This window comes from Odocoileus virginianus, chromosome 9, assembly GCF_023699985.2.
Source record: "Odocoileus virginianus isolate 20LAN1187 ecotype Illinois chromosome 9, Ovbor_1.2, whole genome shotgun sequence".
NCBI lineage: Eukaryota > Metazoa > Chordata > Mammalia > Artiodactyla > Cervidae > Odocoileus > Odocoileus virginianus.
Window position 1 is genome coordinate 74,709,885 of NC_069682.1, and position 144,179 is coordinate 74,854,063.

Genomic DNA, 144,179 nt, shown 5'->3' on the forward strand with positions numbered 1-144,179 from the left:
TGTCTAGGTAGCTAGACACAAATGGCCATATATTACATGAACCTGTTGATGTGAAATGTCCAGAACTGGCAAATCTGTAGAGACAGAAAGCAGATTATTGGTTGCCAGGGGCTGGGGTGGTTGCAGTGAATGGAGAGTGACTACTAATGAGTATGGGGTTTGTTTTTAAGGTAATGAAGATATTTTGAAATTTGACAGTGGTGTCAATTGCATAATTCTGTGTATATACTAAAAATCACTGGATTGTACACTTTGAAATAGTGAATTTTATGGTGCGTGTGTTATAATAAAGCTGGTATTTAAAAAAAGATCAGTGCTGAACATATACTGTAGTCTTCATAACCCTCTTCATTAAAAAATATACCAGGCTCTTCAAAACATCACAACGCCCTACCCCTCTCCTGTCCTCTCAGAGGTCATGTGGCTCTTCACCCCAGTGAGCTTCCTGGGTCCCACCTGTCTATTAACTCCCCTGCCCTCCTTCCACAGATCAGCACTCATTTCTCTCATTCCTTTTAGGTCTTCTTTCTAGGTATTTTTCCATACGTACTCACACATGAAAAACAATTTATTTCCCTTGCACTCTCATGACCTCATTAAATTGCAAATTCCACGAGATGGTACTTGACATTACAGCTAATATTGTTTCTACGTAGTAGTTGCTCATGTGTTGCTAAGTGGAGGACCCGATTATAAAAATATTTGAGGACTTTAAGAAGCTCTATAGCAATATTAGATCAGTTGCTTCAGGATGGAAATTCTCAACCTGGGCTATGGTTTAAAACCCCTGGGTAGCTTTTCCAATGCTGGCACTTGGGGTCCGTGCCCAAAGATTCTGATTCCATTGGGATGGCATCAAGGGTAACTCTAACATTCAGCAAGGATTAAAACAGTGGTTTTCGACTGACAGTGATTTTGTCCCTTCCCCGGGGCACATCTGGCAATGGCTGGAGCAGTTCTGGTCTTCACAGCTCAGGGAGAGACATGTGCTATTTCATTTTGCGGACCGAGAGACAGCAGGGATGCAACTAAACGTCCTTCAATGCCTACGGTGCCTGAATGATAAATACACATCTGCTCAAAACATCAGGAATTCTGAGGGGGGAGAAAATCTGGGTTAGAGGATTCACAGAGGACTGGCCAGTTGCATCATCTTGAGTTTAACTCTGGGGCAGGTGGTGGCAAGTAGAAATGCATGAACACTGTACCCAGGTAGCCAAGTGGGTAACCATGGAGAGTCACAGCTGCAGTTCAACACGGCTGTGAGTTTGATCTCATGTGTCCCATGGATCCACACCTCCTTTGCCGATAAGCTCATCTGAAAGCAAGACAGAAGTTAGGTTGTTAAAATTCTTGTTATTTTTACAGGCATTCTACAGCTAAAAGCAATCAATTGTCAACCACAATGAGCAATTCCCGTTCAAAAAGAAGAACTTCTGACAATTATCACACGTCTTTATTCCTTCAGCACATTTTCAGAATTATTGCTTTCATTATGGAGCAAAACTTGGGCCACAGCAACACAGTCCGGAAAACAGCACACCAGCCTTTGTGATAAGAGGGGAGCAGTAGATAAGAACAACCAACCACGGGCTCAGGGGAGAAGTCTTTGTGGGCCGGAGTGAACGCTGAATCGGATGCAGCGCACGCCAAAGCCACTGAAGCAACACACATCCTATACACCTTGGGATAAATGTTGACTCTGTGGATTTTGGTTTGTTTGTTTAAAACCAGTCACTTGATATGTTCTCATCAGCTATGCGAGAGATTGCGATCATGGATAATGAAAACAAAATGACAGGCAGATAAATTTAGTTACTGTTTAAGAAATCTTGTAAGGTATTCTCAATAGTATAAAGATAAGGAAATCGCATAATTGAAAGAGCTGAAAACAGCATTAGCACGAGAGAATATAAGGAGAGCAAGGAAATCAATTGCAGAATGCAGGCAAAAGGCTCAGATAAGGCCGTTTCTCCTTTCAGTGAATGAAATTGCCCACTATGAAAGTCAGGCGGCCTAGCCTAGTGTTTTCCAACCTAGACTGCACAACTGAACCTCCTAGACAGCTTTAAAAGTGCGAATGTCCATGGTATACTCCAGACCAATGCAGTCTGAACCTCGGGGGTGGGATCAGGCAGCAGCATATTGTAAAGTTCCTCGGATGGTTCCGAGGAGCAGCCACATTTGAGACCCCCTAGAAAATACTCCTTCCCTCTCCCCACTAATGTGGGGATGCCTGTAGAACAGGGTGTCTTGATATGGCTCACATCATGTCTTGTTGCACTTAAACCTTGGGGCTACAGAAGCAGTTCCCTTAGTAAGGACTGGTGGCAGAGGCACCGGGACAGTGTTGTGAGCCAACGGCAGAAATTTCCAGTAGCAGCAGTGGCCATGGCACTTGGAGAATAGTGTCTTAACAAGAGTTAAAATTCCCCTTGGAGTCACCTTGATGAGGTTCCTCTGACACAATTTGGTTCCTGCTCATTTTTCCAGCCTTCTTATCTTTTGGGGGACTTCCTGATTTCCTGACAACAAAGAAAACTTCTGCTAAGTGAACCAGAATTTGTTTCTGTTGCTTGGAGTCAAGAATGCTGATGGGTATATTTATAGAATGTTTTTCTTGAAATGGACAAATTTGAAAAAAAAAATACCTTTAGCTTCATCCTAAGTAATGGACTTCCCTGGTGTCTCAGCTGGTAAAGAATCTGCCTGCAATGCGGGAGACCTGGGTTCGGTCCCTGGGTTGGGAAGATCCCCTGGAGGAGAGCATGGCAGCCCACTCCAGTATTCTGGCCTGGAGAATTCCATAGACTGTAGAGTCCATGGGGTCGCAAAGAGTCAGAGTGAACAACTCACTTTAAGTAACAATATCCATGGAATCCCTTTAGATGTGTTAGTTTTAATCTTTCTGAATATATTACATTTCTATGTGCAAACATTCCCACTGTGGCTGATTTCAAACTTACCTGCACAATCTCAAATGACTTCGCAGGTTGCTAACAATTTAATAGTCAGCTTTCATGAGCTGGGAAGACAAGTGAGAGGTGGCAGAGACCATGGGAGAAAGTTTCCTAAAAAATTCATCATTCTAGCACCAGGATGATGAGGAATAGATGTGGGACATGAAGCCAACAGATGCACCCTACTGAGAGTAAAGAAGCTTCCATTTATTTTGCTAAACACCTATTGAGATGTATTTCCATGAATGTGCTAGGAAGTATGTTCTAGAAGAGAACTCACTGATCCGTCACCAAGTGTCTATTGTCCACCAAGGACAGAGCCTGTCTCAATCTGGGGGCACAGAAATGAACTCATCACCTAGTGTGGGGAGCTGACATGTCACAAGACGTTGTAAAAGATATGGCAAGTGCTCTAATAGAGGACGGGTGTTAGGGGAGGCAATCAGCAGTCCCTGCTTGGGGAGGGAAGGACTAGAGAAAGTTTCAGAGAGCAGGAATTATCTGTGCTGGTTCTAGAAGGATCCATGGGAACGTGTCAAACAAAGGGGTGGGCACACCAAGCCAAGGGATCGGGGTTTGCAAAGTCACAGGGTATGAAATAGCTCCGAGTGATTTCAGGTGAACTTGGGCGGGACGCGGGCCCAGATCTTGCATGATGTGTTAGGGACGCTGGGTTGCTCTCACTGCCGCTGAGAGCAATCAAAGTGCTTCAAACAGGAGGAAAGGTCATGATTCAACTGGCATTCTAGAACGGCTAGGTGTCTGCATTGAGGACTGATCCTAAAGGAGTGGATCTGAAAGCAAGGAGATCAGCAGGGATTTCAGTGGGAGAAGGTGGGAGGAGCAAGCGGGGAAACGACGTCAACCTGGTGGCCATCTGGGTGTGAGGGGGTGGTGGACCCAGGAACTCACCATTTCTGTCCAAGAGGACCTCTAACTGACCCTTTGGAAAGCACAGGCTTATATGCAGGAGAGAAACATAAAACCTACAGGCAAAGAAGCGAGGCCTTAGAAATGAAGTGCTTCACTGGTTTAATATTATAAACAAAAATGACTCATGATCAGGAAGAAAAGAGATCCATATTGATTGGCACGATTCAGAAAAACTTATGAATGAGGCAGAAAGAGAAGGATTCCATTAATAACAGGGGTTGCACTGGTCAGAGTGAACCAAATGCTGCAACCCTGCAGTCAGGCCCCGTGTCCACACTCGCCTCACTTCTGGGTCCAGGCTCACAGGATGGTAGCGAGGTTCTGTCTCCCCACCCCATGCCCTCTCTTTTTCCCTCTGGTTGGTGTCACTCTTAGACAGATGTGCCCCTTTACCTGGAGAAGAAGAAAAAAGTCCCCCTTTTTCTGGAGAAAGGGCGTCCGATATTTTAATTTTTGAGAGATTGGAAGTTTGAAAATATTTTTATTCCTGAGTAATAATTTGGCTAGTTATGAAATTACCAGAAATACTTTTGCATGAGCATTTTGAAGAAATGTATTGTCTTCCAGGTTTCATCATGGCTACTGTGATGTGTGATGGTACTTTTAAAATCTGTCTCTGCAAAATTTTTAGGATTTGAAATTTTATGATGACATAACTAGGTGTGGACTTTTCTCACTTTTGGAGCTGGGTAACTGCTGGGTTCCTGAAGCTGGTCTTCTTCGGCTTTAGAAATTTTCTTTGATAATTTTTTTATGGTATTTCCCCTTTTTCACTCCTAATTTTTATTGCTGTTGTTTTTAAAAAAACACCCATTATTTGGATATTGTATCTTTAATTTTCTTAATATTCTTTTCATCATCTATCTCTTTATTTTTCCTTTGTTCTACTTTCTGGGAGAATTTTCACCATCATCTTCTAAACTAGCATTTGAATTTTTAAGTGTTGCACTCTATCTTTCAATTTCCAAAAGTTATTTATTGTATGCATTTTATTCATGAAAGCTACAACCTGCTGAAGAGATTTCAGAACATATGACAATTTTTTCTTGCATGTCACACTATTTCCTTAGAGCTCCTCCTTTCTCCCTTGTTTGTTTACATGCCTGAATTTTATCTTAGAGGTTTTGCTCAAATACCCAGTGACGCTTGAATCTTCATTTGTATTTGAAGCAGGACTACCTGACGGTTCAGCAGCTGCAACGCAGGAGACATAGGAGACGCGGATTTGATCCCTGGGTGGGGATGATCCCACTGAGAAGGAAATGCAACTCACTGCAGTGTCCTTGCCTGGGAAATCCTATGGACAGAGGAGCCTGGCAGGCTACAGTCCATGGGGTTACAAAGACTCCTAGGTTAATGGGAAGGTTCTGGAACCCAGTCGATTATCACCGGGTTCATTCACTTTCCGTCTTTCAGAATCTGGCTGACACTTCTCTCCTGCCACCGTCTGCTCTTCCACGCTCTCTTTGTCCTTGTGGAGTTTATAACTCCCCAGTCCCTCTACTGTCATGGAAGCAAGGTTTTGAGAGGCGAGAAGATAAACGGGTGAATTCAACCCACCATCTGAAACCGGAAGTCCTTTAATATACTTTCTATTAATGTTTAACATGTCCATCCATTCCCCCTCTCTCCTGACTGCTGCTGCAGACAGTCAGACACCTTGATTGAGCTGTCCTTGATGGCTCTGTTCAAGTCTTTTCCTGCTGAGTATTTCACAAGGTCAGAATCCACAGCGCTGAGGTCAGCTCCCCAAGAGCACAGTCACAGGAGCTTTAGAAGAGCAACTGAGTCCTCCTAACTCCTGCCCGTCACATCCTCACCCACTCTTTTCTAACGGGAACTGAGGGAAGGGGAAAATGAGGCACCATGGAAGAGACCCTACAGAGTTTTGTGACAGACCCTACACTCACCCAAAATGCAAATGGGAGCCACAAGATGCCTTTCTATTTTGCAGTTTTATTATAGCTTGAAACCCTTTAAATTTTCTGATAAATCCTTTTGAAAAATTCCATTCAAAAAACACCCCGACAGCGTAGAGGACCAACATTACCCGCCCTGGTCTTTCCCCCCTGACCCTGTGCCCGCCCTCTATGCACGTGGTTTCTCTCTTTCCCCTCGAATCCCTTAAGGCACGCCTTTCCGCTTGTACTAGCGCATGAGCCCTCATCTATTCATTTAGCAAATGATTTTTGAGTCTCTATTTTGTGCCAGGCATGGATACGGAGATGTAGGCGGTACGTTGGGGAATGAGACAGGCCAAAGCCCTTGCCTGGGGAATCCATGCATTGTAGTGGATGTGTAAATCTTTAACCACCCAATACACCTTATAACCACAAATGCACACACACTTGCTGGCTGTATTACACATGGTGTTCTGTAAGCGACTTTTTTTTTCACTTATCATCCAGTACATCTTTCCACATTAGTACCATAGATCTTTATTATTTTTAACGTGTGGTATCTCATACAAATTGATCATTTATTTACTCTAATAATAAATCAGTTTTCTTCCAATATTCTGCTGTTACAAACAATGGATCAAGCATAAATTTGTGCAAATATTCCTCTATTGGTCAACCTGAAGCATTTCTAATTTTCTCTTTAAAAATCTTTAATCTTACAAAACAACTTTCAAGATAGCCTTTGTACATTTAACTTTGTACCCCTGCACAAGAATGCTGACAATCGACAATGTATATTTCTATAAAGAGAACACTGGGGTCAGCTGGAACAGTATTACACATTTTGAAAGCTATTGCCAAGCTGCCCTAAAAAAGGGTGAATTTATTAAAACTTCCATTAGTGTGAAGGAGTGTGTCTGGTTCTGAAAAAGGTGTTTTTGATGCACATAGTAATTTTTTGCATTTCCTTATTTATTTTAAATTTGAATGAGGCAAGATAGGATGCTTCCAGAGACTGCCTGACTTACACCATGTGAGATTTCTTATCAGACTCCGTGGCACTTACTCCTCTCTCAAAGCAATGTGGACACTGAACTCTTATCATTTCCTTCCACTAGATCTTGAACAAACAAGCTAAAGAAATTTGGTCTCAGACCTATCTTTGAAGAAGTCATTTAATGAAAAAAAAAACAAAACTAAGAAAATCCCCCAACTGTACATCTATATATCATCTTCAATCACTTTTAATCCATAACAAAATGTTATCCTTCAGTTCTTATTTAGAAAAGCAAAGCAAACTTTATGTGTAAGGTCATCTCTATCTACTCTCCCAATGAGACTTCTCAAAGATCTCTGTGCAGGTTGTGGCATGATTTGGTTATAAATGAATGTGCATTACTAGATATGAAAACCAAAGACATCCAAATGTGGTGATCAGAACAGGCACTGTTAGACATCACTATATAACAATGGTCACTCACAGCAGCTTCCGGAAGTTATCTCCAATTGTCTATCTTCCTTTAGCTTAAGAGATTTTCTGTAGGGTTACTCAAATCAGATCCTTGCTCTTTCAATCTATTTCTCTCTAAGCGCATGCAAATTGCGCTTGACTTAACCAAGCAACTCTGCTTTAATTTGTTGGCACGATGTGATGCGTAACCAAAATGGATTTTTAGGCTCATCAAATGTCTATGCTATATGGTTCAAAAGCAGAGTGACCTTTACAACTTGCATTGTGCATTGCAAATCTAAAACCAGAGTCCAAGATTGGAAATTCTCACACTATTTTCCTTTCATTAGAGGAGAAAACAGAATTCAGCCGGACACACGCACTAAAATTAGATTCTTAAATAAACAGCCAAGGTCTTAATAATTCATGCAAAGACGCAGGGGAAAAATGAGGAAAATAATTGAGCAATGGCAGGCAAATACCCTGTCGTTTTGTACTGCCTCAAACTACATCAGTACTGTATATCTCTGATATACAGGTTTACTAATGAAACAAAAAGGCATCTACTATGGATAAATAATACATCATATGGAATTCACACATTCTATGTATAATAGAGATCAGTGACACCTATCAGTTCATTTAAAATCAGGTCATGCGTACTTCACTCAGTCTGCAGTTTGTCAGTCTCTGCTTTCTGCGTAATAGATGTCGTGGTTTGCTGTGCGTTACAAGAAAGCAGAGAGGAACCAGGTAGAGAGGAACCAGCTGAGATAGAAACGTAATTACGAAAACCAGCAAGACACCCCTCCGCCATAAAGGCGGCCCGAACAGTGAGGTATCTGTACGGTTGTCATCACTCACGCGGGCTCAGCTCTGAGATTTAGTGAGGGAATTCAGCAGCCCCAGTAAGAAATGAGGACAATTAACAAACATTTTTTTTTCCTTTTCAATTCTACAAACCCATTAGGATATTTATGACTGTGGATGAAGAAGAATTAGCATCATTAACATGAAGAGGTTGTCAGGGAGGTTACAGGAAGCCAGGGGTCATGGGATGGGGGGCAGGAAAGAAAGGCATAATCCCAACTAAGACAGTAGATTGAATACAGGTTTCTAAAAAAACAGAAAACAATTAGTGGTATAACATAAATAGACGTCATTAGCTGTAGTAATGTCTATGGCAAATAAATAACAGTTGAAAACAATAAAATTCCTGGTAATGTACTGTGTTGTAATATTGATGACAACATGTGGGAAGCCTCTGACAGCTGTTAAACAGATGTGGCAATTAGCAAACCTTATGGTCATGCCGGTAAGATTATTATGCAACACATTCTCCAGCAAAATTAGATGGTTTCCTTCTTTGTGTGGCTTTATCCACGTGGAGAGTGAGCTAGTCTAATGTTCCATTTAAGCAAAGTCGTTAGCTGATATCGCCTCAGCCACATACATATGCGAGTGTGTGTGTGCATACATATACATATATATTTTTTGATGCCTTCTGAAAGATTTAGAGAAATTCAGAATTTAAACAAGAACAATATCAATTCAGCTGTGTAGCAGATACTTCAATTATAATCGCTAATGGACAAATTGAGAGATAAAAAGACTTTTCTATCATGTTGAAATTCAATGAACAGTTTTCAATTAGGCTTAGGATATAAAAGGAAAAAAGAAAGCGACTTTTCCTTGATGTTTAACATTGCCGAGAAAGATGAGAGGAACTCTGCTTTTTCATTATACTGAAGAGATGCATATAATGTCGCATATTTAAATTATAAATCAGGTCGCTATCTGCCAACTGAAAGCAATATCAATTAGAACTTAGGTGGATTAAGCTTTAAAATGCCTTATATTTAATGACAAAAGTATGACTGTTAATCTCCACAGCCATCAAAGGGATAATTTAAGGCAGCAAGAAATCAGAGAATGATGTCACAAAAATAGGCCCTTGCAGCTTTTTGGATAGTATTATCGTAATTAATGTACTTCGAATGACTTTTCTGTGGGTTATGGGCTTTCACAAAAGCATTTATTGCGGGCATAAAATATAAAACTCTAAAGAGTGGGTTTGACTAAGGTTGACTGGAGGGTCCTTACCCTTTCTGCTCAGTAATTCCTGTAAAATAATAGTTTCATTTACAGGCGCAATTTATAATGTTGAATTTATGCCAGTTCATCTGATATAAATCATGGTAATAGCATGATCTATTGTATGTCACTTGAGCGAATGCAAATTAAATATCGTTAAATTAAAGAAAAACTGTTAAAATAACATTAGGTTGTAACTAGAGCTGCTGGAATAAAGGAAATGGGGGGTTAAGGATGAAATTTCACTACTTAGGCCTCAATCTAATACTGGAATATGTTGCCCAAAGCAAGTATACATATGCAAATAAATAAATGAAAAAAAATGAGAATGTGGAATTAAGGACAAAGTAGTAAATCCACTCCAGAGTGTTCTTTCATTTTAATTTCTAACCATGACTCAAAAATTAAATAGCTGTTTTTCTACTGGGTTTTCTTCCTGTAATTCTTTAATGTCTTATTCAGCAACTGGAAATGAAGTTTCTTTTTAAATTACTTGTGTTTTTGTTTTTTCTTTTGAGCCACAGACCTTTTTTCCTCCCAGGATCATTTTCAACAAAGTTATTGTGTATTTACTCCTCCAGACCCCAGCCTCTCTCTGTTAACAGGCCTAGGGAGCTCAGAGGGTTGGTTGGTTGGGCAGCTGCTGCTGATTCTTTTCATTGCTTTTACAGTAATACGCTGAGAGGTGGAATCAGCAGAGCTGAGTACAACTTCAGTTCTTGAATGTGTTCTGGAAAGCCTGGGTCATTAATAAACAGAAATCATTAAAATGCATCTATCAGACAAATTTATTTCTTCCCACAAATCAGAATTCTCTTCATTCCTTTTCAGAAGCCAATGACAACTCATGTTCAAAACAAACCAGAACCATTGTGCTAAGATGAATATGGGGGGGGGGGGTGCCTGGAGGGAAGAAGGAAAGAACGAGTGAAAGAAAGGCACAGAGGAAGAGAGGCAGGCTGCGATGGAACAGGGAGCACCGGAAAGATTACTTCCCTTTTACTTAGAAAATATACCTTGCAAACCGTATCATCAGCGGGTCACACTGGGCAAGAAGTCAGCTGGAACTCTGGTGTGCGTGTGCTCTGTTTCACGTGTAACCTAGCGCACTGTCAGAACTCAATAAATGTTGATGGATGACAGGGTGACATACCCATTATAACATCAATTAATTTGCTGTCAAGAAAAAGTGGGTCCTTCAAATTATCCAGCCATAATTGCCTTGGCTTTGCTAACTTTCCCCCCTCTATAACAGGTTATGTGAGTAGTTATCAACACATATGCCTCAGAAATATTCAATAAAAGGCTGCCATTTTTGTTTCCACATGCCATGATAAAAAAAAAAAAGATATAATGTGTTGTGGTGACTGGTTACCTGTTAAGATGTGAATATAGGGTTATTCCCGATAGACCAAGGAAGCAGTGTAGCGGTTGTAAAACAAGAACACTTGCAGCTGTGCTGGATGAACTGGGTTTGAGGATGAGCTGTAACATTTATTAGCACTTACATGCCAGTGTGCGCCAACCAGAACCAGTTCTAGGGTGAGGAAAGTGAGGCACTCACTGTGGGTACAAAATTTGGGGGAGAGGGCACATAAAAAAATCTCAGGTATCAAGTTAACTTATATTTTACACCTTATTTTTTTTAAACCCTATTTTTAAAAACAAAGTTAATATAAAATCCCAAATGAACAAAATATCAAAAATTTAAATAAAGACAGAATCATATTGAAACCTGAGGCAAATGTGCATTTCCCATATGCATGCTGGTATGTATCTTTTTAATTGTTATTTTTTCCCTCAGAATGTTAAAGTTGAAAACATACTGAAAAACTGACAAGTAGGTGTATTAAAATGCATAAAATTATTTTAAGTTTAAATATTTATTTTTACATATACACCATGGAATATTACTCAGCCATTAAAAAGAATTCATTTGAATCAGTTCTAATGAGATAGATGAAACTGGAGCCCATTATACAGAGTGAAGTAAGCCAGAAAGATAAAGACCATTACAGTATACTAACACATATATATGGAATTTAGAAAGATGGTAACGATAACCCTATATGCAAAACAGAAAAAGAGACACAGATGTATAGAACAGACTCTTGGACTCTGTGGGAGAAGGCGAGGGTGGGATGTTTCAAGAGAACAGCATCGAAACATGTATATTACTAGGGTGAAACAGATCACCAGCCCAGGTTGGATGCATGCTTGGACCTGGTGCACTGGGAAGACCCAGAGGGATCGGGCGGAGAGGGAGGTGGGAGGGGGGATCGGGATGGGGAACACATGTAAATCCATGGCTGATTCATGTCAATGTATGACAAAACCCAGTACAATATTGTAAAGTAATTAGCCTCCAACTAATAAAAAATAAATATTTATTTTTATCCCAAACAGAATTGATAATTTCACTTTTCTCCTTGAATGGGTGCAAAACTATCATCATTTTCAAAATCTAATACTGAAAAAAGTTAAACTTCTAAAAAGTTTGTAAAAGCATAACTGTGGGAATGTTATTTGTTTGTTTTGACTCAGGATCTAGCATAGATTCACACAGTGCTGTTAGTGATCCTACTTCTTCGCAAAATTTTGATATTCGGGTCATCATGGATTTTTTTAACTTTGGTTTCTTTTCTAAACGTTGCACCAAAATGTGACTGATGCTGATTACCGAGTTTCTCGGCGTCCCCTTAAATTCTATGCCTGAGGCAAGTGCCTCACCCACCTCTTTTAGTCTCAGGCCTAAAGCACTTACCATTATTATTCACTTAATCTTTCAACATGCCCAAGAGGTAGGTCTTATTATTATGCGTATTTCCAGGTGATGAAGCTGAGCGATAGGGTACTTTTCACCCCACCCCCATCTCCTAGGCATTCTGGGACTGTGCCCCAGGGCCTTCTCCTGTCCCTGGAGAATGGTCTATCTGCACAAGTGCAGAGGTGCTGCCCTGTCATTGTCCCTGGCAGCCCTCCACCTCTGGAGCAGAGGGTGAACATCCTCCATCCCCTCTCCTTGCTGGACGGGATGGTACTGGTACTGAGGCCTGCCTCCTGGAGGGCCTGGCAGGATTGGCCCAGCGGTCCCCAGGAGCGACCTGCTCCTTGATGGCTTCCACACTGGGCTCCCTCTGCTCCGTGACTTCGCTTCCTACATCCCAACCAGTGCTTCTGGGATCCCTTTCCAAACAAGCTCTCAAAACCTGTCTCAGGGTCTGTATGGGGGGAACCTACTTGAGATGCTGATGTACAGAGATGTTGGTTAAATAATTCAATAAGCTTACATATTTAAGGTGATGGGGGGACCAGGAATTCACACCATGCAGCTGGCCTCTAAATTTGACTTCTTACCCACACTCTACCAACAGTTTGGTGAACTCTGGCCTATGGGCTAAATTTGCCTTACTGTCTTTTTCTGTCTGGCCATGAGCTATTATTAATTTTACCTTTTACAATAATTAAAAAAATAATAAAAATTATATTTTTGACATGGGGAAATGATATGAAATTGAAATGTCATTGTCTATAAAAAAAGTTTTATTGGCACACAGCCATGCCCATTCATTTACATATCGCCTGTGTATGTTTTCCAACTAGAAAGGCAGAGCTGAGTAGTTGTGACAGATCTTGAATAGCTTGCAAAGCTAAAAATACTTTAAAACCTTTACAGAACAACTTTGCTGAGCCCTGCTCCATTGCCTTTCTAGTCTAGTTTGTAGCTTATTAGTTGGGTGGCCTTACCTAAGTTCCTTTACTTCTCTGAGTCTCAGATTTTGTAAATATAAAATGAGATAAATAATTGCTCCCTTTCAGTACTTGTGAAGATTTAACATTTGAGGAAATATTTGCAAAGCTCCTAGCACACAGTTCACTTCATGTAAACATAATTTCCATTTCTACCAAATAAAATTTTATGAAAATATTGTTATCTAAATTGTCCCTTAGACTATGAAGGCCCTATTTGGTTAACCAGCAGATTTTTCTGGTGGGCTGGTCTGGAATAGTGTTTACATTCTACAGTTAATGGTGGGCCTAATTGCCTGTTAGCTGCAGATTCCTTTAAAGTTGGGCAAGACACAGGAAAGCAGAGAAAACAAATGCATAAAAACAAAGCAGCATGGAAAATGTCAGGGGTAGTATGTGAGAAACTGGAATCAATATTCAAAATGCATGCATGTCTCAATTTTTCTTTGTTACTGTGTCACTGTTTGGAAAAGTCTAAATTATGCTTGCAAAAACTTAACGTATGCATACATATGTATGAAAGTACACAACTTAGCAGGGATGAGACAGGCGCACACAAGAGTAGGCTTTGCTTAGAAGACGAGGCAGAAGCAAGTAGTAAAATTCACTTTCTTACACAAGTGGAGCAGTAGGTCACTGCAGCAGACCCTTCTCAGGGACATATAAACAGATGGGTGGGAAACCTAAAGACCATTTCTGCTTTTCTCTTACATACATCTCCTTTCCACATTCCTACAGTCCAGGCTGCCTGCATCTCTTTCCTGGCTTATGGCTTCCCAACCTGGCCTCCCTCCTCTCCCGTGGTTTTCAAATGGGCTGATTTTGCTTCCCAGGGGATTTTTTTTTTTTTTTTAAATGATCAAGAGGATGCTACTGACATCCAATGGATACAGGTCAGAGATAATGATAAAATCTTACAATGCACAGCACAGCCCCTCATCCCCAACAAAGAATTCTCTAGACCAAAATGTCAGTAGTGCCCAGGGCCCTGTTCTAGTCATTCTTCCACAACGGGTTTTCAATTCAGCAGCCCGAGTGATTTCTACTTTCTAAAATGTAAATCTGGGGAGTTCCCTGGTGGTCCAGTGGTTAGGACTCAGAGCTTTCACTGCTGTGGCCTGGGTTCAATCCCTGGTTGAGGACCTAAGATCCCAGAAGCTACTCAACTTGGCCCAAGAAAAGTACATGTGATCATGTCACTTCCTTGCTTATGACCGTTTATTGTGTTCTCAATGTTGTAGGGTAAGACCTGAATACTTATTCATGACTAAAAACCTCCCTTGTCTGTTTTTTGCGTTCTTTCCCCTCATCTCTTTTCTTGTCCCACTTTTATTTTGTATATGCACCATGTCCTTGCTCTCCTACAGACTTTTCATAAGCTGTTTCCAAAAGCTGAGTCACTTCTCCACAACCCTTTTCACCTTTTCCTGGCTGATTTCTATGCATTTGAGTGGTGTCAAATATCAACTTACAGGATAGCTACCCTGGATGGCAGCTACCATCTCTCCAACGTGATCCTTAATCCTTTTCATTGTAATTGCTTGATCAGTTATCTGCATTTCTATTTAGACTCAATGCTCTTCCAGGGCAGGGACCGTGTCTGTCTTTCTTACTACTACATGTGCCATGTCTGGCACACAGAAGACTCTCAGTAAATATTGATTGATGGATGGAGTGCTTATGCCAGTTTGTTTATATGAAACAGTTTCTTTAGAATGTTGTTAAGATATTTACAAGTATAGATAGTTCTGATAATTCATACTTTGGGATTGTGATAATAATGATGTGCCATGTAATTATACCAACTGAAAAATAAGGAAGTAGAAATCCAAAAGGGTGGAATTTGAGCAATGTAAATTGATAGGCTACTCTAGGTACTTTGGAGAGGAGGGAGGAATATTGGCTAATTTAGTAAGTTTCAAAAATAATTTTAAAAATCAGTAAATAATGGCTCATGTTGTTGTCAAGATCTACGGAGGGTCTACGATTTTACTTTGCTTGCGGGCTGATAAGTTAGCCTGCCACAGTTTCATGGATGCTGGCAGAAGCCATAAGACTCGGGTCCGATACAAAAGATTCTGTTACTCACAGCACAGCTGGAGGCATGAGCCTCCTTGTGTCTGTCCCCCTTGCTTGCGAGTCCATGTGGGTATTGTGGAGTGGCCTCAGTGGATTTTGCACCTACTCCAGGTTTATGCTGCAGCTGAGGATCCCCATGTTTAAGAAACTTCCAAGATTACACAGGGGCCATTGGCAAATCTTCCCAAACCTTGCCTTAAGGGGGGCATTACCTTTTTATTCTCCAGATAAGGAACAAATCTGTTTTCCGCCCTGGAGAAAGACACTACCTTTGTTTTTCAAGGCTATATGCTATACAAACATCCTTGAGTAGACGGTCTGGGACAAAACCTGCCACAAGACATTGAAACGCCATGGAGATTCACCACCTCTGCCTGAGAGACACCATGATGCATTGATCTATTAATGCTTTTAGAATAAGCTTCAGAGTCAACTTTTTTTTTAACCCTTTGAAGTTTGAGGTAACATTTCCTTGTATATTCATTCACAGGCAAGATAGACGGGATGAAGAGAAAATGTAGAAACATGCCTGAGTATTTTCTGTATTAAATTATTCTTGTACATGCATAGATAGAACTCCCTGGCAAACATTCACAAATGCATTTTTCTGGGAATGGCACCAGCCACCAAACCATCATGTCCTATTGATTCTATCTTCCAAATATTTCTTGAATTGACCCATTCATCTTCACCTCCATTGCTGTCATCTTGTTTGGGGCTGCTATTTTCTCTCTTGGGGTTATAACAATGGCTTCCTAGGTGGTTCTTCCTGTCTGCTCCAGCCACTGCTTAGCTAGTTTCCTGATCTCTAAAGCAGGAATAGCAACATTCCTACCCCATAGAATTCTTTGAGAATTACATGGAATAAGGCAAGTCAGTCTGACAAGTACTGAGGCTCAACTAATGTTAGCTCTCATGATTTACTACTTCTATACGCACAGGCCCTGAATTCATATTCTCTAACTTTGATTTCTTACAACCATCACGTACTCTGAGGCAAAAAATCTTCAAAGTGAAATCACTCCTTATGAATGGAATCAAGTAAGGCCAAAACATTTTTGGCTGAGAGCTGCTATGCAAGGAGAAGGGGTTTGAAATTGGGAGAAAGGATGAAATAGATCAGTTGATGCTTGCCCTTTGAGGAAATAGAATTTGAACTATTTTCCTGTTGTAAGGCAACTCCATCTAGCTGGGAATGTACATTTGCTAAGCACATCAGAATTCTAAAAAAAAAGATTTGAAAGCTTTTCTCTATTCTGTGATTAATTGAATATGTTTGGGCCAATACAGGAGGAATAAAATTACCACATCACTATATGTATGTGAGATAAAATATGCGATTAAAAATATTTATTATACTGATGTGGAAAAGAATAATATGTTAAACAGATAAGCATGTAATAATGCATATTTTCCCCATAAAATTTAATTTATCCCTTGGGCTGGGCATAAACTTTCCTGTTGAACAACTTGCTTTCCAACTATAGATTGCTGAGCTAAACTGCTTAGTTTTACAGCAAATTGATCACTACTGTAATATTTCAGGAGCAAAATGATCCTCACCAGTCAGTTTGATTTCAAAGGCCAAAATTTATAGTTTTGTTCCTGATTTAGTGATAAGATTTTTTAACATATTGAGCATTTTATCACCCTCTATCAGGACACGGAGTTGAACTTACAAATGAAAAAAAAGCCAACAAAAGAGGAACCATAAATAATATACTACAGAATGACAGAAGAGTTTAATATTCCCTTTGGACCAGTGGGAAATTACTCACATTTCTGTCCTTGTAAACATATGTCCTGGTCTCTACGGAAGACGTGTCATACAATCTTTATGCTCCTGAAAAAGTACTCATAGACAAAGCTGAAACTCCAAACCACAAGGACTTTGCTAAAGCATAAAGGAAAGTTTATTATGTGTATGCTCCCCCATGTCTCTGTTCAACTTTATTCAAGGCAGATAAAATGTAGTTATTGGACACTTTGATATGTTGAAAATAGGTGCAGACATTTAATGACGGGAAAGCTCATGACTCAGTAAAGATTGCTCCCGAGCTGGTAGCTTAGGACAGAAAACTATAAAATCAAATTATGATAATCAGTGGAGTCAGGAGAAAAAAGTAGGCCCACTGAGCTCTATTTACTGAATTTCTGACTTCATTATACACCACCTACTTTTCAGGCACAAGGAACAGATTTTTGATAATCTCAGTAGATTTGCAAAGTAAACTATTTTGTGATTACTATGTGAGTTTTTGGGGGAGACAAGTTTGTAAGGGAAGGGACTGGGGCTAGATGAAACATAAAATCATAAAGAATAAAAACAACCTGCCTGCACCACAATCTACTCACATGTATCTGGAATTTACCTTTTGAAGAGTTGGTTTGACTTTAAAGCTGTGAAAAGAGATGTGGTTGTCTTGGATTTTACCACTAAAAATCATTTTTTCCCAAACAACATTTCCATCACATAGCAGTGTCTACCTGTCTTGACATAAGAGTTAAACCATTGATCTGAGGCTTAAATAGGATTTTGAGCTGCAATGGTCTATTTTATCACATGTTACTTATGTGTTGAGTCAGCAAGGCCAAATACACTTCTAGTAGACATCAAATCTAGACAGCTGGGGTCTGCAAGTTCTTTATTTTTTAGCCTTCACTCAGATCTGTGTTTCAGGGGGAGGGTCAACATTTTCTACTTGTGACATTAAGAGTATCTATATCTTGGACAGTGCCCTTGACTGAAAAATCTTGTTGATGATTTTATATGGAATATCAGCCTTGGTCTGTCAAATTACACAGCTGCTGGCACTAATAGGGGGCCTTTCTTTTGGTATGCTTGTTAATATTTACAGAGTTCTTACTATGTACTTCATTGCTTTTTGTTTGTTTGCTAAACATTATTTTTTTCTTTTAACCATTCTGTAGCAGTAAGGTATTGCTATACAAGTTCAGTGATGTATACATAAGCATTTGTTATTCCTGCTTGAGGGTGGCCAGTCAGCCTTTGTCTGGATTGGTCACTTATCTGGGTGTCCGTTAGGGTCACTGGGTGATAGATGACGTGTCTCTGCTCCATGTCTTGCATCCTCTGGCAGGCAGGCAGGTCCTCATGATGGTGGCAGAAGGCCAACCAGGATACATAAGACTCTTGAAACTTAGACTCAAACTGCCATCATTTCCAACATTCTATCAGCCAAAGCAAGGTCAACCCAGATATAAAGGATTCTTCTTTACTGAGAAACACTGTTAAGTGATCTGGCAAAGGGAGTACATACAGAGATGAAGAAGAACTGGGGCCCGTAACTGAGACTATCATCAGTTCAGTCGCTCAATCGTGTCCGACTCTTTGCGACCCCACGGACTGCAGCATGTCAGGCTTCCCTGTCCATCACCAACTCCCAGTGCTTGCTCAAACTCATGTCCATCGAGTTGGTGATGCCATCCAATCATCTCATCCTCTGTCATCCCCTTCTCTTCCTGCCTTCAATCTTGCCCAGAATCAGGGTCTTTGCCAATGAGTCAGTTCTTCGCATCAGATGGTCAAAGTATTGAAGCTTCAGCTTCAGCATCAGTCCTTCCAATGAATATTCAGGACTGATCTCCTTTAGGATGGACTGGTTGGATTTCCTTGTAGTCCAAGGGACTCTCAAGTCTTCTCCAACACAGTTCAAAAGCATCAATTCTTTGGCGCTTAGCTTTCTTTATGGTCCAACTCTCACATCCATGTGACTACTGGAAAAACCGTAGCTTTGACTAGATGGACCTTTGTTGGCAAAGTAACGTCTCTGCTTTTTAATATACTGTCTAGGTTGGTCATAGCTCTTCTTCCAAGGAGCAAGCATCTTTTAATTTTATGGCTGTAGTCACCAACTGCAGTGAGTTTTGAGCCCAAGAAAATAAAGTCTGTCACTGTTTCCATTGTTTCCCTATCTATTTGCCATGAAGTGATGGGACCAAATGCCATGATCTTAGTTTTTTGAATGTTGAGTTTTAAGCCAGCTTTTACACTCTCCTCTTTTACTTTCATCAAGAAGCGCTTTAGTTCCTCTTTGGTTTCTGCCATAAGGGTGGTGTTATCTGTGCATCTGAGGTTATTGATATTTCTCCCAGTAATGAAGCTAGTGCTTCATCGAGTCCAGCATTTTGTATGATGTACTCTGCATATAAGTTAAATAAGCAGGGTGACAATATACAGCCTTGATGTACTCCTTTCCCAATGTGGAACCAGTTCATTGTTCCATGTCCAGTTCTGTTGCTTCTTGACTTGCATACAGATTTCTCAGGAGGCAAGTAAGGTGGTCTGGTATTCCCATCTCTTGAAAAATTGTCCACAGTGTGTCCTGATCCACACAGTCAAAGGCTTTGGCATGGTCAATAAAGTAGATGTTTTTCTGGAACTCTCTTGCTTTTTCTATGATCCAATGGATGTTGGCAATTTGATCTCTGGTTCCTCTGCCTTTTCTAAATCCAGCTTGAACATCTGGAAGTTCTCAGTGCACGTACTGTTGAAGCCTGGCTTGGAGAATTTTGAACATTAGGTTGCTAGTGTGTGCGTCTTCGCACACGTCTTGTGTAATTGTGTGGTAGTTTGAACATTCTTTGGCATTGCCTTTCTTTGGGATTGGAATGAAAACTGACTTTTTCCAGTCCTGTGGCCACTGCTCAGTTTTCCAAATTTGCTGGCATATTGAGTGCAGCACTTTGAGACTATCATAGAGCTCATTAATCCTGACCATCATGCTATGAGTTTAGGTACTGTTATCATTCCCATTTTGCAGCAGAGGAAATTAATGCCTAGGATTTTTAATCAATGCTGTAAACAGAAAAAAAAATCTTCAGCTGGAAATTGAGAGAATCTGGGCGCTTGTTGCTGCACTAGGGAATTTGGTTGTAACAAACAGAAAACCTGTAGCTTATCAACTTGGTTTTTGAAAATCTCACATCACCATGGTGGAGTGAGTATCAATTTTAGTTTGCACAGTGAAATGCGCAATGGAACTGTCTTCTCTGGATTTCGATCTAACTGTTAACTTGGAGCTCCCATTCTGCTGAACTGGCAGAAAAATTAAACTAAGTTCTTTCTGCAGATTATCTTCTGTCCTGGACATTTGTTATTGTTTCTGGCTGCTGAGTGAGTTCCCTTCTCAAGTCTGAGGAACCCTCATGTTTACAAAGCTGAGCTCACCTCCCACTTCTGATGAGGGAAAAGCACTAGATAAGTGATTCCCCAGCCTCCTTGCAAGTTCCAGATTCTGTTGAGAAGCCTGTGAAAGAAAAGAATGCACAGGATCCATTCTGATTGTAGTAAAAGCAGTGGTCATATCTAAGTAGAGGTAGAAGCTGTTCTGATGTCAGTGTCTGATGTCCAGCATGGTTTAAACTACAGTGTCTGTGCCCAGTGCTGGCCATAGGAGGGGTCACCTTCAGACCAGCCTCACAGTTCAGTTTTAGTTTTTAGGCTATTCTGACTGCATACGTGTGTGCTCAGTAGCTCAATCATGTCTGACTCTTTGCGACCCCATGGACTGTAACCCACCAGGCTCCTCTATCCATGGGATTTCCCAGGCAAGAATATTGTAATGGGTTGCCATTTCCTTAAGGATCTTCGCAACCCAGGGATCGAAGCTACATCTCCTGCGGCTCCTGCATTAGCTGGCAGATTTTTTTTTTTAAACCACTGAGCCACCTTGAAGGCCCTTCAGATCTTCTGAGAGATTCTGTGAGCTATAGTGGTTGTGCTAATTGCTCAGTTGTGTCTGACTCTTTGCGACCCCACGTGTTGTGGCCCACCAGGCTTCTTTGTCCATGGGATGTTTCCAAGCAAGAATACTGGAGAGGGTTGCCATTTCCTCCTCCAGGGAATACTCACGACCTAGGAATTGAACCTGCGTCACCTGCTTAGCAGGTGGGTTCTTTACCACCAAGCCACCAGGGAAGCCCATTTTGTATTGGGGCATAGCCAATTAACAACACTGTAATAGTTTCAGGAGAAGAGCTAAAGGACTCAACCATACTTATGCGTGTATCCAGTCTCCTCCAAGTTCCCCTCCCATCCAGGCTGCCACATAACGCTGGGCATAGTTCCCTGTGCTACATGTAGGTCCTTGCTGGTTATCGATTCTAAATACAGCACAGTTTAAATGTCCATCCCACTTGCTGCCCCTCAAGTGGACTACAGGAAGTGAGGTATAGGCCTCCCACCTCTGTGAGACCACAGACCATCCTTCTCTCTTTTGCTTAAATTCATCTTCTCCAGCCTGGAAGAAGTCTCCTCCTATTCTGGAGAAACGCCCTTTCTTACATATTTCAATCACTATATTAATACTTTGGGTTTGTTTTCTTTTTTTTCCTTTTAGTAGAAAAATTGGTTTGTTTTCAAACCTCTTCTCTATTTTAAAAGTCACATTTGTTAACTGCAGGATTTTGGGAAAAGAGCGCCTGGAAACCTTGAGGACAACTTGTGTTCTGTCCTGAGCTGTCGACTGCAGATCCAATGACCTGATTAAAAGCGAGGAAGCCAGCGAGGCCATGCAGGGAGAAAATTCTCCTTTTCCAGACAGTGACATCTTACAGGGTGTATGTCGGGACCGCTGGCAGAACTGGTCCAGTGTTTTGACCTCACGCCCTGACACTTATGCCTCTTCCTGCTCCACAGAACCTATGTTCCTGCTGAACCAAACCGTCACGGACAGAAGCCATTCACAATTCCCAGGAAATAAAAATAGAATCTGGGTAATAAAGTCTTACCCTTTTTGTCATCCCTTTGTGCTTCCTCTGGTGTCCCTGGCTCACAGGCTGCAGCACGCAGACGCCTTGAACCCGGCCACTGAGACCAGGGGTCCTGGCTCAAAATGGCGACCCCGGCCCCTCAGCCTGGGGCCGTGTGCAGAGGCGCCGCCCTCGACGCTCCGCCCAAAATGGCGGCGGGGCTGCGTGCTGAGGCCCTGCGCCTGCGCAGTGAGCTGCAACCGTGAGCGGCGCAGCCCGCCCCGCCAGCACCCCGCCCGCTCCCCTCCGCGGGTGAGGCCTCACAGAGCAGCCCGGCCCATCGCCTCTCCGGCAGCCTGTCTCTATAGCGGGAACTCCAGCCCCTCCACGCCTTCATCGGACAACGAGGCTTTCCTCTGCGTCTTGACTGAGCGTGTCTCCTTCCACTGTCCCGAGTGTCACGGGGCAGGCGGACACTTGAGGGAGAACCGGCTCCCGAGGGTCGTAACGAAACCAGGTAACATGTCTCCAGCACCTCTTTGCCCCCACATTTCTCTGCATAGACAATTGTTGTCTCTGTCTGATGTGTCCCTTATTTACTGGCTCTTAGAGACAAAATCCTAACTGCCCTTAAGAAGAAAAGGAGGGATGTGTCTGACTCCCCACTTCCACTGCAGGGAGCACAGGTTTCATCCCTAGAGAGCGAACTAAGCTCTCACAAACCAAAAAAAAAAAAAAAAAAAAAGGAGATGGTGCGGGAGTACGTATCAGCAACTACGTAATGTTTTAATGTCTTTGTGTGCTGATACATTGTAACTAGACTTATTTTGGAACTCCCTTTTCCTGATGGCTCAGAGGTTAAAGCGTCTGCCCGCAATGCGGGAGACCCGGGTTTGATCCCTGGGTTGGGAAGATCCCCTCCTGGAAAGGGAACTGGCAACCCACTCCAGTATTCTTGCCTGGAGAATTCCATGGATGGAGAAGCTTGGTGGGCTACAGTCCACGGGGTCCCAAAGAGTTGGACATGACTGAGCGACTTCACTTCATTTTGAAACATATAGAAGTATCAAATAGTTTTGTTATATAACTGGAACTGATATAGTGTTGTTGGTCAATTACACTTCAAAAACAAACTCAGAAGAAGAGATCTTTTCTCTCTTAGGAAGGGTTGAGGGGAGGGGGAATTGAATGAAGACAGTTGAAAAGTACCGACTTCCACTTGTAAGATAAGTAACTACTAGGGACGTTCAAGACGGGTAAGTATAATTAATGCTGCTGTGTGTTTTATGTGAAAGTTGAGAGTAAATCTTGAGTTCTCACCATATGGAAAAATATGTATCTTTTTATTTCTTTCATTTCGTATCTCTATGAGATGATGGATGTCATTAAACTTACTGTGATCATCATTCCATACTTGTAAGTCAGTCAGTATGCTTTACACCCTAAACTTGTACAGTGCTGGGATATATCAGGTATATCTCAATAAACATGAAAGGAAAAAAAGAAATGAAGAGAGGGAATCCCCACTGGCAAGCGTAGCTACTATTTGAATAAATGTTTTGAAAAATAGTTTGGCCATTTAGGGGAATTTCTATAGACAGAGTCCTTATTTTATGGGGCCTTATGTTTTGATGGAATAATTTATTGAAAACTTGAGATTCTGAAACTCTGTAGCATCACCATACTCTTCTTCAAGGAGAAGATGCATTTCCTAAGGCCTTTCTTCCTTGGAACTCTGGGTTCTTTTTAACCTCACTTGTTCACTGGTTTAGTAACAGGAATGGGTGCTTCTGAGGTGGCACTAGTGGTAAAGAACCCGCCTGCCAATGCAGGAGATGTAAGAGACGTGCGTTCGATCCCCGGGTTGGGCAGATCTCCTGGGGGAAGGCATGGCAACCCACTCCAGTGTTCTTGCCTGGAGAGTCCCCATGGACAGAGGAGCTTGATGGGCTACAGTTATTAGGGTTGCAGAGTCGGACATGACAGAAGCGAATTAGCACACTTGCATGGGTGCAGAGGAGAAATTTTCAAGTGCCCAGAAATAAATGGAACGATAATCTTAATGTCATTTTAAATTTAAGTGGCTAGAAATTACCTATGGGGATTTTGTCCTCTTATACTCTCTCTCTTCTCTTTCTTTTATCTTGAAATGGTAGTTTTCAAGGGTGTCTTCATTGTTTCAAGGACGGTTATTGAGAATTTACCATGTGTAAGACATTATGCTAAGCAGTGGCTTTATGTATATAATAGAACATTAAACAGGTTAGGAATAATGGGGTGTAAACATAAAGCAATTTTATTTTATCTCCCACTATCACTTAAAACTTTATTGGGCTGGGAGGGGTTTCCTCTGCCCTTAGATGATTTTTCTTGATCATTTATGTTAATAGAAACTTCTGCATTGCTCTAAGTTACTAAACACAGTTTTAGTTCTGAAATTAGAAATTTTTTTACTTTAACAGAATCTGTTTAATTGTATTTAAAAAATTTTTGTTGAAATATAGTTGATGTACAATGTGTTAGTTTCTGCTGTCCAGCAAAATGAATCAGTTATACATATACCCACTCTTTTTTTTTTGTGAAAGACTCTTTTGCCATTTAGGCCATTCAGAGTACTGAGTAGACTTACCCGTGCTATCCTGGAGGAGGGCATGGCAACCCTCCTTGCAGTTTTCTTGTCTGGAAAGTCCCATGGACGGAGGAGCCTGGTGGGCTACAGCCCACAGGGTCGTAAAGAGTCAGTCACAACGGAAGTGACTTAGCATGCATGCATGCGCCTGTGTGGTACGGCAGGGTCTTATTAGTCTTCTATTTTAGCTATATTAATAGCTAAATACACACTATATTAATAGTGTGTATCAATGTCAATCCCAATTTCCCAATTTGTCCCTCCCCTCCTGTCCCCGGTAACCACGAGTTTGTTTTCTGCATCCATGACTCTGCTTCCATTTTGAAATTAAGTTCATTTGTACCTCTGTTTTTTTATATTCCACATCTAAGTGATATCATATGATATGTGTCTTTCTGTGTATGGCTTACTTCACTCAGTATGACAACATCTAGGACCTCCATGTTGCTGCAAATGGTATTATTTGCCTCATATAATAAGCCAATTTCTGAACTTGACTTAAATTAAGATCTCCTTCCCTTAGACAAGCTGTCCAGGAAAGTCTACATCCAGTAACGAGGAATGTGGTCACCTTGTTTCGTCCTTCACTCTGTAGTCACACATCTGTCCAAAGGGGCTTCTGACCTTCTTCTTCAGAGAATTGGGATGGAGTTGAGGTTGGGCGAGCAGGGAAGTGACTGTCAGCGTTGTGAACTGCGTCCATGGTCTCTGGCCCCAGCAGATGTGTATGCTGACTCTTTTCCCTCTGAGCACTGTCTTGCGTTCTTTGGAGATTCTCCTCCCCTTGCTAGGAAACTCACACAGAAACCTTTCTGTTTCTGTTTGATTAGTTCTTGCTCAGGGGTCAAGGGTTTCCCTGGAAGATGCTGTCCCTTTCTCAAGATATCCAAACCCCTCTTTGCTTGGAGGGTGTATAGGTACTTCAGATCCTTAGGTCGCACTGTCTGCATGGGAACGTGCTCACACTTGGTCTCGTGTTCTGCTCTGAGGTCCCGGAGACGCAATTCTGTTGGTCATGAGCCCTCCCCCGCAGCTTCAGAAAGCCAAGGTTTTGACTCCTCCTCCAGGCCGAGCCCCTCGTCTGCCCTCTCCCCGTCCCCTTTTCCTTCGATCCACGTCTGAGCCCTGTTTATTGAGACAGAAGCTGCCCCTGGAAACATGCATCTAAATCACTCCATCTCAGAGTTAGCCGTGTAGCCTCTCTGGGTCTTCATTTTTGGTTTGAGAAGAAATATTCCTTGGAATGCCAGTGAGGGAACAAAGGGTGAGGGAGCCAGGCTGAAAACGCAGAGTGATTGTTCAAGACCCGCTCCTGCCGCACAGCTTGATCAGAGGGTCATCAGCGGGTTTGCTAAGAGGTGCTGTTTTTGCTGGTGCTGAAGGATAAGTTCACCTCTGAGGTAAAGTAAAGCAAAAGGATGTTCTTGACAGAAAGGATAGGGCCCCGAAGGGAAGGTGTCTGAAAGTACATGAAGCGTTTGTGGAAACGGCTGTAGCTTTAGGAAGTGTGATCGGGAAGATCCTTAATGAAGAAGTACTTAGTGTTTCAAACAAAGGGGTTTGGCATTTACCCAGTGGTCCCTAGGGGCACTTGGGAGGTTGTAAACAGGGAGGTGATATGTTCCTAAGAGACAGTGACACCTAGGAAAAAAACTTCCAAAAGATGTGTAAGGTATCTATGGAGAAAATGACAAGGCATGGGTGAAGGGCAGAACTGGGCCCTTGAAAAAGAGAAATCCTAAAGCCCTGGGCTGCCCATTCCAACAGCTGTGTTATTTGTTGGCCTGATTTTCATGTCTCTCTCTTCTGTCAATTGCTTTTCTGCTAGACGTGGAAACGTAAGGAACGGAAATAAAACTTACCAAGTACTTCCTCCTCCCTTCTCTGCTCCTCTTCAGTGAGCTGTTGCAAAAGTCAAAACGAGACAAAGCAAGACCATTTGGGCTTTAGAAATAAGTGGGAAAAAGGAAAGTTGTCAAGAAGGATATGTGTTTGTATATTCACTTGTAAAAAAGTGAATAAACAGTAGAGATGGTGGAGTTAGGATACTCATGGAAACAAAAATTGGAGGAATATGCAGCAAACTGTAACTATTCATGTTTCGGTGTATTTTCAAGTATTATATCTGAAACACAGTGTTTTTATTGAAGTGTAATTGCTCTACAAATGTGTTAGTTCCTGCCGTACAATAACGTGAGTCCGCTCTGTGCACACAGATAGCCCCTCCTCCTGCGCCTGCCTCCGCCCCCCATCCCAGCCCTCCAGGTCAGCGCGGAGCACTGAGCTAGCTTTCTGTTACACGGCAGCTTCTGCCAGCCGTCTGTCTCACATGTGGCCGTGTATGTGTGCCAGCGCGGCTCTCCCGGCTCTCCCTTCACGGCGCCCTCCCACTACACTGTGTCACGTGTGTTAGCTCTCTTTGTACCTGTCTTTTATCACAATCTATCTATGTAAACTCTGCGAGAGACTTTTCCTAGAAGAGTCTCTGATACATTGTAGGAATTCAATGTGTATCTGTTGAATAAGTGAGTCTATACATTATATATATATATATATATATGTATGTACATATATAGGATCCTTTACTTATAAACAAACAACGATTTTGCTTTTGTGTAACAAGGGTGGAGTTCTCAGCTCAGAACTTTGAAGTCCTGGGAGGGGCAGCCTTGTTTGCGAGGCTGTGCTCTGCACTGTAGGATGTTAAATAGCATCTCTGCTGCTGCTCAGTCACTCAGGCATGTTGACTCTCTGTGACCCTGTGGGCTGTAGCCCGCCAGGCTCCTCTGTCCGTGGGATTCTCCAGGCGCGTGTATTAGAGTGGGTTGCCGTGCCCATCTGCAGGGGATCTTCCCCACCCAGGACAAACCTGGGTCTCCCGCGCCGCAGGCAGAATCTTCACAAGCCGAGCCACCAGGGAAGCCCCTAATAGCGTCCCTGGTCTTTGTTCATTAGGTGCCAGTAACTCCTCCCTCTGGAGAAGGCGATGGTACCCACTCCAGGGCTCTTGCCTGGAAAATCCCATGGACGGAGAAGCTTGGTAGTCTGCAGTCCATGGGGTCGCTAAGAGTCAGACACGACTGAGCGACTTCACTTTCACTTTTCGCTTTCCTGCATTGGAGAAGGCAATGGCAGCCCACTCCAGTGTTCTCGCCTGGAGACTCCCAGGGACGGGGGAGCCTCGTGGGCTGCCGTCTGTGGAATCGCACAGAGTCGGACACGACTGAAGCGACTTAGCAGCAGCAGCAGCAGCAACTCCTCCCTCCCTGCCTCCAACCAGTGGTGGCAACCAAAAATATCTCCAGATGTTGCTTAATGTCCTCTGGGGGTCAAAAGCCTCCCCCTTTCCCTCGCTGAGAACCACTGCTATGGGAGAAACTCAGAGTCAGGTGCCTCTTAATCGTTTTAAAAATGTGTAGCGCATCATGAGGTAAATGGCAAATTTCGATCTACTACTGTGCTGTTAGAGGGAAATGAGCTGAAAACTCTGTCATGGATTCTCGTAGTTTAATGAGAGTTACTCAGGTCTCAGCCCCTCTCTACATTTTGGTTTTCTTGTTTAGTATAAATGCAATCCAATTTAATCTGCATATAAACACATCCATTGCATATTAAAATCAACATATTATAAGCATCAAGCTGAATGCTTTCTTGAAGGAGCAAACAAAAAATTCATACATATTAATATCACAGATAAGCCAATTATTATGTGAAGTAGTAAATAAAAAAACAATATGATTAATCTAAAACTGGGAGCTTCATAAAGCAAAATATATGATATTAAGATTAGACTGCTTTAGAAACAATATTATGAATCCTTGCATTTTACATGTAATTTGTTTAAAATTAATTTCCCAGTGTGCTATCTTATTTTTGTTTCACCTAGACCTACACTAATAAGTTTTATGAAACATTGATATTACTTAAAATCACAGCGTGGAGAAGATGCCATTTCTCTACTCTTAATTGAGGCAGAACACATGGGTTAGCTTCACAGTTCACAAGACCCTGAGGACCTGCAGGTATGCTGGGATTTTTGATTATCCGCTGGAAGGAAGCAGTGATGCCACTCACCTGGTTTATGAAACAATCAGCATTATTGTTTACATAAAAACAACAACAATAATCTTTACAATAAAGAATACAATTTTAGAGCACTTACCGTGTGCCAAGCCCTTGGCATTATGACTGTGCATGTGTGTGTGTGTGGGTGTGCATGCTCATTTGCTCAGTTGTGTCTGACTCTTTGTGACCCCATGGATGGTAGCCAGTGAGACTCCTCTGTCCATGGGATTTCCCAGGCAAGAATACTGCAGTGGGTTGCCATTTCCTTCTCCAGGGGGTCTTCCCAACCCAGGAATCGAACCCTGGTCTCCAGGCAGATTCTTCACCACTGCGCCACCTGGGAAGCCCCTGGTGTGTTAACTCTTTGAGGGCAGGGTCAAGGTTTGTTCTTCCTTTTCTCCTCCAGAATGCAGGACGCATTGCTGGTACTTCAAGAAATACGAAGAAATAGGATTCAGTTTTACCTTGGTCTTGCCCCGGGACTTCCCGGGCTGTGATCTGTACTTTCCCGTCTGTTCTTTCCAGCCAAAGACCATCATGTTCGAGCCACAACCCTATGTATCTCATGCCTTCTTACACTTGAAGGTCCATTACAACCTTCGCCTCCTCAGTGAAAACTGCTTCTGAGCATCCCCTGGGCACTCAGTGTAACAGTTTAACAGTTTTCTCTTTTTAACCTTTGAAACATCTTATTATATTTGTAGCCTTTTTGCAACCCACTGTAAGTTTCTGTATTGATCTATATTTTAAGAGCCTCTTCTGGTGCTTGGAACATACTAGGCAGGTAATATATGCTAGCTGTTCTTATTACATGCTTGTATATGTGTGCCGGGGGGCATGCATTCAGATCCCTACAGGGTCCATCCAAATCCTAGCAGTGGACTTTAAGCAAGTCACAACCTCTCTGAGCCTCAATTTCCTCATCTGTGAAACTGGATCATAATAATACCTACTTCATAGAGTAGATGTACAGATTAAATGCACTTAAAATATGTGAAAGGCTTAGAAAATCGCCTGACTCATTGAGTTGTTAGCTGTTATTTTTATAGAGACCTATTAATGAAGTGAATCAAGCTGAAATTGAGAAATTTTTTCCCTTGAAGCACGTGAATTGCCTGATCTGGCTTAATTTCCCCAGTTTTAAGAGATGCGGGTATACGGGATATTGCTCATATTTCTTAAGCTCACTATAAGGGAAACAGTAGCGCAAGTGTGATGATAAATGGTAGCCGAGACTCAGCCTCAAGACATCAGGGAGCGGTGGGGTCTGGGAAGAAACGGAGGCACCCGTGCTCTCTGAGGGGCGGCCGCTACTCAGCCCAGCCGTTGTGCCGTGGGAATGCAGACCTTGCATTATCAGATTGTCAGGTGTTTAAAGAGAAGCCCAAACTGAAATTTTATAGGAAGTCTCCTAGTTTTTAAATGTTGGCAGCCAAATAAATAAAATTCAGTATTTTCTGCACCTTCCCCGGTGGCTCAGTGGTAAAGCATCTGCCTGTCAATGCAGGAGACCCAGGTTTGATACCTGGGTCAGGAAGATTCCCTTGGAGATGGAAATGGCAACCCACTCCAGTATTCTTGCCTGGGAAATCCCATGGACGGAGGAGCCTGGTGGGCTACAGTCTATGGGGTCACAAAACAGTTGAAGATGACTTAGCAACTAAACACACACACACACACACAGTATTCTCTGCAGTGTGACAAGACTGTGCAAGACCCTGCATCTCTAGCCCCGCTTGGTCCCTGGGCCGCCAGTTTGCGAGCTCGGTCTCAGCTGACAGCTTCCTCTTGGGTGTGAATGTGACCTGCCCGCAGAAGATATGTGGAATCACATTTTGGTCAAAGAACTCTGGAGCCTTTTCCATACATAAAATTCGGCTTGTGATTTTTCTTTTAATAATCCAAAGGCTATTCCCCATTGTTGCTCTGTTTTGTTTTTTTTTTTTGTCTTTGTGTGCACATTGGTAACATGCCCTGAATGCAGAAAAGCCATAAACTAGGTCATTTCCTCGGACAGGGAAATTCTCTGAAGCAAAAGCAGCAAAAAAAGAATCCATCATTTCCTACTACAGAAGTACATACTTTCTCTCCAAAACCTACGCAGAGTTTGACACAATAAAAAACCACGTCTGACCAAAATGGTAAATTCATGCAGTTTAAAATTTTTAATCACCTTAAGCCGAATCCTAAATCGGTTTTCCAGCAAGAACACAAATCAACTGCTTAGCTTCCCCTTAAGAAAATGCTGACCTCTACAAGAAACACAGTTATTTGTTTTTTATTTTTTTCTCCTTCCCTTCTGGATGTTTTTTTAAATTTTATTTTATAGAATTTAATAAAGGATGAAGTAACAAATGAGGAGATAAAAATATTCCTGAACACTCTAGGGCAACTGTGGGTTTGTAAACAGATATTGTAGCCAGTCCCTCAAGTCACATCAGTATTTGACTTTATAATTCAAGCTCTGTTTATTACTAAATTTAACTTGTATCTGTGTGTCTCTCCCTGAATTCAAGTAAATGGCAGCCCGAGACTATAACATGCCAAATTATCCGTTTCATTGGCACTTCTGTCAATTTATGTATCTGTCGGTGCATTGATCTCTTTTAACGTGGTCTTTCAAGGAAGGCATTTCTATATCTTTGTTTCTTATTTCTCCTTGTTTACGGAGAGCTGGTCCTCCCCTGTCTTTCAAATTGCCCTCTCTTCTCATCTACAAATGTTCATGATATAGATATATTTTTTATTATTCCCTCTAACCTTTCTTCTTCTCATCTCTTTTATGATTTCGACTGTGTCATCAGAAACTGACTGCTGAGGCTGCCAATTAGCCTTTGTCAGCCCTGGTCTCAGCCTCTGCATGCACGTGCAGGACTGGAGGGCAGGCCCTGTTTCGTGTGCACTGCTTGTCCTCACGTGGAGATGCACCATCACCGAAGGAAGAGCGGTAGATGGACCCTGATGAGCTGCTGACGAACTTCCTGTTGTGAGTGTGTGGTGGCAGGGTAGTGGGGGGTGGGCAGCTCGGGCAGGAAGGAGAACCAAGTCCTGACCACCTACCTAACTGACCAGGTCCCTTTTCAGCTCTTCACCAAGGTATCAGTGGTTCTGAAATGCTTCCCAGCATAACGTTGGCGATCTGTGTCGGTGAGTGCAAGTGGTGGGTGGGGGAGCACGGTGACAGAGATAACCCACTGTTTTCTGTCCCCTGGGTTCCATCTGCCCAGCTGGCCTCTGTCAAGTGGCTCCCCTCCCTGATGACTGTTTCAGGGTACCCTGCGGGGTGCGGTAAGTGAGACGGTGACCCTGGGTTCAGCGTTTAAGGGCGCCCTCCAAAACTCCATCATCAACATCAGTATTTTAATGGGATATTTAAAAAAATCAAGATGAATGTAAAGAAATTCGCTATGAACAGAATATAAAAAATTCTCATAAAGACAGGGTCCACACAGCTGCTGTTTCTTGATGCCTTAGGTGCCAGGATGGCTTGGCTCTGCGGTGCTGTTCCTGATTCTGTCTTTATTGAATGTTTTCATACCCTTCTTGTGGAGGGGAGCGCTGAGAAACTGGGCGCTCACAGTGCCCAGGTGTGATGTGGGAGGGCCCCCTGGGGTGCCCTCTGACCTCGGGACCTTGGAGTTCCCTGGCATTCCTGTGTCTTACAGAGTTCCTGTGCCCAAAGTGTCTTCGGTGTTTACTGGTATTTTCTCAGTTCTCCATCAGGCTTGTGGACGAGAGTCCAACAAGGTCTTGGCCAGAAGACCAGCCCAAGAACCCCGAAGACTGTTATATTCAGAATCATGCCTTCTTTGGAGACTAAGGCTTTTGTACAGAGCTGGTCTCGCTGTGTTCGAATGCCTGTTCCCTTGGGATGGCTTCTCTTCCTGTTGTTCTTCAGGCTCCCTGCAGGTCTCGCCACCTGGGAATCAGACGTCTCCATTGCCCTCATCACCATCATCACTGTCGGTCCACATTTATTGAGGGCAGAGGCATTTCTCATTTACCCCTCACCACAGCCCTGGCTGGTGGGGTCCGTGGCTATGTGCCTTTTGCCACTGAGGGGGCTGAGTGCGCGAGGAATAAGTTCGCTGGCACCCTCTTGCTTGGAAGCGGTGGGGCTTGGGCTTGAACCCACCTACCCCGCATTCTAGATGCTGAGCTCCTAACCTCTTGCATTTGCCCTGTAGACTTCTGTGAAGTCTCGGGAACCAGGAGGCTTTTCTAGAACTTTATTTGCTATATGCACACACAACACACACTCAACATTGCCAACATTCTGGTACTCTGCCCCTGGTTAAAGTTCAGTTCTTGGCCATACTGGTGATTTTAAGGCAGAGAAACTGCCCTGAGAGACTTCAGCCCAGTTACAGAATGAAACATCTTTATCAGTTAGGGTTATTGGCCATAAGCAACAGCAACTGATTCTGGTTAACTTAGATAAACCCTGGACTTATTAAGAGAATACTGGCTTCTCATGAGGCTCAGATGGTAAAGAAGCTGCCTGCAGTGGGGGAGACCCAGGTTCAATACCTGTGTTGAGAAGATCCCCTGGAGAAGGGAATGGCCACCCACTCCAGTATTCTTGCCTGGAAAATCCCGTGGACAGAGGAGCCTGGCAGGATACAGTCCATGAGGTCGCAAAAAATCAAAAGAGACTGAGTGACTTTTCACTGGTTTCTCACAGAAGATCAAGAGTTAGGAGTCTCAGGTTTAGGAGCCACATAACAACTGGTTCCCAAGCCCTTAGCCCTGTCTGTTTACCTGTTTGCCTGTCTGCACATTTGTACAGAGAGGGATATGTGCCTGAAATGAAAGGGCCACCAGGGAAGCTCAGTAAGAGTTGGCAGACCCTCCAATGAACATCTTAACTTGGAATCATAGCCTTTCCTCAAATAATAAAATCTAAGGAGAGGCTGAATAGGTTGCCTATGGTCACAACCCTATACTAATCCCCATTACAGAGATGACAATCTTGAGACCTACTGTGGTTAAGTGACTTGCCTAAGGTTTCAGAGCCAATAAGTGATAGAACCAGGATTTGAACCCCAGACTATCTGCCTTCAGATAACTATCTGAAAAATAGAGCTTTTTAAACACCAAATCTAAAAATACATCTAGAAACTTTAGAAAGTTTAAATATATCTTTAAATTTGTGTCAAAATACATACCCTGTGCTGTCTGACTGAGGGAAATCATTTTGCTCTCGTAATGACCTCTTCATTTAATTCTTACAGTGTTGCTTAAAAAAAATTCTCTATGTATATATTATCCAAGAGTTTTATGAAAAAAAAATGTTCAGAACTACTTATATTTACAAGCAGTATTACCTTTTGGGATATAATTTCTAGAAGTTTACCATCTGTTATGGAAAGGAACTGAGAACGTTCAAAATGTTGCTTAGAATATGGCAATTTAAGTATATCTGTGAGTGTAGGACAATTATCAGCATTGGCTTTCTCAACTACCCTGAAATCTCAGTTTCCTGGCCTCAGCAAACCAACCAGGGGTGGAAATGGGGTACTGATGACTCAAAAGCATTGTGGCCATTACCTGTGCACTAACACCACCCCACAGCTCCTGCAACCCACCTTCTTCCTCAGGAACTTCTGAGCATCCCCGTATGGGGTCCCCATAGATACACGGGGCTTCCCTGATAGCTCAGCTGGTAAAGAATCTGCCTGCAATGCAGGAGACCCTGGTTTGATACCTGGGACAGGAAGGTCCCCTGGAGAAGGGATAGGCCACCCACTCCAGCATTCTTGGGTTTCCCTGTGGCTCAGCTGGTAAAGAATCTGCCTGAAGTGAGGGAGACCTGGATTCAGTCCCTGGGTTGGGAAGATCCCCTGAAGAAGGGAAAGGCTATGCACTCCAGTATTCTTGCCTGGAGAATGCCATGGACAGAGAAGCCTGGCGGGCTACAATCCATGGGGTTGCAAAGAATCAGCTATGACTGAGTGATGCTTTACCAATGCCTATAACATAGTAAAGCACTTGATCAATGTAAACTTTTATTACAAAACACTGACACACACACTTTTTAAACAGAAGTGATATTATAGACTTGTCTCTATGTGCATCTAATCTTGAATTATCAGGTGACTTATTCCTGGCTTGTGTGTATATATATATGTACCTTGGAGTCGGTAAACAAATGTGTATATATATAACATCTGTGAGTCATGTTCCCTTCCCAGTGCCTATGGTCTTCATTTTGAAACGTCAATTATTTCACAGCTTCATGGGTGCATGTGGAAGTGTGTCTGAGCATTCTTCGACCTTCTTGGTCAATAATGACCTAGTTTTATCCTGAGTAGCTCTATTTCCCTGCATTGATGTGTGAACATCTGTGAGTCTTCTCAAGGAAATGAGATCATAGTAACATCTGGAGATTGCAATGAGATGATTGCTCTGAACTAAATCTCTTTGGTCCTGTACTATTCCCATCACCTATATTCATTACTGTGGCTCACCTCTGGCAGAAAGAGGAATGGCTCTCCTGTTTAACTCTCCAGAGGCAGGAGGGAAAAAAATAGGAATATCTAGTAGTTACTGAAAACTCCCCACGTGGAAGTACTTTATTGCAGATTCCTTACTCCCCTGCAGAGTCTGAGCCTTTATCCCCACCATCACTAATTGATACGTGAAGAGACTGGCAGAGTGAACACTCTGACGATGAATACACGGTAGGGCCAAGACTGCAGTTCCGATGCCCTATGTTCGGTTCTAGAGCTTGCCATTTAAGAAAAATAAACTTTGATTTTCACGATAATTTTAGATTTCCAGTGGATTTACAGAGATAGTATGAGCCTACTGTTTTTCACCATTGCATTTTACTGCCTTCTGAGACTTAAGATTTTACTAAACCATGTCAACTTTATCACCAGCTCAGCAAGCTTCTTTTTAAATTGAATTAGTTGATTATTTTTGGCTGTGCTGGGCCTTTGTTGCGCAGGCTTTCCTCTAGTTGCGGTGAGCGGGCGCTCCTCTTCCTCACGGTGTGCAGGCTTCTCACTGCAGAGGCTTCTCTCGCTGCTGGGCACAGGCTCTAGGGCGTGCGGGCTTCAGTAACTGTGGCACGTGGCTCAGTAGTTGGGGCTCCTGGGCTCTGGAGCACAGGCTCAGTAATTGTGGCCCAGGGCTCAGTTGCTCCGTGGCGTCTGGGGTCTTCCCAGATCAGGGATCGAACCCGTGTCTCCTGCATCGTCAGGCTGATTCTTCACCACTGAGCCGTCAGGGAAGCCGTCACCTAACTTCTTACCTGTAGCTCTGATCTCAGTTAGAGGCTCTGATTAACTACATCTGAGGCCCCGTTTGAAGAAAACAATGCAAGGTTTATTCTTCTAGTTCAACAAATGGTGATTGAGTGCTTTCTATATTCCTTGCATGGAGTTAAGGACCAGATGGTGAGCCATGCAGTCCTGCTGATTGTCCTTTGGGGAAATAGATGTTGTGTACACACACACACACACACACACAGACCTAAGTGTAAGTCTGCAGGGAGCAAACGCTGAGAGCATCCACACACACACACAGAGCTAAGTGTAAGTCTGCAGGGAGCAAACGCTGAGAGCATCCGACAGTGGAGGCTGACCTGGTCTGTGAGTCACCATGCAGGGAAAAACAGGTAGGAATCATTTCCCTTATGAGGCGATATTTGAGCTGATGCTTTGAAGGGCAGGGCTTCCGTGGGAGGGGAGGACTGTACAGGCAGACAGGACATCTCTACACAGACTCCAGTGTCTGCCATCAACTTTCTTTTAATGAAAGAAAGGCTCAGAAAGGTGAAAAATATTGCATTTCTTAGAATGCGTGTGCAGGTTCTTTTAATTCTACAATCTTTTCTTTAGGTTTTACCCTCTTTGTGATTTTACCCCTTGGCCCACTCTCTCCTCCCCAGAATTAACCACCCTGTCCTACATCTGAGCCCTGGACATACTCCTATAACCTCACAATATTTTAATTATTTTCCTGGAAGTATCCATCTCTTCTACTCTAGTGGTTCCTCCCTGAGGAACAGATCTTATTTCTCTTTCACATCTACAAATAATGTGTGCATGGCATTTATTGAGCACTTACTATGCATCAGCACTTTGCTAAATCTTTTCATGTAATATTTTATGTATTCCTTGGGGCAAACCAGGGAAATTGGATTATTTACACCCTGTCACTCATTTAGCAAACATTTCTTCTGCATCACCCACTGTGCAACCCTATGGGACTCTCCAGGCAAAAATCCTGGGGTGGATTGCCATGCCCTCCTCCAAGTACTGAGGTGTGGCCATATGGCAATTCTAACCAATAGAATTGAGTAGAAGTATTCTGGGCCACTTGCAGGCCTGGCCCATAAAACTCTGTCTGTGATCGTTCATTGGATGGAGGTGCCTCTTAAAGGTGGCAGCTCCCTATCATGCTGACCCCTAGTGACAGCATGGAGCTGAGCCTCCTCCTTTCCCAGCTAGAGACACCCGAGTCTAGAACCACTCAGTCCTGCATTAGCAAGAAACAAGTGGAAACTGCGTTTGAGTCATTTTATGTTTTTAGCATCAATTTGTGCCATCAGCTAGAGTTGCTCCAAGTAGTACAGTTCTATTATTATTATTCTTTTATAGCTGTTCTCCCATTTATTAAGCCTTGACCAAGGTTTGTACTGTCTCATCTAAATCCTGGCTGATGGGTGGTCAGGAGCAATCCATAATGTCCACCTAGATTCCTTCTGTCCTGGGTTCTGCCATCTCCTAGAGTGATGCTTTTGGCACTGTCAAGCCTGGTTCGTGACTGCTGTCTGTAGACAGGGATGCCCAGTTTTTTATTTGTTTCATTCTCACTTCCACTCATACACTGTTGTCCAATGTAGAGTCACATGGCCACAAAAGGCCCAAAAGGAGGCTGGGGAATGTATTCTCAGCTGTATGTCCATGGGTCCAGCTGACACGCAGAGACTTCTGTCTTTAAAAGGAAGAAAGGGAAGATGGCTCCGGGGGACAGTTTCCTGTCTTTCACACATATGATGATCACTCAGAACTTGCAGCCAAGACTAAATTAAGTCACTTATAGCCCCAAATAAGCAATTCATAAAAATATCTTTTCCCTCTTTTTAAGTATAAGAAATTGTATTTAATTTAGAGGTGTAATATTAATAGCTAGCAGTTATTGAGAGCTTGAGGCTTCCCAGGTGACTCCGTGGTAAAGAATCCAGCTACTGATGCAGGAGACCTGGGTTCGATCTCTGAGTTGGGAGGATCCCCAGGAGAAGGAAATGGCAACTCACTCCAGTATTCTTGCCTGGGAAATCCCACGGACGGAGGAGCCCGGTGGGCTACAGTCCACGGGGTTGCAGAGGGTCAGACACGGCCGAGCACGCGCACCGCCGCTGAGAGCACCGTATGTGTAAGAATCTGGGTTGAGTGTTGCGTGTGTGTTAGCTCACTGAAGTCTCATAGCACTGTTTCAGGTAAAGTGTTATTTCAATTAACATTGTATAGGTGAGGAAACTGAAGCTTATGGAGGTTAAGTGATTTGCCTAAGGTCTAAAAGTTAGGAAGAGCCAGACTCCACCACTCCATTCACGTGACGGGGAGAAGAATCATCACTCCCTCGGGGTAAATGTGAAATATGTATCTGGAGGAGAATGCAAAACAGCTTATTCACGTGTTTTTTTTTTTGTAATTTAAATGTAAAAGTCTGCATTTAAAAAAAATCTAGAACTAAAATTTGCCCAATTTTAATATATGGCAGTAAAGTCCTCTAATTTTTTTTTCTAAGTAAGAGTGCTTGTAAAATAAATCAAATATACAGAGAATCAATACTTGAAGTCTCTCCTCATCCCTCTCATGACTCCCTGCACGCATAACACTCATTTCTGCAGAGCAGGGTTTGGCAGACTATGACACGCAGGCTGCCTCCAGCAGCCCCATTGCCCTGTCCATTTCTGTAAGTAAATTTTATTGGGACCCAGACACCACCTTTGCTTCATATTGTCTATGGCTCCTTTTGTGCTGCAAGGTCAGAGTTGAATAGTTTTGCCGAGACTGTGTGGCCACAGAAATAGAAATACTCGTTATCTGTCCCTGTACATGAAAAGTTTGTCAAGCCCTGCCCTAGAGCTGATCAATGTTTGCATTTTGTCATCTATTATTTCAGGCTCTCTTTCATGTTTTTGAGTATGTGTGCATATGTATCCAATTGTACAAATACATCTCTCTACACATAAACACACACAGATATGTATGCATGTGTTATTGTTCAGTCCCTCAGTCGTGTCCGACTCTGTAGCCCGCCAGGCTCCTCTGTCTACGGGATTTCCCAGGTAAGAATACTAGAGTGGGTTGCCATTTCCTTCTCCAGAGAATCTTCCCGACCCAGGGATCGAACCCACGTCTTCTGCACTGGCAGTCAGATTCTTAACCAGCTGAGCTACCAGGGAAGCCCATGCATATATATGTACACACATATGCCCAGGCATACACACACACACACACACACATACACACGCACAAAGGAGTCATACTAGGTATATTGTTATACATAATATATCTTGGTAATTTTTCCATATCAGTGCCTATAAGATTCCTCTGTTATTTTGAGGAAAGCATACGGAATCATGGTATAGATGTACAATAATTTATTTGATCATCACCCAGTATACTGATGAAGATAAAACTTATTTTCAATTTCTGTCAGCCATCTTGAAGGACTCCCCAGAATGTCTTTGTAAACCCATTTGTGGCTGCCATTTGCTTAATTTGTAACATGTTAAGTTACATGTTTGTAACTTTGTAGCAGGAGGCTAACTTCATTCCATGTTAAGAATTTGTAACTTTGTAGCAGGAGGCTAACTCCATTCCATGTTAAGAATTTCTAACTCACAGTAAACAGGATCAAAAATATATTCTGCATTTCAGATCTTAATTATGCACTTAATTAAAATTCCCATTGTCAGTAAAAGGTAAGGACTATATTAGATTGCGGTTGTTGGCATCCTGATTAATATACATATAAGCTTTAAAATCTGTTGTTACATTATGGTAGATTTTCCAGAAAGAAACATTAAGCTTTAAACTGCATTTTAAAAAAGACAGAAGGGGATATGAACTCAGTGGAAGAAATCCAGCGTATTCCAGAGCAGATGATAGCTATATATAACGGAAAGGGAGCCAGAAGTCACACCTTAATTTGCGTGTTGTTTAAAGCAGGCAGGTTCTTCTCTTTCTGAGAATTAGAACTGGTGCAAAACCAGGGGATGAAAAAATGCCAGGTATCAAATTCCAGGATAAAACTTGCATGCAAATTTCTATTTTACAAAACCAAATAGCCAAGTCTCACCAACCTGAAGGTGAGGTTTCAGGGGGAGCACCTGCTTGGCTTCTCCCCAAATCTCCCTTCCCTTGCAGGTCACATTTTCCAACATGAGAACCTTACTTTCCATGTTTTTTTGAGCCTACAATATTTCCCTTTGTTCTGAGACTTATCCGTGGGCTTGATGTGAATTTTCCACTTTGTTTGGTGCGTTTCCATTTATAAGCTGTGTTTTTCTCACCTTCTCTGCTTCACGCTCAGTTTATTTCCCCTAAAGATCAAGAAAATGACTGTGAAAAGTTTGTTTCACGTTTTGAGGTGGCCTCAGTTCTTCCGCTTCTGTTCCCTGGAAGCTACCCCCCACCCCCAGCTCCTGATTTTCGGGTTTTTTTTTTTTTCCTATTTCAGTTTTCGGCCACAGTGACTCTTTAAACCTTTGTCTTTTTTGACGGCTAGTATTGTCTTTGCTCTTTTAATTTGTTGTCTTCCTTTGCTCCTTTGTTCTTTGCTTTTGTTCTCTCTGACCTATTGCTTCTCTGTGATTGTTCTTATACCTTGAATAATTTTGAGGTGCATAGTAAACATCTCAGGCAGTGAGTGCCTGTTTTCTCCTGATATCTGCCTTTCTTTCTTAGGAACTGGAACCTCAAAGGTTCCAGGCATGTGTCACCGAGAATAACATGACATAGCCCTGGATTTAGTGGGACTGAGTGTGACCATCTGACTGATTTCTGGCCAAAGGGATGTGAGTCTAAGTATGAGTCCTCTTTGCCACTATTTGGGGACATTTTTGCCCAGAGAGGCCATTGGCTGCTTGCTTGCTGGAATGTGGTTATGGGGTTGGTGATAGAGAGGTTCCTTTGCACCTGGGCATGGAAGCTGTGTCTTGACCTTGGTAGACCTGATAACCAGAGACACAGGTTAACATGAGCATCTCAGTAAGGTCAGGAGATAAAAGCTAACACCACCAAAGACCAGAAAATATTCCCAGATACTAGTGGGTAGATATGATTATATGCTCAAATTTCTTAGTCCTTGAAGGTTGCCCAGGGTAGAAGGAAGGAGTGCGTGTATGTGTGTGTGTGTGTGTCTGTGCATGCAGAATACTAAATTGATTGTGGATAACCCCAAGAGATGGCAGTTATCTGAACGTGATTACATTTTCTGCTATTAGGTATATTGGGGGTTTGAGAAAAAAATGAAATTTAAGTTATGCAATTTAAGAAAACTGTATTTCTTTATACTCAAATTTGTGTTCTGTGAAAATTTTGTCCACTGTGGGAGCCTGGGCTCAAGTGGGCAACTGGGGATCACTGAGTTTTAAGCAGGGCTGTGACACTGTCAGATTTGTGTTTTCTCCCAAAGTCTTTTTTTCTAAGAGGTTGTGGCCACGTGATGGTCACGGATCACTTTCATCCCCTCGTGGAAATGTTCAACTGTCCTACATATGTCACTACATTTTTGCAGAGTCAGATGGTCTTTCCTGAAATATTTTCTATTGTCATCATTTGTGATCTCCACTATATCCCTGTCTTTATATATTTTCTTCAAAATAGGCTCCCAGTCCATTTCTGGAGAGAGTGTTTAGAGTCTCTGGGTCAAATTTAAGAACTGCAACTGACTTAGTCACTCAGCTGACAAGGAAAAGCAAAAAAAAAAAGAGCATGCCTTTCATTTGAGAAATAAAATATTAAATATATTACTTTTGCATCCATCTTCTTTCACTTTTATTTGTTCATAAAGTGGTAGTATAGTGCGATTAAAGAATTTTTTTAAATAGGGGGGAAAAAAGCATTCACAATGACCTAACTCTGGGTTTTTGTTGATGGGAACAAAAACTGACCTGAAACAAGCTGAGGTGGAGAAAACACATATGGGCTCCAGTCATGGGAAAACCCAGGAGTATGGCTGGTTTCAGATAAGGTTTTAGATAAGGCTGGATCTGGAGATCCCACGAATGTCCACCAGCATTTGTCCATGTCCCAGTTCTGTTTTCCAGTGTGTGGGCATTGTTCTTGAGCAGGACAACCCTTGGAACTGCAAGATGATCATGGGCAGCTCCAGGAGTGGGCACCGTGATTTCAGCAAACTCAGCCCTGGAGGATCTTCTTGTTCTTGATATTAAAGAAGAAAAAAATCCTAGGCAGTGATTCTCACTGGTTCCCTTGAATGAATCACCATGGGCAAGGCAATGAAGTGATGTGTGGGGGCCAGGTCTGGGGCAGGTACCCTGTTTTTTATTTATCCTTTTGCACGTGCTTCTGTTCTTAGCACAACAGGATATTCACATTCTGTGTTTGAGGAAATCTCTAGAACCCTTCTCCATCTCATGACTACTTCTGCCTTCTTGTGGATGATTGACTTTTCAGATTCCTCAGTGGTTCCTCTTAGCTTTCAGGCTAAAACCCTCATTCCTTAAATGATATATTCGTATCTGCCTTACTTTGGATTTGGGGGTGGGCTAACTCCAGGGACCACGTGGATTAAAGATGATGGAAAGGTAGTTCTGTCTCCCTTAAATCAGAGTGTTGTACCCAGAAGGATAAATACATGTTGAGTAGGGAAATCAATACAGGGCCGTCAAACTTAAATTGCATTCTCCAAGCACAAGGACTGCTTCCATTTTCTGTGTTTCTTTTCTCTATTTTCATAAACACTGCACATTTATTTAGTTATAATTTTAATGTAGGATAGACTGGGCCTTAGCAAACTATAGCCCAAGAGCCAAATTTGGCCATCATTGCCTGTTGTTTTCAATAAAGTTTTATTGGCACAGAACCATGCCCATTCACTCACACATTGTCTAGAGTTATTTTGATGCTACAGCAGCACAGTTAGTAATTGTGACAGAGACCACATGGTCCTTGAAATCTAAAACATTCACTATTTGGCCCATTACAGACAGACTTTGCCATCCTTGGTATATACTGGAATTGGAATTCTGCTTTTTTTTTTTTTTTTTTTTACTTAACAGTTTCTTGTGAATAATTTCACGTTTTCAGAGTCTTCATAACTGTTATAAATTTTGGCTACAGAAATACTTCCATTGGGTTGAATGATTCTCCTTTACTCATATGCCCCCAGGTAGAGAGCAATACTAAAGGTTTCCTGTAGGAATCTACTCTTTTCATGCAGGTGAATAAAATGTGGAGGTCTTTTAGGCGCTTTCTCCATGGTCCTCTAAGCTTAACTCTGTTGAAGCTCATGTCAAACTGTAATTATGTTTTCCTTATTATAAGATATATGAAGTGTAGAGACAATGCTTCCTTAAGCATCTTATTCTTAATATCCAGCCCAATGAAAGGTACTCAGTTGAGGATGTTGTTTACTACCTGTGGGTTAACAAATTCTATTGCTGGTAGTGCAAATCAAGTCATCTGCGGCCTTATGCAGAGCCTTCTGTGGTTGGTTCTTCCATTGCTCTGAAGATAAGAGAAAAAATGCCTAACATGAGGTATAGGTCCTGTGTGGTCTGGCTTTCTGTGCTCTGGCCATACTGGTCTGGTTTCCACGCCTCCAGCGCCCCATGCTATTTCCTGCCTCCGGGCCTTTGCACATGCTGTCCTGAGGTTATTTCCTAAGACAGACGATGTGTAATTCTTCCTGTTCCATAATAGGAAGACAGTGACTCAGTGGTAAAGGATCCCTCTGCCAGTGCAGAAGATTCAAGGGACTCAGGTTCCATCCCTGGGTTGAGAAGATCCCCGGGAGAAGGGCATGGCACCACACTCCAGTATTCTTGCCTGAAAAATCCCATGAACAAAGGAGCCTGGCTGGCCACAGTCCATGGGGTCGCAAGAGTTGGACACAACTGAGCATGTGTGTGCACGTGCGCGCACACACACACACACACACCCTCTCTACAGATTTCATCTACAAATCATTATACAAAGGATTTCACTCACCAAACATTTATGTATTACCATGTGCCAGGGACTGTTTTAGAGACTTAAGACATCAGTAAATGAGACAGGTGCAGTTCTTTTTTTTAATTTAAAGAAAATTTTTATTTTATATTGGAGTGTAGTTAATTAGCAATGTTGTGTTAGCCTCAGGTGTACAGCAAAGTGATTCTGTTATGCATGTACATGTGTCTACTCTTTCTTAAAAAACCTTTTTACTTTATATTGGAGTATAGCCAGTTAACACTGTTGTGATAGTTTCAGGTGGATAGCAAAGGGACCCAGGCATACATAACACGTGTTATCCATTCTCCCCCAAGCTCCCCTCCCCTCCAGGCTGCCACATAACACTGAGCAGAGTTCTCTGTGCTGAACAGTAGATCCTTGTTGGTTATCCATTTTAAATATAGCAGTGTGTCCATGTCCCTCCCAAACTCCTTAACTATCCCTTCCTGCAGGAGATAGGTGCAGATCTGACCTCATCAAGCTTCTATTCAGTGAAGGCATCAGAGAAGTCCATCAGTTATAACACAGTGACAGGTGGAGGTGCAGGAGAAGAGACAGTGTGGGAGCAGAGGCGAGGCCACCTCTCCAGGTTGCGGAGCTCAGAGAAGACTCAAGGGGTGTGCTATCAAAGATGCCCCAAGATGGATGCAGATTTGGCAGGTAAAGGGAGGGAAGTATGCCCTCGGTTGAAGCAGCAGCATTTGCCAGCCCCAGAGGAGGGATTCTGAGAGGATTTCTGGGTTTTTTGGAGAGCCCAGCGGTGGCGGGATGCCCCTGGAGGACCAGGCCAGGTCCCCTGTCCTTGCTTTCAGATGGGAGGAGGTGGGCTGGCCTCTGGGCATTCTCTGTGTCTCACATCCCACTGCTGTTTCCCCTGACTCTTCCAGTCCTTCCTGCTTTCACAGCCATCCCATTGTTAGGGTACAGGCCAGGACTAGCGTTTGAATTAATATCAAGCTTATTTCCCGCATACAATGACTTAGGTTAAGGGTTGGCTGATTTTTTTTCTGTAAATAGCCAGAGAGTAAATACTTAAACTTTGCATCCTATTCCCATTTCTGCTACAAATACTAGCGTGGAGCCCTAGGCTGTATGTAAATAAGTGGGTGTGGCTGTGTTCCATTAAAATTTATTTAGAAGCAGGTTTGACCAAAGGGTGTAGTTTGCTGACCTCTGACTTAGATGATCAACAACATCTTTATCTATGTCTTGACTTACTATTTGGGAAAAAGAAAAAGAAAAAGAAACCATTTATCAGTGTTTTTCAAAAATGGTGCTTTGTAGTCCCCTGGTGTTTAATGGAATCCTATAAGAGTCTGTGGAGGTGATGAAATGATGAGCCCAGGAGAGGGAGGCCTGACCTCAGGGCGATGGGCATGATTGTGAACCTGACATTTGAGAGCCGTGAAATCCAATCTTCTTTACATGTGTGTGCATATAAATACCCAAATGTGGTGGTAAACAAATAGTGGATTTTTTTTTTCCATAGGAAAATTGCATTTGTGTGAATGACTTTTTATTATTTCTGTAAGGGTGAAGTCTCAAAGGAGTTGTCGTCTAGTCTGAAGAAGTAGGAAGATCCGAATTTATTTAGTCTGGGCATTACTTCTGGTTGGTTTCAAGAGAAATTGATGGCTCTTGTAATGATTCAGTTTGCTTTTTAGTCAAACCAACTTGTGTAAGCTTTTGGGTGAGGGTCAAACTCTTGTTTCCTTTTCCCATGAAAGATATTATTTGAATGACCTTCTAACTGGAGCTTTTATGATGTTCTATCTAGTAGCACTTCTTCCCCATTTGTGCTGGGATTAGGGATAATATTTCTCTCTCCTTGTGGCTGCCTCCCACTCATTTCAGTCTCTGATTCATGAACTCCTCCCTGACTCCACACTCTAATTTTGTGGCATGCTCTTATTATTCTTTCACTATTCCTTGAGAGCGCTTAGCACTGCTTGTCATGTTCCAGCGGGAAACGGACGAGGGATGGTTTGTTCCCTGTAAGCTCCCCCATTAGAGAGGAAGACCTACATGGGCAGTGACCATGTCTGTTTGGTTCACCATCGAACTCTTACTGCCGGATACAGGCAGTGCTCTGTAAGATCCACCAAATGAATTAGCAATTGTGTCTTTTCACTGGCATGGAATTCTAGAGAAATTTGTAGGGCACAAAAGACTTAGAGGGAGAGTTCCGCTGCGATGTCAGTTCGGAACAGCCTGTTCCTCGTAACAGACCACTGACAGAGAGGGACTCAAAGCCTGAGACCTTTCCGGTTTACTGTAGAAGATGGTGTACTACTGGAATCCTCCCCACCATCACCCCGCACCTCAGCACACACCCACACAGTGTTCTCACGGAGGTCACCGGCTTGCCACTCAAAGGAGGAGTCTGCCTCAGGGCAGTCTCTGGGCAGGGGCCCTGGGTGGCCAGCGGGGTTCCCACTCATTAACACTGAATTGGCTTCCTTCCCTTCCCTGTTTCCCCTGCCCTCCCCTACTGGTACCCCTGGGATCACATTCCATGTAAATTGTTGTTAATTTAGTCACTAAGTCACGGCTGACTCTCTGTGAGCCCACGGACTGTGTGGCCCACCAGGCTCCTCTGTCTATGGGATTTCCCAGGCAAGAAGCCTGGAGTGGGTCATCATGCCCTTCTCCGGGGGATCTTCCCGACCCAGGGATTGAACCCACAGCTCCTCACTGGCAGCTGCATCCCTTACCACCGAGCCACCTGGGAAGGCCGCGCCGTGTAACGCCTTGCACCCACATGCTGCTCTCGGCCTCTGCTTCTGGAAGAACCTGACATAAAAGGATTTTTAACTAAGAGCCCAGAGGTGGACAGTGCTGGGGCTGGTTCACTCGGCAAGGCCGTCAACAGCCAGGCGGTTCCATGCTTCTCTCCCCTCTGCATCAGCGGCTTTGTACCTTCCGGCATGTTCCATCAGGAAGACAGGATGGCCACTGCCGCTTCAGATAGTGTGCTTGCACCTGAGGATCTAAAGCCGGAAGTGCTGGGGTGGGGGTAGGAGCGGAGGAGCAGCAGGTGAAGGGATCTTTCCTCAGGCGCTCCTCTGGAAACAAGGAAAACCTGTTTCCCAGAAGGCACCTCTGTGTGTCTCATTGGTCAGGATTGGTCACATGACCAGCACTTGCCGCAAAGGAGGCTGGGAAGGTGATTCATTGGTCTTTTCGGCCTCTGGGGTGGGAGGTGGGTCAGGCTGTTGGGAACGGGCATACAGAGCCACAATGTTCCCTGTATCCGGTGCATCGTCCCCCTTTAAAATATTTTGTAGCAGTGAGACCCCTAATCTATTTGTCAGTGCAAGGCGGGAATACATAACCAAATGTGCCTCTAGAAAGGAATTTTAATCTGCTCATGGCTGAAAACTTAAAATTTTACAGCAAAAGTTTGAATTCTCTGTAAACGACAGAGATGAAAAGGTCGGCATTTAAATCCGTTTCCTTAACAGATGGCTCCCACAGTGAGCCGAGATCGGAATTCACTTTCTGGGCTCAGCCACTCTCCATAAAGCTGGTCGTGCGGTTTTTGACATCAGCAGAGCCCCAGAGTGAATTACAGCTTATCCTTGTATTCACCGTGGTGCCATCTATTATGCTACTGTGTGTAATGTTGATTAGGAAGGTGTCTTTGATAGCTCAGTGGAGGAAAAACCGCTCATGTTAGAGGCCTGAATTACAATAATGGTTAAAGACAAAGGTACATAAAGAGAGGGTTGGACATTAACAGCCTTTTGCATTTTTGTATGTCTGTATGTGAAAAGGAAGAATAAGATTACATCACGTCATTAAAAATAGAAGCACTCCACGTTTATGAACAAAGACTTCCCTGTCCCTCCCCGCAAACAATTCCTAGTTGAGATCTATGTATCTCCTTAATAAAGTCCTGCTATTTACCTAATGCTGGGTGAAACACACACACTTAAAGCCCATAATTTTCGACTCTTGAAAAAAGAGCTCTCTATCACTCTTGGCCCTGAAAGTCAAGGTGATAGATCGAAGGTCACTACTACAAAACAGAAGGTCACAGTGTATCTTCTCCACTGGGATCTACTGGGTTGGCATCACTTGAAGCTGCCATTGGTTGTAGCTGGGACATTTTTTGAGTAATAAAATTCTAGAAATGGTATTTGTGTTAACATTGTTTGGCCAGGAAGAGTTAAGATGCAAATAATTGTTGTAAAGACAAGCCTCTTCCATTAAACTCTACATAGTGCTTCTCAAATTTTGGGGTACCAGATGCTTAGACCTTTTGTCAATTTGCTGAATCAGTCTTGGAAGGTGGGGCAGAGACACCTGTATTTTTAATAAGTTCCTCAGGGAATTCTGATGCATCATACAGAAGTGCTGTGTTTCTGCCAAGGAGCCTTTTTTAAAAAGTCTTCATCATATCCTAGATGCATTTGCCAGCTGCTGCGCTCAGCCTTAGGGGTTAGACCTACCCAGCGTGGTATCCACTGGCCACATGAGGTTATTTCAGTTTTAATTTACATTAATTAGAATGAAATAAAATAAAAATTTAGTTCCTCAGCTGCATTAGCCACCAAGTGTTCAACAGCTATGTGTGACTTAGTAGATAACATACTGGACTGCAAAGGTCTAGAACATTTTCATCATTTCAGAAAATTCTATTGGACAATGCTGGACTAGACAATAAACAAAACAGATACAATTTCTGCCCTAATGGATAAAACAGATCAGTCTCCCTTGCCCTAATAAACTGACAAATCAACAACTACAAATTCTATTTTATGAAGGAAACCAAGAGCTGTGAGCAGGACTGGTTATATGATTTGTGGGGCCCAGTGAAAAGTGAAAATGCAGGGCCTCTTGTTAAAAACATTAAGAATGCCAAACAGCTATAGCAGAGCCTGAAACCAAATACCGGGCCTCTGAGCAGAAGCTGTCCACCCAGCAGGGCTGCAATATACCCAAACCAAGGAAGTGGGGCTAAGGTGGTCACAAATGCTCCTCCTGGAAAGTGACCATATGAGGTGGAAAAGAGGAGAAAGAGCTAGAAATGCAAAACACACAGGAAAGGAGGTTTTGGACAAAGGGAACAGCCTACACAAAGGCCCCCCGAGATGGGAAAGATGGAATATTCCAGAACCGGGAAACGTTCCAGAGTGGTCAAGGGAGGGAAGAAGAGCAGGGGTCAAGGTGGAAAAGCCAGCCGTGGTTGTTCCGTGGCAGCGGGGTGCTGTGCAGTTCACCCCCAGGCTCACTGGCATGGTTCAGCCCACCGCCCCACTTCTGGTTTCCTCCGCGAGCCCGTAAGCATCCCTAACTAGTCAGGGATCCTGATCAGGCAGGATGAAATTCTATTTTTTACTTTGAAGACACGAGGGGAGAGAGAGAGAGAGAGGCACAGGAAATTATTTGCTTTGATTCACAATCTGGTGCGGTAGCAGGTTAAAGAAATGGGTGAGATCGCGGTGGGTTGTGAGCACAAACCGGCTTTCAGAGCCTCCCTCTGGGGGGCAGCGCTGGGCGGAAGATTCGTGACTCTCCCATGTGTTGGAGAGAAGCGTCGCCTTGCACACACGCTACTTCCTGAAAAGGTGTTTCATCAACAGAAATGCTGATTCTCTGGCTCCCTGATGCTATATTTAGAAGTGACATTTACATTTCCACAAATCAACAGCCCTGTTCGGATACAGTTCCAAGAGTTTCGCTGTGACAGGGAATATGCTGGCTATTTTTCCCTGTTCCCCTTTCTTAGCTGTTGGGCGTTAGCAAAATTAGGAGACACCTGTAATTTGGTAGATAAAAATAGTCCAATATGACAAATCTGTAAATTTTTAAAGAGGTCACAGTGTAGTATCCTGACTTTCAAAAGCGCTTTGGGGAAAATTTGTCCGATAGTTTGTCTCATTCATTTGAAAATACCTTTATAGACTCTAGATAAAACCTCCTCAAAAGCTTTTCCATGTTTTTTTGGGGGGGAGGGGAGGGGAGTGGACACTAATTTTGAATCTGAGTTTCTGATACCGTAGATGGCTTACATATTGATAGGTTGAATTCAGAGGGAAACTTTTTTTATTCATCAGTAAAACATAATTTTACTGAGGCTTTGTGTCTGTGGTGTGCTGTGTATGTGCATATTACTTTGCGTCTGATGGCATTTAAATGTTTTAGGTATTATTTTTTGACATGTTTCCTTCTTGGCAAAATAGTTCTCATAGCTATTGATAAAAAAGGAACAGATCCAATATCTTACTTGTCAAGAGGGTGGAAAAAATTGGAAAAGTAAAGATAACCATGGGTGTCCATTAATCTATGGGGTTACTGATTTGTCTTTGGTAGTGATGTCCTTCAGTCTTCTGGAACCTGATCAAGGGACCCATAAAATTATGAGCTTGGGTTACCATCAGAGGGCAATGTGCGTTCTCTTCAAGAGCCCATAGAAACCACACGTTTCTCTGCTGTGGCTAAAAGGATTTATCTGGCAAAGGGCAAACCCATTAGGCATAAACAATCAGCATTTTTTGCTGTTGCCTGTCATAATGGAAACAATGATTTGAAAGTTCTGATTAAACCTGCAAGATTTCCTATCTAGTATAATATGTCTTTAAGTGTATGCTTTTCAAAGTTATTATTTTTTTTTAATTTCCAAGGGTTCTAAACAAACAAGAGTTAGACCTGGACAACTTTTTTAGGACTTTGGTATTTAATAGAAAAAGCTCACTTTAATCTCAGCGTCACAGCCCTCATTGGAACACAGATGGTCAGTAAATTTTAAGTCTTTATCAAAACAATACCCAAAGTTAAACATTTTCCTAAAAAAGGAAAAAACAAGTTATGATTAGTTCTACAATGTGCTAGAAAATTCTCATCCACCAAAATCTAATGCATGTATGAGGAATTAGTGAATAACTTCATCTGTCGTGGTTTTTCTGAGAGGCATAAAAAAGCAAACCGTACATATGAGCGTTGGAGACAAGTAAACAGAGGCCAGAGAACACATGTGCACAAATCTGAGTATTTGCATTTAAAATATGGCCTGCTGTGACTTCGTTGACGATCAGAATTTGATTCATCTGTGGGCATAAAGTCTTTGTGTTGGAGGGTGGACCTGGAATTGGGAAAATTAACGACTGCGTCAGCGCAGGAGCCAGCATCAGCTCGCGGTTCAGGTGTGAGACTATAGGAAAGGGTCCGGTAGACTCGTCCTTCAAACACTTCAGCAAATAAATCGTTTGCTTTACAACTTTAGGAGCAGCTGCCAGGGGCAGCGTTGTTTTCCTGCTGACTGCGGCAGACTGAGCACTTCTGCTGGGGTTTCTCTAGAGGGCAGTAAGGATTCGAGGCTCTTTCCCTATTTTTCTGAAATGCCTGATCCTCATGCTGCGGCTGCCACGGTCAGGGAACTCAGCGCATGCTCTGGGGCTGGAGCGAACTGCCAAACGCTCCGGGAAGGAGCCGCCGCCGCCTCTTATGTCCTCCAAGATGAGATTTTGTGACTATTTCCCCCTTTTCAAAAAGAAAATCTGGGTTTATTAATAGAGTGTAACCATCAATACAACATACTGTGCTGCCCCAGTTGCTCTGTCATGGCAGACTCTGTGACCCCATGGACTGTAGCCCGCCAGGCTCCTCTGTCCATGGGATTCTCCAGGCAAGAATACTACAGGGGGTCGCCATGCCCTCCTCAAGGGGATCTTCCTAACCCAGGGATCGAACCCTGGTCTCCTGCATTGCAGGCAGATTGTTTACTGTCTGAACCACCAGGGAAGCCCAAGAATGCTGGAATGGGTAGCCTATCCCTTCTCTAGGGGATCTTCACCACCCAGTAGTCAAACTGTGGCTTCCTGCATTGCAGGTGGATTCTTTACCAGCTGAGCTACCAGGGGAGCCCCAATACTATACACACACACACACACACACACACACACACATACACACACATATATGTATTTATGTGTATATATATATATGAATGGTTGACAAAAGATTTGAAAATTAAAATTAAATGCCTCCTGGATGGTGCCTTGATGGCTGGGTAAAACAGGAATGATTAATCTAGACAGAATCGCTGGGAAAGAGAAATCAAAATAACCCAATGGTCCTCAACCCGGGTGCACTTTTTTTTCTAGGGTTCATTTACAGGCGTCTTAAGAAGCTTGTTTACTTGGTTGCTTGGGTCTTAATTGCGGCACTTGAGACCCTTCCTCGCAGTGCAAGGACCGTCTGGCTGTGGTGCTCAAGGTCAGTAGTTGCAGGGCCCGGGCTTGGCTGCTTCTCGGCAGGTGGGATCTTAGTTCCTCCACCAGGGATCGAACCCACACCCCCTGCATTGCAAGGTGGGTCCTGAACCACTGGACCGCCAGGGAAGTCCGTTAGAGACATTTTTGACTATCAGATCTGGGGGTATTTGGTGGGTAGAAGCCAGTGATGCAGCTAAAGATCCCACCATGCACAGGATGGCCCCCATCACAAAAAATTACTTGGTTGGAGGGGGCGACAGAGGATGAGATGGTTGAATGGCATCATCGACTCAATGGACATGAGTTTGAGGTAACTCTGGGAGACAGTGAAAGACAGGGAAGCCTGGCGTGCTGCATTCCATGGGTTCACAAAGAGTCGGACACGACTGAGCCACAGAAGAGCAATGCCAATAGCACAGAGGTTGAGAAGCCCTGACGCAAACAATTGAGTCACCAGGAAGGGACTGTGAAAACAGATCATAGGATGCTAAAGAAAAGCTCGTTTTTATTTTCACTGTGTTAGTCTCTGAAGATAAAAAGCCAGGAAGTCTGTGATATCCAAAATTGTTTTTCTTGTGCTTCTTAGGAAAAGTGTGAAGTTCTCAGACCCAAGCAAATTCGAGCCCACTAGGCAGGAGGAGACATTTAGGTGGATCGACTGAGCTCTAGGAGAATGCCATTTTGTGTGCTGCTGTGAGCTGGGGGCTGGTCTCTGCTGCAGTCCCCTAGATGCAAGCCCTCCGGACACTAATTGTTTTTAAACTGCAGGTTCAGCAGAGAAGCGCTGATGTGTCAGAGCAGAAACATCTTCTTGGGAAGGGTCTCAGAATGGCCTATGTTGCAAATGGCAGGCTTTGGTTGGGCATCTCTATGGCTGCAGCTCTCAAGCAAAGGTGGCTTTGTTCCCCAGGAAACACTTGACAATGTCTGGAGACCTGTTTCAGCTGGCACAACAGGGGTGCCGCTGCTGTGGACAGGCAGAGGCCGGGGTGCTGCTGGGACCCTGCAAGAACAGGGCAAACCCCTCCCCTCCCCCAGTGCAGAGTTACCAGGCCCCAGGTCTCAGCAGAGCCAGAAGGAGAAAGCTTGTTCTGAGGCTCCTGGCTTTGCATAATACATCATAATACATTCACTTTTTCAGACATTGCTATTTATGTTTGGCCATGCTGGGTCTTTGTTGCTGCGAGTGGGCTTTCTCTAGTTGCGACGAGCGGGGGCTACTCTTGGCTGTGGTGCGCGGGGTTCTCATCGCGGTGCCTTCTCTTGTTCAGAGCATGGGCTCCAGGTGCAGGGGCTTCAGTAGTCGCAGCAGGCGGGCTCAGGATTGGCGGCTCGTGGGCTCTGTATTGTGGCGCAGGGGCTTAGATGCTCTGAGGCGTGTGGGATCTTTCCGGACCAGAGACCTAGCCCTTGTCCCCTGCACTGGCAGGTGGATTCTTATCCACTGTGCCACCAGGGAAATTCCATAATACGTTTTCCTTCTCTTCCTGCTCCAGAATCAGAAGTCTCACTGTTGATGAACACTTTCTGTCCTCAGACATTCTGCAGATGATTTGCTTGCAGGGGCAAAGAGTGGAGTTACGGGCACTGTACTAGTAAGATTGAGCCATGTACTGCCAGGCTTTTAAGGGACAACTCAGTGCAGAGAAATGGGCATTTAGACAGAGAAAGCGGGTTAGGGACCTGTCATTTTGGGATTAGTCATTTTGGAAACTCAGTTTTCTGAAGACCCAGGTTCAGGGCCAGTCTTTGCAAGAACTGGAAGGTGACATGGCGTGGCAGAAATCCAGGGGTGAGTGGAGATGTTGACTGGCAGGAGAGAGATGGAGAAGACGACGTGAGGTGGGGTGGGGGGGGGTGGAGCTGAAGAGCTTCTCTGACTTTCTTAAAACAAGACCCTTTGTCCTGATACGCACCATTCCCTTCCTGTGCGTCATTATTCATTATTCTGACAGCATTTCTTATCGTATGTATTGTCTCTTTCTCTCCTAGGTTGAGATTTCCATGAGGGAAGGGACTTAGTTTTATTTTTTTTCCCCCACTTTTGTCTTCCATACTTAGAAAAATGCCTGGTATATCGGTGTTCAATAAATGCTTTTTGAATGCATAAATATATAGTTTGGCCCTTTGGGATCAGGTTGCTGTCTCTTATCTGAACCCATGAAGGAGATGTAAAGTCTCTTTTACTTATAATTTTCCGCTGTTTGGTTTTCCTGCCCATGGAGACAATGAAAATGTATGGTAGTAACAGTAATAGTACAAAATAAAATGTAAGTCACGAATGTAATTAAAAATTTCCTAGCAGTCATATTAAAAGGGTAAAAAGGAAAAGGTGAAATTAATTTTAATAATACATCTTATTTTTCCAATATATTAAAAATATTAACATGTAATCAATATGAAAGAATTAATGCCTTTGAACTGTGGTGCTGAAGACTCTTGAGAGTCCCTTGGACATCAAGGAGATCAAACCAGTCCATCCTAAAGGAAATCAACCCTGAATACTCATTGGAAGGACTGATGCTGAATCTGAAGCTCCAGTAGTTTGGCCATCTGATGCTACGAGCCAACTAATTGGAAAAGACTGTGATGCTGGGAAAGATTGAAGGCAGGAGGAGAAGGGGACAACAAAGGATGAGATGGTTGGATGGCATCACCGACTCAATGGACATTAGTTTGAGCAAACTCTGGGAAATAGTGAAGGACAGGGAGCCCTGGCGTGCTGCAGTTCATGGGGTTGCAGAGAGTCGGACAGGACTGAGCGACTGAACAATAACACATCAATATAAAAAGTTCCTAATGGGATATTCCACACTTGTTTTGGTGCTAAGCCTTCAAAATCCAATGTGTATTCTACACTTGTGGTATTGGGCGTCCCTGTGGCTCAGCTGATAAAGAATCTGCCTGCAATGAGGGAGACCTGGGTTCGATCCCTGAGTTGGGAAGATCCCCTGGAGAAGGGAAAGGCTACCCACTGCAGTATCCTGGCCTGGAGAATTCCATGGACTGTATAGTCCTGGGGTCGCAGAGTCGGACACGATTGAGCAACTTTCACTTTCACTTCTCAGTTTGGGTAAGTCACATGTAAGGTCTTCAGTCGCCATATTGGTTAGTGGGTGCTATAGAGTTTGAGTCCGGACAGGAGACAGAGTTGTGCCTGGTGACTCAGAAGCAGGTTTCCAGTAGCAGTTAAATACTTGATTTTGGCCAACCTTCATGTGTTATCATCTGCCAAAGTTTTGGGATAAACCATCACTGTAACAATTTATTGTTTCTCAAGGGGAAAATCAAGCTTTCTGTGGTAGAATGCAACACTGTAAATTAAAAGGAATGCTTTTTAAAAAATTATGATGTTACGTCATGCTTTGATGCAATGTAATATGACAGGTTGTAATTTTTGTAAGATTTCCTTAATGTAAAGCAGGAAGTGAGTTTGAGGAAGTTTTCATTGACCAGGACTTGAGAGTCTGGGCCACATTTCAGCTGGCCACAGCAGCATGCCCCTGCTCGGATGGTGGGCGGTGGATTCCAGCTGGGTCTGTGGTCCTGCTCGGAGGGCGGGGCGGCGGACTCCAGCCGGGTCTGTGGTCCTGCTCGGAGGGCGGGGCGGCGGACTCCAGCCGGGTCTGTGGTCCTGCTCAGAGGGCGGGGCGGCGGACTCCAGCTGGGTCTGGTCCTGTCTGGTGTGGTTTTTGCATGGTCCATTTGGGTTTTAGGTTTATTCTAAGAATCTCCCAGGGATTAAGAGGGAAATGAAGAGAGGTGTTTGCAACAAATCCACTCTACAGCATTATATGATATTGGATCTGGAGTCCCCGTTGGTCCATCTGGCATGATTGGCAAATCAGTTTCATCTCAAATGGCAAACTAAAGAACTGGGACTTAAGAAGCTGACCCTAGTGAGTGATGCAGAATATTCAGCAGCTTCTGTTTGTATATTAATAGATGGAAGGGGTAGCAGGTAGGTGCCTGGCATTCCACCATCTTAGCTTCAGTCCTCAGGGCTTAAAATGCTTTATTTTCAAGAGCCTGCAAAGGTGTGACAGCATAAGAATGATACCAGTTCCAAAACGTTCCCCATCCTTTCCACGCTCTTTGCCTGCTACAGAAGACTCTGGCTTCCCTAGGTTCTCTCTCTTCCCCTTTTCTGCCCTTCAAAGAGAGTCATATCACTTGGGTCTTTGCGGAGGAGAATAAAAAGGAAAAAAGAAGCAAGATAGAAATAGGTGTTTGTTGAATTGAGCAAGAGGTTGGTTTCAGAGTGGTTTGAGGTGAGAACCTGGGCTGTATGAGGCAGTGGGGAAACAGGAGACTATTTAAAGGATTATTTCTTGCAGTCAAATATAAAGGATTGGCATAATTCTGAAGTCAATTTGGCTTGCATGCAGCATGTTCCTTTAACTGTGACATGGATCAAGGACAACACAGGATTAATCCTGGGTCCCAACTTCAGAAGCATTATCTGTGGAGGTCACCTTGGGTCACACTTCAAAACTTCAAATTCTCATCAACCACTAGGAAGACTCACTCCACACACAAGTTTGGTTTTCAAGTCATCCTTGGGAAGATTCTCGTAGAGTCAAAATTACCCCTGAAAATCCCCAAATGAATTACTTAAAGGGGGCTTCCCAGGTGGCTCAGTGGTAAAGAATTCATCTGCCAATGCAGGAGACGCGGCTTTGATCCCTGGGTCAGGAAGATCCCTGGAGAAGAAAATAGTAACCCACTGTGTCCAGGGAAATCCTGTAGACAGAGGAGCCTGACAGGCTACATATAACATAGTCCATCAGGTTGCAAGAGTCGGACATGACTCAGTGACTAAGGAGTAACAACAACAACTGTGTAAAAATGCAGCATCTTTCAGTACAGGTCCAAGCCAGCCCGGTCTTCCTCCAGGGTCAGTAAGGTCACAGCTTCTCTGGTGGAACTCCAGATGGAAGAGCTGGCTTGGATTTACAGACACAAAATCTACACTCAGCAAGGTGAGATTCTCACCTGTGGGAGGGGGGTGGTAATGAGTGACAAGGGAGAAGCTCAGATTCACACCTCATTCTCACACCTGTTCTGGGCAGAGGCTCACGGAGGAAACTCACCTGCATTCGAGCTTTTCTTCTTTTCCGCTTCTCTCTCGGCCCAGCGCATCCTGTAGATTTGGCAGGAGCTGAATGCATGTAGAATGTGGCTCCTTGGCATGATATCTCCATGAACACCCAGGATGGCCTCATAGGCCCAAGACCTGGGAGGGGGAGGGCCAACAAGTCCCCACTGCAGGCTGCCCACTGCCCATCCTGCTAGCACAGAGGAGAGCCTCCAGGATGATTTTGGTGTGTGTGTGCATGCTCAGTCGCGTCCGACTCGTTATGACCCTATGGACGGTAGCCCGCCAGGCTCCTCTGTCCATGAAATTCTCCAGGTAAAAATACTGGACTGGGTTGCCATTTCCTACTCCAGAGGATCTTCCCAACGCAGGGATCGAACTCGGGTCTCCTTCATTGCAGGCCGATTCTTTGCTGTTTGAGCCCCCGGGGAAGCCCGTATGATTTTGGTGATTGGGAAGAAAAGTAAGCTAGAGTTTAAATGTGTTCTTTACTTCCAGGGCTGATTCCTAACTTCTAACTGAATACAGGCCCTGGGATGCAGACAGCAGGACAGATGCTGAGGCGTCACGTGTGTGTGCACCCTTCCTCTGGAAGCCAGCTAATAATTTCTCATTAGCAAGAACAAGTGAGGAAGACTGCGGTTCCACCGGAAACCTATTCACTGTGATACCTGAGGTCCATCCTCCCCGCTCAGAGTGAGGCCGGAGACCACACCGCGTGCCTTCCCACCCCAGCCCAGGTAGGTGACCTGGACACAGCCTAGACTCTGCGTGACCGTGGAGGGAGGAGGGATCCATCTGCCCCTGAGAACACAGGCCACGGGTGGGGGAAGTGTGCTTCTCCCAGCTGCAGCCGTGGAGACGACAGCCTCCACGACAGCCTCATTGTTTCCTTGCCAAATGTGATGTGACCAGTTGGGAGGAACCTGGCAAATTTCTCCTACATTCTGCCTTTTTCTGTTCTCTCATTTCACTGCAGGCTTTTTCTTTCACTTTTTGAGCTCCTTTCTATCTTGCTTTTTCCTCCCGAGCTGCCTTTGTGCAGCTGACAAAGGGAGGCTTGTGCTTTCGATGGGAAGAGAGGGTTATCTGCCGCCTTCAGTGCCGATGCTTGCTCTGTGAGTTCCCTGACACAGGGGGCTATTAGAGGCACGTGACAAGCATCTTCCCACCATCAGAGCCTCCCACCACCCGGCTCTCATCTGCTACGTCACAGGGCCTGCCGGGACCCCACGTGACAAGCTGCAGGAGCACTTGTTTGGGGGTGGGGAGAGCTGGAAAAAGAAAGAGCCCACCTGACCATGACCTTGATAGTCAGAGAGGGCAGAAACTTGTTTTTAGACATCCTGACTTCTTTAGATTTAAATAGTTTGTAGAATGGTTAGGCTGCAACATATCTAGACTTATCTTGCAAATTCTGTCAGTGGTCTAAGTTTCTGTGCTCTTGGATTTAGGAAATTGTACACAGTGGTGACATTAAAACTACTGAACTGTAGGCAGCAGCCGACCATAAGAGAAGCGCAGTCGGTCAGAAGAGGCGCTGGGAGGGAGCAGCCGGCATTGCCTGGCAGGCTGTGCATGCTGAGCACACCCTGTGCTGCCAGTGACCTGCGTGTGTCGCTGAGTTACACCGCCGTCTTAGACAGGGGCTTGGGTCTGTCCCCTGTGCTTAATGCCTGTCAAATTTATACAAAGCAAAGGACAGCAAGAGAAAAGCACTCTAAATAAAGACACTCATCAGTTTCAGTCCAGTTGCTCAGTCGTGTCCGACTCTTTGCGGCCCCATGGACTGCAGCAACGCCAGGCCTCCCTGTCCATCACCAACTCCTGGAACTTGCTCAAACCCATGTCCATCAAGTCGGTGATGCCATCCAACCATCTCATCCTCTGTCGTCCTCTTCTCCTGCCCTCAATCTTTCCAGCCTTAGGATCTCTTCCAGTGAGTCAGTTCTTCATATCAGGTGGCCAAAGTATTGGAGTTTCACCTTCCATCACTCCTTCCAATGAATATTTAGTACTGATTTCCTTTAGGTTGGACTGGTTGGCTCTCCTTGCAGTCCAAGGGACTCTCAAGAGCCTTCTCCAACACCACAGTTCAAAAGCATCAATTCTTTGGTGCTCAGCTTTTTTTTAGTCCAACTCTCACGTCCATGCATGACTACTGGAAAAACCATAGCTTTGAGTAGATGGACCTTTGTTGGCAAAGTAATGTCTCTGCTTTTTAATACACTGTCTAGGTTGGTCATAACTTTTCTTCCAAGGAGTAAGCGTCTTTTAATTTCATGGCTGCAGTCACCATCAGCAGTGATTTTGGAGCCCAAGAAATAAAGTCCATCACTGTTTCCGCATCTATTTGCCTTGAAGTGATGGGACCGGATGCCATGATCTTGGTTTTTTGAATGTTAAGTTATAAGCCAGCTTTTTCACTCTCCTCTTTTACTTTCATCAAGAGGTTCTTTAGTTCCTCTTCGGGTTTCTGCCATAAGGGTGTTGTCATCTGCATGTCTGAGGTTATTGATATTTCCTCAGTTTACTTAATGCTTAATGTCCCACACAGTGTGAGATGGGAAAGGAGAATTGGCTTTTCCTTTGTTGATTCCAGTTCCTGCATTTCACCCAGAGAGTGGGCAGCTCACCCTGTTTGCTGTGGTTCTAGCATTTAAAGAGACACACTGGTCATATAATATGGCCTTTACGTGTAAGTGAGCTCTAGAATGGACCAGAAAATCAACCATCTGGTTCAATTCTTTAGAAAAAGGGTCTGCCCTGGGCTTGCTGGGCTGTGGTGTGTAGGTATAGATGGTGCGTAGGTGTAGACATGACACCCTTCAAGGATAACCTGCACTGCTTGTAATTTGCACTTTCTGTGCTGCCTGGAGAACCCGGCTCTTGTGCAAGTTGTCTTGACTGTTTGCATCTTGTACTTGGCTAGCTGAGCGCGGCCCAAATCCAGGGAGGAGTGTGAACCTGCCTTCTCCCTTCTCTGTGCTGTTACACGAGTCCCCAGCCTAGGAAATGAGAGTCAACATGAGGCCGTTCAAAAGGGCCCTCTTATCAAGGCCCCCAGTTATTTCTTGGGGCTTCTAGATGCAATAATCCTCACATTTCATCATCCTGCCTCTTCCCATGATACTAAACGAAGATAACCCCACATTTCTGATGGTTCTGATTGTGCCCCTAGAGTAGAAATAATATGGATTGTGTGTCTGACATCTGCATCGTTCACTTCACACCTCCCGAAGGAATCTCTTAGTCCCTTAACATCTGGGTTTCCCACTTGCAAACAAACCCAAAATTACACCCGGATTAAGTTAGTCTTTCATCCAGATATATTGTCTCACAAATCTGGAAGGAGAAGACTGATGTTAGATTTATTTGTAGAACAAACACTACTATAGAGGTAGGTATTCCATCTTTTTTTTTTTTTATTTATGTTTTGGGCTTGAATATTTTGGACAAATCTGATTTTAAACCAACTACCCCATCTAAAATTTTGATCACTAAGTAGATTTCAAATAGAATGTATTTGATAATGAAATTGTGTGTTTGATCTGTTGGCTGAACAATACTGGGCTTTTCAGAATTAAAGAATCCATTTATGATTTACCTACTTTAAATCATAAGAAATTGAATAGAATTCCCTTCTTTGGTTCCCAAGTGGATTTCATAACTAAAAAGTGGTAGTAAATAGAAAAAGACAGGAGGAAAATTTAGTTTCTCTGTACTAAGTGCTGTACTAGTCACCAGTATTAAATAATTTTGTTGATTCAATTTGAATTGAGAAGAGAAATGAATAGTTGGCATTTCTTATATTGATGACTACCACAAAGACCAAAATGAAATTTCTGATGAAGCCGAATAAAGGTCAAACTTTAAGAGACAATCGCATATGTATTTCAAATGGAGACCAGAAATGTTCCAAATATGATACCAGGAAGACACGTCTATGGTATGGAAACTATCACCTAGTCTTCTTAATAATGGTGCATACTTAAATATGTACTAGAATAGAATGTGATTCCAGGCGGAGTTTTGGTATTTCTTAGAAAACCGAAGCTATCTGAACTAACAGTTTGTGTTTCTGTTTGTGAAGGAACTGTAGAATAGTTACAGTGACTGACTCAAAGAAGAACTTTGAAATCTACATGTGCATTGGTTTTCCTTAGAAATAAATGGTAACTCAGAACCTTTCTTTAAACACACACACATATAAACGCACACCTTTGGTTCCTGATCAGTGTGACCTTCCTGTCAGTCGTGTTTTTGCTCAGGTGGAGAATCGCAGAAACCTGCTTGCACGTGTTGACCCAGGCGTGGTCCTTGTGTGGGGTCATGTTCATTCTAAAGAGGGCTGTGAGCAGCAGCCTTGATCCTTGCTCTGAAATGCCTTCCTTCCTTTAACTTCCAGGGGAGGGAAGCTGTGGTCAGGTTTGTCCCCCATGGAGTGGATCCTGGGGCTCCCGGAGGGCCTTGCTCGCTCCCTCCTCCTCTGGTCAAGCTCGCGTTGCTCACATGCCCTTACATCTGTCTCTTCTGCGCATGCATTTCTCGTCATGGACTGTGTTTCTGCCCTCTCTCTTTCTGGCCAAATCCTAGTTGAAGTTCATGATGCAGCTTAAGCAACCAGCAACAAGGTGCTGCCCTTTGGTATTCTCATTGCCTGCAGGAAATAATTTGGTGGTAGCACGTCGGTAATTATTTTTCTACCGGTGCATCGCCCCACCTAATCTGTGTTCTTTTGAAGGGTGGAGGTTTGTCTTTTATCTTATTATCCCTGACATCTGCAGAGTCTAGAACATGGTGAGGCTCAATTAGACAGTTTAGTCAGTATAATAAATTATCTTTCAAATCCTTCCATTTTTTTCATTGGGGAAAAGTGTCTGGAGGTAGGCGTATTAACATACTGCCAGATTATTGGGCTGGGCATGTTTTTCTAACAGTGTAGTGTTTTACTCCATTGTTTTGGTTTATTGTCCATAATAATATTTAATTTTGTTTTAATATCAAATAGCATTTTGAAGGGCATATGGTGTTTTTTTGTTTGTTGTTGTTAAAGAGATGGATCCCATATTTTAAATATAAGAAAATAATTGGAAATATTCCTTTTAATCTTAATAGCAGCTAACGTTTATTGAGCACAGCCTGTGACCCAGATAATGTTGCCAGAATAGGTTCCTGGTACTGAGTGCCAAAAGTTGACTACTTACCCCTGGCTTGGGTGCATTTGATTGGCTGGAGAAGGTCACATGACTGCATCATAGCTGCAAGAATGTGAATGAATAGATTTTAGTCTATAGTTGTAGGTGGTCACTACTTTTCATCAAGATTCATTAGCAGGAATTCACCCACATCTATGAAAGAGGCTTCGTATTTGGGTCAGGCTAGGGAGCGTGGCACCGGCTTCCACGCTGGCTGAGCAGTAAAGCATCTGCCTGCAATGCAGGTGGCCTGGGTTGGGAAGATCCCCTGGAGGAGGGCATGGCAACACACTCCAGTACCCTTTGAGAATACTGCCTGGAGAATCCCATGGACAGAGAAGCCTGGTGGGCTACAGTTCGTAGGGTTGCAAAGAGTCAGACATGGCTGAGCAACTTAGCACACACGCATACAGGAAGCATGGCAAATGGCCACGAGGTCTTATAAGCTATAGCAGGTGCTCTCAGAGTCCCAGCTCCGTGCCCTCACCACTTCGTTAGACACTGGCCTCAATTCCAACACCCAGGGTCTGCATTTCCTGGCCAAAGGACTTTCTTTCACTTCTGGATACTGGTTTACACTGGATGCAATCATGGCTGAGAAGGATTTATCTCTAAGTACTCAGCATGGCTGGAGAAGGAAGTAGCAACTGACTCCAGTATTCTTGCCTAGAGAATCCCATGGACAGAGAAGCCTGGTGGGCTACAGTCCACGGGGTCGCAGAGTCGGACATGACTTAGCAACTAAACAACAACTCAGCATGGTAGCTGCCTTGATAGCAGACCCTGTCCAGGCTGCCTCCCCTTCCTGTCTCATGTCTCCTATTCCCCTACTGGTGTTTCCTGGGATCACATTCAAGAAAAAACTACTGCCACTATTTATCCATGAACTGATCATGACCAGGGGGATGGAAAACTCTGATTGGGTCTATCAGGGTTTCATGCCCACCTCTCTAACCCAGGCCTGGTGGAGACCCCACTTAAAACACATGGACCACCGATGGCGGAGGTCTTGTTTCCCAAAGGAGATCTTGGGGGTAATTATCCACATGAGAAAAAGTAGATTCTGAGCAGGACTAAAGAAGAGTAATGCATGTTGGTCAGGGAAGACTCCATTGGGAGTAAAGCCATCATCTCGCTTGAAGACGCAAGCAAGAAAAGGAGAGAAGGGGGATCAGAACTAGCTTTGGTATAAATTTAGATCTACCAATTCCTTAAGGCAGTTTTGGGGGAAAACCAGGGGACAGGCAGAAAATTCCAGGAAAAATGAGGGAAAAGAAATGGCCAGAATGTTAGGAGGAGAACTTGTGGAGGTTAGAGTCACAGAGGCCAGAGCAGGGAAGAGTTACAAAAAAGGACTAGAGTCACACGCCAGTGAGAGAATCAGAGGAGGGAAACACCAGGCCGAGGTGAGGAGGGGGAGCAGGGCGGGGCGCTGGCTTAACTGAATGGCTGCAGGTCTCAATCCAGTGCGACTGTATTTTCCCCATTCAGCTTTTCTCTGTTTCTCATGCTCTGAATAATCAAGACCTAGGTTTCAGTTTTTGCCAGCCACTGTTGTCTGAAACAGGAGTTGCTGAGAATAATGCAGCTTTAGTACAGTGAGAGCTGTGTGCTTGCAGGAAATTATCGAAATGTGCTTAACTCTTGATCCTTACAACCAGAAAGTTTAAAATACTTAAACTATTTCATTGTAATTTTACCTCTTCTCAAAGTATTTTGAGATAACTTTTATGGAAGATGCCATGTAAAAATAAATTAGTTTGAAATGGCAGAGGCTTTAAAAGATTATAATAGATTGATAAAGTGGGTCACCTCCTTAGATGTTTGGCATGATGCCCAGAGAAAGCAAGTTAAAAAAAGTAAGAAGCAGACAAAAGTTGGCATCAGGCAGGAAGCCTTTTAGCCAAGAAAAGGAGCCATGTTCATACACAATTGGAATAGTGACCTTTCAACTTTCAAAGAGTGACCTTTGTCCTCAGGCTCAAAATGTATTCTGGTGGAAAACACTCTAGGAACTTCCAGGTTTATGAGAGTGGAGAATAGTGTGCAGGTGTGTGTGAGTGTGAGTGTGTATATGATGATGTAGACATGTTAATAAAAGCACATTATGACCATAGGATCATATCCACTTTATATTTCAAGAAGGATGGGAAAGGAGGTAAAGATCAGAACTTTTGCTCTTGGGTAGTTGGTCTGGGCCTAGGAAACCCTGCTGGTTGTCAATATATTGGTGTGCCCTTCACACACCTGGTGAAATCTTTGGACGCGAGTGCATGCGTATCTTCCCAGCATGAACCCTTTAAAAAAAGTATTGACTTAAAAAATACAATTTTAATTTGGGCTCAGTGCTGAGATCTGGATGGTCTAGAATAGCGCAAACCACTCCTGATCCCTGATGATGTAGACCAGGGTTTTGGAAGCACCTGGAGTCAGAGGTGCTGGAACTATTTGCTAAAAAATGCAGAATATTTGGTCTTGCCTCAGACTATGTGCATCAGGTTTGCCTTTTTCTTCTTCTTCAGATTGTTGAGTTCCTTTAAATTTTATTTATTTTTGCACAGATGAAAAATCTTCCTAAGTATAAACTCAAAAGTTTAAAAGATATACAGGTAAAGACTTGGCTTCCCAGGTTGCACTAATGGTAAAGAACCCAACTGCCAATGCAGGAGGCTCAAGAGATGCGGGTTTGATCCCTGGGTTGGGAAGATCCCCTGGAGGAGAGCATGGGAGTCCACTCCAACGTTCTTGCCTGGAGAGTCCCCATGGACAGAGGAGGCTGGCAGGCTACCATCCGTGGGGTCACAAAGAGTCAGACATGACTGAAGCGACTTAGCACACATTCAGGATGCGTGTATGGGCAAAGACTTGGTCCATACCTGATTTTTCAGGATCCTTGTTCTCCTCCAAGATATAAACCCTGTTACCATATCCCTCTAGAGACAGCTGATGCTTGTGCAAGTATGTCAGACATTCTATCTTCTATATGAAGAACTGTACATACACACATGTACACACATAAACATATCTGTTTATATGCATGTATATAAAAAACAGTAATGATAGCAAACTACATACATGGTTCTGATTTTTAAACTTAATCTTGGGATAATTCCACGTACGCACATTCAGAGCTGTCTTGTTACTTTTTAGCCATTGACTTGATCCTTCGTAATTGATCAGTTTCCTCCTGATGGATATTTAGCTTGTCTCCAATATTCGCCCCTGATAGATGGTGTCATAATGAATATCCCTGTTCTTTTTATACACCAGGAGAACATAACCATATCAGTTGGTCTTTTCAGTTTCAAGGCACAGAAAAGGAACTCTGGCTTATTGAAACAGAAAAGGAATTAATTAGAGGATCTGCAGAGGGGCAGAGAAGCCAGGGAAAGGGCCAGGATCATTCTGGGCGGGGGAACTGGTATTGTGAAGACACCCTGGGCCCGATGCCACTGCCCCCACCAGGCTTCCCCTCTCACCAGAAGTGGGGCTTTCTGGAAACCAGTTTTGCAGCCCCTGGAAGGCAGACAGTCCCTGTTGCGCCTGCCTTTGTGGGCACAGACTGTCCGCAGGCCCTGCCTCTGTGTGTCGTAACCTTCCAAGACTCACGTGACTGTTGGAGCCTACGTTATGTATCCTTGTTCCCAAGGAGTCCAGGAAAGTGAGATTGTAGCTTCTGCCGGGGGAGTTTTGTAAGAGAGTCAAGTACCTCTACAAGACGGGTTGTGTTGACTAGCCCAGAGCAGACACTTTACCAAGAGCTTGGGTCCAGGGAGTGTATTTGGAAGGTGATTTCAGGAAGCACAAGTGAGAGAGGAGGGAAAATGAGACAAAGAAGGGAGGAGAGTCAATAAAAGAAGGACTAACCGGTTGCTTACCACTGTGGGCACCTGGGATCCCACTGGGGACACCCCGAGGAGCTGTGTGGGGTCAGCTTCAGAAGTGATCCAGCATGTGGCGGAGAAGCTAGGGTGTGATTCCTTCAGCTGCCTTTCTTCTTCTTGGTTGAGGGTTTTCCCCGTAGGGCCCTTAACTCCCAGCTGAGTACGCTCTCAATGTACCAGAGAAAGCTGGTACAGGGAGAGAAAGAGTCAGGAATGTTTGAAGGAGGAAGCTGTCACTGTGTCCGGGGAATGTCCGTCTTGGCTCCCATCACCAAGAGGATGGGCTTAGGGATAGACAGTGAGTTCACATGCTAGCCAAAAACAAGAAGATGGGAAGACTTCAAACGAAGAAGTTTACCCTTGTAAACAAAAGAATAAACACAGGTGTGGGTATCTCGTTGGTTGCTGAGCAAACACCCTCCTGATGTTGTTTTTCAGTTGCTAAGTCATGTCAGACTCTTTGTGGCCCCAGGGACTGCAGCAAGCCAGGCTTCCCCATCCTTCACTGTCTCCTGGAGTTTGCTAAATCCATTGAGTCAGTGATGCTGTCTAACCATCTCATCCTCTGCCGGCATCTTCTCCTTCTGCCTTCAATCTTTCCCAGCATCAGGGTCTTTTCCAATCGTCTTGATATATCTGGTCCCTAATGAAGGACAGGTGAAAATACTAATAGCAGTAAGGTCAGTATTATGAGAAACTTCTAATTTGTTTACTATTGATAGATGCCAGCTACTATGAGGACATCAGACACAATGCTTATTTTATAATTATCGGCTTGCGGGAAGATATTTCTATATGCCAATTTTTTTTTTTTTTATTCCTGAGCAGTACTGATGAGTACACACGAAATTGTGACTGCACCATTAGGTTTGATGAATCCATATAATTGCTGCACAAATATTTTGAATTTAATTGCATGTAATGTAGTTAACACTCTGTTATCAGTGCCAATAAGGGGAGCAGTGGCATGGATAATTCGAAACAGTGGAAAACCCAAAATCATTTAAGTGTGACTTTGGAGGTCCATTTTTGACTCGGAGCTGCAGTTTCACCTTTCTAATTACATTTTGCTTTAGGCTAGTAGTGAAATTTATTTTCATTTGATAATACATGGACTGATGGGAGAGGAAACTTGTTGAAATGTGTTCTGGGTGTTGGTAGAAGCTGGTATTAGAACTTTTCAACAGATAGCTACTTTTAGGTGATTGAGAGTTCATGGCTCAAATCTCATTAAAGGGAGTCAGACTATTTCTCTTCATTATTCGTGTGTGTTAAGTACCAGGCACCGTATTAAGTCTTTTATGAAGATGATCTCATTCTTTCCTCAAGCCATCTGCCATTAGGGGATGTTGTATACTTCAGAAGGAGGAAACTTCTAGAATCAAGTTGTGGAGGTTTCGCATCTTACTTTCTGCCAAGTTATTGGTTATGTGAAATGGGTTCGAGTTACTAAATGCTCCCCCCTCTGTCAGTAATAACAGTGCTTAACCCATAGCTTTGTTTATGGCCTATGGCGACAAGATGAGCGGGTCTGTATGAACATGGTGACTGGCTTCTTACTGTTATACTCAGTCCATTTTACAGAGAGAGTTGGTTTCAAAGCCAGAATTCAGGGCTTGTTCTGCCTACTTCCCAGCCTGAGCTCTCAATGAAGCCTCTCGAACAATGCCTCTTGAAATTTTTAAGTGCATGTGGATCCCCTGGAGACCTTCCTGAATGCAGATTCTGACTCAGTCTGGGAAGGACCTGAGATTTGCCTGTCTCACCAGCTGCCTGGAGATGCTTATGCTGCTGATTTGGGACCATACACTGAGTAGCAAGTATAGTTTGGTGCAAACATTTTAATTCCTTTGCATTTTGATTTTCTCCTTTGCATCCATAAGCAGGTTCAGAGAAGAAGAAATGCGTTCTCTCTGCTCCTCTCTGCCACGTGTGGTCCAGCCCAGGTCCTGGACTTCCGCAAATCTTCCTGATCTCTCAGGTCCCTTGATTTTGTCCCTGGTCCACTTTCCTAGTATAATTATACCTGTGGTCGTATGCTATGAAGCAGCAGTGAACACAGACTCTGGGGTCAGTCAGGCTTGGGTTTAAGTTGAAGCTCTTCTGCTTACTAATTGTGTTGATGCTGGACATACAACTGCTCCAAACTTCAGTTTCCTCTTCTGTGATTTAGGCATGATGATAGAACCCACCGAATAGGGCCAAGGTGAGACTCAAGACGTTTGATGTAAAAGTCTTAGCTCAGCGGTTGGCTCTGAGCAAGTGCTCAGTGAGCACACCAGGTTGTAGTAATGTGAAGGTGCGCACTGTATATGTTTTGTTATTTGCCTGTGAATCCAACCCAAACATGGCTGACTCTTCCTTGCCAGAAACTCACTTCCCAGCCCTTCTTGTAGCTAACAATGCTCATGTAAGCTAGTTCTGGCCAGTGAAATGTGAGATGTAGTCTTCTAGAACTTATGGGGGGAGAAAAGCAAAACAAAACAAACCTGGGATCTGGGAAAGAAAACCATTTGAGCGAAAGACTTCTGAGCTTTTTGTGTTTTATACTCCCAGTGTCCTGTCTTTGCATGTGGCTGCAGTGGCTGGGATTGTGGCAGCCCTTTTGTTATCACAGTGTTGCAAGTCCCGCACTGAGACTGCATAGCAACCCAGTTCCTCCTTCTGTCTGACCCCCCGCTCTCTTCTTCCCTCAAGGATGCTGATCCTCAGAGGACTTCCTAATACAATCCCTGCATGCTAATCTCTGTCTCAGTCAGCTTCCCTGAGAACCCAGTTTGTGTGAATGTATTTGTAAATATATAGATACAGATGACATGGGTTTTGGCTACTCACAGGGACTTCTATGCTGATATAATATAGGTAACATTTATCTTTTTGTTTGTGTGTGTGTTCTTGGCATCTGGATTCCCTTCTAATGTTGGAAGAAATTTTTCTACCATGTAAATCTTGGTTAGAATCAGATTCTTTAAAAAAAGTTTATTTTAAAGTTTTTGTGTATTTCTTTATTTCTGGTTGCCCTGGGCCTTCGCTGCTGTGCGTAGGCCTTCTCTAGTTGCAGTGAGTGGGGGCTGCCCTTCCCTGTGGTGCATGGGCTTCTCACTGAGGCGGCTTTGCTTCTGCAGAGCGAGAGAAGGGCTCTAGTGCACAGGCTTCGGTAGCTGGAGCCTGTGGATTCAGTAGTTGTACTGGCACAGGCTTAGCTGCTCTGTGGCGTGTGGGATCTTCCCAGACCAGGGATTGAACCCATGTCCCCTGCATGGGCAGGTGGATTCGTATCTGCTGTACCACCAGGCAAGTCCCAGAATCAGATTCTTTAATCCAAAACAGAACACGCCAAATGCTCACTTTCTCAGACTCTCTTGCAGCTAGGATGGGAAAACTCCTTCGGAACTTTGCCTTGGTAGCCAGTGGTGGGGATGAGACAGTGGCAGGAGGATATTTTTTCATTGATGCTGCACCTGTATTTGTATTTCTGGTGCAGCAGTGCCAGGTCAGGGGAACGACCTCTCTCCAGGGCTCAGAATCAGCAGGGTCAGTGGGACTAGGAGAAAAAGCCATGGCCTCCAGCATGTGTGGCCACAACCCATCCTAACCAGACTGTAACAAAAGCTACCATGTGCTTTTTCTGTAATTCCGAATGAAAAACCACATATTCTACTGCTGTTTCTCCAACTCTTGTTACCCAGGCTTCCTGAATGCTTCTGTGAGCTTCCTGATAACCTTTTCCATATAAATCAACCAGAATCAATCTTTCTTATCTGCATCACAGAACCATGGCTGGGGCATACCACATAAAAATATTTAATTTGTATCCATGGACATTTAAGGTCTTGATGTACTGTTGGTATCATTACTGATAGCAACCTAACTGTGGTGTAGAGATTTATAGTTCACAGAATACTTATGCACACATTATTTCATCTGTTCCTCAAATAGCACTGTGGGGTTAATATATTTACTTTAACTCATATTTTACAGGTTAGCGTCTAAGAGGTGGAATGACCTACCTAAGTTAACTAGTAAATAGCAGAGCTGGACTGGAACCTAAGCCTTCTATTTAATGCTTTTAAAGTTTGAAACCATTTGGTAGCAGACACTGTGCTGAGCAAAAATCTCAACCTCTGATCATGTTGGATAATAGAGATATTTTAAGGAAAAAAATTCAAGTCATAAAAGAAAAACATATTTTTCTTGATTTAAATAATACAGAAGGGGAGAAGAAGAAAAGGTAGCTAGAGGAAACAAACACAGTTTCTTTTGTATTCTTCTAGAAAAGTTCTAAATATGCTTAAGCCTATTGAGGAATATTCTTATTTTACACAGATCAGAGCAGATTACACATAATGTTCTTCAACTTGCTTTTTATTGCATTCAATGAAAATCTCAGACATCTTGCCCATATCATTGTATATAGCTTTGCTTAATTCTAAATGGCACTCATTATTATATGCTTACATCTTAATCCGAATGGTCAGTCTTCTATTGATGTATGTTGTCTTAGCTCGGGTTTCCTAGAAGCAGTGCCTATGCTAGGCATTTGCAAGATGATTTATCAGTGGAGTGGTACCCAGGCAGCCCCTCCAGAGGGGACTCAGGTTTGAGCCATTAGTGGCCAGCTCTTACCGCTTTTTGTGTCTGGGGATGCCAGCCCATGAAACGGATCTGGGTGGATACCCAGCATCAGGTACATATGTTTATGTGGTTGCCAGTTTTCTCTTTTATGTATTAACACTGCTGAGATGAATGTTCTCCTATTCGTGTCTGCATGGGCTGTAAGAAATTTTTAGATGTGAAAATTCTAAACCAAGTGATGCGGTCGAGAATGCTCCATGCCTGCACAATCTCCATGCTTCCCTTCTCCTTACTGACAGAACAAGGGTTTATTGGCTTTGTCCACATTCTAAGTCCTGAAAAACAATTGTGCTTCTCATGTGGGGTTGGGGGCTTCTCCTTCTTACAGGGCCACAGTCCTATTGGATTAGCGCCCCACCTTTGTGACGTCATTTAACCTTAATTACCTCCTAAGGACCCTATATTCAAATGCTGTTATATTATGGGTCAGGACTTGAGCGCAGTTCAATCTGTTGCATGGGCCACAGTCTCTGTCCCAACTCACCAGCTCTGCCCTAGTGGTGTGCAGACAGTCATAGATGCTGTGTAGGCAATGGGTGTGGCTATATTCCAGTGTAAACTACTTATAAAGCAGGCCACAGGCTGGGTGGCCCTGGGACTGTAGTTTGTCCACCCCTGGATTATGCCATTCTATAAACGAAACGTGTGCTAGTAGATTGGGTTGCTCTGAAAACTGAGGAGGTCATAACATCGGCACAAACAGCCTAGCATAGACCTTGGCACGTGGCAGGCATTCAGCATATACCTGCTTTGCCGAGTGCTTGAGTTGGCATATGTCCTGTAGGAAGCTATGTGGCTGCCTGTTTCCTAATCGGCACTTCCGGTTCTGCTCCCATCATTCTCGTGCCCCTGGTGTTGCTCTCATGACCCCTTATCTTACAGTGAGATTGCATCTGACGTGTGCATTCCGATCTAAAGTCAGTGTTAAATTAGTGCTCGATGCAAAATCATAGTGTCACTAGATCACCTCTAACGTGGCTGTAGCCAGTGAGACCCCATCAACAGTGTATCTGCGGAGAGCGTCTGACTGCCAGAATGTGACCTCTTACTCATCTGTGTCCTAACGTTTAGGATAGAACGATAGAGAAGGCGGTCCATTCATCACAGAGCCTGGGGAAACGTTAAGGACTTCCCTTTGGTTCTGAAGCTTTTTCTGCAACAATAGATGAGGAGTTTTGTTCAGGGCAATGGGACCTGGAGCGTTTGGGTGGGTTGATAAGATGGTGATTGATTTGGATGTGATGGCAGGGGCTGCAGAGGGATGTTACTACTCTGAGTCTTGTTAATACAAAAATATTAAACCCACTCCTGCTCCCTGCGTGTCTCTGATGGGAAAGATACAACATATAGGAAAACAAGATTCTTGACTAGAAACATTGCTTTGCATGCTTCTCTTTCATTGTTTTCTGTTGCCAGGAGAAATCAGTAAAGAAACAAGGCCATAAATGGAGGGAATCATGGGGAAAGGTGGTATATTTGGGGTCTGCAAATGGATATTGAAAATGCAAAATAGCCTACTGATTCGTGATTGTATTAGGGCAGGTGCCCCAGCTGGTGGTATCAGTAATGGAATCTTGAACTTTTCAATGGATATGATGCAGTGCTCATGGGAATAAAGCATGTGGTCACCTCAGTGAGTGCACACGTGTGTGCTAAGTTGCTTCAGTCATGTCTGACTCTTTGCTACCCTATGGACTGTAGCCCACCAGGCTCCTCTGTCCATGAGGATTCTGCAGGTATGAATATGGAGTGGGTTGCCATGTCCACCTCCAGGGGATCTTCCTGACGCAGGGATCAAACCCGCATCCCTTATGTCCCCTGCATCGGCAGGTGGCTTCTTTACCACAAGTGCTGCCTGGGAAGCCCTGTGGTCACCTAATAGTACCACCCAACACCCTCCCCACTCCAGTCCTTAAAAGATATTCCTCATTATCTGCATTATCTGCATCTCCTGCCCTGTGATAGAGGGCTTCAAATTTGCTGCAAAGGCAGTCTTTCTTTCATGAAAGGGGAAGTTTCTTGGTGAAACAAAATGAACATGAGCTTCTGCTTCTAAGAGCTTAAGGTTTTTTGAGCACTGTATTAGTTATCTGTGGCTGTGTAACAGAGCACTCCAAAACGTAGTGGCTTAAAATGATAATAAACTTGCATTATCTCAGTTTCTGTGGGTTAAGAATTCAGAAGTGGCTTGACTGGTGGATCTGGCCTGAGGTCTCTCCTGAGATTGCAGTCCAAATGTCAGCTGGGACTGTGGACTGAAGGTTTGCGTCCAGGGGCCCACACTTATAAGGAGGCCACGGCCCTCGAGCCATTGCTGGTGGTCGGTGGGAGGCCTTGCTTCTCTTTAATGGGCCCTCTCAGGGGGCTGCGTGCGCATCTTCACAGCGTAATGGATGGCTTCTCCGGAGTGAGTCGAGATCAAGGCACAAGCTACAAAGTCCTTTATGACCCAGGCTCAGAAATCATACAGTCATTTCCATAATACTCTACATAGCTCTGTGCTTTTGAACGTGAGAGGGGCACGCACAAAGCTGTGACTATCAGGAGGTTAGTTATCTTGGAGGCTGGTTGCCGTACGAGCTTGCAGCAGACACTGCCTCTATGAACTTTATTTCCTTTGCTCTTCAGTGGAAGAGCGGCAATACAAGGTGGGATCTACTACTATGAGGAATGGAAACAAATTAGTTGCACTGATTAGTCTCAGGTCACGCAGCTAGTGAGCTGTGGAGCTGGGCTAGTCGTTCACACAGCAGAATTCAGAGCCTGTAGATTAACGCTGCCTGCCGTAACTTCCTTTGAGAGACCTGAGTTCAAATCATAGCTCTGTCCTTTGCTTGCACTTGATTTTAGTAATGCAACCTGGTTTTGTTTGTGCAGACCAAACACAGGAACAGTTTGGAAAGCGTGAAAGCAGTTCTTGGCATTTTGAGATTTTCACAAGCTTTTGTATTTTCCTTAAATTTTCTAAACTGAGGTACATATTTAAGAGGTAGTAAGAGAGAAATTCTGCATAGTGCATGTGTAAGATGTATTTTTTAAATTATGTGTGTATTTTAATGTATATTTGGAAAAAACTTACCAATTGTAATTGACAAGTTACTTAATTGAACCTCAGTTTTGATATCCATAAAATAAGCATAAGAATGCTTACCTTTTAGAGTTGCATGGATCAAAAAAGATAATACATATCAAAGGCCAAACAATTTAAAGTTCATAACAGGAAGGCGATGATATTTATTACTATTAACCTGTGATAAATGTAAAGTGTTCTGGGAAATAGTCAAGGTTAAGAACTGAAACCATAATCATGTGCACCTATTTCTGCACTTTCTATATTTAAGGAAGAATCTCTTAGTGATTCGAGTTCCATTTAAGATTATGACCCAGTGGTAGAGGAAGCTAAGAAGGAAATGAGATTTTCTTCTTAGTTATGTTAATAGCATCAGGGAGAATTAACTTTCACAGTCACAGGCTTGATAGGGTAAGATATTTAAAAAGCAGATGTTTTTAAAGAAACCTGGTTGACTTTATTTGGCATATAAATGTGCCTTGAAAAATTTTCCTTCCCACCCCATGAGGGGTTGCCTAATTGCCTTAGATGCAGATGTTCTGGCCTTGGGTTCCTTTGGGTATGAATTCATACCACTCTGGTTTACCTTCATTGGAGGGACTTACTCTTCCACAATTTAATTTCCAAGCTCTAATGCAAAGCAGGCTTATTTGCTTTGACAGGCAACTACAGGATAAACAGAAAGGGGCAAATTTATATAGTCAGCTAGCTCTCTGCCATGATGAGAAATATGACTTAAACAGGAAACAAAATGAAAAAATAAAAGATCCCAGACACCATGAGATTCACTCCAAAGAACTTATTTTCAATGAACCCTAGAAAACAGAACCAGGAAAAGCTCTTGGAAGATCAGAAGAAATAAATATTGATAGATACCTTCATAATTTGTGTCCATCTTTTGCAAAATAATTTGATGTGCTTTAGAAAAGCCATTGAAACTTTTTTTTTTTTTTTTTAAAAAGGGCATGATTGTTGGAGACATTCAAATAACTTTGGAATAAATGGTCAGACTTCAGAATGTCAAGCCAGTGGTTTGATTTGCTCCAAATCTGAGAATTTTTATCTTATGCTATAATCTTAGTGATGAAATAGTTGAAGATGTAAGAGGATAATGTGGTTCTAAATGTAGCAGTTTTCCTTTTATATCATGTCAAAGGCAATGCATGTTTTAAATATAACAACTAAAAATAAAAGAAAAAGAGAGAAGGAGGAAGTTATCCTTTATCACTAGTGACAATGTTAATAGTTTTGAGGATAAGTTCTGGGGTCCCCTGTGTCACAGCCCATTCTGAAAACAACAGTTTTCTTTTGTGGAGTTGTTGTTGTGGTTCAGTCACTCAGTCATGTCTGACTCTTTGAGACCCCGTTGCCTGCAGCACACCAGGCTTCCCTGTCCTTCACCTGTATCCTGGAACTTGCTCAAACTCAAGTCCATTGAGTCAGTGATGCCATCCAACCATCTTGTCCTCTGTCATCCCCTTCTCCTGTGTTCAGTCTTCCCAGAATCAGAGTCTTTTCCAATGAGTTGGCTCTTCACATCAGGTGGCCAAAATATTGGAGTTTCAGCTTCAGCGTCAGTCCTTCCAGTGAATATTCAGAGTTGATTTCCTTTAGGATGGACTGGTTGGATCTCCTTGCTGTCTAAGGCACTCTCAAGAGTCTTCTCCAGCACCACATTTCAAAGGCATCAGTTCTTCACTGCTCAGTCCTCTCTATGGTCCAGCTCTCGAATCCATACGTGACCACTGGAAAAACCATAGCTTTGACTAGACGGGGCCTTTGTCAGCAAAGAATGTCTCTGCTTTTTAATATGCTGTCTAGGTTCGTCATAGCTTTTCTTCCAAGGAGCAAGCATTTTTTAATTTCATGGCTGCAGTCACCACCTGCAGTGATTTTGGAGCCTAAGAAGATAAAGGCTGTCACTGTTTCCATTGTTTCCCCATCTATTTGCCATGAAGTGATGGGACTGGATGCCATGATCTTAGTTTTCTGAATATTGAGTTTTAAGCCAACTTTTTCACTCTCCTCTTTCACCTTCATCAAGAAACTCTTCAGTTCCTCTTCACTGCCTCTAGGGTGATGTCATCTGCGTATCTGAGGTTATGCAATCTGGCGATCTTGATTCCAGCTTGTGCTTCATCCAGCCCGGCATTTTGCATGATGTACTCTGCATAAGTAGGGTGACAATATACAGCCTTGATGTACTCCTTTCCCAATTTGGAACCAGTCCATTGTTCCTTGTCCAGTTCTAACTGTTGCTTCTTGACTTGCATACAGATTTCTCAGGAGGCAAGTAAGGTGGTCTGGTGTGCCCATCTCTTGAAGAATTTTCCAGTTTTTTGTGGTCCACACAGTTACAGGCTTTGGTGTAGTCAATAAGCAGAGTAGATGGTTTTCTGGAACTCTTGCTTTCTTTATGACCCAACAAATGCTGGCAATTTGATCTCTGGTTCCTTTGCCTTTTCTAAATCCAGTTTGACCATCTAGGAGTTCTTGGTTCACGTACTGTTGAAGCCTGGATTGGAGAATTTTGAGCATTACTTTGATAGCTTGTGAAATGAGTGCATTTGTGTGACAGTTTGAGCATTCTATGGCATTACCCTTCTTTGGGATTGGAATGAAAACTGACCTTTTCTAGTCCTGTGGCCACTGCTGAGTTTTCCAAATTTCCTGGCATATTGAGTGCAGCACTTTAACAGCATCATCTTTTAGGATTTGAAATAGCTCAGCTGTAATTCCATCATCTCCACTAGCTTTGTTCATATTAATGCTTCCCAAGGCCCACTTGACTTCACACTCTAAGATGTCTGATTCTAGGTGAGTGATCACACCATTGTGGTTCTCTGTGTCATAAAGATCTTTTTTGTATAGTTTTTCTGTGTATTCTTGCCACCTCTTCTCAATATCATCTGCTTCTGTTAGTTCCATTCCATTTCTGTCATTTATTGTGCAGGAAATGTTGCCTTGGTACCTCTAATTTTCTTGAAGAGACCTCTAGTCTTTCCCATTCTATTGTTTTCCTCTATTTCTTCATATTATTAACTTAGGAAGGCTTTCTAAACCTTTTTTGTGGAGTTACTTCCCCCCAAGTCTGATCCCATTTGAGGAACTGGTTCATCGGTAAGCCCCCTGGGTGTTTCATCACAGTCAAAGATGAAACGGATGTGGGGGACTCACATTGTTCAAGGCACCCTTGGACGAGGTGACGTGTTGCTAGCACTTTAGAGAGAAATCCTTCATCTGATGTGTTTCTTTGACGTCAGGGTGGAGGCCAGAGTCAGTGTGAGTGACCCTGACTGCATGGTCAGAAGCTGCTCAGCTTCCTAACTGTTCAATAAATATTCGTTCAAGGAATAAATGAAGCATTGGCTGCTACTCACTCTTTCAGGGGCCATTTTGTTAACTCTTAACTTTGCATTCACTGCAAAAGACTACAAAAATTACTGGACAAGCAGTTCAAAAGTTAGGTTTATGAAACGATGAATAACTTTACCTCTTATTTCCATTCCTTTTCCCTTTCCTTTTGGTGGCCTCTTGTTTTTTTAGAAATAGGGTTCCTCAGCTTCTGAAAGGCAGCATTACCTTGCTCTGCCCTTTTTATCTTAGAATCCTAACCATTTTTTTAATAGAAAACTTTACTAATGCATTGTGATGTGTTAACAACTGCCCATTGGTATTTATTTATTTATTGTTGCATTCTGCTTCCGTAGATCCTTTTGTGGCAATGTCTTAGCTTAAAGGTGTCATAGATAAGGTTGCTATTTGGGATCAGGTGGTCATTTCTACTTTGATTCCATGGAGTCCACACCCTACTTCCCTTGTCTAGAGGATGCCTTCTTCCCAAAATGAAGATAACTAGGATACTGTATCAGTCACAACAGGCTTTCATGCCAAGATCTCATTGGCCTAAAAATTCACTGGAAGGACTGATCCTGTCAAATGTTAATCCTGTCAAATGCCTGGAAGGAAGAGTTTTGAAAATATTGGTAAACAGAACCAACCGCTTCATTCCTGTTTCTGGTATAGTGGTGGGTTGAAATGGGAGAAGAGCGTTAGTGTCTTAGGTAGTTTTGAATCCTAATAGTTGACCTTGGCATGGGACAGGAAGGGGGGTTCATTAGAGTAAGATTTTTGAAGGTCTGCTTTCCTCTTCTTTTTAAACAGCTACCTACCAAGCAAGTGAGTTAAACAGGGCATCTACTTAAGTTCTCTCAGCAGAAAAAAATCGATTCTTCACAAGTGATTTCCGTTTTAGTCAGCATCCCATTGCCAGCATTTTGTTGAGCAATTGGAAGGATTTTTAGATTTTTGAGAAAAGGATTCAGAGAATGGAAGCTGTGGGGTAAGTCCACATTTCAGTGGGCTTCATCTTTTGAGAAATGTTGATCACCACACATGAAAAATTGGACCCCCATGTTCATTTAAAGAAAGAAAAAGAATAAGAGAAAAGGAGCTGCTTCTGTTTTGGGTTTAAGAGTGTTTCTTAATAAGGAATAATGAGCAGCAACACACGGTTATTCAGTAAACCAATTAAATGAAGTTAGCATAGCCAGAGAAACAAAGGAACACTCCTTCAACTCTTCCCTGTATACTATAGACTCTGCAGTCACAATACGAGACAGAGTACAGAGCCTGTACAGACAATTAACATTAGTTTTTCATTTTTTTATCAAGTTAAAATATTTACAATGCCCCTCCCCCCCAAAGACAGCACCAGTATATTATTTCTTTTTTTTTTTTTCTTTCCAATCATATCCTTGAGATAAAATTAGCTTTTTGCACCTTTTCTATTACTGGTTTATGTTCAAGACTGTGTCTTTGAAACCATTTTAGCCAATCTGCTCTTGGGACTTTTCCATTGCTTCAGCCTAGTTACGCTACCACAAGGATGGGCCATGCCAGTACAGTGAAGAATGCCGGCTTCAGAAAACGGTCTCAGGTCAAGAATTATTGTTGCTTGAGGCCTCCAAGATCTAGTTACCCTGTGGGCCCTTATGATAATGCTTTTTCTCTGCTATTATTGTTATAAGGCATTAAATCAGTCAGATTCATGAGCAACAAGAGGTCACTGTCTGATTGAAATTCATAAGGTCAAAAAGGAAACTAAAAATCAATTTATAAGATATGAAGATTTAGGTTCAAACTATATCCATGAGCAATAAAATTTCACATCCATAAATGTAAGAAAATCAGTTATTAAACTTGAGGGGGGAAAGAAGACTTATTAAGTTTTACACACACATAAGGCAGCTAACACATAATTTTATCAGACATTACTGAAATCCTGTGTGTAATGTAAGCGATGATGGGCTAAAATGCTAAATGGTTTGGCACTAAATTATTAAGTGATGTATCCCTAAGGTATTAACCAGATGGAGAATGCAGAGCAGGTGCCTCTCGTAGCGAGACTTGATCACCCGTTTAAGTGCATATTGATAACAAATGCACTTCAGAGGGAAAATAGTATTAGTAATATTTTTGCTGCATGAAAGCCTGGTGTCAGGATGACTAAAAGCTTCTACCTGACAAAGAAATGTTCATTTCTTTTTTTTTTTTTCAGAGAAAAATTAATCATGATAAATGTTAGGTCCCTATGGAGCAAAAGGGGAATTCTGGAGGGATTTGAATGTTCTTTTCCCTTCCATCACCTCTGTATGTAAAACAATAAAATGAATGGAAAAGAAGATCTGTCTACATTGTGCAGGAAAAGTCGAAACTATGAACACAGTTTGGCAAAATAAAAATATAATTTTGCTAGTATGAATATAAAGAAGATTTTATGAAAGCGAACATTTGGGTAAAAAATTCCAATCTCTTAGAATCAGAGCACCAGTTATAGCCTAACTCTGGTTTGATCTCCATTTGTCCTTCCAATAAAAGGAAAACAGAACTTTCCAATGGTTTGTTTGGTCATCAGAGGCTCTGGTTGAAAATTGAAGTGAAAATGCCTGTTTGTGACTTGGATAGCAGTTTTCTTTTGTCTCTTTAGACACATTATAAACCCACATATAGCCTCTGATCGGTTTATGGAAGCAAGATGTTAATTGAGCCTCCCTGGCCCCTGAGAATTATGTAAGATTGGCTTAAACCTCACTCCATATGCTAGAAGTTCAGAGCTGTCTCCCCAAATTTTACAAATTCCCAAGAAGCTTATATTTTAAAATCTGTCATCCTTGGATCTGAGTGCTGTGTTTGCTGTGTGACTTCGGTGTAGGAATCATTTCATCTGCCCACCTTGCTTTGACTCATCTTGGCCCTTCCCTTTTTGAAATTACATACACTTGTATACCCTCCACTCAGAGAAATCATGTAGAAATGCAAATTCATTGCATAAGGTGTAAAAAGTACACTTAATCCTCATTTTACAACTAGGAAACAGGGATTAAAAAGGTTCAGGAAGCTGCTCAAGGTTATGTGACATGTGCATGGAGTGGGGACTCTGACACTGATTAAATTCATGGTCTCATCTGTTCTCTTCCACAGTTGAAATCTCCGATTAGCTTAGACATAAGCCAACAAAGTATGCCCCACAGGACAAATCTGGTCCTCCATCTGTTTTTATAAATAAAACTTTATTGATAAACAGCCATGCCCATTTATTTACATATTGTCTGTGACTATAAAGAAAGCTGAGTGCTGAAGAATTGATGCTTTTGAACTGAGGTGTTGGAGAAGACTCTTGAGAGTCCCTTGGACTGCAAGGAGATCCAACCAGTCCATCCTAAGGGAGATCAGTCCTGGGTGTTCATTGGAAGGACTGATGTTGAAGCCGAAACTCCAATACTTTGGCCATCTAATGTGAAGAGTTGACTCATTTGAAAAGACCCTGATGCTGGGAAAGATTGAAGGCAGGAGAAGAAGGGGATGACAGAGGATGAGATGGTTGGATGGCATCACTGACTCAATGGACATGAGTTTGGGTGAACTCCAAAAGTTGGTGATGCACAGGGAGGCCTGGCGTGCTGTGGTCCATGGGGTTGCAAAGAGTTGGACACGACTGAGCGACTGAGCTGAACTGATGGCTGTTTCCATGCTGCATTGACTAATCTGAATATTTTAATTGCCTGTAAAGCCTAAACTGTTTATTCTTTAGCTCTTTATAGGAAAAGTTCATTGACTCCTATTTAGATGATAGACTGATATTGACTCCATGGGTAACATGGGACACATAATGTTTCATGAACATTAACAGGTATGGTATGATGAAAAAAATACCCACTAGTCTGTGATCACACACATTTGAGGAATGTTGTTAGTTCAGGCAAATTTAAACCGGTTCTTCTCTGAAGCCTTTAATGTACTGATGTATACAGTTTCTCTTTCAAGAAGGTGATAAAATACGTGGCATACTTGAACTCAGAACTCGTGTGTGTGTGTGTGTGTGTGTGTGTGTGTGTGTGTAACATTTCAGAGGACACACTTGAGAAAGACTGAATTGGGTTATGATTTTGGGAAATATATTTCCAAAAATCTGCTATTAGAATCCTTGGGTGTTCTTTGGGAAGGTGGTTAGAGAGGAGCAGAATTTACCATTTGTAGTTTAGGGTTGATTATTCTAACAGAATCTCTAATATTTCTTTAGAAAAAGATTCTCAGCCTGTGGTTTAAAGGGTCATTGGAGTTTTGCATGACCTAAATGGAAGCTAATCATTTTTGACTTGGAAGGGAAAAAAAAAAGACCTAAAAGATAGAGTTTTGTTCATTTTTATTTTCCTTCTGGTAAATCTTGAGCCTGTTAGTACCAACTTGGCATAAATTGGCATAAGTGACCCAAAGGATAAAGAAAATCAGATATTTATTAATAAAAAGTTGGAAATGGTGGGCCTTATTTAGTGTAATATGTTTTAAAAAGAGAAAAGGTGTATCCATTGTTGTTACATTGTAGTTGTATGGTGTAGCTATTTTTTGCACAGTAGATTGTTTTTTGTATGGTAGAATTATATATAATGTATTTCATGGCTTTCTATAAATAGTTCACAGGGCTTTCAGGGGCTCTAGCTGGCTTTAGGAGTTTCAACTGCAGTGTTCAATGCTGGAGGACTGGGTGAATCCCAGTTCACTTGGTTGTGGATTATAAAAACCCAATTCAAACTTGATAATCAATTGACTTGTATAACTGAAAGCAGAAATGGATGTGGTTTCAGGTGTGGCAAAAGACATAACAAGGAATCTGTTTCTCATCATTGTTTTGCTGTGTTTTCCGCTGGTTGATTTATTCTCATGGGGTATTTAAGATTAATGGCATTTCTAGTTCACATTTTGTCTATAGGCAGAGTTACCAGATTTTCTTAAACAGCTTTGTATCAGTTCCTGAGAATGTCTTTGATTAGTCCTGCCCGCCTCATTGGCCCAACCCTGGACCGATCCCCGTGTCCAGGATAAAGTACTCTGATTGGCCCACCTGGATCTTATGACCAGATATGTGGGAATGGGAGGGGGAAGTCCCCTGGTGGGTGGAAGGAGAAATTCCTGGAAGGAAAGGGAAGGGACAGTAAATGGGGAGAATCCAGAGAGGTCTGTGGTTGGGTATAGGAGGCAGAGACGTTGTCTGGGGTCAAAAAGAATATTTGTTTAGAAAACAGGGGACCCCTGTTGATACTAGAAGGTAAACTTCATTAGGCCAGGATTTTTATTTTGTTTGTTTATTTTGTTTTGTTATTTGTTTAGTTTATTTTGTTTACTACTTCTAAAATAGGGCTTATCACAAAGGAAATACTCATATTAAATGAGAAAATGGAGTGTTCAATAGAATTCAAGAAGTGATAGCAAAGAGGATAGACATCCTGGGTGTGATATGGTATTGGGTTGGTCAAACAGTTCTGTAACAGCTTACAGAAAAACCCAAATGAGCTTTTCGGTCCACCCAATAGATTAGAAAGTACCCACAATTGTCTGCTCTTCCCATAAAGAGAGGGAGTCTCTTTTCCCACTTCCCACTTGCATCTGGGTTGAGAAGGACTTGCTCTGGACAGCGGGCAGGGCAGGCGGAAGGCTGAACAGCACCGGGGCCTCGGGTTCGCCCTCGTCCTGCTCTTGGAGCTCGGCCGCCGTTCTGGAGCCCGAGGCGCCCGCTGGGGCCGGAGAGGCCCTGTGGTGGAGAGCCGAGCGCGCCGGCCCGCGGCCAGCCTCCCGGCCCACTCGGTCACAGGCTCTGCAGAGTCTCGGCAAACCCCCCAAGCCTTTGGTCACCAGAACTTTCCAGGTACAACAGCCAGTTTGTAGGCTCGTGAACTGAGTAAAAAATCTTTTAAACCACTGAGTTTGGGGGGAAAGGTTGTTAGGCAACAGACGCTCGCTGATATGGTCAGTTAGGTTCTTGCCTGAAGAGAAACATTTTTAGAGTTCAACACTCTGAAGACCAGTCTTTTTTCTCTTGTGTTGGTCTTACTTTAAAGCCCAGAAGCTTTAAAGTCCTCAAGTTCATGCTGGGGTTTTTCCTTCCTTTGGTGCGCAAATATATGTCTAACATTTGCATTTTGATCAGTCTTTCTATATTTCCCTGCCAGATTTTCAATGGAGGAGGAGAGAGTGTTTTATAATTATTAGTATTATTTTACTGTCACATATATATCTCAGTTAATGCCGACATGATTGTTCTTGCTGTTGTAATCTGAATTAGGAATTTTCATGGCTGGGTATTGATCATTCATGTAATTGTACAACGCAGGAAAAACAATTCCCTCTCTGCCTTTGAGAAATCAAAGCAGTGAGGAGAAAGGATGAGGCAAATAAAAAATCAAAACATACGTGGTATTTTAAGAGGCACCGTCTTTATTATTATTTTTTTCTCCTGAAAAAGAGAAGCTATTCTTGTTTAGGGAGTTTCTATTATAATAAATATCAATAAAACTGTTTGTTAGGGAGTTAAAAAAATACATGCTTATTTGAAATGATTTCCAGGTAAAGTTTTATAAAATTACTCTTGCTTTATTATATTAGGTACATTTTGTTATATTAAAATATAAATTATATTACACAGCATTATAAATTGTTATTAAAGTGATCTGCGGCATAACTAGCAGAGAACTTAAATATAACTGTAAAAACTGAAATAAAAATCTATTAATGCAATAAACCTACTTAATAAAAGTTACTTTCATATTCAAAAACAAAATATTAAGGCATGCTTCAGATCGGAAAGTCAAAAATGAGGGAATAAATTAGTGAAGGTTAAGAACCTTGTAGCAGCTGACTAACAAAGCTCTAGGGGATTATAAAATTTCATGCTCTTGTAATAAAAAGGATAAAGGATTGGCTAGAAGACCACTAAAAGTTAAAATAAATGAACATAAAGGAGATGAAAAAGTCTGACATGACTGAGACCACTAATGTGTAAAGACTAAAGAGATGGCATTAAAGTGTTAGAGGCTGAAATTAAATGTAAAATGAATTCTGGTAGTAGATTAATAGAAAATTATAAAGGTAAATGAGTTGGGTTTCATGGTTTCAGAAAACTTTATATATCTCATTATTTTTCTTAGCACTTGAGGAGAGGCAGAGTAAGACAAATTAAAACCTGGCATAAACCATATTGGAGTGGGTGGAAGTGCCAATTATCCCCCAATACTACTCCCTTCTTATTCCCTAATAATTGACTGTAATTGTTCAGTGGCACACGTAAGCCCCCAATACAGCAAGATCTCTCAGTTCCCCATGCTTCTAGGTGGAACTGTGAAGCTGAGTTCTTTTCCGATTAATTGTAGGAGAAAGGATTTCTGAAAAATGCATTTAAAAGGAAATGATGGGTACCTCTTTGCCTCCCTTCTCCCCCTATTTCTTCCTGATGGTGGGAATGTGGGTACAATAGCTGGTGCTTCAGCAACAATTTTGGACCATGAAGTGATGAGTGAGTGGCAACTGTTTGTAGGGGAGAAACAAAACAGAGGGAGCCCTATCATTATGTCAACTCTCAGCTTCCTAGTGCTAGACTCAAGAAACTCCCCCAGTGTTATTTTGGGTTTCCTATCCCTGTAGTCAGAAACTCATCTTCACTAAGGTAGGGTAGTTTCCTGTTGTCTCCAGGTAAACAAGTGAAAGTTGGTACTGAGTTGTGCAGTCAGCAGATGCACAAGCCGGTGGCGGAAGCCAGCATGTAGTGATATCAGCTGTTGGAGTTTGGTGGGGGGCATCTGAGGGTGGGACCACTGTTTTCACTGGCGCTGATGCTGGAAATGAATAGTATATCTAAGCCAGGGTCTGCTGTAAAATTCAGTAGAAGAGCCACCTGGTAACAGTGCTGGGGTTTGTCCCAAAGCTGGATTTGTACAGAAAGAACACTATGATTCTGCTTGCATTACAATTAATATGAATTTTGAAAAGTAGTCATATTTTCCAAAGATCAAGACAATGTCAATGAGTGAAAACAAATAAATTTCACTAGTGCTTATTTGGGGTGACTTTTGAGGATCGTGGACTGTGTGGGGGGAGGCCGTCTCATGCCGCCCGCGGCCCCTCCTCTGCTGTGTAAGCGTATCTTCTCTTCCTCCTCTTTGCCTTGACCTTTCCCAGCCCAGTCTACCGTATCAGCGGAAATGGCACTTGTTGGCTCTTAAGGAAGACGCCCTGCACCTTTGCTATGAGGTAGCATGTGCTCTTGACCCATAGTAGACTTTCCAGACTATTAGAACAGCTGCTGACCTGTGCAGAGATTCTTCTCATGGTCTGAAATGAGTGAGGGCGGAGCTTTCCCAGAACCACTCGAGCAAAGTATCTTCTGGCCTTTGTTTTCCTGTGTTCTTCAGGAAGCCATCGCACTTCGTGCCTCTCCCCTCCGCAGTTCAGTTTTTATTCCGCATCTTAGGCTGCGCTGCACGTTTTCTAGTCTGGGAAGACGGCAGTCAGCGGAGCACACAGAGACAGTGACCAGTTCACAGTCTTGCGGCTTGCCTGCCCCTCCCCTGCAAAGTCCTCGGTGAACAGCCGTCTATGGCCTTCACAGAGGTCTACTTTCCGTTCATTAGAGTAGATCCCCTGATGGCTCAGTCGGTAAAGAATCTGCCCGCAATGCGGGAGACCTGGGTTCGGTCCCTGGGTGGGGAAGATCCCCTGGAGAAGGGAACGGCTACCCACTCCAGTATTCTGGCCTGGAGAATTCCATGGACAGTCCATGGGGTCACAACGAGTCTGACACGACTGAGCGACTTTCACTTTTCTTTTCCCCTGAAAGGTGCTTAATGAACAGTCATTTATAACCTTCACAGAGGTCTGTTTTCCATTTATTAAAGTAAATTCAGGTATAGAAGGGAGTCACATAGTTGCAATCCAGGTTTCACATGAGTCTCTTGAGCTCTGCTCTTCTTACATACCTGGAAATGCTTGTGAAATTAATAGCAATAATTAAAAAAACCCTACAGATTTGCTTCTGGGGACACATATGCTGTGGCCAAGAAAGCCCACAACTGATGCATGTAGAAGGGCAACTGGAGAGAGAAAGAGGTGATTCTAGTTGGAAAATGGAATTTTTAAATAAACCGAAGAGTGGAGAAAAGCATTTGAATGATGGCTTGGATCTATGCCTTTGTTTCTATAAATGATCATAGAAAAATGATTTGGGAAACCTAGTCAGGGCAGAATTTATGTTCTAAAAAAGGGGACGGATTACTAAAAAGTTAAAGGATGGGGGATAAAGAGAGTATTTGGGAAATGGAAATTCACAAAGGAAATATTTTTCATCAATATAGGGTTGGTACCATTTGGGACAGGCTAGATTATGTGTGTTAGTTACTCAGTCATGTCTGATGTTTTGCAACCCCACAGACTGTGGCTCACCAAGCTCCTCTGTCCATGGAATTCTCCAGGCAAGAATACTGGAGTGGGTTGTCATTCCCTTCTCCAGGCTATCTTCCTGACCCAGGGATCAAACCTGGGTCTCTGCATTGCAGGCAGATTCTTTTCCATCTGAGCCACCAGGAAAGTCTGTGTGTAATATCTAACAGCTCTCAAATATCAATGATGTAACACAACAAAAGCTTCCTGTTCAGGCTGTAAATTCAGCAGGTCATCTCGGGAGGGTGGGGAGGCTCTGCTCACAGTGGTCACCCATGGGCCTCAGTAGAAGGAAGCGAGACTTCCACAGTGATGCTTGTCACTGCAGCTGTGAGTCAGAGCATGTCTGTCTTAGTTTACCCTGCTGTAACCAAGTCCTATAGACTGAGTGGCTTATAACTGTATGTCTCATGGTTCTGGAAGTCGGAAGTCTGAGATCAGGGTGTCAGCATGGTCAGTTTCTAGTGAGAACTCTCTTTCAGGGTGCAGACTGCCCACTTCTCATCCCATCCTCACAGTGCAGAAACAGCAAGCAAGCTCTCTGGCCAGTAATCCTATTCACTCACCAGGGCTCTGGCCATCCTCAAGATCTAATCACCTCCCAAAAGACCCCACCTCCCATCAACAGTACCCTGCGGATTAAATTGTAACATAGGGATTTTTCGGGGACAGGAGTATTCAGTCCATAAGAATGGCCAGTCACTTAAGACCTCTTAAAGCTTCCACTTGGAGAAGGAAATGGCAACCCACTCCAGTATTCTTGCCTGGAAAACCCCACAGACAGAGGAGCCTGGCGGGCTGTAGTCCACAGGGTCGCAAAGAGTCGGTCCAGACTGAAGACTTAGCAAAGCTTCCACTTGCACACATAGGTAACATTTGTGACGTTTGTTTGGTAACATAGGAAACATCTGTTCACGTTTCACTGGCTACAGCAGCCACCTGGTCCTCCCTGCCCCTGAGGGCTGGGGAATTGCCACGTGACTGCGTGCCTGCAAAGCTGGGTGTCAGAGCTCAGTGGTGGGCAGCACCAGTGCCCACCGCCACCCGTGACTTGGCGCTCGGGGTATTGCTTCTCCCACGGCACAGGAAGCCACTTAAAAGGAGAAACTCCATACCCAGTTCTCTGAACTACTCACCTCCAGCCAAGTGCCTGGCACATAGTAGTTTTTCAGTAAATGTTTGTTGCCCTGAATTGATCTCCATTCTGCATACTTCCCGAAACCTCTCATGATTTATTGGTAAAATTTTCACCCTTAATTAGTGAAAAAAGGAACAGTTTCTATGAGTTTATAAATTATTTATCTTACAAAGCCCTTCTGAGCTCTTCAAGCACACTGTAAATAATTTACGTTCATACTTGTGTGATTTCAAGTTTGTTTACTAATGTTATCTTGGAGATTAAAAAACGACCTAAATGAAACCACGCTATCTTATTTTGCCGATCATTTGGACTAAGAAAAGAAAATGCCTTTCTCCTCCTGTGAAAATCTTTTGACTCATACCCATTAGTAGGGTATGAACGTTTAGTTCTTTTCCAAAAGTAAGGAAATATTTCTACTGATCTAAGCCAGGACCCGTATGCATTTACCACTTACTGAATTCCTACTATATGCCAGGCGCAGACTAAGAGAGCCCATACTCCCCAGTATATTCACTGTGGACCTGCACTTCAGCATTATTTCTTGAATTTCCCCTTGGTATTCCCACGTAGATGGATAGGATACATTTCACAGACAGCTGAAACTTGACATGTCCAAAAGGAACCCGTGATTGCCAGGCTTCCTCCTAACATTTCCAGAACTCTCTCCTCACCTTAGTAACTGGAAGCCCCATCTAGTCCATTGCTCAAGGCACATCTTTACGTATGTGTGCATGCGTGTGTCCTAAGCCGCTTTAGTCCTGTCCGACTCTGCGGCTCTATGGACTGTGGCCCACCAGGTTCCTCCATTCATGGGTTTCTCCAGGCAAGAATACCTGAGTGGGTTGCCATGCCCTCCTCCAGGGGATCTTCCCAACCCAGGAATCGAACCCCCCGTCTCTTATGTCTCCTGCATTGGCAGGCAGGTTCTTTACCTCTAGAGCACCTGGGAGGTCAACTTTAAGTATAGCCTTGGCTTATCTCATTCTCTGTATTTAGTGCTACCTTCAAAATACGTCCACACTCCAAAACTTGTCATCTCCACTGACACCACCAGAACCCAAGCTGCCATTATTGCTTGTCTGATTATGTGTAGATCTAACTGGGCTTTCTGTTTTTGCCTTTGGCCCCTATACTCTATGCAGAGCATGCTAAAGTAGCCTTTAAAAATAAGTCACTCCTCTTCTCAAAACCCCCAGCGGTTTCCCTCTCAGGCCAAGGAAAAGCCAACGCCTTCCATAACGCCCTCCATGACCCAGCTCCCATCCCCACTGCTCCGCTGATTCCACCTCCTACTGCTGTCTTCCCCGTTCACTCTGTTCCAGCCACAGCAGCTCCCGCCTTCCTCTGAATATTCCAGGCGGGCTCTTGCCCTTTGCACTTGCTTTTCCTCTAACTTGGACAATTTCCCTGGGAGATAGCCTTGTGTCATATTCTTCTAGTCCTTTTATGTCTCTGCTAAAACACCACTTGAACACTGAGGACTTCCTCAACCTTCCTACCTCATCAGATAACCCTGTTCCTGAATTCCCACCCACGTGCCCTGCCTCCTTTACTTGGCTTCCTCTTTCTCCACCTCCCTATCATGGTGGCTTCTACTTTGTATTTCCTTATTTATTTATATGCCTCCCATCTTTCCGCTTTCCAGAATATAAAATGCATTTAGGCAAAGACTTGGACTGTTTATTTCAATGCTATATAAACCCAGCCATCAAGTAAGAACAGCATATGGTGGATACTCCATGAAGATTTGTTGAACAGAAATGAGTTATATATATTTTTGCAATTTTATTGTTCACTACTTATATCTCATCATTGGAGAAGGCAGTGGCACCCCACTCCAGTACTCTTGCCTGGAAAATCCCATGGACGGAGGAGCCTGGTGGGCTGCAGACCATGGGGTCTCTAAGAATCGGACATGAGTGGGTGACTTCACTTTCACTTTTCACTTTCCTGCATTGGAGAAGGAAATGGCAACCCACTCCAGTGTTCCTGCCTGGAGAGCCCCAGGGCCGGCAGAGCCTGGTGGGCTGCTATCTGTGGGGTTGCACAGAGTCGGACACGACTGAAGTGACTTAGCTTAGCTTATATCTCATCATTAAAAATTAGCTTCCCAAAGATACCACAGTGCCTTGAGGGCAGGGGCCACTGTGGATTCTTTGACACCTTCCTTGTTTTCAACTGCAAAGATGGTCCTGGGATAGCTTACTGATAATAAGTTTGGTTGATTTCTTCAACTTTTCCCAGGGGGTTCCTGCAGAGCAAGCATCTCCCAATACGATCTTTGAACACTAGTGTTTGTGGCTTAGAGTCTTGTTCCTCAAAGGTAGACATGTAGCATCTCTGGTGTCATCCCAGATCTACTCAGTGAGAACCTGCACCTAAACATGATGGAGGCCAGAGCTTCCTCCAGCCAAATAGTCTTGTGAACTACCTGGGCACCTTGTAAGAATGCAGATCCTGCGTTTCTCTCAAACTCCAAGTGAGGCTGGTGTTGCTGGATCCTGAGACACTTTGAGTCAGAGGGGCCTGGAGAGTTTGGGAAGAGCTCTGTGCTCTTTCAGCCTCTTAGAAATTCACAAGGCACATCCATGTCTCAGGCTCTGAGAAGTCCTGGATTCATGGCATTTAAAAAAGCATTGTCAAGTCTAGTGTCTCTTAAGCTTATTTTGGCAATCCCAGTGAACATCGTGAGGACCAGTATTTTGGGGCAGAGACCAGTATTTCGGGGCAGAATACTGGAAATCCTTGCCCTAATCTCTTCCCTTGGGTTTCTTCCCTTGGCTTCTCTCTAGATATCATATGATTAAAAAAATGTTTAAAAATGATTCCAGTATAGCCTTTGTGCTAAAGCTGGAGACAAGGAGTCCAGTCTTTCCACCTTTCTCCTTTGATTCGAGGCTCACCTGTCCAGTGGCTGTTTCCGGAATTGTTTCACATATACTCAATAGATCTTTCCTCTGTATGGAGCCTACCTCTCTTGACTTTTCCTGCTTTCTTTTTTTTTTTTTTTGTTGGTCTTGTTTATCTCACAAGACCTACAAAAATTATGGGAGAAGTGCCCTATAGCCCTCCTCAGGGGCGGGCGGGGATGGGAGGATGACCCTAACTCTCTTTTCCTGCTTTCTAAACATTCTTCAAGTCTCAGCTTGAGTGTCCCCTCTTCCAGGAAGCCTGCTCAGACTTCCAGGATGAATAAGCACTCCCTTACCTTCATTCCACATCTTCTGGGAGGTGCAGAGTGTGGGGTGGACTTCTGCCTAGCACTTATTCTGCACACTGTGACTGTCTATTTAGGTTTCTGTTCCCCCTCAGGATTCTGGGAGCTCCTTGAGGGCAGATCTGTATCCCCAGAACTTAAGATCTTCCAAAGTACGTATTAGGTGATTATCTGCATTGATCTTTAAACCCAAAGTTGAAAACATGAATCAAACCCATCCTCCACTAGGGAAGGAGAGGGTGAGATGATTTGAGAGAGCAGCATTGACGCATACTCGTTACCATACGTGACATTGGCCACCAGTGGGACTTTGCTGTATGATGGAGGGAACCCAAAGCTGGTGCTCTGTGACGACCTAGAGGGACGGGATTGGGAGGGAGGGGTGCTCATGAGGGAGGGGACACACGTCTACCCATGGCTGGTTCATGTTGGTGTATGGCAAAAACCGTCACAATACTGTAAAGTAATTACCCTCCAATCAAAAAAAAGAATCCCACACAATGCAAGTGAAAGTAAGTCAAAACACTGAGCAGGTTTATTTTTTAAAACAGCTGATGTGAAGAGCTCAGAGAAACATCAAAAGCCATTTTCTCAACAACATGCAACTCTTCAAGCCAGAAAATTTAATTTTAGGTAGAATGAAGCAGGGATGGATTGAGAACCATCAGAATAATTTGAATATAGAATATTTCACTTCAGGGGATGGAGAAAACAGGGAACAGACTCCAGAGTATAAAGTGTCTGGTATGTACTGAAGTCAAGGATGCAGAACACTGGGGACTTTATAAGGCACAAGGGTGTGCATTCTTAGTAATATGCATGTGTCTGAATGAATATTAGAAAGACATCTGATTTTCCTAGTTAAGTTCATACTATCATAATTTTCCTGATTCAGTGCTTTAAGGAGCAAAAAGTGAATCTTGTCAAAGAAAAACTGTAAGAAAAATAGTCCGTGTCGTCTTTAGGTGGCTGGTATATTCATAATTGATGCTGGGAAAACATTATTTTAAGGACCTGGACCAGTGATTGAGAAACCAGTTCTCTAGCTTTTTGGATGAAGAGCTTGTACTCTGGTCCTTGCTTGGGAGAGCTGCTCAGCTGACAACGGTCATCCTTCATGTTTGAATGTTTGTGAAGTTTGTGACGTGGCCACCTCTGCAGAGCTGACTGGATCAAGGGTGTGCTCCTGACTTAAGCTGGGCCAATCAGATTCTCCTTAGAAGTTTAGGGATCCAGGGAGACCCAGTGAGGTTCTGAGTATGGTTTGGACTAAGAAGGTGGCTGCTTTGGAGTTGCTGTATTTTGCTATGGGATGGACAGGCTGGGAGGAAAAATAATAGGAACACAGAGGAAAATAAAATGAGAAGAAGGTCCTGGTCACTCTTGTTTTCCAGGTTCCCGTCCCTTCCCTGCCTGGCTGCGTTCTCACCCTAGGGCTTTAGGAAAACCCTGGCAGCCTGATACCGAGCCTCCTGCCAGCCCATTTCACCTTCGGCACCGTAGTTACAGGCTTGTTGGAATTATTACTGTTCTTTGTAACAAAGATCTTCTATCAGTGAATATCGAGCAGGTTATTCACTTTCTATGGGCTGCAGTCGCTTCACCTGTAAAATGGGAGAAACTGGTGAGTATTTTCCAAAATGCAGGATATGAATCACTGGAAAATGATGAGATCTTAGGTGTCATTTAGAGCCAATATCGAATAATATTGAATGACATAGTGATTCTTTTTCTAGTTGTCCTCCAATCCCCCTGACTATATGTCAAGAAGGAAGTCAGTTTGATTCTAGGATGTTTTTAGTACTTTTCTAATGTCTATTAGTCCCTCTTTTTAATGAAGAGAAAGAAGACATCAGATTGGAGCCTTCAAAGGCTGTAGTATCCAGCCAGAAAATGCTATCATTTTTTTTTCCTTGAGTTTATTTTTTAATGTTATTATTTATCATTATAACTCTTGTTTTAATCCTGGTTTTTCATTCATGGTAGTGAGACAAAACTTCCTTTAAAAATAACTAAAAAGTGGAGTAAAAAGAACAGCTCTTCAGTGCAACAGGATGATAATTATAAATGTAGAATGATGGAAATAGAAAATCACATTTTGGCAGAACACCACAGTAATAATTATTGCAGGCAAATGTCATCAGTGGACACTAAAATTAGTGGGCAAAAATAAGAGAAGCAAGAAATTTGCATTGTCAGAGTCTCCCCACATGACGTTTATTAGGTACAAAGGAGAAGAAAGTAACTTGACAGTGGGGAAACTACAAATGCTGCCTTGTACTTAGAGATCAAAGTTAATAGCATGTTACGTACCTCGTGATACAATGCATTGAGAAGGACACGATGCCATCTTCTCAAAAACGCGGAACTGAGAGAAACCTAAACTGAGGAAGGCTTTACAAAATAACCTACTGGTTGATGTTCTTCTAACATGTGAGGGTCATGAAAGAAAGAAAGTGAGATGCTTTCACATTGGAGGGAACTAGAGACCATGACAATTACATGGAATATGTAATCCTGTGTTAGATCTTGGACCAAGATGGGCAGATGTTGGGGGGGAGGACATGATGATATTTGAAAGAGACCTATGCATTATTTAATAGTATTCTATCAATATTAATTTTCTGCTTTTTGTAATTCAACTATAGTTGTGTAAAATGGAAGCATTTGGGGAAACTGGGTAAAGGGTACAGGTATACTATTTTTGCAACTTCTTTTCCTTAAGTCTGAAACGACTTCAGCATTTCAGAAAATGTTGGAAATCCAAAACTCTAGAATTATACTTTCTCTAGATCAGTCATTCTCAAGTAGGAACAAATTTGTACCCAAGGGGTCATTTGGCAACATCTGGAGACAATTTTGGTTGTCACCATTAGGGAAGGATGTTAACTGTCATCCGGTAGGTAGAGGTCAGGGATGCTGTTAAGTATCCTACAATTCACAGGACAGGTGCTTACAGAAAAAATTTATCAGGTCCAAATGTCATTAATTCTGAGCTTTATGAACCCTGTTCTAGAATGACCCCGTTTTACAGTGACATATAAAGACAGGAGCGCTCAGAGAAGTGGCACTATGGGAGGTGTGTGAGCATCACTGTGCGGTTGGCGTGCACGCGTCTGGGTCTCCTTAGAATCTGAGCTCTGTGTTTCTTCTTGGGTGCAGCGCTTTGGATTCTGCAAGTTCAGGAGCAGTGCCGTTCAAGGTCAGAGGTGTCAGGTGGGAAGTTTTGTGACCGCACACTGGGAGGGGTCATCGTTAGTAAACTTTTCTTTCGTTTCCCGGTCCAAAATGAGCACATCAATCTGACCGTTTCTAATGAGATGCATGTTGATACGGTGTGGACGACTCTTGCTGCCAGCCACTGCCTGGTGGGCTTAGCGAAAGAAACGATCCTTCATTAATTAACCTTCACTTCCTATGTAGATTCACTCATTGAGATGCAGGTAATTAGACCAAGGTCATTTCAAGGACTGACACGGAAAAAAGCAGCAGTTGGGAGGTGGTGGAGTTTTTCGGGTAGAGGACTTGGAATTCTATTTTTATCTTTGTGCAGAATTGTGGAATCCTCTCCTCTTGACTTTTAAATAATCTAACCTTTTTTTTTTTTGTGGAGTTCACTTAAGTGAAGTCTTAAGTTCACCTCAAAGCTATATCTCAAGAGTTTTTAAAGATTTAGGTTAGTAGTACCTCTTGCTGGTTTAGAAATAAATATTAAGGTAAAGATTTAATTTTCAGGGGTGTTACAAACCGTGTAAAGGAAAGGTAGCAGAATTATGCTGAAGAGAAAACACACTTTCATGGAGTGCAGTTGCTCCTGCCTCTTCATTTGAGTTACACATTTTGTGATTTTTTTAAAAGAATTGCTTATAGTATTTGACCTATATAGTACATTATAGTGGTTAGAAGAGTGGATTTTGAGTTAGGTAAGTGGAAGTGTGTACTGTAGTTCTAGGTAAGTGTAGATTCATGATGTAGTTCTTCCCTTAATTTTGACTTTTGGAAATTTATTTCACTTATCTAACCTTTGTTTCCGCATCTGCAAAATGGGTTTGATGCTGGTTAGAGCCAACCTACTCCCAGTATTGTTGACAGGATTCAGTGAAATAGGGCCAGTGCAATAGCCAGCAGTGCATTCTTGGGGTGTTCATGTAGATGACAGCTCTCGCTAAGCAGTGCTTGGCTATCTTGTCTTGGGGTGTTCATGTAGATGGCAGCTCTCTCTAAGCAGTGCTTGTCGCATTCCAGGGCTTTACTTGGACCAGCTCATTTAAGCCTCCCATCAGCCTTCTGAGTCAGGTGGTAGTATTGTGCCTGCTTTATAGACGAGAAAGCTGGGATAGAGAGGTCGAGTGCTTTGCCCTAGCTGACAAAGCCACACGTAGCAGAGCTGGGGTTTGAACCCAGGCAGTCTGGCTCTAGAGTTTGCCTTCTTACCGCGAACTGAACCGTCTTAGTAAATGGTGGGTTTTGTTATCAATCTCATTCCCGGCCATGCCTAACAATATATTGATAAAGGGAACCCACTCAGGATTACTTTCTTCTTGGGAATAAAGGTAGTTCTTGAGGGTGCAGGCCTAGTGAACTCTTTCATGCCAACAAAGCGAAATCACAAATGCCAAGAAAATCCCATTTTTATTTTATAAAAATATCTAGTTGCCGTTGAGAAGCATCGCCACCTGGTGGTAGGCTGAATCATGGCAAGACCACATTGCTGAGACACATATGAAATCTACTGTGGATTCCCTTTTCTGTTCTGGCTCCTAAAATTCACTTAAAAAAAGCTGTTTGCCATGTCATAGCTTCAAAGCCACTGCAGATTCTGACATCAATGTATTTGGAATTGAGGTGTTATATTTAAAGTTTCAATATTATAATGGAAACCAATGATGTTCAGGCATATTCATGCCTCTTAAAGTAGATGATAAAAATTTCTCAGCTTGCCTTGCTAAACACTTTATTTTTAGTTTTAATGATGTAATGCTTAATTTGTAAGACACATACAGCATCAGAAGTAGGGCCATTCAGTATATCTAATATTGCCCACAGTTATTAAAGTCAGTTTTTATCTGTCTAAACAGGTCATAAAAAAAGTAAAATCTGAAATAAAGGACTCTCTCTTTAGGATTATATTTAATACATGTTCAAAATTCTGATTAGAAATGAGTGCAAGCCATGAACGAGAGGCAATAACTTAAAAGACAGAAAAAAGTTTTAGCCTGACTGGCATTTGTGTTCTAGTCAAGGTTGGTCAACCTTTAAATGATGCAGTGTTTTTCATTAACTTACACCAAGACCGTGGCAAATTGAAATTTCTCCCCACACACCCAGATCATACCTAGCTGTTTGCTAAACCTACAGGCTCATTTCTGTCCCCTGACTACTCCCAACTATATGTAAGCTGAGGGAATTAATCTTTATATACTACACTTTTGTTTCTTTTATTTTTTCTGTTATTCTTACTTCTTTCTCTAATTCTTGCATTTTGTGACATCACAGGGTACAAACACAGCTGAAGGTTAGAAGTGTGAATAAATCCTTTGGCTCTTGTAACATAAATGTAAATTCCTTGCCTTATGGGAGAAGTGATATTTTATCCTTCTAAAAATTATTTTATTAATTTGAACATTAATAAGAGTTAATAAATTAATAAATTAATTAACTGTTTTGTAATAGGTAAGGTCATGGAGACATATTTAAAAGCCACTGTTTTCTTCATCATCAATGCTGTGAGATCATCTGTGTATAAAGCTTGACAGTTCTGGGTCTGTTTGTGTCTGGGCTCATACAAATATACACAAGTTTATATACACATGCGTGACTTCTCTGTGCCTTAGTTTCATTATCTGTAAAGCAGGGGATAGATCGATCTCCAGTTTCTTTTCCATAATTCTGGGCCTCAAAACTTCTGAAAATAAAAAGATTTTCATCATTCATTTGGAAGCAAAATCTGCCCTATGTTGATATGAGGCTATTTATGGTCATTATTTATACCATTTAGCATGAGTGTTCAAATGTTTTGATGCAGAAACACCAAGTTTTTAAAGTTAAAAAGTGTTGTCCAAGACCCCTCTGCTGCTGTTAGGTAATGCATGATTGTGCTTCTGGGGGAGGCAGCCTCCAAGAGGGTCCGTGGTCTCTGGGCTCATGGTGATCATGCCCTTGTGTAGGCTGGACTTGATGGACTTGCTTCTAACACGTGGCATTAGCAGAGGTGATGGACGGCCACTTCTGAGATTAGATTAGGTGGGATGCCACTTCCCTTTAGGGTGCTCTTTCTCATTCTCTCTTGGATTCAATGGGAAGCAGATCTCCTTTGCCTAGATTGTAGAGTTTTTAGGGTAAACACATGAGATAATACTTGTAAAATACTTAGAATCATGCCTCGTTGAAGTGGTCAGTAATAAATATTAGTTATCATTACTCTTCCCTAAATTTTTTCCTACTTATTTTTTAAGTGAGATTAAATCACTGTTTCAGCTACTGATTGCTATCATTCCTTTTACAGGCATGTTAGTTGCAGCTTGCCTTTTGTCTTTCTCCCCCCCCCCCCCCCAATTTAACAGTGTTTTACATAGAGTGTTCCAGGTCAAGATATATAGATTTAAGTCATTTAAAAAAAATCAATCAAATTCTCAACTGATCAATATTTGCACGGTTTCTAGGTCCTTTTTTTTGGGTTGTTGCTACAGGCAATGCCTCAAAAAGCATCTTGAGAATGTTTTCAACTCAGCTGAGTAGAGAGAATCCAGTTCTTAAAAAAATTAAGTTTATAGGAAATAATTTACGTACAGTAAAATTCAGTTCTTTTCATGTTCAGTTCTACATGTTTTGACAAATGTATACAGTTGTGTAACTACCACTGTAATCAAGCTGTGCAACAATTCTACCATTCCCCAAACAAATTCGATTTTGCCTAATATCTTTTGTTTAAAAAAGTAGCACTAAAAAATAATATCAGTGCAACATTTATGCTCTAACCATGTAGACTACCCTCCCCCACCCTAACATTAAAAGAAAGATCCTGCCAAATTGGAATGGCTCTTCAATTACTCTCAAGTTTTTAAACCTTTGCCAAAAGTGTTTGAGCTTAATTAAGTTAAAATATTTCAAAGGGAGCCCAGTTGTAATAATTTGTTTATAATACAAGCTTCCCTTTGATCATGGATGTTCACTTTTATAGAAACCCTGTTATCATTCTTGGGATAAGGGATAAAGTAAATTAACTTTGTGTTGGAAAAAATACAGGAAATTAAAGAAGTACCTGAGGTGAACTGCCTTATTAATAACAGAAAGATGTGACTTTACAGAGCCAGTGGGTCAGTGGAGTAGAAACAGAGTCTGTGGGGGAATAGTGTGACTTACTTAGATATTATGGAGACAGTTTATTAAAAAGATCGCTTTAAAAAAATGTGCTTCATATCTCTCTTTCTGGTCTCAGTGTGAACCCTCCTAGTTCCTGCAAAAAGACAAACGTTGCCTTAAGAAAGTGAATTTAGTAAACAGTGGTGCAGTGCTCTCTCTTAATTTGGCTGGAAGGAACAGGCAAGGATTTTACAGCTGTGCTGATGGGCATCGCATGCCAGAGGAGATTCAGGGCCACTTTTCCAACTTTTCCTTTCAAAAGATCCTTATTTGCTTTGAAGAGTAGGCACATATTTAATCTAGTTGTGTTTAAAAGTCTGAGTTTCAGGCTCTCCCTGTCCTTCCTGCCAGTTTCTCCCTCTGGGGGGCTTAATTTTGTTTTCTTTTTGACAAATCATGAGCATTAAAAAAGATGGCTATATTACCATTAACTAAAGAATAGTTGGAATGCTCAGAGCATTCTGGGCTGGAGCGAGCAAGGATTTGCATTACAATATCAGCAAGGAGGTATTTTAGAGAAAGCAGATTTTTTTTTTTTTTAACTTTTACTAGAGAGCTTGGGCTTCTCTGGTGGCTCAGTGAAAATTCAGCCTGTGATGCAGGAGACCTGGGTTCAATTCCAGGGTCGGGAAGACCCCCTGGAGAAGGGAATGGCTACCCATTCTAGTATTCTTGCCTGGAGAATTCCATGGACAGAGGAGCCTGATTGGCTGCAGTCCACGGGACTGCAGAGTTGGATGCAGCCGAGCGACTAACACTAACTCCACCACTTAAAAGCTGTGAGCTCATCAGAATTTTCCTTATCCTCTCTATTACTTGGTTTTCACATATATAAAATGAGATTCATTTATTCTTCATAGGAATATTGGAAATATCAAGAGAATTAAGATGAGGAAAGACTTCAAAAACCAAAAAGCACTGCGAGCACCATGTAGATGGTAGAAGAAACATTTATGGAATTTTTTTTTAAACTTAACGTTTGTGGAATTGGAGTCCTGGGACTTGGGTTAGATCTGGGGTCTGTCCCTCGCCTTCTATTTAACCTCCCCAAGTCTCATATTCTTTACAGATGAAATGGGGATAATACAATCTCATTAGATTATTGAGACTTTATTGGAGTTGAAAGTGAAAGTCACTCAGTCGTGTCTGACTCTTTGTGACCCTGTGGACTTTACAGTCCGTGGAATTCTCCAGACCAGAATACTGGAGTGGGAAGCCTTTCCCTTCTCTAGGGGATCATCCCAAACCAGGAATCAAACCGGGGTCTCCTGCTTTGCAGGCAGATTCTTTACCAACGAAGCTAGCAGGGAAGCCCTTATTGGAGTTAATGTATGGTAAGGTGCTCTATAAATTCTAAAGCAGGAGTTAGAAAACTTCTCCTGAAAGGGTCAGATAGTAAGTGTTTGAAACTTTGCAGGTTTTATTTTCTCTGTTGCAACAACTCAGTTTGGCCTTTGTAGCACAAAGCAGCCATAGAAACTACGTAAATGAGTGTGGCTGTCTTCCAGTAAAACTTGACGGAACCAAGTGGAGGGCCACATGTAGCTCACTGGCCATTGTTTGCCAGTTCCTGTTCTAAAGCACATGATGTGGCTCTGTTGAGCTCAAATAATGCGTTGGAAGTGGTAGATAACTACCATTCGTTTATGTAGCCCCTCAGATTGCTATAGGGGAATGAGGTGGGTTTATAGGTTAGTAAAATGTGATCACAGAGGGGAAGATGAACTACTCAGTAAATGGTGTGGGGGCTTTGAAGGAAAAGTTTAATTGGAGCCACATCTCCAATTATAAATTGCAAATGATTAAACATTTAAATGTAAAAAAAAACCACACACAAAGCTCTGGAAGGTATCCCGAGATAATTGCTTTGTGAACTTGGGCTAGAGGCAGAGCTTCTAAATCCAGAACCCCCCCAAAAAAGATGGATAAATTAAGGATATTACTAAATATGCATTATCAAAAATTCTAAGATAGAATGGCAACAAGTTCCTATTATATAGCACAGGGAACTATGTTCAATATTCCATAATAAACTATAATGAAAATATATGAAAAAGAATATATATATAGTTGTTTATATGTGCGCACCTATGTATATGTGCAACTATATGTATATATACAACTATATATATGTATATATATATACAACTGAATCACTTTGCTATATACCAGAAACTAACACAGTATTGTAAACCAAATATACTTCAATTAAAAAAAAAAGAAAAAAATCCAAAGGCAAGGTAAAATGGTGAATATTTCAACTTAGAACACAGGCCAAAAGCTAACCTCCTAATATATGAAAAGCTTCTAGAAATTGAATAAGAAAATGACCAATGACCTAATAGGAAAATGGTTAAAAGATATGAACAGTCTGTTGACAGAAAAAAATAATGTGATAAAGGGAGAGCTGAGAGAACAGAAGCTAGCAGAAGTCTCAACACTGTGAAGCCCCCAAATTACTTGACTCTGGAAGTACCATGTCCCCATTTACTGCTGTGAGATAAAAATGTGCATTGTTTGAGCAATTGCGAAAAGCATCCTATTGATATAGAAATTGATGGCCTGGAATCTCTTTCCCTAATAGTAGGAAGTTAGGTAAAGTCTTCTTAAATTTAGATTCCAACCGACTTCCAGAGAGAAAGAAGTAGACAGTCTGGAATTTGCTGAGTTTAAATCCTAAAACGACAGTTTTAGGATTTGTCCCTAGTTTGAGTGAATTTTCTTGGAAGGAATGCATTGATTATCTATTGTTGCATAGCAAATGACTCAAAAAGTTCATGGCTTAAGATGGAGCAGAACACATCTATTATCTCTCTCAGTTTCTGAAAGTCAGGAATTGAGCTGTGGTTTAACTGAATGGTTCTGGCTCAGAGATTGTCATGAAATTATAGTCAAAACGTTAGCCATGGCTGCAGTCACCTGAAATGTGGCTGGGGCTGAGGGAGCTACTTCCGTGCTGGCTCACTCACGTGGCTGCTGGCTGGGCGCCTCAGGTTCTCAGACACGGAGCCTCCCTTTTCCCCACCCCTTGCCCCCTGAACACACACCCAGGGGCTACTTGAGTCTCCTCCCAGCAAGGCGTGTGGTTTCCCACAGAGCAAGCATTCCAAGAGAACAAAGCAGAAACTGCAGTGTGTTTCAGAGTCTTGTCCCAAAAGTCACATACCTTCATTTCCACAGGATCTTTCAGGTCAGCCAGGTCAACACGGTTCTGTCTGAGGAGACCACACAAGGAGGCAAGGCCCACTGGCAGCCATCTTGGCAGCTGGTTACCACAGGGGGCCAGATTTAGTTTTTCTCAGTGCTGTGAGTTAAGCTCAGTTATAGGAAAGTAAAGAAAATTATAGGTATATCTTTGACTGTAAAATCTGTACAATGAATTTCTTTCAATAGGTTTGTGTTAGGAAGTAGGTCACAGATAGGAAGTGAGTATATCTTCTAATGAGATTCTACTGTGAAATTTCTCCAAGTTGTTGTGATTGGATTCATATGTCTTGCTAGGTAAGCAGGGATAAGCTTTGCATCGTGTTTATATTTATCTGGTGATTGTTTTGTCAGGTTTTCTCACTATCTTATACTGTGGACCTTAGAATTCATAAGCAAAACCAGAAGTCCCCTCTCCCCCACTCACAGTTTCTGGCATCATCGCCACAAATAAATGAATGATCAGTTAACTCCTGAAATCCCCACTTTAGGGAGCAGGGTCCAGGTAGTTTATCTGGAGAAATTTTCACCACAGGTGGTACTGCCTCTTACTGCGGTTGTAGAAAATCTCAATGACGCTCTTGTGAATCATCTAGATTTAAACATCAAACATCATAGTGAACTCACTGGAAAGAATTAATTGCAAAATATGCCCCCAAGTAGCTCAATAAATGAACTTGCTATATGGGATGATAGGTGTTAAACCAATTATATTGTAGAGAGCATCTGTCAAAAATAATCATTTTTGTTTTTAGGGTAGTGAATATTAAGACATTTCTAAAAGTAGTTAAACAGCAGGATCAATAGTCTATTTAGATGGGTTCTAAATTGTGTCAAGAAAACTATCATCAAAGAATTAGAGGACCCTTCTCCCCACTTGTGCTGTAGCATCTGTCCATTCCTTCAACAAATAATTCTGAAGGACCCACTATTAGGTGTTTCACACAGGAGTATGCAGATAGACAACTCTCAAATGTCTTTACATAACTAAAATAAAGAGGAAAACATTTATTTTAAAATAAATCTTTAAAATAAAATAAAAAACTTTGATTCTTCATGAGATCATTTCTGACAATCCTGTTTATTGATTTTTAGGATAATGCATACATATATCTCCATATACATAAACACATAAGTATTTGTAGAGTAGTATTTCTTTGTGTTATTATGAGCAGGTATTCAGTCAGTTCAGTCACTACGTCGTGGCCGACTCTTTGCGACCCCATGAACTCACTCAGCATGTCAGCCCTCCCTGCCCATCACCAACTCCCGGAGTTGACTCAAACCCATATTCGTTGAGTCGGTGATGCCATCCAGCCATCTCATCCTCTGTCGTCCTCTTCTCCTCCTGCCCTCAATCCCTCCCAGCCTCAGGGTCTTTTCCAGTAAGTCAGCTGTTCACATGAGGTGGCCAAAGTATTGGAGTTTCAGCGTCAGCATCAGTCCTTCCAGTGAACACCCAGGACTGACCTCCTTTAGGATGGACTGGTTGGATCTGCTTGCAGTTCAAGGGACTCTCAAGGGTCTTCTCCAACACCACAGTTCACCATCAATTGAGCACCATCAATTCTTTGGTGCTCAGCTTTCTTTATAGTCCCAACTCTCACATCCATACATGACCACTGGAAAAACCATAGCCTTGACTAGACAGACCTTTGTTGACAAAGTAAAGTCTCTGCTTTTTAATATGCTGTCTAGGTTGGTCATAAATTTCCTTCGGAGTAAGCGTCTTTTAATTTCATGGCTGCAGTCACCATCTGCAGTGATTTTGGAGCCCAAAAAAATTAAGTCAGCCACTGTTTCCCCATCTATTTGCCATGATGTGAAATAGGAAAAGGAGTACGTCAAGGCTGTTTATTGTCACCCTGCTTATTTAACTTATATGCAGAGTACATCATGAGAAATGCTGGGCTGGAGGAAGCACAAGCTGAAATCAAGATTGCTGGGAGAAATACCAATAACCTCAGATATGCAGATGATACCACCCTTATGGCAGAAAGTGAAGAACTAAAGAGCCTCTTGATGAAAGTGGAAGAGTGAAAGAGGAGAGTGAAAAAGTTGGCTTAAAGCTCAACATTCAGAAAACTAAGATCATGGCATCTGGTCCCATCACTTCATGGCAAATAGATGGGGAAACAGTGGCTGACTTATTTTTCTGGGCTCCAAAATCACTGCAGATGGTGACTGCAGCCATGAAATTAAAAGATGCTTACTCCTTGGAAGGAAATTTATGACCAACATAGACAGCATATTAAAAAGCAGAGACATTACTTTGTCAACAAAGGTCCATCTAGTCAAAGCTATGGTTTTTCCAGTGGTCACGTATGGATGTGAGAGTTAGACCATAAAGAAAGCTGAGCACTGAAGAATTGATGCTTTTGAACTGTGGTGTTGGAGAAGACTCTTGAGAGTCCCTTGAACTGCAAGCAGATCCAACCAGTCCATCCTAAAGGAGGTCAGTCCTGGGTGTTCTTTGGAAGGACTGATGCTGACGCTGAAACTCCAATACTTCGGCCACCTGATGAGAAGAGCTGACTCATTTGAAAAGACCCTGATGCTGGGAGGGATTGAGGGCAGGAGGAGAAGGGGACAACAGAGGATGAGATGGTTGAATGGCTTCACTGACTGAATGGACGTGGGTTTGGCTGGACTCTGGGAGTTGGTGATGGGCAGGGAGGCCTGACACGCTGAGGTTCATGGGGTCGCAAAGAGTCATACACGACTGAGCGACTGAACTGAAACTGGTGGGACCAGATGCCATGATCATAGTTTTCTGAATGTTGAGCTCTAAGTCAACTTTTTCACTCTCCTCTTTCACTTTCATCAAGAGGCTCTTTAGTTCTTCTTCACTTTCTGCCATAAGGGTGGTGTCATCTGCATATCTGAGGTTATTGATATTTCTCCTGGCAATCTTGATTCCAGCTTGTGCTTCTTCCAGCCCAGCGTTTCTCATGATGTACTCTGCATATAAGTTAAATAAGCAGGGTGACAACCTACAGCCTTGACATACTCCTTTTCCTATTTGGAACCAGCCTGTTGTTCCATGTCCAGTTCTAACTGTTGCTTCCTGGCCTGCATACAGGTTTCTCAAGAGGCAGGTCACTTTCATGAAAATTAGAAAAAAATAGGGAAAATACAATATATACCCATGATATTGCCACATAGCCATTGTTAATATTTTATTTCAGTCCAAGTTTTTTCTCTTATTACAGAAATGCATAAAATTTAATGAAATTGGCATCAAACTAATTTTTTTAAATTTTTTAAGCTGTTTTGAAACTCTAGCAAATTATCCATGATAATTTTCCAATGTCATTAAATAGACTTAGAATATTTTAAATGTTCTCATTAACTAATTTTGTTGATTGTTGCCAGGTTCTTACCATTAGAAGTAATGTTGCAATAAACATTCTTATGAATAATCCTTGTGTGTGTTGGGCACACACACGTTTCTAGGAGTGGATATAAATATTTTAACATATTTTAAGAAAAGCGATACTTAATTATGGTTCCAATTTATGCTTCCACTAGTGGAGCATGAATACTTGTCTCACTATGGCACCCTTAACAGTAATAAATATCATCTTTTTTGTTCAGATTTGCTAATTTTTTTCACATTCTTTTATTTTGTAATTATTGACTACAGATAAGGTTGAGCTTTTTCATGTTTATTTGCCACATGTGTGTGTTTTTTTTTTTTTTTAATAAATTGTCTGCTCATGTTCTTTACTCATTTTTCAAAGGGGGCATTCTTTTTCTAGTTGATGATAAGGATGAATGCCCTTTATTAAGATTATAACCTTTATCACGATATTGCAATGCCATTTAATACCTGGAAGTTTGCCTTTTATTTTTGCTGATGATATTTTTGACATATACTACTGTAATTAGTTGAATCACACACAGTTATAAATTTTAAAATTAATATAAATTAAATTAAAAGTAAAAAAAAATCAACTGTTTTACTGAGTGGGTTTAACTTGAAACTGCCTTCTCTTCCCAGTTTCCTAAAATACATTAATTGGATGCATGCTAAGTTGCTCAACTGTGTCTGACTCTTTGTGACCCTGTGGACTGTAGCCCACCAGGCTCCTCTGTCCGTGGGATTTCCCAGGCAAGAATACTGGAGTGGGTTGCTATTTCCTTCTCCAGGGGATCTTCCCAACCCAGGGATCGAACATGTGTCTCCTGCATAACAGGCGGATTCTTTATCACTGAGCCACCTGAGAATCCCCATTGATTGGATCAGTGATTTAAATGTTGCCTAACTGTGCACTAAACTTATACATAGGCTCTAGCTGCCCATGGGCTGCCTATCCAGGTCCAGTAATAACCGTCACCTCGAATTATTCTTTGAGCTCACTTATTACTCTTCTATTAATATTTCAAGAACATATTATCTTTACTCATTGCCTTGTTTTTCTAGACTGATTTTATTGGGCTCAGAAATATGTTGACATTATGCTGAGAATGAGGGAATGGATGAGGAGGATGTATGTAGCTTGGAGCTGGAACTGAAAAAGGCTTAACCACTCCCTGGGTCTCAGTCTGTCTCTTGGCAGGACTGTTAGCCGCCTCTGCCTGTGGCTGCTCACTTACTAGGATTCACTTCCTGTCAGCTGGTATAGACGTCCTGCGTAAGGTCTCTCTTGATCTATGTTGGTTGAAAGAACTGATCGCAGCAGGAGATGAACCTTGGGTTCAGGAGAGATACCCAGGAAGGAAAAGGCATTACGTTGGACCAGGCTGATAGCCACGGAGAAGAGCACTGGGCCAGACTCAAGGTATGTTTTGAAGATTTGAGATATTTCTTGGAAAGATGTGCTGGGAGATAGGAAATGAAGGATTTAGAAAAGGGTTAAATCAAGATTAAAAAAAATCTTAAAAAATCTAAAGTAATGCCTATTCAGTGTAGAAAATCTGAAGATATAATAAAAGCATACAAAAACCTCATCCCATTAAAACGTGTTTTAGTATATTTCCTCTTAAGCTTTGATATATCGATGAAAATAAAATGAATGCTCTGACTCTTGGTCTGGATTGATTTAAACCAGATTTGGAGGGTGGATTTAGGATGACTTTGCATAAAATAAAGGCTGTGTACCACTTACAAAATTCATTTTTGAAGGACAGCTCAACAAAGCCAGTGGTCATGGTTTAGGAAAGTTGAAATGAACCATTGAGTGAGCATTGACTAAGAGAGATGTGTATTTATTAAGACCCCACGGGCAGAGAACATGGAAATATGGGTCCCTTGCTGAAGGTCTCAGTTACACATGCTCCTGTGCTCCATGTTGCTTATTTCGATTTCATTTTCTTACGTGGGTGACTTAATGGAATGCTCATAGGTGAAGAGAAGCAGAGATTTCTTCATTTAGTGTCATTGGTCTAACACTGTGTGTCGGTGTCTGTATTGCAATTTGCTTACATCTGTGTGTCAATAGCTATAAATCTTTTCCATTTTCATATCAAGTAGAGATAGTAGTTTGTGTGTGTGTGTGTGTATTTTGAAGCCTGCATTTTACATCAACGTTATATCACAAATGTTTTCTAATTATTGCTGGCACATTTTCAGAATTTATTCTGTAACTCATCAACTTACTGAACTTTTATTTCTAATTGTTTTTTCATTGATCCTCTTGAGTTTCCTAGAATATGGTCATATAATCAGCCAATACTTTTGTCTTATCTTTTCCAATAATTGTACTTAGAATTATCTTCTAGTCTAACTTTACTAGCTGAGTTTAAAGAAAGTTTAATAGTATTGGCAAGAAGAGAATCTTCTTTTATTTTTCTATCCCACTTCTGGTTTTAATAGGATGACTTTTAGGGTTTCTAAAGTATGATCTTGTCTGTTGATTTGAAACATTCCTCACGCTTCAGAGGTTCACTTTTATCTCAAGTTTGTTGAGTTTATTGTTACTGTTCATTCAGAAGTTAATTCTGAATTTTATCTAGTGTCTCTTCAGATTAAGATAATTGGGATTATATTTTTCTGGTTTATGTTTGTATTATAAATTTACTTTGAGCTCCAATAATAATGCTTTTAGGAAAACAATATTTTTTAAAAATATGTAACATTTATTTATAAAGTACTTCTTGACTATCTTATATGTTCTGATCCTGTGGTGAATATGTTTGGAATATAATAGAGAACAAAGAAATGGTTCTTTCTCTAATGAATTTAATAATCTAGTGGGGAAGACAGAAAATAAAGGGTGTTTTTTGAAGTTTTCTGTTTTCTTGGATGTTATTTCAGGTGGCCAACATTCTTTTTAGAATAGAGCTCTAATTTTAAAATGGAAGACAGCAGGATGATAAGATGTAACACAGAGGATCTTGCTTTTAAAGAAAGTAGTTTTCAGAAAGAACTTGCTTTGTGATGGAAAAGACCAATTTAAACATAAATAAAAATATTTTCAGAGATACATTTATGACTCCAGGAAAGGCAAAACAACCCAAAGTTCAACTTCGCTGATGATCAAGGCTCGTTGATTATGACCAGGTTAGTGTTCTTGTTTTTATGTTTTGGCTAACTCAGTTTATAATTCTGTTAAGAGTAGGCATGTCTCCAGAAAAAGAGGTTTTAATATTTTTAATGCAAATGATTTCCTATTCAGAGATGACTCTCATTCCCAGACCCTAATATAATAGACATTGCTGGTTGTCTGGATATTACCTATATTCCCTTCCTTTGTACTAATAAAATTCTGATTTTCTTTGGAGAAGAAATATGCCCAACTAAAATACTTACATCCAAGACCTCCTTGAGGAGAGGGATGGCCAGTCCACCCAGTTTTATCTAGTGAGATATAGGCAGTTGGCTTTGCTGAGAGGCTTTGCAAAAAATTTTTTAAACCTGATTGTCAGATTCTTTATAAGCTCTCGCCCCATTCTCTTCCTAGAATACAGACATGATGTCTGGAGATTCAGGAGCCTTGGCGGCAAAACATTCATTCTAAGAACGAAGGAGCAAGATGTAGAAGCCTTGATTGTTGCTGATATACACATGCAGCTGAAGCATCTTAGAATTGTTTACCATTGAATTTCTGGTTACCTGAAAAAAAAAAAAATAGACCTATACATTATTTGAGTTTTTTGTTACTTGCAGCCAAACACTTTTCTAACCACAGGGCTCAAGTCAGACTTTTGTTAACAAAACTGGTCATATAGAAGCATCTATTTTCAAAGAATATGTCTATGAAACCTCTCTGTAAGATTTGGGAGAGTATGGGAAGACCTTGGGAGAGTGTCTGGAATAGAAGGAGCCCTCGGGATCCGCACCGTCATTCTAAAACAAAAACTCGCCTCTAGCATTTAGCACTTAGCTGCTTTTCAGCTGCTGGTCCCACGTGAAGGGGCCTCGAACTTAGTGCCTGGTGAACAGGCTTCTCTCGCTGATCACACAAGCAGCTCACCTGTAAGTCCTAATTACCTCAGTGCCAAAGGCTCATCCCATTTAGAAGGAATTTTTTTGTTTGCAGTTTAAATGATATAAATACTCAGTGAACTGTAGACACCTCCTGCTGCTTCTGGTTTTCATCTCGAAAAAGCAAGAGACTGTGTCCCATACGGCAGAATTAGAAGCTCATTTGTGTGAAAGGAGAAGCTCGCTCTTCAAAGTTGCCTATTATTAACTGTCATTTTATTATTGAACCCTGGGCTTTCCTCGTGGCTTAGTGGTGAAGAATCCGCATGCTGTGCAGGAGCTGAGGGTTCGATTCCTGGGTCAGGAAGACTCCCTGGAGAAGGAAACGGGAACCCACTCGATTATTCTTGCTTAGGAAATCCCCTGGACAGAGAAGACTGGTGGGCTACAGTCCGTGGGGTTGCATAGAGCCAGACGTGACTTAAACAACAACAAGGAACACAGATGACTTTAAAGGGTTGCCCTCAGTGGATGGATGGCAGCACCCTAGGTCTTGGCCTTGTGAATAGGGTCAAGATGAAACCATCATGAGAAGCAAAATTCAACAGCCTGTTTTAAAGAGAAAACAAAACAAAACAAAAAAATCGTGAATGATCACTGAGTCGGCTTCATAGACATTTTAACACTTGCTATTCATGGCCAGGGTTATGGAAACTAGGTCTCTTAATTGTACTTGCCCAAGATGAGGACAGATCTAAGTCTGCATAATCCTGGCTCTATGGCTGCTCCATGTGAATCAATAACATGCTCATGGGATACGGTTTGCACTGGCAAGACATTTCTTAGCTGAACATCTGTTTCAGCCAAATAAGGAAATTTCTTATCTACAAAATGTAACCATGACCCTGAGAATCTCTTTATCAATTCTTTATCTTTCTACAGGCACAGACAGGAAAATTTTTTAAGAGAAAGATGAGAGAGATCCAGATGTTCTCTCCCTAGAATAGTGTCTTATAAAAATGTGTTTAGATTACTAGCAAATCACAGTGCAACCAAAGGTCTCTCAACTCATCACAAGAGCCAGACCTTCAAGATGATACTGGAAATTTCTCAAGGCTGTTGGAAAGAACCGTGCACTGAAAATACATGTTTGCAAAGTAAGAGAGGGAACTCCTTTTATTGGGCAGATGCTCAAGTATAGACATTCTGCAAGATGTTTTCAGATATTTATCCACACAGCAGCGCTGTGAGGGAGGTACTGGGGTCTCTCTTTTCCGGATGGAGAAATGGAGGGTCAAGGTTACAGCTAGCACACAGCTGAGCCCGAGTCTGTGAGCAGGTGGGTGGATTGCAGGGTCTGCGTCCTTCCATTGAGCTGTGCTGGCTTAGTCTCATCGTAGGTGGCACAGCTTGGTTGGGGGTGTATGACGTGAACACATGCAATGTTAGAAAACAATACAAGACCAAGGACACAGAAATGCAGCCTGTGGTTAATCGGCAAGTGAGAGTTAGCATTTGTGAATTTGTCGTGAACCAGAGCAACCTGGGAAGCCCTGGCCTCTCTGTAGGACTTAGGTAGGTCCACATGAATTGTAGAGAGGCTGAAAGATGTGAATCTTGTAGGCGATAAGCCCAAGGTATCCTCATCACATTGCTAGTAGATTCATTTGACGATGGAAAGTTTTGATGGAGGCTTGAAGGTAGGTTTCAGTGGGCCGTGAATTTCAGACTGTTGTACATTTTAATGCAGGTCAGTTTCTTTCTGCCCTTCCCTCATTTCCTCCTCCCCCAATCCTCTCCCACCACCTTGGGGGGGGAGGGTCTCAACATTTACTGTCAGGGGTTATGAAGTTCTACGTGAAACTTAAGTTTTTATTTTCTAAATTGTAATGATAATTGGAAATTATTATGAGCATATGTGGAAAATCAGCCCTCTCACTGTATACTGCAAGTGGAGGATAAACAATGTTACCTCAGTTGAATGCATAAGGATCTCGCATTTGTTTGCATAGAGGAAATTCTGGTCATTTGAGTCTGCGCACAGCATCCAGTAGGATGGACAGGCCAGACTTCTACAGAGTGAGTGTCCTACCTGTGCGAGCGGATTTTGTTATGGAACTAATCAACTTGAAACCCTTCAGTATTGGACAGCGCAGCCGTTAACACCCAGGAAAGAAAGAATCTGCTTCTGAGACAGATGCTGTCGGTGCCTTGCCCATACCTGGCTGGCAGTCACTGTTCTGGCCTGTGCCCAGGTGTCCAGCTACAAACACTTCTGAGTCTTTGCCTAATGGCTTTCTCTTGGCAGGCCAGATGTGCGGAGATAATTTTGGGAGCAGCCGTCCACCAATGACAAACGGGAATTGGAGGATAAATATCCTAGTTGCCTCACTTCTCGGTGGGCCAGTTCTGAGGTTTCCATGGCAATGAGCTCCACACCTGTCTATCACGGCATGGTGTGTTGACCTTTCCTTCTCTATATCATGTACCCACATTGCTCACCAGTGACTAAGATCAGTTTTGAAATAAACCCCTGTATCTGAATCTTTGTCTCAGATTTGCTTCTAGGAAGCCAAGCCTGATCCTGATTGCAAAGCATGTGGAATAAATATTCATTTGATGAAGATTCCTGGAACAGCACGGTGCTAACCTTATCTTTGGGCTTTCCTGGTGGCTCAGCCATAAAGAATCCGCCTGCAATGCAGGGTTCAATCTCTGGGTCAGGAAGATCCACTGGAGAAGGAAATGGTAACCCACTCCAGTATTCTTGCCTAGGAAATCCCATGGACAGATGAGCCTGGCAGGATATAGTCAGTGTGGTCGCAGAGAGTTGGACATGACTTAGTGACTAAACAATAGCAGCAAACCTTATCTTTAAGGGAACAAAATAGTTCTGCAGAGTTATCAATATATGCCTGAATGCAATGGGCATGCAAGGGTTATTCTTGGGCAGATTTTGGTTCTGATGATCCTGAATTAGAAATAAAAAATTTCAGTGATTAATACAATTTTAGACAGTTTTCTTGTGAGAATCACTATTCGTTACATTAAGCATTATTCCTTACATTAGTGTTATTCAAACTGTAATATAGAAACAGATTAAGTATACAAACAAACCTGAGACTACATCCTTCTGCTATTAAACCAAATATCAGTGATTTTTGTTCCAGCAAAGTACCATCATCTGTCACATTAAATTAATGTTGGGAATTTAAATTTTATTGGTTTTGTAGTTGTGTTTGAATATAATTTGAAAATTTATTCTGGATTTATAGTTATATCAAAGCTGTCACTATAAAGAGTTTATAACTAGTTTTATGTTTATACATATTGAAAGTTAAATTATAATGAATTTCAAAAATTACCTCCAAGGTCCATGAGAATATCTATATTTTCCTTTATAAAGGAGATGACTTGAGCCTAAGTTAAAACTCTCGAGGTGATTGGGAGCCCTCAGAAGATTTTGATAATAAGGTGACCTTGTGAAAACGATGTTTCAAGACAAATTAACGGAAGATGAATTTAAGTAGACATCAGCAGTGCCTAGATTATAGTAGAGGCACAGTACTATTTTCTGAATAAATGGATTAGAGTAGAAATCTATTGCAGCAAACTAGACAGTACAAATACATATGTAAAATCTTGTGGTTTAGTTGCCAAGTCGTGTCTGACTCTTTGCGACCTCATGGGCTGTAAACTGCCGGGTTCCTCTGTCCATAGGATTTCCCAAGCAAGAATACTGGAGATGGATTCTATTTCCTTCTCCAGAGGATCTTCCCAACCCAGGGAATTGAATTTGCGTCTCCTGCACTGGCAGGCGGATCCCTTACCACTAAGCCACCAGGGAAGTCCATATACAACCTGTTGTTATTGTTCAGTTGCTAAGTCATGTCTGATTCTTTGTGACCTGGTGGACCGGAGCATGCCAGGCTTTCCTGTCCTTCACTAACTCCTGCAGTTTGCCCAAATTAATGTCCACTGAGTTGGTGATGCTATCTCACCCACTCATCCTCTGTCGCCCTCTTCTTCTTTTGCCTTCAATGTAGAACCTAGGCTGCTGCAGTGAGAACGTGGAGAGTTAAAAGAACTTCATGACTTTGGAAAAATGTTTTATTGGAATGTAGTCGGTTTACAGTGTTGCCTGCATTTCAGGGGGACAGCCATGTGAGTCGGCCGTTCATGCTCCTGACTCTGTGTACAGAATGTGCATTAGTTCCAGGTCTGCTAGAGCAGAGCCCCACAACAAGAGTTCATGAGCAAGTGATTTATTAAGGTTGTGCTCCCAGGTGACACCAGTGAAGGAGAGATTTCAGACAAAGTCCCCCGGGGTGAAACCCCCCAGAGTGAAACTGAGGTCTGACTGCACAGGGGAACCACGGAGCATAGCTCAGACCTCCACGTCGATCGCAGTTTGAGTCAAGGGAGCTGGGCTTTCACACCCCGACACCAGCCGGTCATCGCCGAGGGGCTGCTACCTTCCAGCGCTCCCAGCTTTCTGCGGTCAGACAGCGGTCTTCCAAGAGGGTGGAGAGGACAGCCTAGCAGCTGCAGCACCCAGGCTGGGGAACGATGCGCAGAGAGGGTCAGAGGGTGTCTGTGTGCAGGGCCGCAGTCCGTCACCACGAGTGAGGCATCACGGTGAGCGTGCTGACCTGTGAGGTGACAGTGGACATCACACGAAAAGGGGGACGGGGGACTTCCCTGGTGGTCCAGTGGCTCAGAATCTGCCTTGCAACGAAGGGGACTCCGATCCAACCCGGGTCAGGGAACTTAGGTCCCACAGCCACGGGGCAGCGAAGCCCGTGCACCAACTACTGAGCCTGTGCAGGCCAACCAGAGAGCCTGTGCAACGCAGGGAAGCCCCACGGGACCCAGCGAAGGTACTGTGCACCGCGACTAGGACCCAGGGCAGCCAGGTCAGTAAGCAAGCAGACAAACATTCAAAACAATACGAGGAAAGGACTCTGGGAGGGGTCCTGGGAAAGAGACAGTGAGTCATGATCAGTGGGCGTTTGGGAAGAACGAGACACTCAGAACCCCAGCCCCTCGCCCCCTGCTCTATTCCAAGCCATCATCACTTCTCAGCCGGGTCGCAGCCTCGCCAAGTCACTCTCCTTTGCCCAAGTAGGCCACGTATGCACTTACGCCTCTGCGCCACTTTGTTCCCTGGCTGAGAGGTGCCCTTCTCGCCCTTCACCGTCCTTCAGCACCCATTTCACCTGTTACCCGTTCTGTGCAGCCCCTGCCAGCGTCAGTCAGTGCCTGCTCTGTCTCCCCACAGTCCTCGGGGCTCACGGCTAGCAGAGCTCGCCGGGGTCCACACTGCTTGCCTATTCACTCTGTCTCTTTGGGCGAGTGGAACTACATCTTATTCTTCTTGTGTCTGCTGTGCCTACCAGGGGTCAGGACACTGCTTTCACCTGTGTTCTTCAGACCTCATTAGCTGTGACCCACAGGAAGAAACGCATTTTATACCATGACCTACTCTATACGTCCATAACACACATACACACAGAGTTGAAACAAAAGTTTCATGGAACAAAATTTACCATGACGGAATGCCACATACTCTGATATTTTGTATTCTCTTCTATTCATTATTCATATGTTCTGGCCAAAGCCCACCAAGCCAATTAACTTACTAATGACTCACGACTCTCAGTTTGCAAAACTCTGCTTAGCATAAGCTCAAGAACTGTTTGTTGATATGAATTGCAAAACATTGGCTTATTTTGAAGCAACTTCAGATATCATGTAATTTGATCCATAAATACCTTGGTATGCATTTCTTAAGCATAAAACTCGTTAGCTCTTCATACCTAAAAATACAGTATTTGTACCTAAAATGTATGGTAATTTCTTGGTATCAAGTATCCAGACAGAGTTCAATTCTCCCAATTGTCTCATAGTTTTTAAGAAATTCTGGGACATCCCTGGTGGCTAGGACTCTGTTCTGCGAATGCAGGGGTCCAGGTTTGATCCCTGGCCAGGGAACTAGATTCCACATGCTGCAAAAAAAGATTCCCCATGCTGCAACCAAGACCCAGTGCAGTCAAATACATACCTGTTAAAAAAATTGTATCGGATTCCTGTTTTTCTTACATTTCTTTTTATCTATTAGTCATTCCTCTCTCTTTCACCCTCATCACAACACTTAAGGTCTTTTATAACATGAGTTTGCTGTATTATTTGAGTATATTTAAATCTACTAGACAAGACAAGAAAGCAAATGGGTTGGATGAAACTCATAAGAAATTGTAAGCATTGATGGTAAGTAAGCTAGTGCTTATGAAATGTCGGTGATACTCTCAGGCTGTGTTAAGAGTGTAAGGAAGAGCTTGTGGAACAAAGGTGGAATTCAGGAGATATGCTAAATAACAGAGTAAACTGGTAATCATAAGAATGATACAGAAGAGATGGAATACTTGATGAAACAACCAAGAGCTTTACTTGTAGCCAGAAATGGATGGAGAGACCAAGTCATAGTGAGAGACCATGACATCTCTGGGCTGACAGCTGTGTCTTCCTTAAATCAGCCCCCCCTGGAGGCCCCCGGATGCTCCTGCTCTGTACGCCAGCCTAGAAGTGCAGATAAAGCCCATAGTGACTCAGCAGGCTGTTGACTAGAGACGCTGTGGACAGGTGTATTTGCCAGGATAGAGCAAGTATGTGTCATTGGTCCCAAGCATCTTCCATCTGTGGTCGCCTTGCTCAGAGCTCAGTTCTGGTCCTTGTAACCTCACTAGGGCGTTTGCAGAGGTTGATGCAGGAAGGAGATAAAGGATGCATCAGTGAGTGATTCCTGATCTCTGACTAAAAGTGGTGTGGTCTTTCTGCATGCTTGCATTTTTATCCTAAGTGTTACATCCCATTTATTTCCCTTTGCTTCTTTTTCTAAAAACCTAAATTTTTAAAAAAGACTTTCTTTTTCAAAGAAGTTTTAGTTTTGTAGCAAAATTGGGAGAAGTCATGGTGATTTCTCGTGTATTCCTTGTCATCATGCGTGCGGAGCATCCCCTATCATCACTATCACCCACCAGAGTGGTGCATTCATTACGACTGATGAGCCTGCCTTGACGCATAATTTTCACCCAGAGTCCATAGTTTATATTAGGGTTCACTCTTGGTGATGTACATTCTGTGGGCCTGGACAGACGTCTGATGGTGTGTATCCTTTGTTATGTTACGTATCAGTCGTATCAGTATGGTTTGGTAGGTTTTAGTTGCTAAGTCTGTCTGATTCTTGCAACCCCAGGGACTGTAGCCCACCAGGCTCCTCTGTCCATGGGACTCTCCGGGCAAGAACACTGGAGTGGGTGCCATCCCCTCCTCCGGGGGATCCTCCCAACTCAGGGACTGTAGCCCACCAGGCTCCTCCATCCATGGGACTCTCCGGGCAAGAAGACTGGAGTGGGTGCCATCCCCTCCTCCGGGGGATCCTCCCGACTCAGGGACTGTAGCCCACCAGGCTCCTCCATCCATGGGACTCTACGGGCAAGAAGACTGGAGTGGGTGCCATCCCCTCCTCCGGGGGTTCCTCCTGACTCAGGGGTGGAACCTGCATCTCCCGTGTCTCCTGTCCTGGCAGGCGGGTTCTTTACTGATTGAGCCACAGGGAAGTCTATATACAGCAGTGTATCAGTTTATATATTTTCATATATAAGAATCCTCCATGCTCCATCTATTCATCCTTCTTCACTGCCACCCTCACTTGTGAATGTGTGTTTTCAACTGATCTATTAAACTGTGATCCCAGCATCTTAATTTGCTCTGTGAACCTTTCTGTTCTGTGATGACTGGGTTAGCTCGCCTGACAATGTGCTTGGAGATTACCATGGCATTCAGGCAGTTTCCCACACATCTTTAATGCAAGCTGATTTTAAGATGCTGATTGTAATTCCTTTTTAACGCATCTAATGTGGATCCTGGTGGTTGCTGATCTAATTTCTTCATTATCCGCATCTCCACTTCTCTTCCGTAGAATCCTGGTTTTCTTTGGATATCCGCACCTTCCCCACTCAAGCAGTTGCCTTGGGGAGGCCAACCCCATTCCAGTTCCTCAGTAAACCTGACTGGTGCAAGGTTTTCCATTCAAATCCCGCCTGCCAGCAGGTGACTCAGGAATGCTCACTTGATGTAATTCCGGACAATGAACTCTGGGAAGTCTGCTGGGTTGTGGGTGGGGGAAGTTTCTGGAAAATGGCTCCCCAGTCCTATGGTAAGACACGCTTCACAGGATAGGAATCCTCTCTTATACCTCTACATATTAAGCCAGGAAGTGACACGCGGAATCACTGGATGCATCTTGTCGACAGCCCCACGCGTGTGCTGAGAAGCGAGAAGTGGACAGATTCTCCTCTGTTATCAGAGACATCACTGCACAGACTGGAGCCTCCCTGGACCCAACCCCACCTCTTCTCTCCTGTTGTTGAGTCTTCTTCATTCTTGGAACCACCTTGGGTCCAGGTTTTTATTTCTTGCACGTGAGAGCACATTTAACCAAAATACCTCCCCAAAGCTATGGTTTCAATGACTTAAGCTGGCCATTTCTTAATATATGATTATAGCCTGTCTGTACCGGATCTGGGAGTTTATTTTTTAAGGTAACTAGTTGAGTTTTAATTGGAGGATGATGGCTTAACGATGCTGTTAGTTTCTGCTGCACCACAGCGTGAACCAGCTGTGAGTATGTGTGCGTCCCTTTCCTCCTGAACCCCCCTTCCCCACACACCCCCATCCCACCCCCGGGTCAGCACGGAGAGCCGCGCTGCGCTCCCTGGGCCAGGCGGCATCTTCCCGCCAGCTGTCCGCTTTACACGTGGTCGTGTATCTGTGTCAATCATACTCTCTCAATTCGTCCCACCCTCTCCTTCATAGGAGTTTATTAAAACATGTATTCTGCGGGCCACTGTAAACATGCTAATTTGGAATTTTAGGGAGGCACTGGCACTCTTATACTCTGAAGGCATCAGACATTATAGCATGAACTTGATGAGCTTGTTAAAAAATTTATCTGAAACCTGCAGATAAAGCTCAGGATGACTCCATGTGCTCGCACCGTGACTGATCAGACTCATCCCGGAGTTAACTTAATACTGAGGAGAGTGCGCCTGTAGGTTTGACTTGCTGTTTGCTGTTTGGCTGGAACCAGAAAACGTAAGTTGTAAGTTAGCTCACAGACTTCTGTCTGGAGAAAACAAAAACCCGAGCAGTTGTGGCTTGGTGACCGTAGGACGTGGCCCAGTGTTGAAGCTCTTAGCAAATTCGTTTCAGCTCCTTTCGGGCCACTTAGAGCATAAAGTTGCATCCCTCACCTCCTCCTTTGAACCGCTCTTGCCATCGTTTTGATTCCCTCGTTAATAAGTCGAGTCAAAATTTTGACACGTAGTCATGTGACAATTTACATCTGCTTGCCCCAGACGCCCCCTCCACCCGCCCTCACCCCCGCCCCCTCGGCAACCACAGGTCTATTCTCTCTGTGGAAAAAGACGGTGATTTAAAACACAAAAACAGTGAAAGCAAAGCAATGCTGGCCTCTTAGAATCTAGCTGGCTCTGCCTTCCCTTTCTTTGTTTGAGAAAGAGATTTCCAGTTGTTAGAGAGGTGCGTGAGACAGCTTCGTACGGCCTGAGGTTTCTCCTTGATGTAATTGGGAACAAGACAGAGAACCAGAAACAGGGTGACTTTTCTCAGTGTGGGAGTCGACGTGTCTCAATTCGGTTGTCCAGACTGACTCCTTTAATCACTGGGCATGGCATCCACTCCAGTGTTCTTGTCTGGAGAATCCCATGGACAGAGAGGAGTCTGGCAGGCTTCGGTCCACGGGATCACAAGAGTCAGACACGACTGAAGTGACTTAGCACGCATGTGGAGTCCGCCTTTGGAGGTGCCCCTTGGAGGCAGCATTACGCACTCAGCCCCATTCCCAGCACAGAGCAAATGCTCAGTGAAGGCACCTACTGGTCATAGGAATATTCACCATAAAACAGAACACATTCCTTTTTGCACCTGCCTGGATGGGAAAAGTCTGGGAATCATCTGCAGAGTTATTAATTACTCATAGATTTCATGTTGTTTTCACGAGACTGCTGTTTTCCTATTCCATCTTAGAATATGCTTTCAGAGGTTCGAGAGCTCCTGGGTGTCTTGTCTTTGTATCATTTGGCTCCTAGTACTAAAAGCCACATCCTGTTATGTTTGGTTGCTAGGTGGAGAAATGTTATCATGGGCTTCAGCAATAATTTATCCACAGAGCTCAAGGAGTTGTCATGTTCTCCTGACAGTGAGCTGCGGCACTTTATCAGCCAGCCTGTAAATCAGGCGTGTGTGGGTGCGGGTGCCAGCTCTGTTTGATCTCTCTCAGACACTGTAATAATCTGCTTTTGTCTGATTGATTCCTTCACATCCCCACGCACATTGCAACAGGGAGTGGGGTGCCCTCTGTTTATCTCGGCTGGTCATCTGCAGGAGGCCAACAGGGCAGAAAATACTCCTCGTGCCGAGATGGAAGAGGTTTTGGAATTAGGGCCTTTCCATCATATCCCTGAGCTGGTTTCGTTCAATAAATCAATGATAGCAGAATTGAATGCACCATAAATACCTCAAACCATATCTCTTACAAGAATGTAAGAGTAATTCATAGAAACAGGAAAGGTAACTTTGCAGGAAAGAATTACGACCCCAACAAGCCGGCAGCCGTTCAGGGCTTTTTACTGGCTGTGTTCACATCTCGCCCTTTGAACTTTTGGGGGGGAAGGAAAAAAAACGCCGCTGGCTGGCGTTGCTTCCGGAAAGCGCAGGGGGTAAAATTGAGTAGAAGGGATCCTGTCAAGACCGATGGCTGCTTTTCAACCTGAAAACGAGTTTTTCTCAGTTTCTGTCGGCTCCTGTTACATGTGGTCCCTCTTTATCCAGAGACATGCCGCATCATCCACGTGGACCGCGCTGGGCTCTACCGTCTGATGGGTGGCGAGTCTCGCTTTTGCTGCCCCCACGCCAGGCCCTCTTGTCTGAGTTCTGCCAGCCATCCTGATGCTTCATGAGTCTCTCGGGTTAGCAAACCTGATCCCCGTTTTCTGTGCTCCTAATGGCTGACAGGTATTATGGGGCATGGTTTGGCACCCCTCGCCCCCAGAAGTTGGGCTGAAATCTGTGAGCTAGTGGCTGCCTGGGGCATGGCAGTGGCTTGCTGCGCGGCGCCCCAGGGAGCTGTCCCAGACGTCCGCGCCTGCCTGAGTCGAAAGCAGAGGTCAAGCTGCATTGTAGACGTGATTAACTAAATCCCATCCGAGAGGAGGATTCCTCTTTCCCCTCTCGGATGGCGGATGGCGGAAGATGGAATTCCAGAAAGAGGCCTTTCAGCACAGAAGTGGATATAGCTCTGGGTGGAAAAAAAAAAAAAAAAGACAACTTGATTAGGCTGTTCTCGTGCAATCCAAGACACACACTGTTGTTCTTATTTTCATGATGGGAGTCAATACTATTAATGATGATTTATTCTAATATGCGTATTAGAAGCAGCAGTTCTAACTTGGCGGTTAGAGTTGGAGTAGGTAAACCACAGTCAGTGGCAAATCCAGTCCGTCACCTGTTTCTGTCAAGAAAGTTTTATTGGAACATAGTCACATCCATTTATTTATTTTCTGTGACTGCTTTCTGCTCTAACAGCTGAATTGAGGAGCTGTGGCAGAGACCATATGGAAAGCTGAAAATATTTCCTATCTGGTGGCCCTTTACAGAAAGCATTTGCAAACTCCTGGGTTAGAGGGTTTTTCCTGGTGCCAGACTGCCGGTTCCAATCATTTACCAGCTGAGTGACCTTGGGCAAGTTACACAACCTCTCTGATCCTTGGCTTCCTCACATATAAAATGAAGATTATAATAATATTTATCTTAACAAGCTGGTGGTGGCCTGATGAGCAGCTTAGCGCCAACAAGTGGGTAATGCTCTCCCTTCTGAATGGCTGGTTGCCTGTGCCCTTGTGCCCATCTTGAGCAGGTGCAGCCAGCCTTCACCTGGCGTTTAACCCTGATGTCCTACACGTGCCAGGCCAGTGCACGCACTAGTGTGGGTTTATGGAGTGGACGCGGGCAGCCCAGAACTTCGGAAAAAGAACAGGGCAGAGTGATGCCTTTTCAAACAAGGCCTAGCCTGTACATGGACTTCAAGATATGTTCCCAGAGTTAGAAGATTTATTCCAAGGTCTGCACAAAACTGAGTTATATTCTGGTCATTCAAATTAGAAAGATGTGGCCTCAGTGGTGTTACAGGATGATCTACAATACATCTGAGAGTGTATGTTCACTCTTTAAAGAGGACTTAGATGTAATTTAAACAAATTGAAGGTTAGATCACCTATGTGAAACCCTGGACTCGGATGACCACGTCCAGCAAATGTTCCCTGTAAAGGGCCAGAGGCATGTGTTTTAGCCTCACATCTACTTAGCTCTGCCACTGTAGCATGAGAATAGCCGTAGATGATAGGAGCGCAGATGGGCAAGGTGCTGTTCCAATAAAACTTTATTGATAAAAACAGGTGGAGGGCCGGGGGCCCAGAGTTTGCCAATCTGGCTCTGCCATCTCTCAGTAAAGCTCATAGTTAGTCCTATGAGAACTAATGGATTAATCTTAGTAAGGATTTATGTGTAGGTATGTTGATAGCCACATCATGCTCCCTTACCAATGAGGAAGTTGAGGGACAAGGGAATTAAGTACTTTGACCAGGGTCACACTGCTAATAAGTGATAAAAACGACTTGACCTGAAGCTGTCTACTCTAGAGTCAGTACATTTAGCCACTATTCCACCCTACCTCCTTTTGTCTTAGTGCAAATAATGCTGTTTCTTGTAAAAGAGTCACTCCCACCTTTCAGTTTCTTTCATGTACCTATAAAGACTCGTTTACAAGAGATAATATTTAAAAATTTCAAAACGACCCTTGTTGGGTCAGTAACCAAAGCAGCGACCACTTTGTCTTTATGGATGCTGATGGTCTGGGGTCGCTGCCTGGGCATGTAGCCAATGCCGAGCCAGAAACTTCTGCACTCAGAAGGGGCCCTGTGCTTAAGTTTTGATGCTCTTGGCCTCATATTCAAATCCCTGATTTTATCTTTATTTTTTCACCATTTGTTCATCTTTATTTGGAGGATGATTGCTTCACGATACTGTGTTGGTTTCTGCTGTGCATCACCGTGAGTCAGCCACAGGGGCGCACAGCTCCCCTCCCTCCACCTCCGACCCCATCCCGCCCCTTGGGTGTCGCCGAGCCACAGGCGGAGCTCCCCGCGCCGTGGAGCAGCTTCCCATTCGCTGTTTGATTTAGTCATGGTCATGTGGACTCTTCAGTGCTCCTCTCTCAGTTCCTACTTTTATCTTTAAGCTTGTGTTTCATAAGTCTGACGGGCATCACTTACGGGGAGGGCCTTGGTGCTTCGGCTCACACTGGTTCCTCCCTCTGCTGCCTGTCTGCCTCCCTGGGTGGGTCCTGGCGGCCCACTTCCAGGCACTGCCCGATGATGGCTGCCCCCAGCCCTGGTGGGGCCTTGACCTCACGGACTCACCCCACAACTCTCCCCTTGCTCACAGGAGCACAACATTAAAACACAAATAAGAGAACATTGTGGCTGATGGAAAGAGGGACTGGAGAAGAAAAGCTTGCTTCCCTTTGGTATGGGGGTACCCCCATTTTCATTTTTCACTGGACCTCATGAATCACTTAGCTGGTCCTCTACGATTCTCAATAGTAGCCTCACCTGCAAGAATCTCAGGCCCCACCCCAGACCTGCCAGCTCTGAATCTGCATTTTTACAAGACCCTCAGATGGTTCCTGTCCTTTCAAGTCTAGATGCACAGCCTCAAGTATGGTGTCCACAGGGGCCCGATTACCTACGAGCTGAAAGAATCATCCCAGGTGAGTGTGAGGCTGAGTCAGCTCTGGGATCCATTGCATGTTTCCCAGCCTTACCTGCTGATTGGAACTACTTGGGGCAAGTTTTTAAAGAGCAGGAGCACCCTGGCTCCATCTTCTATTTTCTGAGACTCTCCGAAGGAGGGCCTTGAGAACATGCATTTTGTAACTTTTATTTTATTTTGGAGCATAGCTGACTAACAGTGTTGCAGTAGTTTCGGGCGGACAGCAAACAGAGTCAACCATGTATATGCCTGTGTCCAGCTTCCTTGGTGGCTCGCAGTAAAGAACCTGCCTGCAGTGCCTGAGACTTGGGAGATGCATGTTCCATCCCTGGGTCAGGAAGATCTCCTGGGGGAGGAAATGACGACCCATTCCAGAACCCTTGCTGGGAAAAGCCCGTGGAGAGAGGAGCAGGCCGTGGGGTCACAGAGACACCACTGAGCAGCTGAACACGACACGACAACTCTGTGCTCAGTCGCCCGGTCGTGTCTGACTCCTCGTGACCCCACGGACCGCAGCCCGCCAGGCTCCTCTGTCCATGGGGCTCTCCCGGCAAGAATACTGGGGTGGGTTGCCGTGCCCTTCTCCAGGGGATCTTCCCAACCCAGGGATCGAACCCAGGTCTCCCGCATCGCAGGCAGATTCTTTACCATCTGAGTTATCAGGGAAGCCCAAGAATCCTGGAGTGGGTAGCCTTTCCCTTCTCCAGGGGATCTTCCCGACCCAGGAATCAAACTGGGGTCTCCTGCATTGCAGGCGGATTCTTTACCAGCTGAGCTACATGACAACATTCTCCCCCAAACTCCCTTCCCATCCAGGCTGACACGTGACATTGAGCAGAGTTCACGTGCTATACAGTAGGGCCTTGTTAGTTTTCCACTTTAGATATAGGAGTTTGTACACATCAATCCCAAACTCCAGAACTCTCTCTTCCCCTCCTTTCTCCCCCTAGCAACCATAAGAGAGCATATATTTTTCACAAGCACTCCAGATGACCCTTCTTACCCACTAAGTTTGGAAAACTCTTTATAAATGACAACTAAGACCTAGAAGCATCCCAAACACCTCACTTGTATCCATATCTGCCACTCATCTGTAGGTCCTGGCTTAACCTTGCTTATAATTTATAAGCATTTTAACTAGAGCTGCTTCATCTCAAGCATCTGCGTGTTTGCAGGTAGCAGTTAAGAGCCATTTCAGGGGACTACACTGAGAAGGCCAATGTGTGTGTTTGGGAGGCCTGGTATCATAAAGATATCAAGATAAAGCGAGCTAGCCGGGCCCCCGAGGGTCACTTTGGGTAACCTCTGTTGACATTAGGAGGGCTGAGGGGAAGACAGAGAGCTGCATTTTCGCCCGGCAGTTCTGTGCACGCTGAATGTTCTCAGAACCCTCGGGCCACTGTGATGGTGGCGGCCAGAAGGTCATCAGGGTGTTAGGTGACATAAGGGATGAACCAAGAATGGTAGGACCTCGTCCTGTGTGGAAGCATGGGGGGTTTGCATCTGGGGAATAGATGCGGTGGCTGCCACTGTGCCCCAGGGAGGATGCACAGGCTGGAAAGAAGCTGAGTCCGACAAAGAAGCCGGTCTTTTTTGTGGGACATGTAGCAGGCAGTGACTTCTGCCCCCCAACAAAGTCAGACTGAAATAGCTAGACCTGGGTCTTTGCTGGTGGCCCAGTGGTTAACACTGCTTCCACGGCTTCCCCCGGGGCTTCCCAGGTGCTCTAGTGGCAAAGAACCTGCCTGCCAATGCCGGAGACATAAGAGATGCGGGTTTGACCCCTGGGTGGGGAAGATCCCCTGGAGGAGGGCGTGGCAACCCACTCCAACATTCTTGCCTGGAGAATCCCATGGGCAGTGGAGCCTGGTGGGCTACAGTTCGTAGGGTTGCAAAGAGTCGGACCCTACTGAAGCGACTTAGCACGCAGTACGCTTCCACTCAGGGGGCAAGGGTCTGATCTCTAGTCAGGGAACTAAGATCCCACATGCTGTGCAGTGTGGCCAACATTTTATTTTTTAATTAAAAAAAATTAGCTAGACGCTTTCTGTCCGAAGCACAGACTGTATGCGGAAATGCTGTTACAGAGCCCCGGGGCTGTGGCGGGACAGCTGGTGGCAGGCCCTCTGAAGGGGATGAGTCCTCTGTTCAGGCCAGCGGTTGCCACGTGGCCCTGTGGCTGCGCATTCCCTGGGGTTCAGCTGTTTGCAGGGAAGCTCAAAATCTGGATTTTCATGTTAAAATGATGACTCTTCAGCTTAAGGAGAGGCAGTGGCAGGACCTGGATCAAGTCCTCAGAGGAGACCTGTCTGGAGAGGGGACATCTGAGCTGAAGCGCGCGTGGGGTGAGGGGATGATGAAGCCGCGTGGCTGCGTGGGGTGGGGGTCAGGGGGAAAGCCTGTGCAAAGGCCCCAGTTTGCTCCAGGAACACTGGGGACTGGTGTGACTGTGCACAGTGAGTGAAGCTGAAGAGAGGAGGCCAGAGAGCTAAGCAAGGGCCCGGCGATCCTCCCGTTTTTGAGAGGTCTTTTACAATCCTACATTTAGTTTTCTTATCAATGATCACATCACAGTCAGTCATCGAACCTTTCTGTGGCTCCCAATTACTTTCCAAGTCATGTGACTTTAATTTGGAACCTTTAGGTAGCAACCCACTGCAGTAATTTTGTCTGAAAAATCCAGGGACAGAGGAGCCTGGAGGGCTGCAGTCCAAAGGGTCGCAGGGAGTCAGACACGACCAAGTGACTAAGCACACAAGCTCACGTGGCGTCTGCCCGTCAGTTCCTCTTTGCTTCGGCACTGCTGGTTTCTGAAGTCTTAAAAAAAAAATCCGCCTTCTTACTATCGTTAACACTGCTGTTTGGTACACAGGAAAGTTGTTAAGACAGTAAATCCTAAAGGTCCTTATCACAAGGAGAAAAATGATTTTCCTTTATGTTTTTCTTTTTTTCTTTTTACTATGTCTATTCAAGAAGATTAATGTTAGCTAAAACTATGTTGGTAATCACCAAATTAGGACAGGGATGCCTGGTGTGCTGCAGCCTGTGGGGCCGCAAAAGAATTGGACACAAATGAGCGGCTGAATGACAGCAGATCACCAAATTTAGGGTCTGGGAAATATAAACAGAAAAGTAGAAAATATGATCCAAAATCAAGGACCTATAGAAAAGAAGTTAGTAAGCATATCACCAAGCTCAACTAAAACTGACCTTTAAATTTGACTTTGAGCTCCCTGGTGGCCAAAGAAAAAAGGATGTGGGTGGCACAATTGGTTTCATAATTGTCATTACCAAGAAATTCTAAAATATTGCCAATCCTTAGAAGATAAACAGCAGTTTACAATATATGCAATTCAAACCATCATGCTGTGTACTTTGAACTTATACTATGAATATGTCAATTATTTCTAACAAACCTGAAAAAATTTTTTAAAAAATCCGTCTTCATGTTGTCCTAGGACCTTGGCACACGCCATGTGAAAGAGCGTTCCTTTCTCTCCCTTGACCGTATCATACCCGCTCACCTGACACTTCCTCAAGGGAGCCTTCTGTGACCCTCATCATGCCTCAAGGGAGCCTTCTGTGACCCTCATCATGAGACTGGATCAGGGTCTGCTGGGACACCTTCTCAAGGCTTTGGATCTCCTCTGGAGCCCTTCTTACACCTGTGGATAACTAACATGATGAGTCCTTGATTTAATGCCTATGCCCCCTGATAGTTTGTAAGCTTCCAAGAGTAAGCTTCCTGCATCACTTACTTTCCAGTATCCTCAGCTTGTAGGAAGGTGCTAGCAAATAGCACTCAATAAATCTTCATTTACCGAATGAACAGTTGGGTATTCTTGGGCAGTATCTGCACCCACCTTCCCTGACCTGCACCCACTTTCACTCACATGTGTTCACATATGCAGATAGCATACGGGTGCATAAAGGTGGGGGTTTACAATTTTAGACAGGAGCCTGGCTCCTGGCAGACTGTGTGGAAGGGAGGCTGAGGGGGAACCCTTGAGACAGTTCCCTGGAGGTGATAAACTTAGACACAGATGGTAGGATGAGCTCGCCTGTCCTGCAGGGCTCAGATGAGGCTGGATCACTCGGGTCAGGAGTGAGATGGAGGTAACATTTTCTGATAGGAAACAGAGAAGGAGTCTAAACGACGAGAAAAAAGAGGATCGTTTGTCCCACTGCAATTCCACTGCCGAGAGGAGTGATGGTCCAGCGTCTGCCTTGGTGGCAGCAGTGCTGTTTCCCTAACCTGTTCCAAACGCCTCCTTGCTGAAGAACTGACCTTTTAGTTTACATCTGAGTGATGCTGGCTGCAGTGTTTCTGATAGTGAGAAGGCGAGAAGAAGAATGTCTTAAACTCTTCCTATCATGTTTAATGAGAGGGAAGTTTTTCTCTTCCCTTTCTTAATGAAATGCTTCAGAAATGACTTTTAAATCAGAAGGGGGAAGCCGATCACAGCTTGCTATGTGACTCCGCGTCCCCCAAGCTGAGGTGAGCCAGAGGGACTGTAACACTGACGAGGAAGGACTTTCTGTGACCACCCCCGGGCATGTTTGTACCTGTCTTCCCGGAGAAATGATGGCTTCTCCCAGCCCACAGCTTGCATATTTGCATTTTTTTCCATCGCCCCAAGATGCTCCATGCTGCTTACATCACTCCATGGCTGTCAGCATCTGTCCTTCTTCGGGGAAATGGCAGAGTGAGGTTTAGAGATAAATATGTCTTAAAGGCTTGCATCCTAAGTGGTCCAAGAAGCACATAAATACTTTTAGATAATCTAAAATCATGGGCTATTTGACCTGCTGGACATGTGGTCACTGTTCTCATCTAAAAGGAAACCATCAGAAAAGTATCCGGGGCTTAAAATATTCACTTTTTTCATGCAAGATGATCTAAAGTACTACTTTGACCAAAAAACCTGATTTTCTCTGGATTTCATTAGAGTAAAAATAAAGGTGTTTGTTTTTTTTAATTTCTTTCCTCTTTCCTCTGGGTCTGTTCCCGATTAACCTCATAAGCACTTCATAAATCTTGCATCTGGGTAATATAACACTGTACAGAGCTTTTAAACCAGAACATTCTGTGTTTTGAGTGATCTGGCACTACTGACTCTTGGGAAGGGGCAGTTCTGTGGAAGGAGAAGAGCCTCTGAGACCTGGCTGGGGTGGAGCCTGCAGGATACGTTGTGGGATCTCTGGAGCATCTCCAGGGAGTTCTCGGTCATGCTGTGGTGCTGAAAGAGGCTCGAAAGTCACACGTGACTTTGAAAATCACAGAGACTTACTTCCAATTCCTACTCCTTGCCTTTCTAAATTTTCTGAGTCCTATGAAATAAAAGTGTGTTTTTAGCCCTGTTCCACCTCTCCCTCAAAACCCCCACAGAGGTATCTCTTACTTCCCCCTACATACCAAGAAATTTAACTTACGATTTAAGTTCAGTGGGTAGTATCTAATCAATAAAGAACCTCTTCATGAAAGTAAAAGAGGAGAGTGAAAAAGCTGGCTTAAAACTCAGCATTCAGAAAACTAAGATCATGGCATCTGGTCCCATCACTTCAGGGCAAATAAATGGGGAAACAATGGAAATAGTGACAGACTTTTTTTTCTTGGGCTCCAAAATCACTGTAGATGGTGACTGTAGCCATGAAATTAAAAGATGCTTGCTCCTTGGAAGAAAAGCTATGACAAACCTAGACAGCACGTTAAAAAGCAGAGACATTATTTCGCTGACAAAGGTCCATCTAGTCAAAGCTATGGTTTTTCCAGTAGTTGTGTATGGATGTGAGAGTTGGAGTTTCTGTGAGAGAAAGAGAGTTTCTTTATAAAGAAAGCTGAGCACCAAAGAATTGGTGCTTTTGAACTGTGGTGCTGGAGAAGACTCTTGAGAGTCCCTTGGACAGCAAGGAGATCAAACCAGTCAATCCTAAAGGAAATCAACCCGGAATATTCTTTAGAAGGACTGATGCTGGAGCTGAAGCTTCAATACTTTGGCCACCTGGTGCGAAGAATTGACTGATTGGAAAAGACCCTGATGCTGGGAAAGATTGAAGGCAGGAGGAGAAGGGGATGACAGAGGATGAGATGGTTAGACGGCATCACTGACTCTATGCGCATGAGTGTGAGCCAGCTCCAGGAGTTGGTGATGGACAGGGAGGCCTGGTGTGCTGCGGTCCATGGGGTTGTAAAGAGTTGGACAGGACTGAGCGACTGAATGGCTGAACTGATGCCTTGTAGCATCAGTCAAGAAAGGCCAAGAGCATTGATTGCATTAAACCAATTCCCTGAGCGCTTTCCACAGAGTTATTGAGGTGCAAGAACAAGGCATGTAGGTAGAGGAAATAATTAGGATTTGCTTTGTAGCATGGATCCAGAGAGAACTGAATGCCATGTCACTTTTATAGAGGTTGTCCCATGCATTGGCTGACACGCACCGTGAAACCTGTCTGTCTAGATTGGGGAGTGTGTGGATGAACTGGCCGAACTCTCAGCCAGGAACCCTGAGCTCTCGTGTGATTCGTAAGGACGCATTTGACCTCTTATGTAGATGAATGGCTTGGCTGACAGGGACTGCTTCATTTCAGAGTCGTGCTATGGAGGTTCATAGCCAGAGTGTTACATGTCTGGCTGGGATTGAGGCTGTGCTTCTCTGACAGGGCCCAGAGCTTTTAACATGCCTTGGACAGAATATTAAACACCTTGTCACACCTCAATCTTCTTAATCATTACTAATGATGACAATAAAAATAATGATGGTATTCAGGGCAGAGGCACACAAAGGCAAGGCAATGAGTTGCCAAGTTGAGCGGGATGTCAGGAAAAGAAAGCCCAGGCTGGAGATGTGGGTCTGATGTGTAACCCAGGCAGTTCTTTGTGTTTTCAGGTTTTCCTGATTTGTGCGTGAGGCTATTGTCATTGTTGTTGTTTAGTCGCTGAGTTGTGTCTGACTCTTTTGTGACCTCAGAGGCTGTATCCCACCGGGCTCCGGTGTCCATGGGATTTCTCCAGGCATGAACACTCGAACGGGTTATCTCTTCCTTCTGCAGGGGACCTTCCTGACCGAGGGATGAAACCCGTGTCTCCTGCATTGGCAGGCGGCTTCTTTACCTCCGAACCTCCGGGCTTCCTGGAAGCTATTGCACTGATTCTCAAAGTGCCATCTCCTAACCAGCAGCATCAGCATTAACTTTACAGGGAGCTAATTGGAAATGCTGGTTCTTAGGCCTCACTCAGACCTATTGAGGCAAAAACCTGGGGGTGGGGGGAGCTCCCCAGCAGTCTGTTTTTTTTAGCAAGAACTCCAGGTGATTGTGAGTATTCCGGATTTTGAGAACACCTGGAGCTTGGACCAGCTCTCCTCCCAAGTGTGACGGTGCAGAACACTGACCAGTTTCCTGTCCCTGCTGCAGCCACACCTTTTGCAAGTTCCCCCTTCTTGGAGGTAGTTTATGTCTTCAGCACTTGAATATTTGCTCCGGTTGCACCTTGCTTTGGCCAATAGAAAGCGGCGGGAATGGTGGGTGCTATTGCCAAGCTACTCAGCTCTCCCCCACTTCTGTCTCTCTACGCCTCTCTTTCCGTCTGCTTTTCTGTCTTCCCTGTCAGTTCCTAACGTCCCTGCCACAACCCTGAGACGAGCCTGGGGTGGACGCGCACACTGCCGGGAGCTGAGTCGTTAGTGTAGTGGCCGTCCCTGCCCCCAGCCCCCTGCTGGCTGGCCGAGAGGCGTCAGCAAGCTCAGAAGGCGCCCTCAGCCAGACCCCAGAGCTGTGAGCTACCACCAGTGGGCATGGCTTTAAGCCCCTGGACTTGTGGCTTTTTTGTTATACAGGGTTTTCATGGAAACAGTGATATAAGATGGAGATTCTATAACATCTACAATTCTAACTGTTCTTATCTTAATTTTATGTCAGCAACCCGCAAATCACAGATGGCCAATTCAGGTGTGAAAATAATTTTCCTGGACTAAATTTGTTTCCCCTTCTGAGACCCCATGCCCGTTGTGAGGTAGGAAATTAGTTATTTAGTTCCGGGGTAATTCCAGGTGATCTGGGTCCATATGTCTATGATAGATGTTATGTCTGTGTGTGTGTGTGCTAAGTCACGTCAGTCGTGTGAACTGACCAACTCTTTGTGACGGCCTATAGCCTGTCAGGTTCCTCTGTCCATGGGCTTCTCCAGGCAAGAATACTGGAGCGGGTAGCCATTCCCTTCTCCAGGGGATCTTCCTGACCCAGGGATTGAGCCCAGGTCTCCTGCATTGGCAGGCGGGTTCTTTATGAGTAGCGCCACCTGGGAAGGCTGGATGTTATGTCTGTTTACCTCTATTTGCAGTCTTTCTCTCCTTCTGGTTGCACAGGAGGATGGTACTGCCCCGCTTCCTTGGAGTTACCTATGACCATAGAACAGTCTTTGGCCAATAAAATGTGAGTAGAAATGGGTCACATTTTTTGAGTGGAAGCATTCAGGAGCTGATATACAATTATCAACTTCCCAGTTGGGGCTGGTGGTAAAGAACCTGCCTGCCAGTGCAGGAGGCATAAGGGATGTGGGTTCGATCCCTGGGTCAGGAAGTTCTCCTGGCGGAGGGTGTAGCATCCTGCTCTAGTACTCATGCCTGGAGAACCCCTGGACAGAGGAGCCTGGCCGGCTGTAGTCCATGGGGTTGCAAGGAGTCAGACGCAACTGAAGCAACTTAGCAAGCATGCTCATGGAATTATCATGGACTTCCTCCCTTCAACTGTGACCGGATATGTTAATGCATAGACAAGGCAAAATCAAAGTGTCTATGAATGCTCTGTACCATGAAGAGGTCAGCTGCCCCAGAGAGTCGGCTGGACCTGAGGCTGGCTTTCCACGAACAAGACGTTGACCTTCTTGTCTAGCCCTTAAGGTTTGCTAATCCGAGCATAGCCTAGTTTATCTCGACTGATACACCAAAGTTTCTTTGTCACTGAACTTTCTTAGGATCTTCCCTGCTTCAGGCTCTTTCTCCCAACGTATTAGGTTTGCTCAGGCCGCCATAACAAAGTGCCCCTGACTGGGTGGCTTCAGCAGTGATTCATTTTCTCACGGTTCTGGAGGCTAGAAGTCCAAGATGGAAATGCTGCCAGGTTTGGTTTCTTCCGAGGCTTCCCTCCTTGACTGGCAGGTGACTGCCTTCTTGCTGTGTCTCAACATGGCCTTTCCTCTGTGTGTGTGTGTGTGTGTGTGTGTGTGTGTGTGTGTGAAGTGTACATGTATCCAGAAGCTCGCTTTATAAAGACACCAGTCAGAGCGAATCAGAGGCCACCCCGACAGCCTCATTTTTAAAGTCATTCCTTTAAAGACCCCATCTCCAAATATAGTCACATTCTGGACAAAGACAACGTGATACATATACACAGTGGAAGATCACTCGGCCATAAAAAGGGGTGATATCGTGCCGTTTACAGAGACATGGACGGACCTACAGAGTGTCATACAGAGTGAAGCAAGTCAGAAAAACAGATATGGTATATTAATGCATGTATGTGGAATCTAGAAAATGCTATAATGGAGAGCAAACGTGTACCCAAGGCGGGAGGGGGTGGGATGGATTGGGAGACTGGGGTTGACGCACACACACTACTGACGCTGCGTGTAGAGTGTATTAGTATGACTAACGAGAGCCTGCCGTGTAGCGCAGGGGACCCTACTCCATGCTCTGCGGTGGCCTAAGTGGGAAGGAAATCAAAAAAGGAGGGGATGTATGTAAGCATACAGCTGATTTACTTTACTGTACAGCAGAAACTGTATAGCAACATTTACAACATTGTAAAGCATTGTAAAGCAACTATATCCAATAAAAATTAATAAGAAAACCAAATATAGTTTCATTCTGAGGAGCCAGGACCTCAGCATATGAATTTGGAGTGGACACAATTCATCCTATAGCACCCTAGAGATGCATGTACTTTCTAAAGGGACTTAGAGAGGGCTCCAGAGTCAGTGGGTGGTTGGGGTGGAGACAACAGGTTGAATGGTCTCCCCATCGTCCGCTCATGGTGTTGGTGAATGAGTGACCCGGCTCTTGGCACCTCATTGTCTGATTCATACACCCTGTCCCCGCATTCTGGTTGTCCCGGCTCACACGGCCGCTCCCGCTGCTCTGCCGGCCTCATGGCATCATTCCTGGCCGTGTAGAGAATGGCCTGACACCTTGTCTTTCAGATCCTCTATGATCACCCTAGTTGGGAACAAGATGTGTCAAGCTCTACTTTGAATGCAGAAGAGCCATGAGTTAGGGATAAACTGCTAGGAATTAAATGCACCTCATATCAAAATGAGGCCTCCTTGGTGGCTCAGATAGTAAAGAATCTGCCTACAGTGCAGAAGACCTGGGTTCAATCCCTGGGTCAGGAAGATCCCCTGCAGAAGAGAATGGCAACCCACTCCGGTATTCATGCCTGGACATGGACAAGTTGGATATTGCATGGACAGAGGCGCCTGGTGAGCCACAGTCCAAGGGGTCACAAAGAGGTGGACACGGCTGAAGCAACCAACGCCAACAGTAACATCAGAATGCTTACCCTGGCATTAGAAGTTTGCCTGATGGGATCTTTTCTTCTAACACCAACAGATACGATTGTGAATTTCACCTTGAAAGAATTCAACTCTCACGGTGAAAACTCAAGAGCATTGGTTTATAAGGCAAGTACAAGGTTTAGAAAGAAGGGGAAGGCTGTTTGATTTTAGCTGACCATTGAGAAAATTAAAATAGTTCATCTAGATGCAGTGTTAAGAAATACAGTGCAGAAAATGGAGTATTTCCATATAAAAGCAACAGTGATATTACTGAAATATCATAAGTACTCCCAAGCAGAGCAAGAACATTTTGAGAGCAGAAATGAATTTGTGATTGATATAAAGTAGGATGAATAGAGAATGATCTATAGCATTTGTCTGAAACCTCATAAAGGTGCATCCAAATACTGGTTTTCCCCAATTTCATTAGTTGTGAATCACTATGTGAAGAATGTGTGTCCAAGTTAAACATGAGGGCCTAGGAGTTATCTTAAATTAAAAAAAGGTGAATCCTCTTGGAAGGCTTTTCTCTTATGATCATTTGGGTCTAGTATGTTGAGATTGGGGCGGTTCACATCCAGTTTCTCGTTTTCCCTCATGAATCTCCACTTTCCACTGTCTTTTACTTCTTCCCTCTAGTCCTTCCCTTAGTCCAAGGACTAACAAGAGTTAGTCCTTTTTTTTCATCTCTCACATTTTTTTTTCTGTTTTTGTTGTTGTGGTTGTCATTGTTCCTTCTATCCTGTTCTCATTTTCCTCCTCTTCATAAAGAAACTGAAAACAAAGCAAAGCAAAATATATTTTAAACATAAAGGATGGTGCGGAGCCCAATACTAGAGATGAAGATCATGCAGAGACTAATAATTATCCAAATTGGCAACAGATGACGCATGGCCAGGATCAGCTGTCACAGTGGTGCTCAATTAGGGACACGTCTTCCTCTTAGCGCAGGGGTCCCCAAACTCTGGGGTCTAATGCCTGATGATCTGACCTGTAACTTATGTAATAATAGCAGACATAAAATGCACAATAAATGTAAGGTGTTTGAATCATCCCAGGACCATCCCCGCCTCCAGCCTGGTCTGTGGAAAAATTGTCTTCCACAAAATTTGTCCCTGATGCAAAGTTTGGGACCGCTGTCTTAGGGGACACTCGGAAATGTCTGAAGACATTTTGGTCATCATAATTTTGTGGGAGGGTCAGCTCACCCCCCTACCTCCACCACAGTACAGAATTATCCAGAGCAAACTGTCGATATTCCCAAGACTGAGAAACCCTGAGCCCTAAGCGTGTTTGTTCTGATCCTCTCAAGGTTTATTTTTTCCTTTTAATTTGAATGAGCTGCTAGCGTTTTACATACAAAGCAGGAAACAAAGACTAAAGAAAATCAGAAGAATCTGGCAGCGCTGCGTCTGCATCCCCCATGGTGGAGTAGAAGCCGCCTTCTTAGAGAGGGCAGGCACGTGCTCCTGGGGAACCACCGTCTCCCCATTTCCAGCTGTATAACACAAGCGCACTTCATTTATTTATTGCTTTCCTGGACCTTCTGGAAAATTGATTTTGCAACTTTAGTCCTATGGTGGGAAAACTATGGCCTGTAGGCCAAATGTGGCCCAACACCTGTTTTTATAAATAAAGTTTTATTGGAACACAGGCATATCCGTTCATGCACATTTTTTCTATGGCTGCTTTTGTGCTACTTTAGGTCGTTGTGACAGAGACCACATGGCCTGCAGAGTGGAAAATATTTATATTCTGGCCCTTGACAGAAATCTGCTAACCTTTGACCTAGTCTATTTATTGTTAGTGCTAATCTTTGAACTCAGGCTTCCTGTCCGTGTAATTAGTCCAAACAGGAAATGACAATGTGCTTAATTACATAAACTAAGGTAAATTTCAATTAGAGACTGAAGTTTAGTCAATATTTTCATATATTGAGCATTGTAATAATGCAGTTGAAGTCAGGATCCTCAACTGAAACATGAGTAAGTTTTCTGAATAGAATTAGTGACACAGGCTAGACTAAAGTTTGCACTGACTATTCTTTTCTGTTAGGTGAGTGACACATTTATTAATACATCCATCATGATTGGCCTAACATAAGGCTTTGTGTGGATTTTTTTTTTTTTTGGCTTTGTGTTTTATAAACAAAATCCCACCTGCTCTGTGGTCTTTCTTAGATGATCAATCTTAGAAGAAATGAGAAATGATTTTTTTTGTTAAGTTTATTGCTTCCCACTGAATAATAAAAGCATTTAAACTATAGTCTGCTCATTTATTCATTGGTTTAGTGTAGGGGTCAGCACACATTTCCTGTAAAACGCCAGATAGTAAATAGTTTAGGCTTTGAGGGCCCAGTGATCTCTGTTGGAATAGAATGAAATTACCTGTGGGCATAAGTGAATGTTCATGGCTATGTTCAAATAAAACTTTATTTATAAAAGCAGTCAGCAAACCAGATAGTTGTTCATACCTCCCTGCTGATGGGAGAACTAAGCAAGCTAGCCATGGGCCCCTTCTCACAGTGAGTGCTTGGCTTAAAATAAAAACTCAGAAGCACATTCTTCTACAGCCAAGTTGTGAGCCTGTGTCCCCAAGCTGAGGGCAGCCTGCAGGCTTCTTGCTTCCTTTCATGGGACATTGTTAGATTTTTTTTTTTTTTAAATTAGTTGTCAGCATTGTAAACTCACTTAATTTTGTATTTTAAAAATTTCCTATGAAAATGAGAAGATCTAGCAGAATACTTTTTTTAAAAGAAGTGTAAGTATGTCCTATGAAGTGTTTTGGACATACTTATCCTAAAAATATTGTTATTTATTTTTTTAAATTATGTGTCATGTTTATACTAAAAATGATTTGTTGCTTGCAAGAGATTCAGATTTTACTGGGGAGCCTGTATTTTATCTGGCGGCCATCCTCCACTCCTCCCCGTCCCCTGCACCTGTCAGCTCCCTTGCCTATGATCTCTCCTCGACTTCTTGGGGTATCAGCATAGATGGCCCCAGGATCTGAGTGCTTGAGTGCAGTCACTGAAGTGGTCTTCACTTCCTGTGAAAGTTCATGTTTAATGAACTTCTTTCATGTGCCTACCTGTGTACAGTCAGGACAAGGAATAAAGCCAGGTGACGCTGTCTCAGCCCCGTATGGTGAGTTCTCTGACCAAGTGCTTCTGCGCATGAGGGAAGTCAGATGAACCCAGAGCCCCTGGGAGTGTGTTGCTTTGTCTTGCTGCTATTGGAGTGCTTTCAGATAGAGAATCAGGTCTGATAACATCCCCAAGGAAACAGCAGCCGTTTTTTAGGGCCAGGACATGAAGGATGGGGGTGTTTGCTTTACATCAGGTTGAGAGGCCTGGCCAGGAGGGCTGGTGCTTTCCAAGAGAGGGTTGCTTAAGCCTTTCTGCCTGATGGAAGGCAGTGGCGACACGTCTCACAGGATTGCGTGTGCACTCTGAAGATCCTCCGCTGGCTTCCTTCACTGAAAACACGTGAGGCTTCTTAGGAGAGGATGAGAGATTAGCTAGAACAGGGATTCTCAACCTCAGCACATGGGGTCAGGTACATCTTTGTAGAAAGAGTCTGTCTTGTCCACTGTAGGATGCTGAGCAGCATCCCTGACCTCCATCTACTGGATGCCAGTAGGGTGTCCTGCTACCCCAGCTGTGACATCCAGAAGCTTGTCCACTCATTGCTAGGTGCATCCTGAGAGGCAGACTCACCTCCAGTTGAGAATCACTGTACTAGAAACTTCACCATGAAGATGCATTAGGTCTCAGATGCCTCAGGACCAGACCTGACTCCCAGTGAGAGTCAGGCTTAAGGTCATGGTGGCAGGGTTGGGGGGGTTCCTAGGAGGGATGCCTAGAGCTGCAGAATTTAGGTCCCAACTAAATGGTTCAAATTCATTTACAAAAGTTTTTAGCCAAATTAAACTCCTCTGTGGACAGAATCTGTGTGAAGAGGATCCAGTTTGCAACTCCTGAAATGGAAAAGCTAGCTTAGTCATTTTGTGGCTTGGTGCTAATGAGTATGTACCTAAGTATGCTTAAAGGTCAAGGTATCTGCTGCTTTGTGGCCACATCTCTCCTCTCTGCTCGTGGCTTCCCAGGTGGCCCAGAGGTAAAGAATCTGCCTGCCAATGCAGGAGACATGGGTTTGATCCCTGGTTCGGGAAGATCCCCTGGAGAAGGAAATGGCAACCCACTCCAGTCTTCTTGCCTGGGAAATGCCATGGACAGAGGAGCCTGGCGGAGTCCCCGGGGTCGCAGAGAGTCAGACGCGACTGAGCACACACGCACACATGCTCCTTCTCATCTCATCCCCACTCCCTGTCGGCATGGACTGCTGTTTGTCAACCAGGGCGAGTTTGCACCCCCTCTCTAGGGGACGCGCAGCAACGTGGGGGGTATTTTTGTAGGGGACACACAGCAATGTTGGGGCTATTTTCGGTTGTCAGAGCTGGGAATGGGGTGTTACTGGTACTTTGTGGGTAGAAGCCGGTGATGTTGCTAACCACCCTACAATATGCAAGACAGTTCCCCTCCACAGTGAATCTCCTGGCCCAAATGTTCGTAGTGCCGAGGCCAAGAAAGCTAGCTGCAGTAGATACGGATGCACGTGCCCACCTGATGATCCAGGCGAGCTTTTCCTCCACCGCCCCGCCTCCTGGGGGTTAACTGGAGTCTCTTGACTTGGAAGCTGGGAAAGTGTCCGTGTAGGGACCCTGTGGAGGGACATTGCCTTTTCTTTGCATTTTGCACTCGTGCCCAGAAAGAGCGAGACTGCAATTCTGTACAGATGTGGGTTCTTATGTAACCTTTCCCTTCCTTTTGGGGTGATTTGGATATTTTTACAGAACTTCATCTGGGTCTCAGTTTCTAACCTGATCCAAATCTCTGCTGAAACACCACAGATAAAGAGATTCTGCTAATGTATTAAGGACATAGAGTGAAGAAGCTTAACAAGTCTGGGGAAGAAGAGGGGAGGAGAGAGAACCACAGGGGGGAGAAACAGCCCTACTCAGTTTCAGTAGACGACCTCGCGTCATCTTAGCTTCATCATCAAAGCACCATTTCCACTATTTATTGTGGTTGCAAATGAGGAGCAGCCTTTTATAACCGATGTTTGAGTTGAGTCGCTGATGCAACCGCTCCTTCTCCCACCTTTACCTTCTGTTCCCTTTGAAATATCGTTTGGCTCCATTTCCTCCCCCCGCCCCCCACCCCGCTCCTCTCCGTGTCTCTCTCTCTCTTTCTGTGTGTGCATGTGACCACAATTGTAGTTTCAGTAAATAAAACGGCTGCTTGATAACGTGGAACGGCCCAGCGCTTAACTGCCCTTGGAGATCCTTTACATCAAACCAGCGATCAGAAAGTGGTGCAGATAAAATTTGTCATCAGGGATTTCCTACAAAAGAATTACAGTGGAGAAATGGCCTGATCGATACTATGGATTTTCACTGCAGGGGCTGGTGGTCCAATTGCCGTGAGACACTCATACAGATAAAAGGGCACACCGCCACAACGCGCAGACTGCTGACTCAGCAGAAGCTCGGCAGTTATTTATAAGCCCGAGTGATACAGAATTATCACCTTGCAGTGCCCCGTGCATGCTCCTTCTGAGATTGCCTCCCTTTATGGGATTGCTAAATGCAGGTGAATGGAAAAATGATGGCTAACAGCTGTCAAAATGCAACAGAATGAAGTACTTAAATCTTTTTTTATCCATTAAAAGGGTAACAATCGTACATATATCATGGCACAGACATTGTAATGATATTTGGGGGCTGGTAAACGAGGGGGTAATAAACAACGTGTGTTCTGATCAGAATGGCAGAGGAAATAGTCTTGGGGTGAAGTCTGAAACCTTATCACCACTTCAGTGGTTGGATGTTAGCTAACAGAAGGTAAACAAAATTACTAAATCACATTTGTGCCCCAATTTTGGGGAGACCCACTTTCCCCTTGTGTTGGCATTTGGAAGGCATTGAGCTATTTCCTGAAACACTTAACCAGGTTCGCAGCATCCTGAAATTAGTTTATGTATGCCAGGTTAATTAAAGTGCATGTCATGGTGACAGTTTATCTGTAAGTTTCTAAAGGAAATCAACCCTGACTATTCATTGGAAGGGCTGATGCTGAAGCTGAAGCTGAAGCTCCAGAACTTTGGCCACTTGATATGAAGAGCTGACTCATTGGAAAAGACCGTGATGCTGGGAAAGATTGAAGGCGGGAGGAGAAGGGGACGACAGAGGATGAGATGGTTGGATGGCATCACCAACTCGATGGGCATGGGTTTAAACAATCTCCAGGAGGTGGGGAAGGACTAGGAAGCCCGGTGTGCTGCAGTCCATGGGGTCACAAAGAGCTGGTGACTCCGTGAGTAAAGGTCAACAACAACTGCCTTGAAGGTCTAGGGTCCAGTGAGAACCTCCTCTTGCGTTGTTTCTAACCTCTGTGCTCTAGATGAGTTTCAGATGCGCCGTGGACAGACTTCAGAGGTGACGGGATGTGCTTATATTTTCTCTCATACAGAATGAGCTTATCCCTAGAGAAGTGCCGTCAGCCGGTCATCCCGGTTCTAGAGTTCCTTAGCCAGCACTTAACAAAAAAGTGAGTAATTGCCCTGATTTTTGATGAATGTTTCCTTCAGGAGGCCCTTGAAAAAATTCTACCAACCGATCTAGACCATCCACACAATATTTATCTTATTTTTCTTTAATCAAGTGAGGAGAAACTTCCAGAAAGATTTGAAACACCGCTTTAGGTGGCTCTGTAGAGTCTTGGCTTGTCTGGAAAGACTTGGCATTGTTTCTGGTGCTCTTTTCCCTAGTGTGTTTTAGGTAAATTGTCAGTGAACCATTTTGGGGGGAGGCTATTAAAAGAAGAATGTTTTCCTTAGTCTCTTCAATATTTAAAAAGTATCACAAAGCGATGGGAAAATGAACAAAATATATATACTATCATCAATAACAAGGCAGGTTGACATTAATGAATTCTCCATTTCTTGAATACCTGCAGTGAAATGGGCCTTGTGCAGGATGTTAAGAAACACAGTGAGTGAAACAGGCTTTCCAGGAGGGAGCGTATGGAAAGAAGGGCCAGGGAAAATATTTATTGAACAAATACTTTGTGCCAGTCAGTTGGCATATGTTGTAATGAATAGTAAACAGTTACAAAATGCTTGGCAGATTCCTATGTGTTATATAGACTCTCGTGATCCTTGTAACAGTTCTGTGAGCTGGTTTTATTATCATCCCCACTTTACAGATGAGGAAACTAATGCAACACAGAGGCTGCGTAATTTGCCCAAGTTCACTTGGCTAGGCCGGAGAGGAACCGACACCCAACGCAGACGGTCTGACTCAAGATTCAGGTTCCTCCTGGCACAGCCACACAGCATCTCACACGTTGGGAACGTCCTCCTTTTACTGATCTAAAACTGTCTTTCAAGGCAGGCATTCCTTTTGAACAAATAAGAAAAGTGAAGCTCATAAAGATGGAAGACTTTGCCCAGTCAGCTGGTTGCAGAGTTGTGATCTGAGCCCAGGCATTTGTTCTTCTTGTTGAGTTGCTCAGTCCTGTCTGACTCTTGGCAACCCCATGGACTGTAGCCCAACAGGCTCCTTTTTCCATGGGGATTTCCCAGCAAGAATATTGGAGTGAGTTGCTATTTCCTTCTCCAGGGGATCTTCCCGACCCAGGGATCGAACCCACGTCTCCTGCATTGGCAGGTGGGTTCTTTATCACTGAGCCCCCAGGGAAGCCCCAAACCCAGGCCTGCCTGCCTTCAAATTTCCCACTAGCTTACGCTGGATCTACTGAGCGAGCAAGGCTTCTGAAGCTTCTCAGTTCAGAAAGCAAACTCAGGAAGTGCAGGCCGTAACACATAGTCCAGGGAGAAGAATTTAATTTCAGGAAGAATGCCACCGCCTGGAAGGAACATTAACAGAACTTTCATACCCTGCTCGTCCCTGGCCAGCACTGGATAGGACTCAAAATGTAACCCACACCTTCCGGAACTGTCCGTGGGGAAATCATCTTTGTGCCTGTTTGAACTGCCTTACGCTGGTAGAAATCATTGCTACTATCATCACAGGATTGTTGTATGGAAGTTTACTGTCACTGGCAATAAACATAGATGAAAGGAGGGGGGGATGAGAAAACAAAAGGGAAAAATAGAAGCAAAAAATGCACCAGAGTGAAAAAAAAAAATCCATAAACGACTTGTGTTTTTTTTTTTTTTTGGTCTCTGGTTGCTCTGATGTGCACAAAGGAAATAGAAGGACTGAAATCACAGCTCAGGAACGCCAACATAAATTCCCCCTCGCTTTGACAAGTACGTAATTTTCTTCAGAGATGCTCTTCACGTCTGGAGAGTTATGAGGCAATTTCATTCCCATCTGACAAATTTACAAAGAAACATTAGAGAAAAGGGATTAGGAAAGCGAGAAATCTTTATAGACTTTTTCCTCGGGCTGTATTTCCCTTCCATCTTTCGGTTCTTCCTTGAGGATCATGCATGAGTGACTCACACGGTATGGACCTCATAACTGAGATGCCTAGGAGAGAGGCAAAATGCGAAATGTGCTCTCAGTCAACTAATTGTATCTACATTGTTGGGGGGTGAGAGGCGGGACTGGGGATGAGGGCAGAGAACAGGTTTATTGACAAACATTGAGATGAAGTCTCTGAAGTATGGATCCAAAGTGGTATTTGTAAAATTAGGGCTTTTTTTTTTTTTTTATTTTAAATCAGTTCTTATTGGAGTGTGGTTGCTTTACAAGGCTGTGTTAGTTCTACCCCACTGAAGGTGAATCGGCCGTACGTATACATACACACCCTCTCTCTGGGCTTCGTTCCCGTTCAGGACCCTGCAGCGCCTGCTCCCTGCAGAGCTCCTTGTGCCATAGAGAGGGTCACACTGGTTATCTATTCTATGCAGAGTGCTGGATACATGTCAACCCCCGTCTCCCAGTGCATCCCACCCGCTTCTCCCCCTTGGAGTCCATGTATTTGTTTTCTATGTCTGTGTCTCTATTTCTGCTTTGCAAGTAAGATTATCTATACCATTTTTCTAGATCGCACATATATGTGTTAATATGTGCTATTTGTTTTCCTCTCTCTGACTTACTTCACTTTGTACGACAGTCTCTAGGTCCAAGTACATTTCTGCCAATGGTGCAGTTTCATTCCTTTTTATGGCTGAGTGATATTCCGTTGTATACATGTACCGTATCGTCTTTATCCGTTCCTCTGTTGCTGGATATTTAGGTTGCTTCCGTGTCCTGACTATGGTAAATTGTGCTGCTATGAATGTTGGGGTGCATGTACCTTTTGAATTATGGTTTTCTCTGGGTATATGCCCAGTAGTGGAATTGCTGAGTCATGTGGTAGATAGAAATGTAAAGAAACAGAGAGAGATTGAGAGAGGGAGGAGAGAGAGTGTGGAGAGAAAGACTCGGAAAAGAAGAGAGGGACTATAGCTGAGGAGAGAGAACCGAGTGCTGTATCAGGATTTTTTAACATAATGGAGATGTGCATTCCAGGATGATTGCAGTAAAAGATGAATAATATTAATAGCAAAGTACACTTTTTTTTTCTCCCTATGACTTCATTGTATCTAAGAGGAGTTTGTGGTTTTGGATCTTTTAAAATATCTCCACGGCTAATTTAATATGCTACTTTCCTTTATTTTCTAATAAACCACACTCTCTCTTTTATTTTTAAAATTATGAAAATATGATAACAAGAGACTTGGAAAATATAGAACGAAGTCACATATAGTTCCACTATATATTGCAATTCTTTTTAAAAATAGATAAATTAAGATTTTTAGTTGGAGTTTCAATATTAAACTCTCAAAAATTAAGATCATGCTACTTTTAGAGTGACTGTCTGGTTTGCCTTGGACTGTCCTGGTTTCAGGATTGAAAATCTCATATCCTGGATATTTGATCACTTTACAACTGATGATTCTGATTCCCACATAAGTTACTTGAGTTTTGGCAGTTGTTAATTCTCGTAAGCATTTCCAATCTTGAATTGTTCACTTTCTAGCTCTATTAACTTGTGAAGTTGGTGTACATACATACAGATACACACATGCGTACATGTATGTATTTCAAGCATTTTGAGATTCTTGTAAGAATCTTCAATTAGGGTCACCGTGGGGCTTATAGTTTTGATGGAGAAATCATAATAATGCTCAGAAGTTCAAGAAACATATTCCTTTCCTGGAGTTGAGATTAAACATAATATAATGCAGGTGCTGTCAGACTCAGAGCCCAGATGACAAATGTTTTATAACTGGGACTTAGGGAATGAAGGAAAGTAAGAGATACATAGCTTCCAAGGCCTTCACGAGAGCCACAAAGCTCTCATAATACTGTGTGTATAATTTGGCAGGAGAAAAGCGAGATATTTGTGTGCGTATTAGTATTGTATATTTTTTAGAGTCCATCTGAATTTATGGCAGCTTTGTTCATGATTCATTAGTCTTATCAAATGAGTGAAATGGAACCTCATTTGTGTAATTAATTTCAGCTTTCTGTTCTTAAAGTTTTCCCACTGTGGTCACTAGTCTAGTCATTTACATTTTTAAAAATTCTATTTTTGGCAACATGTGTTATATTTCTTTGTTAAAGTCACAAAAAAATCTTTATTGTTTACCTTAGTAAGAAATGGTGATTCATATTGGAATGGGATCTTCAAAACCTTCAGAGTGGAATAGAGACCAAGCATTTCTTGTGCATGAAAAATCCACGGAAGTCTTGCATTGG

At 43.3% G+C, this 144,179-nt stretch overlaps 2 long non-coding RNA genes across 5 annotated transcripts; one reads left to right on the top strand and one right to left on the bottom strand.

Annotated features, from left to right (window-relative positions):
* Positions 1-618: 618 nt before the first annotated feature.
* On the bottom strand, positions 619-22,064 carry LOC110145519 (uncharacterized). The gene is made up of 2 exons (XR_002316237.2): positions 21,921-22,064; positions 619-1,318 (listed from the first exon to the last, which is right to left on the bottom strand). It is a non-coding gene; the product is annotated as an uncharacterized lncRNA (long non-coding RNA).
* Positions 22,065-22,184: 120 nt separating this feature from the next.
* LOC110145520 (uncharacterized) lies at positions 22,185-111,484 on the top strand. Of its 4 annotated transcripts, none has more exons than XR_011489293.1 (8): positions 22,185-22,398; positions 31,380-31,561; positions 31,660-31,722; positions 51,887-51,998; positions 57,594-57,835; positions 106,191-106,355; positions 107,831-108,076; positions 108,477-111,484. It is a non-coding gene; the product is annotated as an uncharacterized lncRNA (long non-coding RNA). The 4 variants fall into 4 exon arrangements; XR_011489295.1 differs by having other exon boundaries at positions 57,624-57,835; XR_011489294.1 differs by lacking the exon at positions 31,660-31,722.
* Positions 111,485-144,179: the final 32,695 nt, after the last annotated feature.